Source organism: Oncorhynchus keta, chromosome 14 (assembly GCF_023373465.1).
Source record: "Oncorhynchus keta strain PuntledgeMale-10-30-2019 chromosome 14, Oket_V2, whole genome shotgun sequence".
Taxonomy (NCBI): Eukaryota; Metazoa; Chordata; class Actinopteri; order Salmoniformes; family Salmonidae; genus Oncorhynchus; species Oncorhynchus keta.
The window spans coordinates 63,441,117-63,585,295 of NC_068434.1; the positions used below are offsets into that span (position 1 = coordinate 63,441,117).

Below are 144,179 nucleotides of genomic sequence, written 5' to 3' on the forward strand. Positions count from 1 at the left end.
TGGCACGGTCTACAGTCAATCACGGATTACAAAAAGAAAACCAGCCCCATCGCGGACTAGGATGTCTTGCTCCCAGATAGACTAAACAACTTCTTTGCTCGCTTTGAGGACAATACAGTGCCACTGACACGGCCCGCTACAAATACCTGTTGACTCTCCTTCACTGCAGCTGACGTGAGTAAAACATTTAAACGTGTTAACCCTTGCAAGGCTGCAGGCCTAGACGGCATCACCAGCCTCGTCTTCATAGCATGCACAAACCAGCTGGCTGGTGTGTTTACGGACATATTCAATCAATCCTTATCCCAGAAGGTGCAGCAGAAATTCGGCTTGGCACCAAAAGCACCCACAAACCTTTACAGATGCACAATCGAGAGCATCCTGTTTGGGCTCTATCACCGCCTGGTACGACAACTGCTCCGCCCACAACCATAAGGCTCTCCAGAGGGTAGTGAGGTCTGCACAACGTATCACCGGGGGCAAACTACCTACCCTCCAGGACACCTACACCACCCAATGTCACAGGAAGGCCATGAAGATCATCAAGGACAACAACCACCCGAGCCACTGCCTGCTCACCCCGCTATCATCCAGAAGGTGAGGTCAGTACAGGTGCATCAACGCAGGGACCGAGACACTGGAAAAACAGCTTCTATCTCAAGGCCAACAGACTGTTAAACATCCACCACTAACATTGAGTGGCTGCTGCCAACATACTGACTCAACTCCAGCCACTTTAATAATGGAAAAATTGATGTAAAAATGTATCACTAGCCACTTTAAACAATGCCACTTAATATAATGTTTACATACCCTACATTACTCACCTCATATGTATATACTGTACCTTATACCATCTACTGCATCTTGCCATCTTTATGTAATGCATGTATCACTTGCCACTTTAAATAATGCCACCTTTATATGTACATACCCTACATTACTCATCTCATATGTATATACTGTACTCTATACCATCTACTGCATCTTGCCTATGCCGTTCTGTACCATCACTCATTCATATGTTTTTATGTACATATTCTTCATCCCTTTACACATAGATTACTCGTTGGTTATTACTGCATTATCGGAACTAGAAGCACAAGCGTTTCGCTACACTCGCATTAACATCAAACCACGTGTATGTGACAAATAAAATTTGATTTTATTTTATTTGTATTTTCAGGCTATACACCATCCTCTAGTCATTGTTTACATTTTACTCATTTAGCAGTTGCTCTTATCCAGAGTGACTTAAATGAGCAAACTGGGTTAAGTGCCTTGCTCAAGGGCACTTCGACAGATAGTTCACCTCGTTGGCTTGGGGATTCGAATCAGCACCCTTTTGGTTACTGACCCAACGCTCTTAACTGCTAGAACGCTTGTTATACTCATTGCTCAGTTGAGTGAGTGGCAGGTCTGTTTAAAAGCTATTAAGCATTTTGCCTTTTTGAGTTCAGTAGATTGGTTTGTATTGTATTTAGCTTCTTGTAAATATCATTGAAGATTTTGTTAAATCACTTTTTGCACTAGACCTATCATCACCGGGCTGCACTCTAACTGAAACTGGCTGTATTTGCACCATATTTGTATTCTCTGGCTTCTTTCTCTGTGTTCTCGAACCCTCCTAACTGGACTGGCAGATCCCGTTATATGGTAACACAACGGATATGTTCTCCTCTATCAGACTACTTCTGCCCAGTTGTGAAAAAGTACCCAATTGTCATACTTGAGTGACAGTAAAGATACCGCAATAGAAGACTAGTAAAAGTGAAAGTCACCCAGTAAAATACTACTTTAAAAAAAGTCTAAAAGTATTTGGTTTTAAATATACCTATATAAGTATGTGAAGTAAATTGAATTCCTAAAATATACTTCAGTATCAAAAGTAGAAGTTTAAATCATTTCACATTCATTATGAATTGAACCATTTTCCTGTCCTGCTAAGCATTCAAAATGTAACCAGTAGGTAAAAGGTACATTATTTTCTTTAGGAAGGTAGTGTTTTAGAACACCTACTCATTCAAGGGTTTCAATACAATTTCTTACATTGTATAATAATAGTGAAGACATCAAAACTATGAAATAACACATCTTTAATCATGTAGAAAGCAAAAAAAGTGTTAAACAAATCTAAATGTGTTTTGTACTTGAGATTTTTCAAATAGCCACCATTTGCCTTGATGACAGCTTTGCACACACTTGGCACAAACTTTCCCAAAAATCACAGATTCAGTTTTTTAAAATCCTGGTTGAAAGATTTCCAGGAATCTTCCAACTGGGATTTCTGGAAAACCTGGGAAGTTTTCTAGAATTTTGCAACCCTGCTTGCAAGTCATATTATGCTGGCTTGCAAAGTGATGTGTAATTCCTATTGGAATCCAGCCACAGTTATAGCCAACAGTTGGCATTTTTATTCACCCACAACCTGCATTCATAATAACTGCCAGGGTCAGAAACAGTGGGAGGAGCCCTAAACTATCTAATCTGGAACAACCATTTCTGTAACAAGTGCAAAAAAATCCAACTAAATTATTGGACGAATCAATATACATGCAAAAACAGAGATATTCAAAACAATTCTAAAGAATCTACCTGCTGGGGAAAAAAAAGTACATTTGTTATCATATCATTAAAAAAATATATATATGTGACTTCTCATTTACTTTTGAGTCAATGCCACATTTTCATTGACAGTTATGCTTACTATAAATATTTGAGTTAAAAATGTCTTTGGGTTTACAGTGCATTAATTTACAAATCCAAATGCTATCAAGTTTATGGGTATGGATACATTGTCCTTATGATGTACACATAATTACAATTTCCTTCAGCAGACACACATAATGGGAAGAACGTATCATAATATACATCATCAGCAAACCTTTCTGGCAATGCATTGTATCACCAGTAGGGGTGGCCAACACACCTATCATGGAATATTTGTAATACCACACCAACTTGATGAATTGTTTTTTAAATATTATTTTTATATTTAACATTTATTTAATTAGGCAAGTCAGTTAAGAACAAATTCTTATTTACAATGACGGCCTTCCCCGGCCAAACCCTAATCCGGACGACGCTGGGCCAATTGTGCGCCGCCCTATAGATCTCACGGCCGGTTGTGATACAGCCTGGAATCGAACCAGGATCTGTAGTGACGCCTCTACCACTGAGATGTAGTGCCTTAGACCGCTGTACCACTCAAAAATGTAACACATTCCTAATATTTTTTGTCTTGCCAATTCACCCTCTGAATGGCACATACACCATCCCATGTCTCAATTGTCTCAAGGCTTAAAAATCCTTCTTTAACGTGTCTCCTCCCCTTCATCTACACCCATTGAAGTGGATTTAATAAGTGACATCAATAAAGGATAATAGATTTCACCTGGGTTCACTTGGTCTGTCTATGTCATGGAAAGAGCAGGTGCTCTTGATGTTTTGTATACTAAGTGTAGGTCTAGTGTCTTTTCTGAAGTTATTATTTAAGCTAAAAATTAAAAATGTCCATTATATTCAATGAAATTTATTAAATTCTAGAATTGGAATTTCACTAATTGATTCAATTGAAGTGGTATTGACCCCAATCTCCTCTTTTTCAGTATCCTCCTATGTAGTAATACATGAATAAACAGTGAATAAAGTGGATAACACTCGAAATGTGTGGATGTCAGAAGACAGTTCACAACATAATAGCCTTTGTCTGCTTCAGAAAACGGAAGAAATAAAATTAATACAAATACTGTAAACTTAACATTAAAACAGAAAAAGGTGGTGCTCTTACATCCTGGGACATTCATATTGTATTTGCCCAGTAATCTGCAATATGGTATCCATCCAACTACCCTTATGTCATTTGTAAACAATCGCCAGTGTTGCCACATGACTGTCGCTACCCGCTTGTCATCTAAATTAAATATCATGGCATTATAATACTGTATGTTGGATAACTGAGCGCTGCAAACGAGCTACTACGTTCGCAGCCATGGCGGGACATAGAATATGCTTCTTGCTGCAGAGTGTTTGATTTGACGGCTTTTGAAGGCATTTGGTTTACATGCTCGATGGTTACACTGTGAATTTGAGAAAAAAAACTAGTATTATCGAGTATCTAACAGAAGTTTAATGAGTGATATACATGCTATTTTGGCCAGGTGGGCAACGTCTCCGGTCTACGGCACGCGTGTTTTGAGTTGGAATTTGGACCAGGGAAGGTGTTCTGAGGGTTTTCACACCAGATATTATGTGGCACCGTAAGATATCGTAACCCTTTTAATCGCGATGTTTTCTTCGAATTAAACAAGTCATATTTCTGCTGGCATTGGGTAGGTAGGCTATCCGAAATCGAACGACAAGAAAACACCTGCATCACATGGGGATATTTTTATCCCGGTCGGTGGGTAAGTACTGTATCACTCTTTCCTCTTGTCCGATAAACTGTTGAATTTTGGTTTATAGACCTGTGATCTGCGTAGAGTATTCCAGGTTGAGCAGTTGCTTTTTTTTTTAGTTATGCTGTGTTGTGAGTACACCTTTAAAGATGTTTCACCATTGAGATAATGGCATCCATGCGCCATGCTTGGGCTTTCATAGAATGTTTAAAAAAAAAATGTATTGAAGTCATTCATATTTTCTCATTATTACGTTATTAGTTTGGTTCTTGTCCAAGGAAGGCCATGAATTGATGACTGACCCAAAATAGGCCAAATTGGGCTGTCACATAGGGCTAGCCCAAGATTGATGAACATAGTGTATACAGGCACCAAGTGCTATGCACCTACCCCTGAGGAGTATGTAGAATCTAGCTAGAGAGCATTGCATTTATCTTCCAAACATCCCCAGAATATATATGGTACAGTACATGGAAACAGAGCTCTGCATGGAACTATACTTGTCCAATTTAAAGGGACTATTTGCATTTGATATGTCCATGTTACTGTACAGTAGGACAGCCAGTTTAGAGGCCCATCTGGTTTCATATCAAATCTAAGTATCCATCCTAGTGTTCTATTAGTAGATGTAGAGGAAGATGCCAACCCACTGACTATGTTACATAATGTTCATGAGAAGTTATTACAATTCCATTGATTGTCATCATTTCCATATTCCTTTTTTGGGTTATTTTTCAACATATTGATCTGGGTATCCAGAAACTGTCTGATACCGGGTTGGTTACACAACTAATCAACTTGTTTTCTGCCTTTGATAAATACAAAAAAGACAGAGCTGACAGTGCAAAATGAATGAATAAAGAACTATAGATTTTTCTACGGGGGATATTAAAGTCTTATCTTGATCTTCACATTTTAGCTTGTCAATAATACTGTCACATCACCATAAAGGTTGGGCTTTGATGTTGTGAGATAACTGGCATGACTGTCTGAATATCTGATCTGTAGTCAGCTCTGATGTAGTTTTGCCTCAGACAGTAATGGTCATGGCAGCTTGTTGACCAAAGCCAATATGCATTACTGGCTTTGTCCCACATTCTCCTTTGGACCTGAAATACCAAGCCAAGCCATGGCTTGTCCAAGCTCTGCATTAGCCTCACCGGGCCTCGGCAGAAATGGCAAAGAGGCATGATGTGATGTCAGAGTTAGCCAAGAGGGAATAACACCTCAGTCACCATAAAACAAAGTTGACAGGACTACAAAATGAGATTAATGCTTCCTCTCTCTGTGTTTCATTTTTGCCCTGTACCTCGACAGCTCTAGCACTGCACACTCCCCTTGTCTGTGGCACCTCAAACGCCATTGAAGTTGTCAGGAACTACTCCAAAGCCTGTGAGTTTTCTCTGTGTTTTACATGATGTTCCAATGCTCAGTACAGTATTTCACCATGGCTTCTTATACAAGGAATGCACAGGTTATATGAATGTATGGTGTTGTCTAATGTATAATACAGGACTCATGGTCCGTGAATGGAGTGTACTAGAGTGTACTAGAATCTAAGAGATTTTAGCTGTCGCCTAGAAGATGCAGTGTTATGTAAGAGCACTATGCACCTTTGGTTAGCGTGACATTATACACTCTGCTTTAAACAGGACATGAATGGCAGGGCTTTTTGATGGCAGGCAGTACAGTCATCCTTCATACAGTGTGCACAGAGTAAACGTCTTCATATATGACTCACCTCATTTAAATAATAAACACACACATGCACAATACACAAAAGTAATAACACGCGTATAATACAGTGCTTGATTCATTTACATATTGATTTATTCTAAACAAGAAAATGACAACGTACATTTCAAGATAACCAATCTGAAGCAGATTTCAGTGTTAATAATTTCCACCAAGTTACAAATCCAAGCTCCAAACGCTTTAACGGGATACTTTGGGATTTGGTCAATGAGGCCATTTTTCTACTTCCCCAGAGTCAGATGAACTTGTGGATACCATTTTTAATGCCTCTGTCTCTAGTATGAGGAAAGTTAGAGGTCGTATGGTGAGCCAATGCTAATTAGCATTAGCGCAATGACTGGAAGTCTATGGGTATCTGCTAGATACCCATAGACTTCCAATCATTGCACTGCACACTAGTTAGCCATTGCGCTAGCTCTAGTTAGTAACTTCCTTCAAACTGCACGCAGAGACATAAAAATGGTATCCACGAGTTCATCGGACTCTGGGGAAGTAGATAGATTCATTGCCAAAATCCTGAAGTATTCCTTTAATATTGCATGTAGAGGGGTCCTGGTATTGATCGGATACCTCAGACCCTGTGGTCATGTACAGGAAAAACTAATGAACACAGGGCAGTGTGGGTGGCCCCTTGGCTGCACACTACAGACAAATACACACGCACACACATGCATGTGCCTCAGGCTCTATAAACAACAGGGAGCCTGTCACTCACATCACCCCCTCTCTCTCTCTCTCTCTCTCTCTCTCTCTCTCTCTCTCTCTCTCTCTCTCTCTCTCTCTCTCTCTCTCTCTCTCTCTCTCTCTCTCTCTCTCTCTCTCTCTCTCTCTCTCTCTCTCTCTCTCTCTGTCTCCCTCCCCCCCTCACAATCTCCCTCCCTTCTGCCTGCCCTTGCAGATGAGGACATCGCCCTTCTGTGCAGAAGAGAGGAGCTCAAGTTCGGCACCTGCCTCATTAACCGGCTGAAATGTTACTATAAGAAGGACTGTGGAAGGGAGTACATGTTGATGAAACTAATCTGCTCAGGTAAGGGACATATCCTTACATGTTTACTGCAAATGTTTTATGGGAATTTTCTTAATGGTACTTGTCACGGTGTATACTAGACTGATTATCCACATAATATTATATGTGTAATGACTAAGAACATGTAACTCTGCCTCTTTAGAGAGATGATAATAATAACCATGGCAACATATGTCTGGGATGTGATTGAGAACATCTGTTTCTGTCTTTAGTTGATTAAATAGTGTAGTTGTAAGCTGCCTCTGGCACTCCTCTTCAGATCAATTTCCCTGACAGAAATGCAGACCCCAAGGCCAATGTCCAGAGAACTGAACCACTTAAATAACGACCTCAGGTGTCTCAAATCTATATTGACTTCCTGAGGTGGTAGCCGTTAGTGTTGCAGTGTTGATTGTCATGATTTTATTATATCACTGTACGTACAGCATTATGGGAATACACATCCCATGCTGTCAAAATGACACAAAATGCCGGTTCCTGCTTAAAAAAATTAACTGATAAATAAATTGATATTACCAACACGGGTTGTCATCCATCCTCAAAATGTGATGTTCCAGTCCTAATACAGTGACACAAACATGGTTTGTACATCAGTGGTGACCACGTGTTGCCTTTTTGTGTTACAAATCGGCCTCAGACTTTGCCATTTTCCCTTTTGTATAACACCATCTCTGAAATATGATCTATTGGCTGCTAGGTAGCCTCTGTCCTTTATAAGTACCTTTCCAGTGAACAGCTTGTCCCCTCGGCCACGGTGTGTTTACACCCGCCACTAATGCAGCCTGACCTTTCACTAAACTGTTTGCAGAGAGAGAAAATTGTGCCCACAAACGGCTGCAGTCAGTCAGTGGAACCTCGATACGTCATGTGGTCCCTGGCACTCTTCAGAAGAGCTCTAATGAGCCACCGAGGGCTCCTCAACCAGCCACAACATCTATCTCCTGACTGACTATTGGGAGAGGGCTGGGATCAGGGAGGAAATTGTTCCCGTTAAAACTGGCCCTTGTGTGATTTTATGGCATCCATATTCTACATACATAACCATTGAAATCTGAATGAAGTAATATCAAGATGAGAGGAAATGTTTAAACTCTCTTCAAAGTATTTAGCATGTTTTGACTGCACACAGACTGTTGTGTTGGTATCAATAAACTAAGCTGTAATGGGAGTTTTCCCAGTGATGAAGGGTGACTAAACCTATACAGCCTTGCTGGCTGCTCTGACAATCATAGCGCCTCTCAAAGTAATACTCACCAATCCCTGCTCTCCTTCTAATCTATAATTCACAGCTCATCCCCCTCACACCTGAAATGTCACCAGCCCCCTAGGCTGTGGAATGACTTTCGGCAGACAGACTCCCCGCTCTCGGGCAAGCTGTAAAAAATGAATAGAGAAAATAAATAGATAAAGAGAATGGAAAGGCAGGATATTTTTTTAGGTTCCTCTATGGACATGCCACTATGCCCAGCACAGTCCTCTATGTTGACACTGTAGCTGAGGACTTTCTTTGATATTTTGTTGGGGATCACCCATCAACATGTGGCTAGCCAAGTGTGTTGCTACTATTTCAGTACCTCAGTGTTGGGTGTAGAACTTCACTTTCCACAAACAGATCACTGAGAATGTCTTCGATTAATGAATTTGCCATCTTAAAAATGTCTTTGTAATCTGAATGTCATGATAGCCGATACTATCTAAGCAATCTTTATTTCTTAATGCCTTTCCATTTGAGGACCTATAATATAATACACGTGTTAATAATACAATTTGATTAAATGAATACACTTCAATACATTCAATGGATGAATCCTCTCATCTTGATCAAATATATGTTTATTAATTGTATAATATATTAATTCAGATATTACCTGCTTCATACTGTATGCCCAAGCATACTCTTTGCATTGTTTGCGGTGAATAGATAACCTCCAGCATCTTGAATCTCCTGTTAACCTTCCATTAGTTACAGTGCAGATATCTGCTTCAGCTCTCAAATGAAAGCACTGGCTCTGTGCTCCCATGTCAAATTAAATAGCGGAGTGGTTTTCATGGATACAGCACTGACCTCTTCACTTTGTTCTGTGTATTCTTTGTCATAGTCATTCACTTCCAAGAAGTATCTTCACCCCACACTAGTGTGGCAGCGACACTGTATTAAGTTGGTCTTTTATTTCAGCGTTCTGATTGAGAAAAGGGGCCTCGGTGAAGGATAAAGGATACACATGGGACATCGGGGCTCTATCCTTGAGAAGGACACTTAGCCCAAATTGTTTTTCTAAATATCCAGCTGTAGAAGTGGATAATATGTAAATCTATCCATCTCCCGGTGGATCAGGGCATCTGCTGAGTGGGTAAATAAATAATGTAAAGAGTAGCAAGTGGCTGACTAATCCTGCCACTTTGCCATCATGCCCCTTTCCTGATTTGACCTTCTCCTCACCGCTGCCAAGGCAGACCTAGGGACTGTGACGGTGGCTCTGGATCCCCCTGGAGTGATCCAGCTCACCCTGCTCATGCCCTGCTGGCTGTCTGTCAGAGTAGGGACATACAGGAACAGACAGGCTCTACGCTGTGGCTGCACTCCCCAGACCACATCCATCACCACTGTAATGTACGGTTCCTCAACATCTACAAAAAAACGCCGCTCCTCTCTACCAGATCTTGTAATCTGTGTTATCTGGTCTGTGTGTACTGTCATTTGTTTGTGTTGTGAATACCTGTTTGCAGCTTGTACAGTTTCAGAGATGTGCAAGCTGGGATGATGATTCTATGCTGAGGGGAGGTTGCAACACAATCAGTTTTTAGTTTGTTTGGAAATACAATGCATGTAAATGTCAACGTACAACACCCAAACGTCAATGTGCAATCAATGTGCAAGTCTTTCCAAACCTTATTTCGGTGCCTTCATATTTCATAGAGAGATCTATGGCCACTTGAGTTATTCTCTCCTTAAACACTTTCAATTATCTGTACGTCAGAATGTATTCAATGATGTACACTGAGTGTACAAAATATTAAGAACACCTGCTCTTTCCATGACAGACTGACCAGGTGAATCCAGGTGAAAGCTATGATCCCTTATTGATGTCACCTGTTAAATCCACTTCAATCAGTGTAGATGAAGGAGAGGAGACAGGCTAATAAGGATTTTTAAGTATTGAGACAGTTGAGACAAGGATTGTGTATGTGTGTCATTCAGAGGGTGAATTGGCAAAACAAAAAAGTAAGTGCCTTTGAACGGGGTATGGTAGTAGGTGTCAAGACCTGCAACGCTGCTGGGTTTTTCACGCTCAACAGTTTCACATGTGTATCAAGAATGGGGGGTTCCTAATATTTGATATACTGTATTTCCTTTTTATCTTTTGATCAAAGAGCCAATCCTTTTGCACCCTTTGCATCTTAATAAGTATGATTGTTTATCCTAGCAAATCAAGTCCTCAGAAAAAAGCACTCGTGTCAGTAAAAAACGGGACCGGATTTTAAACGGTCTGTTCCAGTTCAGTGCACATGATCTACGAGTACAATGGTACCCATGATCCTTTGCTTATCCATCAGAAAGAACCCCATATTTTATGAATTATGAAAATGTCAGAAATTCGCACATTTCTGTTGCATTTTCACTTGGTCCAGGTATGACCATCTATATGCATATTAGGAGATGTGGTGAGATTTTAGAATATTGAGGGTGGGGATAAAATACCAAGATGGTTTTGCTTCAGTTCCCTTGTCACAGTAGAAAAAACAACTATTAAAGGCATTGCAGGTGGCCAGATAGTGGTGGCAGAAGTCAGGTGAATTCTCCCTGTGCCTTTTGGAAGAAAGCTATTTTCTTTGCAATTAGTGGCCAAGATTTCTTAATAGCATCTAATAATTGCAATGGCAAACTGCTGTGGGGTGGAGTGAGTGAGACAGGAGGAGGATGGAGACAATTTGTCCTTTATGAGTGCCTCTATTCACATTACTTGCTTTAGACATATTCCTTTAATCTATCACTTTGTCTAGGCCTCACCATTTACAGCAAACATGATGAGAACGAATGTGTCTGTGAATACGATGGCTGGAAAATGGCTCCAGAACACTCGGCAGAAGAAACATTATTGTGTTCTGGTCTAACACCCCAAGCATCTGTTCCTCCACACATTGCAAAAGCAATGGGATTTCTCAAAGCGGGAAATGTGCTTACACATGCCATACCCAATTCACAGCTGTGGATACAATACGCAAAGGTCAGTAGTGCCCTATAGCAAGCCTGCTTCTCCCTATACCCAGCTGTACCCTAGGGCCCAGGTTATAATTTACCCTTGTATTGTGTCACCCATGTATGTTTTAAATTCCCCAGGGTTTCTGATGAAGGCCTGTGGTGTGCAGTAGGTTAGGTATGGGCATCCGTCTTCCCGTCAGTTGAAAAGTCAGGGCAGATACAGTAGGAGGGATCAGGGGTTATTACATCAACTAGAAGCTGGGGTTATTGGAGACGCTTTAACCAGATTAAGATGCTGCAGTGTAGCTTCATCCCGTGGGCTCAGTGTGCCAGCCATGACAGTGAGTGGAATCAAAACAGCCAAATCCCACTGAAATGGGCCCTCCTGACCCACTAAACTCAGAGGTCTGGACAATGCAGGGCCAGGCCTCATTTATTTATTTATATTTAACCTTTGTTTAACTAGGCAAGTCAGTTAAGAACATATTCTTATTTACAATGACGGCCTGGGAACAGTGGGTTAGCTGCCTTGTTCAGGGGCAGAACGTCAGATTTTTACCTTGTCAGATCAGGGATTCAATCTAGCAGCCTTTCGGTTACTGGCCCAATGCTCTAACCACTAGGCTACCTGCCGCCCCATACCCTGGCTGTCTGTTTGTTTGGGAGGGCCAGCAGACAAGGCCCATACATGCAGGTTTATCCCTAGTACTCCTCTAATCTGGGTTAACTGACTTGGGGAGAGCTCTCTTTAAATGGCCGCCCCTCCTCCCAAAGTGTATAATTATCTTAGAGGGATAAAGTGCAGTGAAGTCATGGGCTGTTTACTGTCATTGACAGTGTTTTAGGACCGTGGTTGTCGAATTTGGGAAAAAGCTGACTATACACACATACTTTAATAACAGTGAATTTAAAATATACTGTAGTCCTGATCAAGAAGCGATGTTGTATCTAATCGGCTAATGCAATGTTGAATGTCGTATGACCTTGAGCACTACCGCTGGAGGTCATTCACTCTGAAAACCTTTCAAAGAGGCTTTGTGTGCCTGGAGTAATCAACTGTTCTTCAGAGCTCACTTGAATCACATGGATAATCATGATAACCAAAACCTGTCCCCCGACCCGCCCCGCCCCGCCCCTTTCTGTCTCTAGCATGGCATCACAGTAAACCTGGTCCCCTGAGGAACTCTGTAGATGTGTAGCTTGCTGGCCGCCACGGGCAATCCAAACTGGTTTGATCCAGAATGAGTGCAGCTCAATTATTCACTCACTCCCTTTCGGGGTTCGGTTGTCTAATTCGTCTTTCCATGGATCCCCCTTAGAAGGATCTCTGTATGAAGTTTCCCCACCGGCTGGAGCCTCTGGCAGAGCTGGATAAGGACATGATGCCTGTGCTCTCAGACACCTCTAAGTCTCAGCCAATTATGGCGTAGCGGATGTCAGTTTTGACAGACTTATGCACTTTTCACCATTTCATATCTTTCTGACACTTTCCACAACAGCTTGGAGTGAAGCAGCTTCCTTTGCCTAAATCCACAGAGGCTGAATAATCCACAATATGAATGGAAATAAAGTCAGAGGCTAACCAAACTCTAAGAGGACAGTGCATTTTCTTCTTCAATATCCCCTTGTTCTTGTAAAGCCAGGCACGCTGGAGGGAGGCACAGCCAGTCAATGATTTAATCTCGTAATCTTCTTTTGAATTAATATAATCAAAAGGCATCAACTTTCATTCTGCAAGTTCTTCCCTGGTCGCTGTGTTTTGGTGAGCCAATACCTGCCACTGTTAGATAACCCACTTGTAATGATAACAATTTGTTCTGAATTGAAGTCTTCCATTTTATGACATGACCTAGCTCTTCCTCTACTTTGACTCAGAATCATTTCCTGTAGCTGTTGTGTCATGCTGCTGCTCCTGTGATGTTACTGTTGCAAGAGGGACAGACAGTTCCAGACAGGTTTGGCCCTAGATTTGTACGGGAAATGACTCATTCATACCTAACCCCATTAAGCCACCTTAGACTGATGGTGTCTGGACTTCTGGGATAGGAGCACTGTCACACCTCCACCTCAATGGGAGACAAACGAATCACATTTCATTTTCTTGTTTTCACCATGGCAGCCTCAAGGGAATGCTTTATTTTCCACACCGTTAATGTCTGAATTGTCGAATCAATGGCAGATGTACAGGGCTCCACTGTTTCAATGGCTCAGTGCTCAACATGTATCTGTGATGGCTCTATGTATTATTGTCTGTTATTAAAGGGGATTTTCCCCTTTTTCAAACACTATGCTTCTGAAAAGTGTCCAGTCCAGCAGAAATGGGGTAGGGATTTTGAGTAATTTCAAACTGCTGCCAGGCAGATGAGCAAAAATATATATTTTAGGATTCATCATGATATCTAATGTGAAATATGCAAAGACCTAATTCCTCTGACTCTAATTCTGTTGCGTTGATGTTGACTGATCGGATTGGGTTAATGGATCTAGAATAGTGAACTATGGTGATGCCGCGACATCACACACATACGCACGCACACCGTACACAACAACCACGGACCTCCTGGTAAAGGAGTCGGGTTGGATGTGGCAGAACACTGGTATAATAGTGATCATCTGTGCCAACCCTTCTGTGGTGTATTAATAGGTGAGCTAGAATGCATAGAGACTTAAGCCTCTATGATCCAGTTTGACCCAGATATTCATTCCCCCTCCATGGCTCTGTGACCCACATCCAGTCATATCCAACTTCCCTTCATGTATAATATTGTGTATGGTGTTACGCTGTGAAGGAGGCTGTCTTATAAAGGGCATTGTGCCCAGATACAGTATTAGGTCGCATCTCTGAGACAGATACAGTTCATTTGTTGTTCCATGCAGATGTTACTGTTTTGTATCACCTGTAATCTCAATGAACTGTTTCAATAGAATAAACTGAATAGTTAATGTGTCTTTGCAAAATAGGGTCCACTGCTATCTATCTCTTTCATGCATATCAGTTGGGATCACGGGAGGCTGCTGAGGGGAGGACGACTCATAATAATGGCTGGAATGGAGTGAATGGAATGGTATCCAACACATGGAAACCACGTGTCTGATATGTTCAATACCATTCCATTGATTCCGTTCCGGCCAATACTCTGAGCCCATCCTATCCAATTAAGGTTCCACCGGCCTCCTGTGGTTGGGATATCGTATGATTGAAGGTGTGACAGGGCCGGAGTGGAAGAGACTGATGTCTATTGGGTTTTTGCTGTTCTGTGGATTGCTTGCTCTCCTTTTTACACCAGCCTCTGGGTTTTAGAATCAGATCTCTGATGCTTTGTCTTACAGCCAGAAAAACAGCCAAGACCATGCTGTAGGCAGGAAATGGGTCACACCATGTATTGTGTAAAACATAGAGCACACTGTGGTTTGCTGTCTTTGTCACATTGAATACAGGGGCTGACGATAACAGAGCTGGGTACACGTGTGTTTGTTCCTATTTCTTCATAGGTCTGTTTTTGTGTACTGTTAATTTGTCTCTGGGTCGTATTTGATTGAGTTTGTGTGTGAGCGAGAGAAAATTATAGAGAGAGCGAGAGAGAGAGAGAGAGAGAGAGAGAGAGAGAGAGAGAGAGAGAGAGAGAGAGATGAAAAAGAGAGGGGGAGAAAGAGAGAGAGAGATGGGGAAGGGAGAGAGATGAGAAAGAGAGTGTAAAGGAGGAGGATAGGGAGAGGGAGTGTGTGTTAGTATTTGTCCCCCTGGAGCTGTTGCTCTGTGCAGTCACAGTGTGCTCTGGCCTGGTCAGCAGCTGTCGTGTCATCCAGACTCAAGCCTGATTCTGATGGCTGTGCTGCAGGATGACCTTGAGCCGCTGAATCAGTCTCATGCTAAATTGATTTGGGAGGGTTGCTGTGGAGATGGCTGCATGGCTGACAGACTGCCCAGTAACAGCAGTCCCATCCCAAGTCACAGTCAGGGAGCAACAGTGACATCTCAGCCCTGGAGGCTCCTTTTAACACTGAATGTGAAAGGAGGGAACATCACTGCGACTATCAGATCCATTATAACCCATCCATCCATCAACCAGCCAGCCAGCCAACTGAGTCTGTCTACCACAGTGTGTGCGAAATACTTCCTACCACCCACTAGTAACATGCAGCCAACGGGTGAAATAATAAGATATTATCACACACAGAAGCTGTTCTATGGACCTGGCATGGCTTGGCTAGTATGTGTGGTATGCTCTGCATAAACAGGTGTAGTAAAGATATAGTATCTTAATTTGATCACTCTGTTGTGGCTGAGTGTTTTCCTGCACCTCAGGAAATTCAAATGAGCCTTGTGATAAATACATTCACAGAAAACCAGCAGTTCTCTTTCTTTCTCACTCGCTCAAACGCACCAGACAGAATAAATGCCCTACTACTGTAGGTCCTGCTACTGCGACATTCAAATGTACAACAATGCAGCCATATACAGTACATCAACAACCATAGTTTTATATATCCTGAACAAAAAGACGCAACATTGTCACGACTTCCGCCGAAGTTGGCTCCCCTGCCTGTTCGGGCGGTGCTCGGCGGTCGTCGTCACCGTCCTACTAGCCGCTACCGATCCCTTTTTCGTTTGTCTGTTGGTTTTGTCTTATTAGTTTCACCTGTGTGTATTTTAGTTTAATTAGCGTCCTTATATTTAATAGGTTGTCCCGCCCTTGTTTTGTGCGGGATTGTTTTTGTATTCCTGTTATTTGGTGGTGTTCATGAGTTTTATTCTCCGGACTATTTTGGTCCTGCGTTGGATTATTCACCCTGTGTGTTGGGTTGACCGTTGTTTTGTGCGCCGGAGAATAAGCTGTCTAATAACTGAAACCTGCTCTCTGCGCCTGATTCCACCCACCTTAGTAATTCGTGACAAACATACAACAATTTCAATGATTTTCCTGAGCTCATATAAGGAAATCAGTCAATAGAAATAAATGATTTAGGCCCTAATCTATGGATTTCACATGACTGTGAATACAGATGCATATCTGTTGGTCACAGATACCTAAAAAAAAAGTTAGGGTCTTGGATCAGAAAACCAGCCAGTACTGTATCTGGTGTGACCAGAATGTTGTCCCACTCCTCTTCAATGGCTCTGCGAAGTTACTGGATATTGGCAGGATCTGCAACACGCAGTTGCACACGTCGATCCAGAGCATCCCAAACTTGCTCAATGGGTGACAAGTCTGGTGAGTATGCAGGCCATGGAAGAACTGGGACATTTTCAGCTTCCAGGAATTGTGTCCAGATCCTTCTGACATGGGGCCGTTCATTATCATGCTGAAACATGAGGTGATGGCAGCAGATGAATGCCACGACAATGGGCCTCAGGATCTTGTCACGGCATCTCTGTGCATTCAAATTGCCATCGATAAAATTAAATTGTGTTCGTTGTCTGTAGCTTCGGCCTGCCCATACCATAATCCCACCGCCACCATAGGGCACTCTGTTAACAACGTTGACATCAGCAAACCGCTCGCCCACACGACGCCATACACGTGGTCTGCGGTTGCGAGGCCAGTTGGACGTACTGTCAAATTCTCTAAAACGACGTTGGAGGCGGCTTATAGTAGAGAAATGAACATTAAATGATCTGGCAACAGCTCTGGGGGACATTCCTGCAGTCAGCATGCCAATTGCACGCACCCTCAAAACTTCAGACATTGAAAACTTCAGACATTTTAGAGTGGCCTTCTATTGTCCCCAGTCAAATGCACCTGTGTTATGATCATGCTTTTAAATCAGCTTCTTGATATGCCACACCTGTCAGGTGGATGGATTATCTTGGCAAAGGAGATATGATCACTAACAGGGATGTAAACAAATTTGTGCACAGAATTTGAGAGAAATAAGCTTTTTGTGTGACTGGAACAATTCTGGTATGTTTTATTTCAGCTCATGAAACATGGAACAAACACTTTACATGTTGCGTTCATATTTTTGTTCAGTGCAACTTAATAATAACACAAGATAGATATTGGTCTACGACATAGAAGTGTATCCAAAATGCAGCTGTAGGCTGCACCTAAACTATAGCCTAAAGTAGCCTATGAAAATAGAATGTTAGAACGTTTAACTTTTTTGAGAATAATCAAATCCTCCAGCAGGATCATTTTACTCCTGCGGCGAAACTGGTCAAATTAAGATCCAACATCTCTGTGAATATGAGAGTTACGGGGAGTATGCGACTTTCTTTATTATTGTTTTTGGAGCAATATGTTTGGAACATTGTTACGGTTTTCATATGGTGAAGGAGAGTCGGACAAAACTGCAGCGTGTCGATTGCGATTCATGTTTATTTAAACAACGTAAACACGAATAAACACAAACTCTACAAAACAATAAACGTAGTGAAAACCGAAACAGCCTTAACTGGTGCAAACTAACACAGACTAAGGACATCAAGACACTCAGGACAATCACCCACAACCACCTACAACCAAAGAATATGGCTGCCTAAATATGGCTCCCAATCAGAGACAACGATAAACACCTGCCTCTGATTGAGAACCACTTCAGACAGCCATAGACTCTCTTAGAACACCCCACTAAGCTACAATCCCACTAAGCTACACACCACATACAAAAACCCATGTCACACCCTGGCCTGACCAAATACATAAAGAAAAACACAAAATACTTCGACCAGGGCGTGACAAACATTGAATCACAATAAGCTTTTGTGAACTGAACTGTGAGTGTGCTTTCCACTGTAGATACGGTATCTGGTAAGAAGCATTAAAAAAAAAAAATCTAGTCAGTTAAGAACAAATTCTTTTTTTACAATGACGGCCTACCAAAAGGCAAAAGGCCTCCTGCGGGGATAAAATAAAATATACAATATGATTATAGGACAAGACACACATCACGACAAGATAGACACCACAACACTACATACAGTAAAGAGAGACCTAAATACAACAACATAGCATGGCAGCAACACATGACAACACAGCATGGTAGAAACACAACATGGCAACAACATGGCAGCACCACAACATGGTAGCAGCACAAAACATGGTACAAACATTATTGGACAAAGACAACAGCACAAGGGCAAGAAGGTAGAGACAACAATACATCAAACGAAGCAGCCACAACCGTCAGTAAGAGTGTCCATGATTGAGTCTTTGAATGAAGAGATGGAGATAAAACTGTCCAGTTTGAGTGTTTGTTGCAGCTTGTTCCAGTCGCTAGCTGTAGCAAACTGAAAAGAGGAGCGACCCAGGGATGTGTGTGCTTTGGGGACCTTAATGAAAGTGACTGGCAGAACGGGTGTTGTATGTGGAGGATGAGGGCTGCAGTAGATATCTCAGATAGGGGGGAGTGAGGTCTAAGAGGGTTTTATAAATAAGCATCAACCAGTGGGTCTTGCGACGGGTATACAGAGATTACCAGTTTACAGAGGAGTATAGAGTGCAGTGATGTGTCCTATAAGGAGCATTAGTTGCAAATCTGTTGGCCGAATGGTAAAGAACATCTAGCCAATCTATAAATTACGTCTCCAAAATCTAGCATGGGTAGGATGGTCATCTGAATCAGGGTTAGCTTGGCAGCTGGGGTAAAAAAAAGGAGTGATTACAATAGAGGAAACCAGATTTGAACCTTAGCCTGCAGCTTTGATATTTGCTGAGAGAAGGACAGTGTACCATCAAGCCATACTCCCAAGTACTTGTATGAGCTCTAAACCCTCCCAGGTAGTAATCGCACCTGTGGGGAGAGGGGCATTCTTCTTACCAAACCACATGACCTTTGTTTTGGAGGTGTTCCGAACAAGGTGAAGGGCAGAGAAAGCTTGTTGAACACTTAGAAAGCTTTGTTGTAGAGCGTTTAACACAAAATTCGGGGAGGGGCCAGCTGAGTATAAGACTGTATCATCTGCATATACACTTTATGAGAAAAATTCCTACTGCCTGAGCTATGTTGTTGATGTAAATTGAGAAAAGTCTCCTGAATTCCTGCTTTCATGTGTCAAAGCCTGCAGTGCCCTGCTCATAAATTACCCATGAGCCCCTGTGTGAGTATCATACCCACCTCCTGGCTGCCTGATCTGGCAGTAGGTGAACGGTAGAGGAGCGAGAGGCTTCGTGTCAGGCCTGGGATCCGGACATCCTTCCTCACTCCACTGGTGATTTGACATGACTGCTTAATGACTACCTCAACCAAGGGCCCAGAATCAGACCTGACGTTTGCTCAATACAACCGGAAGCCGCTCTACTTAGCGCCTGCCGACTGAACTGATCTGCTGCTGCTAACTCACAAACAGAGCAGAGAGACAGAGACAGTACTACACGTACAGCCCTTCCTTTGTCATCAACAGAACCACATCCTGAAGAAAAACACTTTGTGGGGAGAAGCAGCCAACATTTGTTCCCTTAATTTTATATATTTACCTTTATTAAACTAGGCAAGTCAGTTAAGATCAAATTCTTATTTACAATGATGGCCTACACCAGCTATATCCAGACGACCCTGGGCCAATTGTGCACCACCCTATGGGACTCCCAATCACATCCAGTTGTGATACAGCCTGGAATCAAACCAGGATGTGTGTAGTGACGCCTCAAGCACCGAGATGCAGTGCCTTAGACCGCGAGCCACTTGGGAGCCAATGCTTCTGCTTTTCGACTGTAACCCCAATGTTACATTAGTCATACAACCTTATGTTATAGTGATGGGGGGAAGATAATCTGCACCGTTACATGTTTGGAGATATTATTTTTTAAGATATATCATATCGTATCTTTTTGACAATATCGCAATATTATTTTTGCCCTAGCTGGCTGCACGAAAACTCTAGTATTTCTCCTTCATAGCTTGTTCTTCATCTTCTTTTTAAATAGGGAGCCAATTTGTTTTCAACACTCCATGACTGATCAAAACGTGTTTTCCCATGTCTCTCTCTTGTCCGTCTGCAGCAGACATATGGTGAGCAACATGTTTGGAACATCGAATCGCAATAAAATCACAGTATCGAATCGCAATAAAATCACAGTATCGCAATAAATATCGTATCAGCACTTAAGCATCGTGACAATATCGTATCGTGAGGTCCCTGGCAATAGCAGCCCTATTATGTTATACTAGGGACATTGTGTTTCCATAGCTAGGGCTGACAGTAGGAAGAGCAGAATCAACAACCTCTGCATAAACCAAACAGTTGCTTTGTGAGAAAGTGTTAAAGTTCACAGTCAGCCATTGTTAAGTAAATGCCAGCAGAAAAGTACCAGTGGCCTGGCTTTGGCCCCAGGTGAGAGCAGGTCTGCCCGGAGCCACGGCCCAGTGAGACACAGGTGCCGGCCCGCATAGATGGAAACAGAGAAGTCTGAGCCTTTTTTGTGTAAAACATTGGGGTAAAACCTTTTTGGAAATGCACCATGAGTGAACTGCTATGTCTTTGGTCTAGTTTTTACTTTTCAAAAAAGGGCATGGAATGTTACTAGTACACCTGTATTGTGTTTCCAATTATCCCCGGTGCCACTTAGCAACACTTCAAGGTGTACCAGTGGCACTCCCTTTACTATTGGATGTTTTGTAAGTAAACTACACGTTGGCTTTTTGAAGCGCGAGCTACTGCAGTGTGTGCTTTGTAGTGTGGCTAAGATCGATTTCTGCTCAATGAAGCAGGCTCTACCTTACATTAGAAGAATAGATTGCGGGGGAAGCATTTCTAACAGTCTGTGGTGCTTTTCCACGCAGTGCTGTCCATCCCCCAGACTCGTCATAGACGGCCATTTCTTCCCTGTGCCTGTCCTCATAAGACTTCCGCTCACCCCCTTGTGGCATTGAAGGAACACATTTGTGATGAGAGGAGAATAGCTGTCACCCGGCAGAGACAGGGCAGTCCTTTCACTCGTCCCCTCCGCAGTCCTCTCGTCTTCTCTCACTCTTCTTTATTTGCCTCTCTTTTTTCTCCTCTTATTCTTCTCATATGTTGCAGTCTTTTGGTAAGTGCTGTGGACATCTGACATGTTTTCTTGTTAATCGAAGAGGGAAATTGTGTGTGTGTGTGTCCCGCCTGTCGCTTCTGTTATCCCTTTACTGAGGGTTGCAACGGGAAGTTATATTACTGCAAACTTTCTAATTTTACAAGTAAACTACCAGAATTGTGTTATCTTTCAAGGATTTTATGTAATCTATCGCGAGACATCTAGTGGCCATTTTTGGTACTTCAGATTTGTACAGGTGTCTAATTATTTTTGACCCTACTTTTTTTGGGGGTGACAAAGCTGTTAAACATTATCCTAAATATAATTGGTGTTAAAGATGAGGGTTTCAGCATGAAATATCCTTTATATTTTTCTTCACACACTTTTTTTTATTTTACTATGTCAGTTTGTTGTCACTGTTTTGCCGTCAAACTGGTGGCAGTTGCGTCAACAGTTGGAAGAGCTGCAGAGTTAATTTAAAATAATGCCATTGTTGATTCAATGCTTTTTTTCATTAGTTATTTTCTCGCTATTTTCTCTTAGACCATGTGGTCTATCAACTAGAAACTCATGGACAATATGGAACTAAAGAAACGTATACTAAATATGAATAAAAACATTTTTTAAGCTATTGAACTATAAATTACCAAAGTTATGATAGATTGTCATAGATTTTCTGTTAATTACCGAAATTACTGAAGATTCTGGTAGCTTTGGTAAACTACCGCTATCTTCGCAACCCTACCCGTGCCACACGGGACACACTCGGGGAAATAAGCAAAAGAGTTGTGTCACCTATTAAATCAAGTGACAAATCTGTGTGAGTGGGAGTCCCATGGTGGATCATGTGTTGCTTGTAGGAGGTAGCAAGGCTTGAGTGACGTAAGACACGGAACTGCCACCTAGTGGTAGTCATTGTTCTGACCTGGGTTATCAGCCTGTCTTCCAGTCCCAGAGTTGTTTATTTCCTGCTCAGAAGATACCTTCGTCTTTGGAGTTGAAGTTGGGATTTTGCTGTTATTGAAGCCTATGGGGATTGCTGATTTAAGTCAAAAATACTCTCATAGTCCTTTTAATTCATAATACCAATACATATTGTTAAAGGTGGATGTAGAGCTAGATATTTTCTTCTTTTTAACGTTGTTATATTTCAGAATTGAAATAAATAAATATAGATGTCCTTGAGGTCAGAGCAGAAATCAGGCATCTGCAAAATATCTAAGCTCTTCTCTGGCATACAATAGGTTCATCTTCTAGAGGCATGCAAGGTGACATTTGTTTTCCTCGTCACCCTGAGAGAATGCCCACAACGTCAGGGAGGACTGTTATCGTTGAATGCAGGGAGAGGAGTCCTTATCACCCCTCATTCTATAGGGCCATATCAATGTGTTTTACTCTCTCCACATAACCATGTACCTCTCATACTGGGTAATACACATGTACTACGACAGCCTTCATCTTCTCCTCACTCTGCATTCCCTACTGGCCCAGTGACCATCACCATAGATTACACAGGTTGTCACCTGCACAATGTACTCAGTGATGGATGTCCCTTAAACCTATTCATAGTGCAGCCATCTTCAGTACAATTTTATATATATTTGTAAAAATGTTTTTAACCTTTATTTAACAGTTACCAAAACACATCCAGACATCCTCTCAGGATCAGACTGACGTCTCAAAGGCATGGTCCCTCTAGCTTGTATAGAGTCTATAGACTATTTAAAGCAGACCCTGTCATCATCTATCCGAATCGTAATAGTCACCTTAGATCCAACAAGGTTTCACATGGGTAAACAAGCATGTGGCCAACCGATGCACTAGATGTGGCCTTGGTATGTACTGTACATGTCAGGACAACACAGGCATTAGAGCGATTGTCTTGTATTGAGGTCATACAGGAACTTCCTGTGTGTACTGGATAACTTCCGCTGCTACTGCGATACTGTATGTTTGTCATGTCCCACTGAATCAGCCTATAGTGTCAACATATTGAACACGAGGAACTGCAGTGGACTTCTTCTCACAAGGTTGTACATACCAATGTGTGATAAATATGTTAAAATGGCTACCCGGTACGGTGTGAATTGGCGTATAAAGAATTGACCAATTGCCATGTGTTAAAAAATGATCAGCACCTGCTTGGGTTGGTGCTGAAGATGTGTTAATTAGCTATGGTTTGTCTTCTGTGTTAAAAACATAAAAAATCACACTGAATTCACACCAAAGTTGTGGTTATCATATCTTAAATCTGTCATTCGAGCGGGGAAAATGAACTTCTTAAGATTTTATAGACTTGTTTCTTTGTGTTATCCGATCTCTCTTCTGAGAGAGATAGAGATGCTGGTTATGTGTCATTTAATAATGTTCGGTTCGTATCCCACTGTTTTATATTACGCTCCTATAGCAGTGATGCTGTTCAACACTTCTTTATTCTAGCATCTCCTGAGAGTAAAGCCTCTGAGTTCCTCTGTCTAACCAGAATAATGTGCCAGGAAAGATGCCCTCGCTCGGTTTTCTTCTCCCACTCTCTCTGCAGCTGGGGCCAGGCCTGCTAACCCCACAGGGCGCACAAACATCACACAGACACAATTTATAACAATCACCTCTCCCGCTCTCTCTCGCTCCCTGTGCCTGTCCTCACACACACACACACACGCACTCTCTCTCTCTCTCTCTCTCTCTCTCGCTCTCTCTTTTTCTCTCTGTCTGTTCCTCTCTCTCGCACAATCACACTCACGCACTACCGTTCATATTCCCGGAGTTATCATATTGAGGTTGATACCATCGTACAGTAGACAGTTCCACTGTTTGAGAACACCAAAGTCCTATGAGAAATATATAGTGTGTGGGTGTACTACTTGGCTCTGTCTGGATTACAAAGCACTTGAGGAGGAACGGAATGATATTGTGAATTTAAATCACAGGGAGCTTCATCGATGGGTCCTGTTTAATGTTCAACAGAAAGACAGGGCAGGGTTGGCAGGATAGGAGTGGAGTCTTATGGGAGCAAACATAAAGACAGTGAGAAATGCCTTCTAATCTTATGAATCTTGACCAGGGAGTACACAGCTGTCATATAAACACAAAGGCACAAGGGGACAGACTACCACTCTGAGCATGAGGAAATGACATTTGGGCTAAATGTGGGCTATAATTATTGTAATCTGTGGTACAAAACTGGAATGAGTCCTGTGGGAGAAAGGGAGGGTCGATGAGAAAGCGAATGGACATGGAATTGTGTGTTCAACACCAATGCAAAGTTGAAGAAATAAGGATGAAACGGGAGTGATGGAGAAAAGGGGAGGATATGATCTTTCATAAAAATATGAGAAATTGAGAAAGAGATTAAGAGAGTGAGGGAGAGAGGGTACATTGATTATATATGCTACGTAGTCCTGGTGTTCTGGACAGGTGTGACCCTCTGCGTAGAGCGGGCTGGCTGTGTGCTCTCTGTGAGGTCCTGTGTCAGGGGCCCAAGGGCAGGTTTGGAGAAGGTCAACAAGACGTACTGCTGCATGGAGGAGCAGCAATCAAATACAATCAAAGTGCTCCATAGACCCAGGCCCTGACAATATGCCATTCACTCAGCTCAACAGTAGACACGCGCACTTACGTACACATTTGCTCTCTTTCTTTCTCTTTCTTTCTTGCTCTCACTCACTCACACACATATACAAACAAACCCAGCTTCACCTGGAGAATCCTCCACAGTACATCCTGTATCATGCACATGGGCAATATGACATCCCAGACATGTGTCTCCCAATGTGAAGCACAGCCAGCTGGATGACCCAAGGCATCCATGGTGCATTGGCTACAGCACTGGGCCCTGGAAACATGGCCATGTGGCACTCTGCTGATGCTATTGTCTTTACAGGCACAGCACTGCAAAATGCATCATTTACTGGATAGTAGGACTGAACCCATACTGCTGAATTCAGCACATACTGTATCAGGACTACCAATCACTACTACCAATTGGTAGGTACATGGTGTCAACTAGGAGTTTAGCAGGTGAATTACTTAAACAACAAACTATAATCCGACTCTTTAACTATTTGGCACAGTCATGGCCCTCTCCAGTATGTGAGATTCATGAAGAGCAACAGCGGAAGTTTGCTCAAATTATGTTTCTAAAAGGCCTCTTAATGACAGAGCAAAGGCTAATTAGCATCACTGTTTTGGGCAGAGAAGAATCACACTAAATTAAGAAAAATGCTAACCATGCCCAGATGCTTGATACACAACGAGAGTTGCCTTTTTTTCAGAGTGAGGCTTTGACTTGATGCCTTTAGAAATATCAGGCTGTATATATATGTATCTCTCACCCTCTCTCTCTCAATCAGATATCATATCAAATAATACAGTTATTATTCAATAGTGTGTGATTTCAATGCATCACTGATCTAGTGATTGATTTTGATGTCTCTACTCTCTGCTCATTTATTTTCCCGACTGCCGTCTTTTAGACTAAACCAATGTTTATAAACCATCAGCTCGGGGAAAAGAGTCCTGAGAAAGCATTGTGTAAGCAGTCCTGTGAATCATATATAACCATAATGAGTTGCCCTGTAGAATAATCCAATTAACCTACACTGTGATATCGCCCTTTATTGCCCTCAGACCTTTCTCTGCATTAACACTGACCTCAGACATGCTCCAGATCAGTATTAATGGAAGAGTGGACTTTATTTGGACACACCACTGTATATCTATTACCAGTAGGATAACTTCACCTCTACTTTCAATTAGTAGGAGAAACCCGGATGGAATTTCCCCCAAATCAATCTATCAATCTATTAATCAATTTAAGAAATCTGTTCATTTATGGTTCTGTAGTGTAAGACACAGACTGTGGAATCATTATATTTGCATAGCTAGTTCACTCCCAGAGCAACAGGAGAGGAGCAGCAGTGACGGTCCGCGCTGGTTTTCTGGCGGCTCGCTGGAGGTGTACACGTGTGTCCTCCATGCGCCTAAACCAGCCGTACACCGCAGGAGCTTCGGTCTGACCCTGATGGCACGGTGCCAGAACCGGCTGGTACCCCAATACACACTGAAAGGGGGAGAGGTTAGTGGAGGAGTGGCTAAGCGAGTTCTGTGCCATCTCGGCCCAAGGCACGAACACCGCCCACTCCCCTGGCCGGTCCTGGCAATAGGACCGCAGAACCTGCCCACATCCTGGTTGACTCTCTCTACCTGCCCGTTACTCTCGGCGTGAAAACCTGAGGTAAGGCTGATCGAGACCCCAGACGTTCCATGAACGCCGTCCAAACTCTTGACGTGAACTGGGACCCCGATCCGACACTATATCCTCAGGCACCCCGTAGTGCTGGAAGACGTGAGGTAACAGGGCTTCTGCAGTCTGTAGGGCCGTAGGAAGACTGGGCAGAGGAAGGAGACGGCAGGACGTAGAGAAACGATCCACGACGACCACGATCGTAGTGTTTCCCTGTGAAAGAGGAAGATCGGTTAGAGAATCCACTGACAGGTGTGACCAAGGTCGTTGTGGAACGGGTAAGGGATGTAGCTTACCTCTGGGCAGGTGTCTCGGAGCCTTACACTGAGCAGGAGGAAACATAAACCCTCACGTCCTTTGCCAAGGTGGGCCGCCAGTACATCCCAGTCAAACAGCGCACCGTCCAACCGATCCCCGGATGACCAGAGGAGGGAGATGTGTGGGCCCCCACACGACCGGCGCTACCAGGCAGGAGGCCAGGAGTATGGGAGTCTGATCCATGGGCCGCTCCTCTGTGTCATAGGCATGGACTCTGCCCAGTCTTCCTACGGCACAACAGACTGCAGAAGCCCTGTTTACTCACAGTGCGTCTGCCTTCTTATTCTGGGAACCTGGTCTGTAGGATAGGGTAAACACAAAACGGGTAAAGAACATGGCCCACCTTGCCTGACAAGGATTCAGTCTCCTCGCTGTCCGGATGTACTCCAGGTTGCGGTGGTCAGTCCAGATGAGGAAAAGGTGTTTAGCCCCCTCAAGCCAATGTCTCCATGCCTTCAACGCTTTAACCACAGCCAACAACTCCCGGTCCCCCACATCAAGACCCCCTAAATTCTATCAGCATATTGATTGTGCTACAAGGGCTGGTAAAACCCTGGATCATTGTTATTCTAACTTCTGCGACACATATAAGGCCCTCCCCCGCCCTCCTTTCGGAAAAGCTGACCAAGACTCCATTTTGATGCTTCCTGCCTATAGACAGAAACTAAAACAGGAAGCTCCCGCGCTCAGGTCTGTTCAATGCTGGTCCGATCAATCTGATTCCACGCTTCAAGATTGCTTCGATCACGTGGATTGGGATATGTTCCGCATTGCAACAAACAACAACATTGACGAATACGCTGATTCGGTGAGCGAGTTTATTAGCAAGTGCATCGGCGATGACGTACCCACAGCAACTGTTAGAACATTCCCAAACCAGAAACCGTGGATTGATGGCAGCATTCACGCAAAACTGAAAGCGCGAACCACTGCTTTTAACCAGGGCAAGGTGACCGGAAACGTGACCGAATACAAACAGTGTAGCTATTCCCTCCGCAAGGCAATCAAACAAGCTAAGCATCAGTATAGACACAAAGTAGAGTCGCAATTCAACGGCTCAGACACAAGAGGTATGTGGCAGGGTCTACAGTCAATCACGGATTACAAAAAGAAAACCAGCCCCGTCGCGGACCAGGATGTCTTGCTCCCAGACAGACTAAACAACTTCTTTGCTCGCTTTGAGGACAATACAGTGCCACTGACATGGCCCGCTACCAAAACCTGCGGACTCTCTTTCACTGCAGCCGGCGTGAGTAAAACATTTAAACGTGTTAACCCTCGCAAGGCTGCAGGCCCAGACGGCATCCCCAGCCGCGTCCTCAGAGCATGCGCAGGCCAGCTGGCTGGTGTGTTTACAGACATATTAAATTCATCCTTACCCCAGTCTGCTGTTCCCACATGCTTCAAGAGGGAAAATGGATTAAATCCAATTAAAATCCTCAGCAATCTACACACCATACCCGATAATGACAAAGCAAAAACAAAAATACCTTATTTACATAAGTATTCAGACCCTTTGCTATCAGACTCGAAATTGAGCTCAGGTGCATCCTGTTTCCATTGATCATCCTTGAGTCCACCTGTGGTAAATTAATTTGATTGAACATGATTTGGAAGGTCACACATCTGTATAAGGTCCCACAGTTGACAGTGCATGCCAGAGCAAAAACCAAGCCATGAGGTCGAAGGAATTGTCCGTAGAGCTCCGAAACAGGCTTGTGTCGAGGCACAGATCTGGGGAAGGGTACCAAAAAATGTCTGCAGCATTGAAGGTCCCCAAGAACACAGTGGCCTCCATCATTTTTAAATGGAAGAAGTTTGGAACCACCAAGATTCTTCCTAAGGCTGGCCACCTTCCCAAACTGAGCAGTCAGGGGAGAAGGACCTTGGTCAGGGAGGTGACCAAGAACCCAAATGGTCACTCTGACAGAGCTCTAGAGTTCCTCTGTGGAGATGGGAGAACCCTCCAGAAGTACAACCATCTCTGCAGATCTCTGCAGCACTCCACCAATCAGGCCTTTATGGTAGAGTGGCCAGACGGACGACACTCCTCAGAAAATAGGCACATGACAGCCCGCTTAGAGTTTGCCAGAAGACACCCAAAGACTCAGACCATGAGAAACAAGATTCTCTGGTCTGATGAAATCCAGATTGAACTCTTTGGCCTGAATGTAAGCGGGGACTGGGAGACTAGTCAGGATCGAGGCAAAGATGAACGGAGCAAAATACAGAGAGATCCTTGATGAAAACCTGCTCCAGAGCGCTCAGAACCTCAGACTGGGGCGATGGTTCACCTTCCATCAGGACAACGACCCTAAGCACACAGCCAAGACAATGCAGGAGTGGCTTCGGGACAAGTCTCTGAATGACCTTGAGTGGCCCAGTCAGAGCCCAAACTTGAACCCGATTGAACATCTCTGAAGGGACCTGAAAATAGCTGTGCAGCAACTCTCCCCATCCAACCTGACAGAGCTTGAGAGGATCTGCAGAGAAGAATGGGAGAAACTCTACAAATACAGGTGTGCCAAGCTTGTAGTGTCATACCCAAGAAGACTCAAGGCTGTAATCGCTGCCAAATGTGCTTAAGCAAAGTACTGAGTATAGGGTCTGAATACTTATGTAAATGTAACATTTCATTTTTTCCTTCTTTAAAAAAAAAATTAATGAGCAAAAATAAAAAAGAAACAGTTTTTGCTTTGTCATTGTGGGATATTGTGTGTAGCTTGATGAGGGGAAAAAACAATTGAATCAATTTTGGAATAAGGCTGTAACCTAACAAATGTGGGAAAAGTCAACGTATCTGAATACTTTCTGAAGGCACTGTATGCCAACATAAACAGAGTAGACTACTCTGCCAGATCTTCAAATCAACACACAATGCTCACTGTGGATTAAAAGATTAACATTGATTGTGATCAACACAAATATTTTATAACCTCAATTATGGCAGGAATTCCTCAGCAGGGAAGAGATGAATAGAGACTAATACGATTAGCATTTAGACAACGGCCTCCTCATAAATAAATTGATTAGATTTCTTGTCTCCTGTTGATGGCCCCCAAAAAGATTTTCAGATGCCAAATGTGGCAAAGATAACACAGCGGCTTGTATTATCTCGGCCTGCACTTGGATATCGAATCTGTCTGTGTGACTATATGTGTGGTGTTATTTGAGTACATCTGATTTATGTTGTGTGCGCTTATTTTGGTTTCCCTCTAGTTCTGTTGAATAGGGTGAAGGGGATTTGAGATGAGCCACTAATGGCTGAAGTTTCTGCCTCCTGAGCTGACATGAAAGAGTTCCACCCCGTGTATTTAAAAATTCTAACGGGTTGAGGATTAAATATTAAACACTGCAGACTTGAGAATCTATTCCTCCGCTGAGGAATGAAAATCTTGGGAGTGTTCCTGACCTGCGGTCCACAGAGAGGTATGTGTGTGATGAGAAATATCAGCTTACATGTTTCTCTCCATAGGGTCATGGAGGCAACGTCTCACATTGACATTGCCACAAAGGGTTTGAATGTGTTTTTTTTCCCCCTCTACTTTCTCTAATTCTCTCACCACTCTCTTCTCTCTATCACCTCCCTCTTCCCCCTCTTCCTTCTCTCCACACTGTCCCTCTTTTATTCCATTCGTCCCTGCTTTCTCTTTTCTGTGGCTGGGCCCCACCTGTGGTCTGTGAACTGTGCAGTGAGCTCGAACCAGAGCAGTGCCCATGAGTACCCAGACTGCCGTGATGGGGGCAGCGAGGCCAGCCTGCTGGTGTCTCCGCTGGTGGTGGCTGGCATCGTCATCGGCCTGGTGCTCTTCCTGTCCTGCGTTACCATCATCGTGGGCAGCCTGCGCAAAGACAGCCGTCTGCGCAACCCCCACCTGCGGGCCAGCTATGGTGAGTTACAGAGAGTTGTCCATCGATGAGGCCAGCAGGTGTGTTAGAGGCCCGTTCATTTATAAGATTTAGTTTATCGGTTTTCAGTTGCAAGTGGTTTCATAGGTCTTATTTACAAATCCCTGGGACAAAATGTATGGCCATGAATGTTTTATGCTACTTTTCCCAGAGCTGAATCAGTAGAAGATATCGAGTTCAGTCTTCCAATGAACACATTTCACCCTCATGGCATTAATATGCCACATTTGGCATTCTCCAGAGCTGGCATTTAAACCAACCAGTGCTCTTCTCCTGAAACCTCATCTAAAGGGACCACACTCTGCCTGTGGGGTTGATAACGGAATGGGAAAATAACAAAATATTGCACCAAACTGAATCGCACACACACACACACACAGCCAAAGCCATGTCTGTGGAAGGCCACTTGGCCCAATGGACTGGGTCCCATTGTCAGTCCACACAGAGACGGCACAAAAAGCTCAAAGAGCATCCTTTGTGTTAGGACGCCGCCCCATTCTCCCTCTGCCTGGCCAAAGGCTGATATACCCAGATTATATCACACTGGCTTCAATCGCAGCCCCTCTATCTTCAAGGAGCCACATGCCCTTAGCCTTATGTTTCATAACAGATTCTGACTGCTCCAGTGTAGATAGATTGCAAAAAATAAATATTTACTGTAGATCTGCTTATTCAGTTCAATGTAGGATCCCTAAACCATGAGATATATAATTCAGTTGAACTGAGCACAGAGCATATTTACAATCCTGACTCTGCTATAGTTCACTGAGGGGGAAAAAAAGCTATTGTGTTCGTTAGTGTTGTATTAGACTGCCCTGCCTCTCCACAGCTCCGGATGGCTTTTCGTACGGCGGCTCCATCGGGGAGCTGAGGTCGACGTGTGTCGAGGAGTTCCCTCCAGCGTTTGACTTTGACTCCTACGTGGAGACTCTATCACAAGTGAATGTGATGTATCCAGACTCCCCGCCTCAGTAAGTCATTTAACTCTACTGTATTACCACCCAAATGGCATTACGATCCTATTCATTCCTTTGGTCACCATTATGGCTAGATAAAGGGAATTTGTTTGATGGTGTATTTGCTGTTATCTTTATACGTTGTGAAAAATGATGAGTAATGATCATAATCACCACTATGGAGGGTTACCTCTGGGTGATCCTCAGGGTGCGTGTGTGTTAGGATCTGACTATGATAATGAAGCAGGACCATTGTGAAGGGACAAGGTAACGGAATGGAGGGATGGGCTGAGGAATGGAGAGCTGTAGTAAGGAGTAGATGTGAGAAGTTGTTAAGAGCTCTCTAATCAATCTGAAGATCACATTATCATCCACCATAGTGGAGAGCCATAGTTGCTATGATGGGCTTTCTGTACCTAGTGCACTCTTATGGTTATATGATTGAAATGTAAAGGGTTTTGGAATATATAAAATATGTATTTCATTTGCATTCCAGTTTCCATGCGATACCTGTGGTTCCCTAGCTCAATTAGTAGAGCACAGTGCTTGCAATGCCAGGATAGTGGGTTCAATTCCTGGGACCATCCGTATGTAAAATGTATGATCGCATGACTCAGTCACTTTGGATAAAAGCGTCTGCTAAATGATAATGTATATATCATAACTGCTGTAAGCCATGCTCACCTTATCAGCAGCAAACAGTTGTGGGGACTAGGGATTGTGCTTAAAGATGCTTTTGAAAGCCTACCCTTCTAGTGTGGTCTTTGAAGACCTACAGTAAGAAAGACAGAAAGAGTAGGAGAGATAAGAGAAAGAGAGTGAAAAGAAGACTCCATTTACACACCAGCCTTACTATTCAGTTCTCCTGCATGCTTGATGAGTTAGGTCAGGCCTCGGTAACCTCTCTGAGGTTGAGTTGAACCATGCTGTTGTGTCAAGTCGTTCATTAGAGCACTGTTGCACAGCTCAACTCTTTCATGGCTGGGTGCTCCGCCTCAACTCTAAACTCACCGCCCGGTGCACAGCCTGCTTCGCTGCCTGAACAAGCTTCTGGTGCTGCTGGTAAATGCCACTGCTTTGCGGTGAAAGACACCCGGTGTGTTTGATCTAAATGACAGCCCAGCTAATTGGCGTCTTTAATAATTCAGCCGTATTCCTCTCGCTTGCAGTTTGGTCTGCCATCCTTTCAAAAGACACTTGTGATGATGCCAGCTGATAAAAGAAGGTTAAAGAAATGAGAGTCTAGAATACATTGTAATATATGGCACAATAAACACTGTTTCTCACTACCTCTCTCAATGAGAGGAGAGGATCGCCTTAGGTTAGTGTAACCAAATGAAAGCAAGCTCAACCTGAGAACCAGTCTTGACAGTTGGTTTAAATATTACTTGACAGATAGAACTCAATGTGTCGGGGGTACTGATGGTGTTAAATCAGGTTTTCTGGACATACGAAAGGTGTCCCGCAGGGATGAATTCTGGGTCCTGTACTTTTTCTGTTTACATTAATAATATTGAGTTATTGAAAAAAAAGTATCTTCTCTATCTGTATTAACAAGGACAACACACAGGTCTTTCCATCATTGTATGATTTTTTTTGTGCAAGCTTACGGACAATGTCAAATGTGATATAGCGAAGCACCTCAGTGAGTTGGGTGCGCAATTACGCAGGTACTTTCCCGAAATGGATGACACAAACAACTGGATTCGTTATCCTTTTCATGCCCTGCCTCCAGTCCACTTACCGATATCTGAACAAGAGAGTCTCATCGAAATTGCAACAAGTGGTTCTGTGAAAATTTAATTTAATCAGAAGCCACTGCCAGATATCTGGATTGGGCTGCGCTCAGAGTATCCTGCCTTGGCAAATCGCGCTGTTAAGACACTGATGCCCTTTGCAACCATGTACAGTTTTAGTACTCATCACTGCATTCTCTAACCAGAAAGTTGGTTGGCTCTTTGATGTCCCGTAGGTTGATACATTGCTATGTTTTCATATATAAAGCCCTTTTACAAAATCTCCCACTGTACCTAACATGATTACTAAACTTTAGACACCCGGTCTCAGGGATGGCTAACTCTGGAAATTCCTTTGGTCTCTATTGAGTTAGATAAATCAGCTTTTAGTTTTCTTGCACCTTATAGGTAGAACAATCTACCAAATGTTCTTAAATTTGATGTTTTGGTGCCTCTAGGGCAATTTAGAAAGCTGATTGAGGAACGTACTACTGATGAATGTGTTTTTCTTTCTACTTGCATATTGTCATTTCTGTAATTCAGGGCTCATTTGTAAAAGAGACCTTGGTCTCAGTATGACTCCCTGATAAAATAAAGATAAAATAACAAATAAAATAAACAAAAGGTTGTTTCCTCACAGAGAGAGGGTAGGCTACCAAGCAGTTTTTTATTCCCTGTTTCGGTTCAGTGTGCTAGAGTCTAGTTAATGCACTCTTTCCTCACTGTGGTTGGATTACATAGGAGGAGGGGGAGGCTTAATCCTGGCAGTCCTCTAAACCTCCACAGGCTCAATCTGCAGGTCTAGACATCCTGCCAGTCTCCACCACATCATCTCCACTCTGATCCCTGGCTGACACTACACCTGCTTACTGACTACTGGGCTGTGATTACATCCTAAACTGCTCCTGATGATTTCACTATCTTGGAATGACCCCATGTATTTCAGAATGAAGATAGAAAACAAACCTGAGAGGAAATGCAACCTTTCTGTAACTATTGTAGATGGACAGACTACTCTGTGGATTTGGTTTGAAGCCACCCACCTTTCCCTCCCCTCCCTCAGGTATAAAGATGAGATAAGATAATTAGGTGGGTGCTTACTTTTGTCCAATTTCACACATGTGAATTGGAAATACATTTGTTTCATATCACACTTAAACACCCTCGGAGAGTGGGGTCAGAGCACAGGTCAGTCATTATTGACCGGAACCCTTATTTTTTATTTTTTTATTTAACCAGGAAGGGCTCATTGAAATGTAAAATAAGAGTGTCCTGGCCAAGATAGGCAGCACCAAGTCATTACAAAAATGACAAACAACATGAAAAACAAATCTAGTAAAAACCATAGAATTCACAAGAGTATAACAAAATCAAAAACAGCTAATTAAAAACATTGACAGGTCAGGGAATCAGCCTCAAAATCCTTCATCAGTGATTTAAAAACACCAATCGGGACAAGTTCTTCCAGTTTAAAAGTATTTTGTAAGGCGTTCCAAGACGATGGCGCAGAGTACATAAAAGCCCTTTTACCAAATTCAGTTCGGACATTTGGAACAGTTAGCAGGATAAAGTCCAGCAAACGAAGAGAGTACCCACCACATTTCTGAACAATAAAAATTCCCAAATAAAAAGGTAGTAAACCCAAAATGGCTTTGTAAATAAAAAGTATACCAGTGCCTGAGCCTTCGAGTGACTAGAGAAGGCCAGCCAACCCTGGTATACAAAGTGCAGTGGTGCGTAAGGGTTTTGCAGTTTAAAATAAATTGCCATGGTAAAGGGTGTCAATAGGGTGTCATGATCTCAAACACTGCGGAATGCGGAAGCATTCATATATAAAATATCCCTATAGTCTAGTAAAGGCATAAATGTAGCTGATACTAGCCTCCTTCTGGCTTCAAAAGAAAAACAGGCCTTATTCCTAAAATAGAATCCCAATTTCAGCTTCAGTTTTTGACCCTGAAACAATTAGGTTTAAGTGCCTTGCTCAAGGACACATAGATAGATGTTTTACCTTGTCGGCTACTGGCCCAACACTCCTAAATGCTAGGCTACCTGCCACCCAGGACTCCGTGTGTGTGTGCGTGCATGCGTGCGCGCTTGCGTGCGTGCGTGCGTGCGTGCGTGTGTGTGTGTGCGTGCGTGCGTGCGTGCTTGCGTGGTTTGTTTATCCGGCTCAATTCTGCCTGCTTGCCCTTCAAGGTTTGTTTCACAGAGTCACAATGTTATTTGCATTTATATGACAGTTCCATTAGTGTGGCGGCCCCTGTGTACGGCCCTGTAAGGGGCCTCTAAAGAGGGTGAAATTACCTCTCCCTCCAGAGGAGCCATCTGAAACATCAGGCCCTTTCCTGTTCAACAACAAATTATGAAAAATATGGAATATAACATGCCATAGAGAGGGCTATTAATGTCACTGAATAGTGTGTAAGTCAGTTTGGCGTTATATCAATCTGCTCATTTTCTGTATAGATAGTAATGTCCTGCCTAATTTATGCACTGGCCTTTTCCATCAGATAAACCTGTAGGTTACATACAGTATGTAAACGTAGGCTAAAGCCCCATTTATAACTGGTTCTAACATTCGTCTTTTGTCCTGATCTTGTCCACATTCTGATTGTGCCCACATTGTTAGACAGGTGTAGAAGATTAAAAGACGGATTGTGATCAGGTCTTCCTGACCAACTCCGGAGATAGTCAGGCACGCATTGTGTCTCGATATCTTAGTGTAGACGGATCTGGACAGAAATAATTTAAATCACCATTATCCTGCCTTCTAAAATCATCAGTCAGGTGGCAACATTGACTGATGATATCAATGTGTCTTAAAATCAATAAATACATATATATATATTTTTTTTAAATAACATCTGTCAAATAATTTGCATACAGGGAGGGACCAAGAAATCTGGTCAGAATTTGGACACAGTGGATGGATAAGAGACATTTAAATACCATGTGTAGATGTATATCTGAAAATGTGAGCACAGTCAGAATGTGGACAAGATCAGGACACAGGATGCATGTTAGCACCAGGTATAAACAAGGCTTTACAAGAGAGAGATTGAGTGGGCACGAGTGAGAGGAAGTGGAAGAGGAGGTTTAGCCAATCGTGTCTCTTCACATGAAAAGCACAAGTCTTTGTTCTGCGCTATATGCCAACACCTGGTTGTTGATAGCTTGTCCTTTAATGAGACAGATATGCTAATGATCAACAGATTGTCAAAAACGGTATTGATCTTTGCAGTGTCACAGCTACATCGAAGGAAGTCCTATGCTAACACAACGTATTTGATGATAAGACCAGACAGGATTACTAGCTTCTTATTGGCAAATTGTCAAGTAGTGCTTTCAAGCCTTTAGAGAGCTTGTGTTATTATTGTTTTGGATGTTAGGCTCCACTGTCAGGTGGGTTTAGTGGTGGTGGTGGTGGTGGTGGGCTTGATTGTTGATGCTGAACAAGCCACTCTGTCAATGCCTCTGCCTCTCATAGCCTCCATCCATCTCTGCTATGCTGTGGAGGGAGGGAGGGAAATCACTCCTCATATTAACAGAGGCATGATTCCTATCTGAGGCCTAATGTGCTTTTATCAATCCCAAACTACGTCTTCTCAAACTACGTCTTCTCAAACTACGTCTTCCCAAACTACGTCTTCTCAAGCTACGTATTCTTCATTGCTGTTCCAATTAACGTGGGAAACATCAACCACACCACAGGACTGTTTTCTTATGCCTGAATTTAGGCTACGATGTATCAAAGATTGAGGTAGATTTAGATCATGAAGAATATCCAGTGCAAAATAGAAATATCTAAATATGTTGGCTGAGGAACCAGTGCATTGGAGAGGATAAGAGAGAGAGTGTGTTTTGTAGTGTACATTGTGTGCATAGTCAGGGATAGGAGGCAGCGGAGTGGAGTGGATGGATGAAGGGAAAGGCATGTGATGCTGGGCAGTGCTGCCATTGCCACAGATGGCTGAGGGAAACTACAGAGCTTACACCACCTAGATCAGCAGCTCACCTGTGGAGCCTGTGAAGGAACTTGCTTCCGCAGAGAGAGAACTGGGCACATCCCAGCACAAATACACACGCACACCACACTGTTATAGTATTTACATACAGTAACAGTCAAAGGTTTGGACACACCTACTCATTCCAGGGTTTTTCTTTATTTTTTCTCTATTTTCTATATTGTAGAAAAAAAACAATGAAATAACACATGGAATCAAGTAGTAAACAAAAAAGTGTGAAACAAATCAAAATATATTTTATATTTGAGATTCTTCAAAGTATCCACCCTTTGCCTTGATGACAGCTTTGCACACTCATGGCATTCTCTCAACCAGCTTCCTGAGGTAGTCACCTGGAATGCATTTCAATTAACAGGTGAGCCTTGTTAAAAGTTAATTTGTTGAATGTCTTTCCATCTTAATATATTTGAGCCAATCAGTTGTGTTGGGTTGGTATACAGAAGATAGCCCTATTTGGTAAAAGACCAAGTTCATATTATGGCAAGAACAGCTAAAATAAGCAAAGAGAAATACAATCCATCATTAATTACTGTAAGGCATGAAGGTCAGTCAATACGGAAAATTTAAATAACTCAGTCCTTCATGGTCAAATTGCTGCAAAGAAACCACTGCTAAAGGACCCCACTAATAAAAAGAGACTTGCTTGGGCCAAGAAATACGAGCAATGGACATAAGACCGGTGGAAATCTGTCCTTTGGTCTGATGAGTCCAAATATGAGATTTTAGGTTCCAACCGCAGTCTTTGTGAGACGCAGAGTAGGTGAGCGGATGATCTCCACATGTGTGGTTCCCACCGTGAAGCATGGAGGAGGAGGTGTGATGTTTCTGGTTGCTTTGCTGGTGACACTGTTAGTGATTTATTTAGTATTCAAGGCATACTTAACCAGCATGGCATTTTCAACAAGACAATAACCAAAAACAAACCTTCAGGCTGTGTAAGGGCTATTTGACCAAGAAGGAGAGTGATGGAGTGCTGCATCAGATGACCTGGCCTCCACAATCACCTGACCTCAACCCAATTGAGATGGTTTGGGATGAGTTGGACGGCAGAGTGAAGGAAAAGCAGCCAACAAGTGCTCAGCATATGTGGGAACCCCTTCAAGACTGTTGGAAAAGCATTCCAGGTGAAGCTGGTTGAGAGAATGCCAAGAGTGTGCAAAGCTGTCATCAAGGCAAAGGGTGGCTACTTTGAAGAATCTCAAATATAAATCACTTTTTTGGTTACTACATGATTCCATGTGTTAATTCATAGTTTTGATGTCTTCACTATTATTCTACAATGTAGAAAATAGTAGAAATAAAGAAAACCCCTTGAATGAGTAGGTGTGTCCAAACTTTGGGCTGGTACTGTATACACTGAGTGTATAAAACATTAAGAACACAGCTTCAATTCGTCAGAGCAGAGACTCTACAAGGTGTCGAAAGCGTTCCACAGGGATGCTGGCGGATGTTGACTCCAATGCTTCCCACAGTTGTGTCAAGTTGGCTGGATGTCCTTTGGATGGTGGACCATTCTTGATTCACATGGGAAACTGTTGAGAGTGAAAACAGCAGCGTTGAAGTTCTTGGCACAAACCGGTGCACCTACTACCATACCCCGTTGAAAGGTTCTTAAATATTTTGTCTGGCCCATTCACCCTCTGAATGGCACACATACACAATCCATGTCTCAATTTTCTCAAGGCTTAAAAATCCTTCTTTAACCTGTCTCCTCCCCTTCATCTACACTTATTGAAATGAATTTAACAAGTTACATCAATAAGGGATCATAGCTTTCACCTGGTCAGTCTATGTCATGGAAAGAGCAGGTGTTCTTAATGTTTTGTACACTGAGTGTATTCTAATTTAAACACACACGCATGCATTCACACACATGCAATAACTCACACTAACATCTACAGGTATATGCACAATAAGGTATGCACAGCACATTCATAACCACACACTGTTGCTCTTGTACATAGCTCTACAGGCATGGGCCTCTGACAGAGCCAGGGAGCTGAAAGAGTGAGGTCCCTGTGCCAGCCCTGCAGTGCAGTGGACAGCCTGGGCCATATGCTCCAGTCAGTGCTGTCATCTCTCTAGAGCTATAGGCCGGAAGCCAGAGGTCCTCCTCTAGTGACCCACACCTCTCCTTGGGCTTTGGAGTACATTGTATACATATAAAGATGTATACAGCCCTTTACGTCCAACTTTTTGACAGCCTAACGCACCTGCATTCATGTATCATAGTTGTGAACGCCTCTCTAGGCGTTGGAATGTAACACATTCTGTGTCATATGCGCCGCAGGTGTTTCTGGAGAAGTCCCATGGTTCTCCGTACTGTAGTTTCATCCTATGACACATTATGCTCAATTATACAACTGTGCTCAGGGAAATGAATGTGTATGCAAACATACCTTTACCTAATTTAGCAGAGAGACTTAAAGGAGCAATTAGGATTAAGTGCCTTGCTGAAGGGCACATCAACAGATTTTCACCTAGTCAGCTCAGGGATTCAAACCAGTAACCTTTCGATTACTGGGCCAATGCTCATAACCGTTAGACTACCTACCACCCCATACAGCATGTAGATGATTGAAAACAGCAGTAGACTGCAGGCAGGATTGATTAGACAATCTAAACAGGGCTAGGCTGTAGCAGTGTTATATCTGATTTTGCTAGCTAACCATTAATTATTTTTAGGATGCAACACCTTGTGTTAGCATCCTAGGGGACTTATAGTTCCCATAAGGGGGGTGACTGCAACGTGCAAAGTATTCTCACCCGAATCAGAGAGGGGATTCTCAGCTTGGTGTAACACTCATGAAACCCTGGCATGAAAACAGCTAGGCCCTCAGGTGTCCACAGCGCTACCATACCTGGCAAAGAAATTCTGGAGTGACTCTCGACAAACGTCTGTATCAGCGTGTTTATTTCGAGCGAAAAAGCCCTATTTTCAATGTTTATGTGGTGCTGGTAGTTTATTGCACCCTGAAGGGATTAATAACATTGCTGAGCTGTGTGATGAATATCAGACACACGTAAACAAACACACACATACACACACTTCTGCAAGCTGAGACTCTCCCCTCTTTCCTGGATCAGCATGATCATAATTTATTCATAAAAACGAGTAGGAAAAAACCCAGCTGAAAGTATCCAGGGCAACAGCTGATAACTTTACATTCCTTCTGACTAGAGCTGACTAACAATATGGGTTATAAAAGTTAAGAGGTATGTGGGTATTATGTACAGTATTTAGTGCAGGATTTCCCAAACTAGGGGTCGCAGCCTCATGTGGGGTCACCTGATTTGAAAATGGGGTTGCGAGATTAACTGGGGGGCGCTTGGTTCATAGAACCACGGTTAAGTAAGTAACCTCCGGTAGCCGTTATATGTGGTTGTAATAAACAGAGCGGTTTCAGTTTTCTTCCTACAAATGTTGTTCTATCTTTAGAACGGTTTAAACTACACAATATTATGACCCCACCCCATCACCTCTACGATGCCCACAAGCTACGCTGGTCTCAATAGGACAGAGTGGACAAGACCAGGCACTAAATCAGACAGGGATGGGAAAAACATTATCAATGATTATGTTATTTTCTACACAGAAGATCAGACAACATTATTCCCTGATGATCTTCTGAACTTCTCAATACGTTTTTGATGTCACTTCAAACCATACTTCCTTCAGATTGAAATACTGTCATGAATAGTGTCAGACTGATTTGTAATAGACTGTCATATTTCTAATTAAAAAGGTAAACATTGGCTGTTGATTCCATCACTTTTTTTTACATGGTGGTGTCGCGGCCCCAAAATATTGGGGAACTCCTGATTTAGTGCTTTTGAAGGGTCCCAGTGCTCGACAGTGATTACTAGCTAAACAAATCCTTCTCTACCCACAACATCAGGATACTCCAAGTAGTCAGATGACCCCTGGTCAGTTTGTTCTGATACTGCTCAGCTGTCTACACAGCTGTACCCAATGATGCATAAGAGTATGGAATACAATCTACTCAATAACAGAAAGTTAGCAGAGAGAATTTGAACTAATAAGATAATGCAACATTTACTAATAAGAAGTAGGGCATCATCCTCCTCTTCAACTCTTAGAAGAAAGTATTTGAGATAATAAAGTAATTGAGAGATACTGTATGCATCACCACCGACTGCCTTTTGTGTCTTCACCTCTCAATAGTAAGTTGGCGTTTCTGTGCCCACTGCTTTAATGTTGTTGTGTTATGCAGTCATTACATAACAGAGCATGTTACACATGCAGAACCAGGAGGAGGATGTTTTCTTGTTGCTTTGGTTACACAGTTACAAAGTATCTCAAATACTCTCACCTTTTTTTTTTTACAAAGTATCTCAGATCACTCTCACCTTTTTACTCAAAATCGTTAGCCAGTCTCTTTCAATGTCTCGATCCAAGTAGGATAGGAAAAAAAGGTGAAACGTTTTAGAATAAAGTCAATGTTGTCCGTCAGGTTTCAGTCTGGATTTGTACTGCTATATGGCAAATTAATGGCCCACTGTAGTCTTGCATAGAAAATGGCCTTATGAACCATTTTTGTACTACAGCACCGGCTAATGGCAAATCCTGTTTTTGTCTGTAACCCCGGATCATGTCAAATGTTTCTGTCCTGCTGTGTTCTGGGGACATTAAGTCTGTCTGAATGAGCCGGAGCGCGGCCAGAGTCTAAAATAGCTCTGCACGCAGGCAGACAGGCAGCACTCTGCAGCATAGTGATGGAGGGTGGAGGGAGCAGTGGCCAGGGAGTTAGTCAGCTCCGCGACTCATTTGAAATCAAGCAGTCATTACTGAGGTTCCTGGACAGCACCTTTTACTGTCCCACTGAGCACAGAGCACCAGCAGAGGAGAGGACCCGCTACCTGACTCTGTATGGGTTTCTATGAGGAGCAGATACCTGACTGTATGAGTCTCTATGAGGAGCAGATACCTGACTGTATGTCTCTATGAGGAGCAGATACCTGACTGTATGAATGTTTTACTCACGTTGGCTACAGTGAAGGAGAGCCCGCAGGTCACCTGGTCAGTCTATGGTCAGTCTATGTCTGTGTTGGAAAGAGCTGTTATTCCTAATGTTTTGTACACTCAGTGTATATCTAATACACTTTATAGCTGGACTGATTCGAGGTCAATTGTGAATGTTCCTACTGTTCAGCTTAGCTAAACTTTTTACTGGAAGCCCTGTGTAGAGGAAGTAGAACTCTCATCCAGTCTATGATTAATAAAGATCTCATTTACTCCGGCTCCCAATACCTTCTCTCATCATTAAATCTCTGTGTATCACCCGGCCCAACCCGGAGGTGACAGGCTTAAGTAATCCACAGCCACAGTGCCATTTGCCTTGCTTCCCCACACCCGCTCTCTGAGAGGGTGATACTGTTTACAATTCCACCGATTGAATAATCCCGCTGTATTTTCTCTATTCCCAGATATCCCCTGGGGTCGGTGTCGGGGTGGTAGAGAGCGATTTAGCGGTTGGTTTACACATATGATGATGGGCCGTGGCAAACGTATCTCACATAATGTTATCCAAGCCAGTCGGCCCGACTGACAACATGTTCGCCTCTTTCTCTCTTTCTCTCTCACCGCTTATCGAATCAAATCAAATGTTATTTGTCACATGCGCCAAATACAACTGTTGTAGACCTTACTGTGAAATGCTTACTTACAAGCCCTTTAACCAACAATGCTTTACGAAGTTAAGGGGGAAAAAGTGTTGAGTAAAAAATAGATGAATAAAAAATATAAAATAAAAGTAACAAAGAATTCAACAGCAGCAGTAAAAGAACAATAGCGAGGCCATATACAGGGGGTACGATACAGAGTCAATGTGCGGGAGCACCTGTGGGGTCGAGGTAATTGAGGTAATATGTACACGTAGGTAGAGTTAAAGTGACTATGCATAGATAATAAACAGAGAGTAGCAGCAGTGTAAAAGAGGGGTCTGGGTAGCCCTTTGAGTAGCTGTTCGGAGTCTTATGGCTTAGGGGTAGAAGCAGCTAAGAAGCCATAGACTGGACCTAGACTTGGCGCTCTGGTACCACTTGCCGTGCGGTAGCAGAGAGAACAGTCCATCACTAGGGTGTCTGGAGTCTTTGACAATTTTCAGGGCCTCCCTCTGACACCGCCTGCCATAGGGGTACTGGATGGCAGGAAGCTTGGCCCCAGTGATGTGCTGGGCCGTACGCACTACCCTCTGTAGTGGCTTGCAGTTGGAGGCTGAGCAGTTGCCATACCAGGCAGTGATGCAGCCAGTCAGTATGCTCTCGATGGTGCAGCTGTAGAATATTTTGAGGATCTGAGGACCCATGCCAAATCTTTTCAGTCTACTGAGGGGGGAAAGGCTTTGTCGTCGCCTCTTCACGACTGTCTTAGTGTTTGGACCATGATAGTTTGTTGGTGATGTGGACACCAAGGAACTTGAAGCTCTCAACCTGCTCCTCTGCAGCCCCGTCAATGAGAATTTTCCTGTAGTCCACAATCATCACATTTGTCTTGATCACATTGAGGGAGAGGTTGCTGTCCAGGTATCACAGGGCCAGGTCTCTGACCTCCTCCCAATAGGCTGTCTCATCATTGTTGATGATCAGGCATATCGCTGATGTGTCATCTGCAAACTTGATGATGCTGTTGGAGTCGTGCCTGGCCATGCAGTCATGAGTGAACAATGAGTACAGGAAGGGACTGAGCACGCACACCTGAGGGGCCCCCGTGTTGAGGATCAGCGTGGCGGATGTGTTGTTATTCTCTTTGTGTTACAGGGCCTCTATAAAGCCCAGCAGCTCGAGTAGGGTGGTTGTATGTGCTAGACAGACTTCCAGTGCACTGTGGGATTGTGGGTTATGTGAGAGCTGAAACAATTGTCCATTGGCAGGCTCTGCCATGGAAAGCACCAAACCAAGACTAGCAGCCGCCACACAGGAAAAGAGCTCACAGTAGATGACAAGAGTCTCCTCTAACAGGCCTGTTTCACCATTCAGATTTATATTATGTTTAGTCTTCTTATGCTAAACATTTCATTTGTGTTCATGTTGCTAACTACAAACATAGAATCCAGGTCCATCAGCATAGGCTAAATGAACACTTGGCCTACCATTGTTTGAAGGCTGGAGATATCCTCTTTTAAAATGTTATACCTATTTACCTGATATACTCTTCTTTATTCCAGCTATGATGAATGTGTCGGACCAGGTGCGACACAGATATACGTCCCCACAGACGACCCCCCTCCGTATTCCCTCACAGACCCCTGTCAGCGGGGCCACCAGCAGGCCACCTACACCAGCCTGGAGATGGAGGAGCCGTCTGCTGGAGCTGGAGCCTCTTGGGTGTCCGCCAGCAGCGCCGCCGCCTCCCACTACGCAATTGGACTGCACGAGCTCAGGCAGCAGCCAATATCCTCCATCTCCCTGTCAGCGTTCCCCCTGGAGGAAGCGCCCCCGTACGAGGTGGTGGTGAGCAGGCAGAACCAGCCCATCCCTCTGATGCCCATGGACCTGCTCAAACACCCATCAGAAGACAGCCATAGTCCCCAGAGAGCCCGGGCTGTCGCACACAGGATCCTGTAGAGCTGACTGGGATAGTCCTCTCCAATGCTCTTTGTGCAGACAGCCACACACACACACACACACCACACACACACACACACACACACACACACACACACACACACACACACACACCTCCCAGCCTAACTCTCTTCTGCTTCTTCCAGTGTCCCTTTGTGCATGACAGGCAGTATCAACAGAGAATTACTTTCTGGACCGAAGCTGAAAGTTTGGGTTGAACCTAAACTCAGTCTGCGCCTTCCTCTCCTTCCCCTACCTCTTGGATAAGCTGTGTCTCCAAACTCTAAGATGTTACCCGCACCACTCCTCACTCGATCTCCCTTTACTACTGGGGCACTGCCATGAAATCACAGGGCTACTACTGGTAAACTGGGGCTGGGGGAGTATTGTCTTTCTGTCCAGAGGGAATTCACTTCATACTGTAAATTGGTCTCAGGTTAGGAGGCATTCAAGCATTTAGGAAGCATTATCAAAGTCTGTTTTTAGCACAAAAACACTAGAGGTAACCTGAAGTGGTTTCACATAGATATTTTGTATGTACTGTTGGATTTTGTTATGTTGTAATGGAATTTCTCTTGATAAAAAACACAATAGAAAGAATGACTAATTTCACATTCCATCACATATCCATATGGTTTTATTAATATTTTCTATATGAAAATAATATTTGATTTATATTTAGCTGACTTTAGGACTCCCACAGTCTGTAAAATGTCCAGTAATTTCAACTGATAAATATACCCCAGTGTTATACACTCTTAGAAAAAAAGGTGCTATCTAGAACCTAAACGTTTTTTTTGGCTGTCCCCATAGGAGAACCATTTGAAGAACCCTTTTTGGTTCCAGGTAGAACACTTTTGGTTCCATGTCGGACCCTTTCCACAGAGGGTTCTACCTGGAACCCAAAAGGGTTCTACCTAGAACCAAGAAGGATTTGCCTATGGGGACAGCCAAAGAAACCCTTTGGAACCCTTTTTTCTAAGAGTGTTGGTATTTTTTAAATAAATTATTTTTGTGGTATACGGTTTTATATGGTTTCTGGATATAAACACGTTTACATGAGCTGGAAATACTGTCTATTCTCCACAATTAGGTTTCCCCTCTGGGGGCTGAGGTCCATTTCGATCCCAACTGCTCTGTTTCAGTCTCCGAACGTGCACTGCCACACATTTCTCTTCTCTCTCTCACTACTCCTCTTTTTGTGAAGAGCTTTTTGGGGAGTTCATAAGTGAAATGACTATGAACGTGACCCATTCGCCAGCTAACATCAAAGTACAACATAGCTTGTAGCAGAGATACAATGGTATTTGACAATTGGTGGGAAGGAAAAATTAGATTTGCGCACAGTTTACTGTGATGAGGGATTTACTATACTTTAGTACTGACATCTTTGATATTATAATAAATAATCCATTTTTTTTCTCCAAAATATTATTCCGCCTAAACACATTGTATTTTTCAATATGCTGGAATATTTTTAATGCTTCCAAATGATTATTCAATATGTTGTTTTTGGTTGTGAGTATTCATTGTACAGATAAACTCTCTTCAGTTGAAATGTTTTTGCATGTCTGTCATCCATGTATAAATGGTATAGAAATGTCTGTGCCTGCCAAGCACTACGTCTAAGACTGTTAGACTGCTTAACATTGTAGCCACAATAACTTACAACTTATTAACACATTAAGAGCTTTCCTTTTCCAAATAGCTTGCTATTTTTCAAGGCTTGTGTTACTTTGTTGTTATTCAGATAAGTCTATGTTCATCATTAAAACCCCAGAAAAAGCACACAGTCGGAAAATGTGACATAATGTCCATATTTTGTGTATACAACCGTATTTGTGGAGTCAGTGACCCCCTGTCACCACTGCATTTGGCCCCAGAACTTGGTATCTCTGTTCCAGCCAACTCTTTCTCATAGTCTCCCTCATTTATCTTACCAAATCCCTTATTGTGAAGTGATATCCTCACTGATGAACCCTTAAAGAATATTTTATATATGACTTAGTCGCATGATTGCATTGCTGGCATTGTGGATAAAAGTTATAAAGAGATGAGTATTTATTTAGAATAGCTTTAACAATAATGTGTATAACTGTGGAAAGACTACTATTAAATAGTTGTTGTGAGATTCACCAGAATGTAGATGTACTACAACACAGAAGCTTCGCACTAGGCAAAAATGTCTAAAGATTAAAGATCAACAGGTTATTTTTCTTGCGTTACATTCTTGTGCCAATCATCATCGAGTGGATTTGACTTTGAGAGAGTTTGGTTAAATGGCTTTTAAAACCAAATGCTGTTCTCGGCACGTGTTAATACATAGTCTATTTGTGGTCAGAAATGTCATGTCAAGCCCTATAAATAAAGCAATGTTTGGGCTAAAAATGATGTGTTAATAACTTGACAATGAGCATTTGTGCTTATTATTATGTAGCTACTGCAAATCTAGCGATGCTATACAATAATAATGATGGGCTTGTGTTTCACCAACTGAAATCTAAAAGTGCAATGCAGTGAATAGTACAACGTATTAGATTGTGTGCATTGTGACACACACAGAGGTATCTAGAAATGCAACTTTACCTGCCTTTTACAAGTCAGTAGAAATGCTCTGTAACTGTGTTGGAAGACCTAGTCCAACACCTGTTGAGGTAAAACTGCAATGCGGTTCACTCTGGTCTTACATGCTGTTTTGTCTTTGTTGTTTACTTCCTTTTGGTAGCACAATAAGTACATGTTCAACATAAATGTGAAATAATGTGTAATACTGTACATGTACACTTCCAATGTATAGTTTCCCTATAAGTCCCACTGTTGTGCACAACTGTCCTGTGTGACAAAAAAAAATGTTTCCTATAATCACAGTCATCAACGTAAATCCATGTTTTGTATTAGAGCTTTTATTAATTTCTTATATTGGGGAAAGTAAATAAATTTGACCTCTATGATTTGAGTCGGTGTGACTGTTCGTTCTGGTTTTGCGACTCTGGGCATTGAAATCGCCTTCCTGTTTTACGTGTAGGTTACACTACAGGAGTAGCTGTAATATAAATAGGAAGAGGAGCATTACTATTAATAAACATAGGGATGACAGAGGAGGGAGCTGGGGATGAGTGTTTGTATGGCATCCAAAAGTGCAGAAACAGTGTAGCGCAATTATCTACATTGGCAAAATGTTTCCCTAAACGTTTTTCCAAATCGAATCTTGCTATGTATAATGCATGGGAATATGCTGTGACATCCTGTCTGTTGACAGCCATTCGTTCCCCTCTGATCTGCTCTGACTGTTGTGTTTGGGTGCTGGGCTAGCTAGCTAATGTAAATCCGACTGAGCAGATGGTCTGTGCGGTTGCTCTGCTCCTAATTACCCTCGTTGCCCAGTGCAAGGCTCTTATTAGGGCGTGCCAGCAGAAAGCTAATTTCATCTAGTGCCACTGCACTCGAGATAATAAGTCCACAGCGTCCATTATGGGGCTTTGTGAATACTGCACTCACCCGGATCTTATTGACTTAGGAGGGGAATCATTTAAACTGTGTTTTCCTTCCTGGCGAGACTGACAAAGCAGAAGAGAGCTCTCTGGAGCAGCTCTGGTCTCTGTCGTGAGTTAGAGGTGAGGGAGGTTACCATTGGTCAGGCAGACATCATCTGGGAAAGAACCTCATTGATGTGTCTTACAACGATGCCTCCAAGGTACCCAATCATCTAAATGCCTGAACAATCACCATGCCATTGCAAAATAGTTGTAACATTATCACTATTCAACTGAAATATTCTCTAAATCAGGCTCCAAGGTAGGGAGGAGATGCCGCTATGCATTCATAATTCAAGGGTTTATCATCATTCTTTATCTCATTGTTTTTGGTTAGGACATGTAACATCTATCACCTGTAGAAACACAGAAAAACAACCCGATGGAGAGAGATACACTGGAAGTTGATTAATTAGCATTACAGAGAAGAACTGATACAGCCTTTTCAGCATCATCTCAGGTTTGTGGCATGACTAGAATATTATATATTTTTCTTTCCTGTAGCACCATCTGTTGGAAGACGCATGTCTTCAGTTTATAACGGATGTTATATTTTATCCTCTAGATGTCAGTCGTACTATGCAGCACAAAACCGATACTGGAGAAGAAACTTAATTGATACATGGGCAAATCTAATGTCACCGTAACTGTAGCGAAACAGTCATGCTTCCGCATATTGTCATTTTTTACCCATTTGACTAGCCTTTCAGATCAATAGTGTGCTGCCTCTTTCACTCGTCATACTTCCTTGTTCCTATGTTGTTTCTAAATCAGAAAAGAAGCGTGTAGCCTAACTAAACAGTCTTTTTCAACAACAACAACAAATATGCAGGGTGGTGACGGTGACCAAACGCCTATAGCACGTAAAGAGGCTTTCGACGATTACCTAAATTACTATGATCAGATTTGGAGTAAGGGTAACCTGAAACTATGCCAAGAGAAACAGGTTAGCGTGGAAGCTAGACGATTTTTGCTGTTAGAAACAGACCCCGGAGAAAGATTTTCTCATTTTGACTTCTACTTTACTGCATCCGAATGCGTAAAACAAGGCTTTAAAGATTGTCGAACATTCTTCAGCGCGCTAATTAAAGCCACAGAGGTGTTGGAGATGTTCTGTGTAAATCTTTTTCTTTACCCGTGGAAGAAGGAAATCAAGATTGTCAAGGTAAAAATATAAATAGTATGGTATTCATATTTCGACAATTAGGCTTATTTTGTCTTGCGCAATGCACACAAGAAAATGGGGTGCAGAGATGTCTAGACTTAGGCTAGCCTAATGCACATGCACAAATTATTATTGTCAGAGTAAGAAGTAATTAGAGGGATTATATATGACTATGATTTTACATTGAAATGCCATCTCTAATCACACGCCACATATGCAAAGGTGCAGCTGTCACATGTCAGGAAGTGAAAGTAAACTGTATCAGGCTATATTATTTGCCAGGCTTGTGAAATTATGTGATAATTAACACTTATCTCCCACTCAGACTTTCACTGGCCCCTTTGTCTACTGCATCCAGCCGGTCCTGACAAAGAGTGCCACGAAAAGTATCCTTGAAACGATAGGATATCATCTGGAAACTGACACAGAGTACCGACTCACAAACAATGCAGACCCTGAAACAGCCATGAAAATGGGTTTTGAGCTTTTCCTGGCCCGAACAGAGTGTGAGTACCTGTTGGAGCTCATGGGACAGCGGTCACAGCCTGAGTGTCTGGAGATTCTACAGAGGAGAGCTGCACCACTACATAACACCCAGGCTGCCGAGGAGACAGCAAAGGAGTCTGAAACAGAGCCCTTACAAATGCAGAAAGAAGAGGAGAACGAGGATAAGGGTCTATCAAATGGTTGTTCCCTGGTAGACCCAGGACCAGTGGAGACAGATGAGGGAGACTTAACTGAGGAGAACCCTGTCACCGCTAGCACACCAGGCAGGCAACAGGATGATGGACAGATACCCCTCAACCTGGAGGTTCAGTCTATTGAGACGACACACTCTCCAGGAATCAGACCACCCAGGGCATTCTTGAACGATGACAGATCTATCCTGGAGATGCAGCAGAATTACCCAGACCTTGCCATAAGGCAGAAGCCAATATTCAGTAAGCCACTGGGTGGACCTCCTGTATCGCGAAGGCGACTTATCAAAGAGAACGCACCCGAGGAAGGTGGCAGTGCAGCCAATTTAGCTGGCAGTGATGTAAGTGGTCCCCAGTCCATCTCCATTCACACCACAGCAGCACCAAAACCCCATCTCACAGAAGCAGTCCCAAAACTCCAGCCTCCAGAAGATAAGGCCTACAAGACTACTGCCACGCTCCACGGACCAACTCCTCCACAGGTAGAAGTGACCAAAGAGGGTCAGGAGGCCGATGATGCAGATGAGCTGACCAAGCTGGCTGAGAGGATTGGCCAACTGCATGTCCATGAGCACGAGATGGAGGACAACAAGGTGAAGGAGAACCTGAAATACCCTGTAGAAGAGACAGCACCACCACATGCCAGTTGCAATGACCATGATGGGTCCCCTCAACAGGATTCTGCAGAGGACCAGAGCCAGCCCATAATGTGCCATCCCTCTCTGGTGCCGGTTTGTAACATCCCAGGCTGTAGCACCTGTGAAGTAGCAGACGGTCCCCACAAACACATTCTTAGTAGGGACACCATCAAAGAGCCACCTCACTCCATCTATGTCCCAACCAGCCACCTGGACCCCTCAGTGTTTGATCCTACTGCTGCTGACCACCAGCCCTCCACAGGCCCTCAGCACCAGGACATGGAGGGCCCCATCCCTCAAACCACAGAGGACGAGCTGCTTCAGACCTATGTCATGGTGGACGAGCCTTAGAGGAAGTACGGTCATGATCAGAACACAGAGGGAAATTGATTGACAGGTCTGAAACATCACTTGCCACTAAGTTGTTTTGGTCTGAAGCGATTCAATCAGTGGAGGCTGCCGAGGGGAGAATGGCTCATAAATGTCTGGAATTGAGTAAATGGAATGGCATCAATCCATGTTTCGATACCATTCCAATCTTTCTGCTCCAGCCATTACCACAAGCCCGTCATCTTCCGATTAAGGTGCAACCAACCTCCTGTGGATTCAATGTATGAAGGTGACAAGAATGACCTCGTTGAATTTAATGCGTCTTCTGTATTTTCTGGCATTTGCTTTGTACTGTTTCTCAGGTGATAGACTTTTAATACAATGTTAATTATGCTTGACCTAATTTATGAGGTAATATATGCCATTTAGCTGACGCTTTTATCCAAAGCGACTTACAGTCATGTGTGCATACATTCTACGTATGGGTGGTCCCGGGAATCGAACCCACTACCCTGGCGTTACAAGCGCCATGCTCTACCAACTGAGCCACAGAAGGACCACGGAGGAGGTAATGTTTCCACTGTGTTCTCTTACAGTGACAGTGCCTTACTGAAATGTATTCTACGCCAATCCTGCACTTACTTTCCTTGCTCATTGTCATTGAGACTACTGAATGCTTTGTAATGTTTATGAAAATGTTAGTCCAATTGTATTCAGAATGTTATGACCTTTTTTAACTCATAAAAATGTGAAAAACTTTCATGGTCTTCAGAAGTTCAAGTGGATCATACAAAAGACAGTTACACTAACTTTATTCAGCAATATTGCATAAATTAACATGTTATTGTACAAAAATCACTTTTAGGCATTTATTAAAACGAACTCAGCGAAAAAAGTACAATATTTAAACCCGATAACCGTTTACAACTAGTGCAATTCCAGCCTGACAACATGCTCCTCTATATATTAGCAGTAAATAAAATAAGAACAAAACACATAGCTATGTTAGTCAGCAGCCCCTTAAAATATATGCTTTGTATTACAGAGGTGGTACCGCTATGTCCCAGCAGTTGTAAAATGTAGGTATTATTGTAGGGCTGTCACCACATGATCAACATTACGAAACCAACAATGCATCATATTCCCATATAGAGAGAATCCATCATGGTCAGTGAAACAAACAAAAATGACCAAGTACATATGTAACATAGGTTGGAAAGCAACTTGTAGCAGTAAATATACAGTATGGAATACTTGCGGTCTGAAAATGTACCGGTCAGAGTTGTTCTAAGACAGTGTGTAACAGTAATATAATACAAGAAACTCCACTAGCTGGTTCTGGTGTTCTCTCTTGGACTATAATAACCTGGTTTACACACAAGAAACATATCTACTGCCATTGTTGGTGCAGCATATATACAGTGCCTTCGGAAAGTATTCATACCCTTTGACTTTTTCCACCTTTTGTTACGTTACAGCCTTAGTCTAAAATGAATTAAATAAATACAAATCCTCAGCAACCTTCACACAATACCCCATAATGACAAAACGAAAAGAAAAAAAACAGATTAAGAAATGTTTGCAAATGTATACAAAATAACAAATACCTTATTTACATAAGTATTCAGACCCTTTGCTATGAGACTCGAAATTGAGCTCAGGTGCATCCTGTTTCCATTGATCATACTTGAGATGTTTCTACAACTTGATTAGAGTCCACCTGTGGTAAATTCAATTAATTGGACAAGATTTGGAAAGGCACACTCCTGCCTATATAAGGTCCCACAGTTGACGGTGCATGTCAGAGCAAAAACCAAGGCATGAGGACGAAGGAATTGTCCGTAGAGCGCCGAGACAGGATTGTGTCGAGGGGTACCAAAACATTTATGCAGCATTGAAGGTCCCCAAGAACACAGTGGCCTCCATCATTCGTAAATGGAAGAAGTTTGGAACCACCAATACTCTTCCTAGAGCTGGCCGCCCAGCCAAACTGAGCAATCAGGGGAGAAGGGTCTTGGTTTGGGAGGTGACCAAGAACCTAATCCTCGCTCTGACAGAGCTCTCGAGTTCTTCTGTGGAGATGGGAGAACATTCCAGAAGGACAACCATCTCTGCAGCACTCCACCAATCAGGCCTTTATGGTAGAGTGGCCAGACGGAAGCCACTCCTCTATAAAAAGGCACATGACAGCACGCCTGGAGTTTGCCAAAAGGCAACTAAAGACTCTCAGACCAACAGAAACAAGACTCTGGTCTGATGAAACCAATATTGAACTCTTTGGCATGAATACAAAGCCTCACTTCTGGAAGAAACATGGCACCATCCCTACGTTGAAGCACGGCGGTGGCAGCATTATGCTATGGGATGTTTTTTAGCGGCAGGAACAGGGAGACTAGTCAGGTTTAAGGGACAAATTAACAAAGCAAAGTACAGAGAGATCCTTGATGAAAACCTGCTCCAGAGCACTCAGGACCTCAGACTGGGTTTTAGGTTCCCCTTCCAACAGGACAACGACCCTAAGCACACGGCCAAGACAACGCAGGAGTGGCTTTGGGACAAGTCTTTGAATGTCCTTGAGTGGCCCAGCTAGAGCCCGGACTTTAACCTGATCCGACATCTCTGTTGAGACCTGAAAATAGCTGTGCAGCAACGCTCCCCATCCAACCTAACAGAGCTTGAGAGGATCTGCAGAGAAGAATGGGATGAACTCTCCAAATACAGGTGTACAAAGCTTGTAGCGTCATACCCAAGAATAATTAAGGCTGTAATCACTGCCTAAGGTGCTTCAACAAAGTACTGAGTAAATGTTCTGAATACTTATGTAAAATGCGGTATCAGTTTTATTTTTTATACATTTGAAAACATTTCTAAAAACCTGTTTTTGCTTAGTCATTATGGGGTATTGTGAGTAGATTGACGGGGGGGCGACAATTAAATCAATTTTAGAATAAGGCTGTAACCTAACAAAATGTGGAAAAAGTCAAGGGGTCTGAATACTGAGTACTTCACTCACACATTGCTCCCTGCTAAAATCTTCTCTCTGTTCTCCTCATACTGGTGGAGCATCTTCTGCAAGTCATCGTCTGCTGGAATTACCTAAAAATATTGAAATACACTTAGTATTCCAAACATTATGAACATCTTCCTAATATTGAGTTGCACCCCTCCCCCTTTGCCCTCAGAACAGCCTCAATTTGTCAACACATGGACTCTACAAGGTGTTTGAAAGCGTTCCACAGGGATGCCGGCCAATGTTGACTCCAATGCTTCCCACAATTGTGTCAAGTTGGCTGGATGTCCTTTTGGGTGGTGGACCATTCTTGATAAACACGGGAAACTGTTGAGTGTGAAAAACACAGCAGCATTGCAGTTCTTGACACAACCCGGTGCACCTTGCACCTACTACCATACCTTGTTCAAAGGCACTTCAATGTTTTGTCTTGCCCATTCACCCTCTGAATGGCACACATACACAATCCATGTCTCAATTCTCAAGGCTTAAAAATCCTTCTGTACCAGTCTCCTCTCCTTCGTCTACACCGAAGTGGATTTAACAAGTTACATCAATAAGACTGACCATAACTTTCACCTGGTCAGTCTGTGTCACGTATACTCCTTCTCCGGCACTCAAGGTGGTCAGGCTGCTCATTATTAAGCACACTTGTCACCATCGTTACGCGCCTCATCAGACTCAATCACCTGCCTGATTACCTTCCCTAATATATATATATATATATCACTCCCTTTGGTTCTTTCCCTAGGCGTTGTTGTTTCATGTCTGTACGCTACTTGTGTTTCGTTCCATGTGTTATTTATTATTAAAAAAGTTACTCTATGAACTTGCTTCCCGACTATCAGCGTACACATTACAAAATAACGCCTCACCAAAGGGGAGCATCAGGGAGTTTTTTTGTTGTGAGTGTAGGTGATGTTGGGTCCGGGTGCAGCAACCGGGGATGCCTCGGCCGGCTCGGCAGAGCTCCCTCGCTTGTTCCTTGTGTTATTTATTATTAAAAGTCACTCCCTGAACTTGCTTCCCGACTCCCAGCGTACACGTTACAGTCTGTCACATCAGGTGTTTTGTATACTCAGTGTGTATACACATTAAATGTTGTGAAACTGCCTTTACAGATTATAGTAAGGTGAACAAAAGCAGAGCTGTTTAACAATCACTTACCTGCATGCCTGCCTTTCTATTCAACAACTGACTATTTCCCAACAATGAAAAACAAGGATTCCTTAACACCGATGACCAATACTCTGGTGCTTATCACAGGAGACACTAGAACGTATAAACAATGTTCATTAATTGACCATTGTCACCCAAACGCACGTGTGAAAATGATTGATCACTCACAAGGACTGGAGCAGGAACATTGAAGGACGTCTTCTTTATCAGCCAGTCTTCATACAGCTGATGGATTGCCTCTAAATATTCCTTTACAAATAAATAAAAAAGCGAGAAGGATAGTAGGATGAGAGATTAGGGCAAGAGACGAGTCTTACAACTCCTCGGAAGTGAGACCAAGAACAGCATTGAGAATCTGTCATTCTTCTACCCTCACCAAAGGAATGATCTTCTCCTCCTCCCTGCATCGCTCTTTCAGCCTCTCATGGCAGGTCTGTGGAGACGACTGGAGGTAAACTAAAACAGAGGAGGAACTAAGTGAACAAGGTTCTACCAATGACCCAACATTGTCAGAATAAAGTAGAAAGCGTGTGTTTCTACACAGCTTACCAATAAGATCCACAGGAATGGCAATGTTCTGTGTGATCCACTCAAACCACTCACTAAGAACAGCAAAGTCCACCTCTGGCATCTTCCCACTGCAGAGAGCAAAATAGTACATAAAATGAACTAGATTGGACACAAATGAAAACCAGCTATAAAGTGGTGTGAAATATACCATGTGCATTACCTTCTGAAAAGATTTTCCACAAAGATGTACTTGGCACTGTAGATGGACCTTTCCATCATTCTCACTGGGGCTGACTGGAATCAACAAACACAAAACAGACCATGTTAATTATGCAATGTAAAATGCACGTCTTTGTACTTGGTGAAAGAGAAATCTGTACTATTGATAGAACACATGCAACAGTAGTGAAACAGTAGGATATCAGTGCAACGTTTTAGAGTACCTACCATTGTGGAGAGGTGTCGGTCCAGCATGGTTAGCTGAACATAGGTCTGTAGAGTGATGCCCCATCGAGTAGGGTCCTGGTACATCAACCCCTGCAGGAGGGGAGGAGCTAACATCAGCATACAATATGTCATTTATCAAAATGAACCATCTTCTTTATAATGGTCACGTACCAGGGGGTTGTGCCCTCGAACATTCCTCCATTTGGAAACTGGCTCAGTCAGCACCTGAGAAATCAAAAGTAAAATTGTGATTTAATTTTACACACATTGCAGCATAAGGATAAAAGGAAAATTAATAATTGCTACATTTTGAACAAGCGTGTTGCATGTTTTTTTTTTTTTTTTTACCTCAATGTTACTGGTTTTGCTGAAATACTGTAGGCATGTTGTCTTCCCACTAGCAATATTCCCCTCTATAAAGACCTAAAGAAAAAGAACAAGATACATGTGTTGACTTCTCCCTCAAGTATATAGGCAGCAAATGTCTTAATATCAATTTCAAAGATTTTCATGGATTTAAAATGACAACATATCAGTACATACCACTAACTGCTTCTCCTTCCCATTCCGCACCAGCTTTCCTTGGGAGAAGTAAGAGAACATTGTGAGATAACCTGACTTCTTGGTTTCACCTTCATTCAGTAGCTATGGTAAAGCAAAACCGATAAGGATGTTAATATAGGTGATGCAACCAGGTTTGGTTTGAACAAATTGATGAGCATGTAGCCTCACTGACGGCAGGGTAGCCTAGTGGTTAGAGCGTAGGACTAGTAACTGAAAGGTTGCAAGTTCAAATCCCTGAGTTCTGCCCCTGAACAGGCAGTTAACCCACTGTTCCTAGGCTGTCATTGAAAATAAGAATTTGTTCCTAACTGACTTGCCTAGTAAAATAAAAAAAATAAACTGACAGTAGTGGTAGATAATAGCACTGCTCATGGATGGTTCGACAGGAATGGGCATGTCTAATCTGCATTTTAGAAATGTTGCATTAAAGAAATATATTTACAGCATGTAGCTAAATTTACAGCAGGTAGCTAAAGTGAGCTCAGAATATAAGTGTATTGTTTCTAAACAACATTTGTCACATTAGATTGTAAACTAGGCTATTCAAGTTGTAAAAGAATGAGTAGGCAGGTCTACCTATGTTGTTACTATATTCTGTTGTTCTGATGCAACATTGTAACACATCATTTGTAACATGACATTGTAACATTAGTCTACAACGTGTACCATTCTACCACTCTGTATTGAAACAATGTTTCAGGCCAGCGAATAAATATACCTTATGAATGGGCACCTACTTGAGACGTGCTGTGTATTGTTACTATGGGTTCTCGTCTGGCAGAGCTCACCGCGCTTATCACCAAATCTTTTGCAGCGAATAGCCACTAATCGCGTTGACGTGACAGCAGCGTTAGAAGATAGTCGTATAGCAGATCTCCACAAATTGTTCATACAAAGAGAGTTAAACGACATCTCGCATAATTATTTGAAACACACAGGGCTCGACTGTCACGTGGCATTCCAGTTCCGTGTATCAAATAACCTCTTCCTGGTTCATGATATGGAGATTGTTCTATTTTTTTCTATTGGTTGAAGCGCTGTATTTGTTCTGAGACCTGCGTTCCCTCCACCAACCACCATCACCATTGAGGGCAAAAAAAAAGATAGAAACTGATCCTCGTTCAGTGAGAGACTCATGTATAGATAACTACTGTTATCGTTTTTTTATGCTAGATTATCAGTACAGTAATGATGAGGATCATTAAAATGCATAGGCCTATATGAGAAAGTCAATCAAACATGTTCTAATTGTAATATTCTTTGCAGATTGATTGACATTTTCAGATCATGATTAATTTGGACAAGAGGAATACCTATGTAAGAATGCTGTTCATTGACTACAGCTATAGCTCAGCATTTAACACCATAGAACCCTCGTCATTAAACTCCCGACCTTGGGTCTCCACCGCGCCCTGTGGAACTGGACTTTCTGACGGGCCGCCCCAAGGTGGTGAAGGTAGAAAACAACATCTCCACTTTGCTGATCCTCAACACTGGGGCCCCGCAAAGGTGCGTTCTCAGCCCTATCCTGTACTCCCTGTTCACCCATGACTGCGTGGCCATGTACGCTTCCAACTACACCATCAAGTTTGCAGATGACACTACAGTGGTAGGCCTGGTTACCAACAATGATGAGACAGCCTACAGGGAGGAGGTGAGGGCCCTCAGAGTGTGGTGTCAGGAAAATATCCTCTCATTCAAAGTCAACAAAACAAAGGAGATGATCGTGGATTTAAGGAAACAGCAGAGGGAGCACCCCTCCCCCATCCACATAGACGGGACAGTAGTGGAGAAGGTGGAACGTTTTAAATTCTTCGGCGTACACATCACGGACAAACTGAAATGGTCCACCCACACAGACAGCGTGGTGAAGATGGCGCAACAGCGCCTTTTCAACCTCAAGAGGCTGAAGAAATGTGTTGTGTCATCTAAAACACTCAGAAACTTTTACAGATGCACACTAGAGAGCATCCTGTCGGGTGTATCACCGCCTGGTACGGCAATTGCACCGTCCTCAACCGTAACTCTCTCCAGAGGGTAGTAAGGTCGACCCCACAACACATCACCGGGGGCAAACTACCTGCCCTCCAGGACACCTACAGCACCCGATGTCACAGGAACGCCAAAAAGATCATCAAGGACAACAATCACCCGAGCCACTGCCTGGTCACCCCGCTATCATCCAGAAGGCGAGGTCAGTACAGGTGCATCAAAGCTGGGACCGAGAGGCTAAAAAACAGCTTCTATCTCAAGGCCATCAGACTGTTAAACTGCCATCACTAACATAGAGAGGCTGCTGCTAACATACAGACTCAAATCTCTGGCCACATAAATAAACAGACTTAATAAAGGTATCACTTGTCACTTTAAATGCGCTACTTTAATAATGTTTACATATCCTACATTACTCATCTCATATGTATATACTGTATTCTACACCATCTTACTGCATCTTGCCTATGCCGCACGCCGTCGCTCATCCATATATTTATATGTACACATTCATCCCTTTACATTTGTGTGTATAAGGTAGTTGTTGTGAATTTGTTAGATTACTTGTTAGATTTTACTGCATAGTGGGAACTAGAAGCACAAGCATTTCGCTACACTCACATTAACATCTGCTAACCATGTATATGTGAACAATATAATTTGATTTGTTTAGTGGCATGCAAGCAGGATGAAAAGGCCTAGTGTGTTTAACAGTGATGGGTGTGAAAACACTGCACACATTCTGAGCAACGGACTGTAATATCCTGCAACTGAAAGGAAATAGCCTTTTCAGGAAGCACAAACTCATAGCTGGTTCTTTGAAATTTAACAACATGACAGACGACAAAACAACCAGTAACATCCCTTCGTTAACAATGGAGGTTGATACTGCTTTTCTCCGATCCTTGAGGGGTGTCGTTAAATTAGTAGAGATGGTGAGACATTTTTCAGATGCATATTTCATACTTTGGTAAACCGCTGGGTTTTGGAAAGACTTATCACCACAGATAAGGTCATATATCTGGTGTAAACTTGATAAAAACAGCAAGAATGTATTGCACAGTATTATTATAGGATATTACACTTGCTTACTGTTACAGAGATTATATTGACATACATTATTTCCCAAATATGTTGTCTATGAGAAAACAGAAGTGGAAGTGAATATCAGAGGTATAGTTCCTGTGAACTGTTCAAACGTTAAACCCAGTAGTTGGTGATGATGTTAAACAAGATACTGCATGCCCTCTAGTAGACATTACATTTGAATAAATTAAAACTACCAGCATTTTCACAGCTTTTGGTGTGAAACAACCATTTCAATTTGTAGGATTAGACTATTCTTAAATATTTTTGAATGGAAACAATCAAATAGCATTTCCTATAATTTCCTAAATGCCAATGCTCTCTGTTTCAGGGGACTATGTTTGTAGCATTTGTGTGTTTTGCGGTAGCATCCAGGCCCAAATACATTGCAGCTACATGCATGGAGTTTGTGATCACATTCTCCCTGCTTCTGCTGTACACGCTGAAGTTGAACAAGAAGCTGACTCTGTTCTTCTGGCCTCTCGTTGTAAGGAACCTACAGTATTTAATTACAGTACATAGTTTACAGTAGGTCTTTTACATTGATTAACTGCTGTGAAAATGTCAGACAGGCAAGCTTCCTGAGTAACTTCCATTGTCTTTTCTTCTTCAGGATTTGTTCAACTCACTGTTTGCAGCAGTCTTCATACTTATCCTGAGTCTGATAGCAGTGTCCACTTACACAGTGACAGGGACCCTGGGTGGAGGGGTGAGATAAAATAAAAAAATGTATTCCTTGTTGACCTTCTAATTGGGGGCCTTATAGAGCTGGGTTTCTGGATGAAGCCTCATCTTACACACTCTCCTGTCAATAATAAACTACCCAAAGGCATTACAACCCTTGTGAACATTTCCACTAACATTCATCTATACTGTAATCACACATTTGGCACCCAGTACAACTAATGAATGAACTATTACAGAAATGTCAGCTACAATTCTATCCTGTAGACTATATCTGATATTAACACTAAGTCTTGTATATTTTCCCTATCCAGATAGTGGGTTTCATAGCAACAGGCCTGTGGTGTGTGGATGGTTACATGCTTTTCAAGAGGGTCACATTCAATCAACCAAGAGCAGCAGCAACTGGCACTGTGAAGTGAAGACACCACAATTGTCTCCTCCCATGCTCACTCTCTTATGTCAGTCCTTCCATGTATATGTGTAGGTTTAAAGGGGGGCAATCAGCAGTTGAAACAATAACAAAGCTTGGCCCCGGCCCATTTTGGTAAAAACCTGAAGGATATGTGGATGGAGAAATGTAAACACTCTCAAATTCATAGACAGAGCAATGTATGCAAGGACTGACCATCAATGATATCAACATGATAGTTTTAACTATGTTTCGAGGCTATATAGTGTTTGTTTACGATTATTGGAGTAAAACAAGCTTATATTTTGGGTTCTGATGGTGTATGACAGTTGAACTAAGCTCATGTGGCATTTATATATGTGTACATATAATTAATTTCTAAATAAAAAAAATGGATGTATCAACTGCAGATTGCCCCTTTGTTTGTATAGCTTAATCCATGCAACAACACAATTATCATGTATATAAAATAAGTACACCTTTGAAAGCTAGGCCTGTATAATGTTTTGAACAATGTCAGGTTGCGTGTAGGCCTACCTAGTCTATTTCTGCTTTATTCTAAAGTAATGTTTCTATTGCATTTTGAGCTGTTTATGACGTTCCCATAAAGTTAAAACATATTATTTATAAAACTCGAGGGATACAGCACAACAATTTTAACAAATACATTACAGTATTTTAGTTTTGGCGCATATTAGCATGCACATAGCCCAGTCCGCCCAGCATAAGGGTCCAACATCTCTAGAATGCAGATGTTGAGCTTTTGTGAACTACGTTTCGCACTCATTATTTCCGTTTCCACTTTAAGAAGCAACACGCTTTTTCGAGGCTTCTCATTTTCCACTCTCTCAACTCTTCCAGCCCACTGGATCTGTAACCATTACTGAACTCAAACTTTATCTTTGCAATGGGGGACATCGAAGCTCCCGATACGACTGGACCGAGCCAAAGTGTCCTTCAAACTATTCTCCCAATCGCCAAAGAATTCGCATCTTCAAGGAAAGGACAACTTCTTATTGCAGAAGTGGTAACGTAGCATTTCAAAGAAGATATTAGTGTCATTTATTTCCATTGCTTCTTCCGAATACTTTTCTTCAACGCTGCCAAGACAAGCAGATGCGTAGAAGTTTAGATGACGGGGCGGGGTGCACTCGATTTAACGGGTTTGTGCTATTCAGTGTTACACATTTAAATGCTGAAAAATATGTTTTTGTTAGGATTAATTTATGCTATTGTATACCAGCTGTTTAGGTAAACTCTATGGAAAACACAACCATTGAATTCTGCTAATTTCTATTGAGATCAGTGTGTCCATCACACGGTTCTCATTTTGTTTTCGTCAAAGGCGCTAAAAAAATATTTATGAATTAGAGTTAGCCACACATTTTTTTTTTTTTACTTTGGAAGGTTTTAAGTTTACGACTGATAACCTTTTAATTCAGGTGAGATGTATACCAGTTATACGAAAGACAATGCATATGAATAATTTTGGAGACATATAGCCTGTAAACAATCATTCATATTCATGTGGCCTTGTGTAGGCTAATTCATGTTAACCATGTTTCGAGGCTAGCAATATACCTTACATACAACTGTAATGTATTCTATACTTCATGTGGTCAGTCTACTGTCGCACTTTTGCGTGTATTACTGTAATACTGGATATCTACTAATAGGTTTTGACATGATGTGCAGTAGCCCATGGTAGGGACACGTTTCCACATGCAATTAAACAAAAATGATCATGGTAAAAATTCATTTCAAAGACAGAGTTTGCTCAAATTACAAAGGGTTGCAAATAAATGAACTGCATTCATTCTTGATAATTCAATGATGATGGATTATTTCAAACCTCAGATATCAGGAAGTGAAGCAAGAGTGTGTCTGCTTAGATATCTTTACTGTAAAAGGGGTCATCACCGAGGATTTGAACCGAATGAACTCAAAATATGTTATTATCATGGACCCTCCTATCTCTGGCATGTGAGATTCAGTTCATGGATGTGCTGCAGAAAGCAATGATCAACCCTCTCAGTCTCTACTTAACTGACTCTGCTGGAGGGCATGTAGTAACCCAACAGCCATACTGTATGGAATAGAGGGCTCTGGCTGACTGGCGCTATAAGGTAAAGGAATCAGTCTCCAAGAACAATGCAGCCTCTTTACACACACTTAGAATATGATCCTCTCCCCTTGTTGCGCTAGAAACCACACGGGTGCTACTATGACTTTAACCATTGGAAATGGATGGAAACACTCACAATGAAATATGCTGGTTTTAGTAGTGGCTCAAGACAGCTGGAAAACATATGCAGAGATTTCCCTGATCGTAATAGCTGGAATGACAATAATGCTGCTTAAGTAATTTAGTTTGTCGCTTGTAGCATTCAATTTACAAGAAATGTTGTCGTGCCCGAATTCTCAGAAGCAAATGTTAGATTCCAAGATTCCTGGAGAATTGACCTTGTTGCTTTACTATCTATTCAAGGACATATTTGGTAAGAACTGTTCCTGCTATGCAGAAACATAGCAGTGGGTGTCTGAGATGAGAAACGTTAGTCATGTCAAGGTCAGACAAAATGTCTGATAAGCAGAAGCACAGTTCTGCTGTGCCTTGTGAAGATACTCAATGTTATTCGATGACGAAACACATTCTAAGTGTAAGATAGGTGAACAGTGTGTTCAGGGTTGTATCTATGAAAGCTGCAGTAGCAGTCTGTGTTGCATTTGGGGGAGTTCCCTACCCAAGTCGAGCCATGTCTGTGGTTTTGATGACCTAGTGTAACAAAGACAAGATGGCTCTCTGTGTAGAATGACAGTGCCTGGGCTTGTCTTGTCCAATGATGATGGCCGGGGGAACTCAGGACAAGGGGGTGTAGGAAAACAAGCACTATCACCAGAAATGCTGTACAAAGTAAACACAAACTTGTGATTCGTTGAGAGACTGCATGCTGATAACAAAGACTTATTCCGATCTTTAAATCACAAAGGCAGTTGCCTCTTTCAGGATTTGTGCTCAACCAGACAAACATGTTTCATGATTAGCTAAAGTGAACAATTACGTTAACACAATTGTGTATAAACAAGCAAACATGCATGTACAGTATAGGCTTTTAGTGTATCTGTGAGTGTCTGTGTATATTAACTGTCATTCAACAGCTACATCTCCTTACAGCTTGAGACAGGAAATGTAATAGCTTCGGGGCACTGCAACATTTCTTGAAAGGGAGATTTTGGACCAAAATAACTTTAGTATGCCTTCACTGCATTCTATTGGTCAATTTCTCCATCTCTCCCTCCCTCTGTCTTCTCCGCCAGGCTCTGTCCCTCATCGCGTTCATCTGTTTTGTTGCGTCCACGGCGGCAGCCTTTGTCACAGCACCCCTGATTGAGTTCCTGGCTGCCCTCTTCCTCCTTTTTGCCTATTCCACCAAATTCAATGAGCGATTTAAGGGATTCCACTTTCCCCTCATGGTGAGTATACACACAGTGTACAAAACATTAAGAACACCTTCCCAAGGTGTTCTTACAACTGTTTCCCACAGTTCTGTCAAGTTGGCTGAATGTCTTTTGGGTGATGGACCAATCTTGATACACACAGGAGAATGTTGGGCGTGAAAAAAACACTACTACCACTTACTACTTACTATACCCTGTTCAAAGGCACTTAAATATTTCTTCTTACCCATTCACCCTCTGAATGGCACACATACACAATCAATGTCTCAATTGTCTCAAGGCTTAAAAATCCTTCTTTAACCTGTCTCCTTCTCTTTATCTACACTGATTGAAGTGGATTTAAAGAGTGACTTCAATAAGGGATCATATCTTTCACCTGGTCAGTCTGTCATGGAAAGAACAGGTGTTCATAAGGTTTTGTCCACTCAGTATATTTATAGTCCACTTGGGTACAGTAGGGATGGTAGCCACTGCTGACAATTCTAAAACAAATGTTAAAACTACTTTTTCATTTGTATTATTTCTCTCTTTTAGGATTTTCTGCGCTGTGTCAGTGCGTCCATCATCTTTTTTATCATCTCCATAATATCAGTTTCCAAGTTCACCGACGGGGCCTCTAAAGCAGCAGGGGTAAGAAATGCTCTTTGACACTATCCACACATCTCTCATCTAGCCTATGCCACTATCAGAGCTGTGTCCCCTCGCCATTTGCAGCGCAGGTGTCAAACTCATTCCACGGAGGGTTTTCGCTCCTCCCTTGTCCTTGATGGATGAATTAAGGTCACTAATTAGTAAGGAACTCCACTTAATTGAAAGGAAAAAACAAAAACCGGCAGACACTAGGCTCTCCATGGAATTACTTTGACCCCCCCCCCCCTAATTGACTGTATACACATTGAACTCTGAAGTTAACATTGAACTCAGAAGTCGTGTCTGGTTATTCCGCTGCATTGCTTCATTGTGTCTTGATATCATATTTTTGCTAGCTTCTGTCAGACACTTCACCCCCTTTTGGATTCACTAGCAATTTCACATTGATATCAAAGGTTTTCTTTCCCTCCACCCCCTTCAGGTGTTCGGGTTCATTGCCACCATTGTTTTTGCGCTCGATTTCTACTTCATCTTTAATGACCTGGCTAATTTCCTCAAACAAGGAGGGGACTCGGGTGATGACCCACCAAGAACCTCAGGTAATGCTTTCTTTCAAATCCTGTCTAGTATATAGTATGATCTAATTAACGTAATCTACATTTTGTCCCTAATGCTACACACTGTAGCTGCTACAGTACCCCTCAGAAACATTCCGTCCTTTCCTTTTCTTCTCACAAAATGGACACAGGAAATATAGAAATTAAAACTTGGTGCTGACTCTCCGTTCAGGGTTTTTAGTTTCTGTCAGTTCTAAGGAAATGTGTTTGGATAGTTTAGGAAAACAACAAACTTGCAGTTTGCTGATAGCGCGTAGTAGAAATCATTAGCCACATTGTGGACCACATGGCTCAAGTTTACTCAGCCACGGGTCACATAGGTCAGTGGGGATCGAAAACTCATGGAGTGTGTTTGTGGAGTCAGCACATCGTCTGTGAAAATCTGTGCAGATTGTTGGCTTAGTTCTGACCATGCTGAGTCGCTAATCTATTCAATAAACAAAACATGGTTACATCTGAATTCTGATTTCTCATTTGCCCTGAAAATATCTCAGCACAACCTAGTTGTTACTATGTTATTAACATTTATATTAGCTCTTTAATCATCGATGCTGTCCACATGGTGACCGCAAATGTGTTTCTACCTATCATGATTAGCTTGTAGGATTATATAGGCTTTATCTTCATTTCTAATTCCTGATCATTGCAGGAGGTCAGAGCTATCAGGACTCAGCAAGACAAGGCATTCACTTCACTTCCTTCTATGGAAGGGATAGGCAGGGGGGATGTGTCATACACAGACAGGCACAGCTCATAACATAACTGTAAAAGTTTTTATTTCTGGTTTTGTGTTATAGAGTACAACGACTCAGACTCTGACTCAGACTGAAGAGATTCTACCCCAGGGACCGTGTGTGTGTCCAATCTACCATGCCTGGCAGGAAGACAGCCATACTGCAGACATCAACGTTTTCCTGAAAGATTCACATTTAATTTGAAACTGATGTGAAAACAGGTTTCCAATCTGTCTTTAGCACTTTGGAATGCTGACACATACAATGATCAGTTACAGTATTATTTTCCAAATGCGCTAAAATTGCCCAAACTCTGAAATACATTTCTGAAGCTGGGAATGAACTGTGGTAGTTTTGGTGATGGCTATTGGTTTACAGTTGCTCAGCCTCCATAATGCCAAGAGGAGCATGGGGAACAAAGGCAGATGACACTACATTTAAATGGAAGAATCTGGAGAAATTCCCTGTTTTTATAAGGTTTACATAATTGAAAAGATTGGCAGCTGGTTGGCTGGTTACACCATCTGTCCAATCATCATACTGGCTTTGCTTGATTTTTCCATTTCTGGTAACGTTTATTGAAAATGTTCCTATATCTGATGTGATATCCTTGCATTACAATCATTTTGTGACAGATCCATGTTCACCGCGCTGAAAAGACTTACTGTGCATGGCACTTAGCGACTCTTACCGGACTGCCCAAATGGCCACTTCCTGTTTGAATTTGGATTTGTCCGCGGAATGTTTTCTTTTCTACCAATTCCGAAAACTTTTGATAATGGAAAAGCACTGAGACTTTTGTGATTGTGTTTTGAAAAGTAAACTACAAATGTGGTAGGACTGCATTCATTGATAAATGGTACACCAAAATGTTTTCCTATTTAAAATGGTTCCTATTAAGGTTTTCTTACCAGGTTTGTACATCAAACATTTATCAATTTGCAGGTCATGTAAAGAAAAGAAGAAAGGAATCAGTTGATTTTCAGCCAGTGTAAGCTTTACTTTGTTTAATAAAATATTAAGACAACACTTCCAAACCCGTTTATTTTGAAACAAAGTTGTCACCATAAACGATCGTTTTGTTAAATCTACAGAAAAGTATTTAAATACAACAATACAGATTTTATGACTGCCTCCTCAAGTACAAGTACCTGTATCAATTACAGAGCATTTAAGAAAATCAAGGTCAAACTTTAAAAAGATAAGAGCAGTTAAGTCTTCATTTTAAGATAGGCCATTTCGGATTGTGAGTGGTTCAAAACCTTGACACAAGTCATTAACTATGCATGAAGCACTGGTGGAGTTGTTTTAAGCATGTTAAAAGATACTGGAATATAAATACACCCCGTTCAAAATCTTAGGTTATATTTACAAAGTGCTCTGGATTGTTAAGGCCTTCATGAAGCATTAACTCGTATTGTTCCACTATAGTCACATCATTTCACTACTAGTTAAAGCAAGGATTACATATGCACTCACATGGTCTATTACTGCATGTCAGAGAATAATGTATTGCTAGATAAAGGAGATGGATCCACTACTGTGAAGTCGACGCATAATACACCACTTAAAACAATCAGCCCAGTCCTTCATTGAATAGAGAGACATAAATAGAAACATTTTGATTGTCTATTCTTCACACAAACCCACCCTCGCACACGTTTCAATCATAATCAACAGTTATTACGGTCAATTCATTCAAATTCATTTGAGATTTGCAATGTTCCCGCCCTCGCCTACAAAGTCATTCATTTAGTTAGGCTTTAAGATTGTTCTCACAAAGAATATTGGTTCATCAACTCTTAAACACAACATATGATCATTTTGACAAAGACGGCATCTTTTAAAACATTTGTAAGATGTCCCACAAGGTGCACTTCATATAAAGCATCCACCATGAGCAGTTCCTCTGATGGTATCTTTACCATAATCCACATATACATACAGTATTACCAGCAGGGTCTGTGGAATACAGAACACCTGGAATCACAATGTTGTGTAGATGTAAACGCACAATACTATTTAGAACAGAAAATCCAATGACCAGAACACAAGTCAACTAAAAGTCCTTCATCCTAGACACATTCAGTACAAACTTGCACATATGAACAGACTTAGGCTACATCTCCATAAATGTGATCTCAACAAAAACAGTACAGGAAGTTGCGAGGGTGTTTTCTGAAATAAGGTATGTGATAATGTTTGCTGTATAAGGTTATTAAGATCACACATTCAACTAAATACATTCATGGCAAAAAAGTAAAACCCCATTGGTGCGCCATTCTCTGAATGAGTATGCCATGGACCCAATTATTAAGAAGGCAACATCTTTTGACGAATGTATGTGATGCCACATTTAAGTTAAGTTTAAAAAATAAATGATGAATCAGCCAATACCTGAGATGTGCTATGGACGCTGACCTCGACCTGCACCTGTTTATCAGTATTAAGTTAAATGACCAAATGTACCACCATGTTAGTAACGTACCACTGTGCAATTTGTCTGTCACTCACTAGGCCAGATATACTATACTCTTTAACCATTTACAAATAGCACCCATACCAACTACATTGCCTTCAGAAATTATTCACACCCCTTGACTTTTTCCACATTTAGTTATGTTACAGCCTGAATTTCAATAAAGTATCAAACATTTCTAAAAACGTGTATTCACTTTGTCATTAGGGGCTATTTTGGGTAAATGGGTGAGAAAAAATATATATTTAATCCATTTTGAATTCAGGCTGTAATAACACAATGTGGAATGAGTCAAGGGGTATGAATACTTTCTGAAGAAACTAAATCAAGTTCTTCAATAAAGTTAGTCAAAAAACGAATACCTTCAACTTTCCTTCAAAAGTTCATGTGGTTCGGTGTTGTGTATTAGTGAGATACACTGAGGATGGTTACTTTACATCTTCTACAGAGGGAGACACAACTGAAATGTAATGACATTATGGAACTGAACTGTGTTGGGAATGTGTTTCAAGAGTATCTGAGTTCATAACCTTAATAACCGGTTGACCTGCCTTAATGAATAGGCCTAAACTTTTGGTCCTTTTTTTTTTTTCAAGTTCATGTTAAAAAATATATATAAATCAACTGAATTCATTAAATTGTTGTTCTCATTGTGTCAGATCTGTAGCGTTAAAAAAATAATTCCATATCTAAACAGACAGTGCTACAAGTAACATAACCACCAAACCCTGTACAGTACGTGCTGGCGGCCATAGATACCAAGTCACACAGTTAAGAGCATTTACAAAACACTGGAGCAAGAGTTCAAACCACACTGAATTCGAAACCAGAAAATCACTTAATTAACATCAAGTCAATTCTCTTGATGACTGTCGACAGAGGAAGATCTCTGACCCAGTCTGTGTATTTGTACTCTCAGGGGGCTAGGGCTCTGGGTCCAGGCCTTGAGGGACTCTCGCCAAAGGAGACCCCCAAGTAAAGAGGCTGCAGTGCTCATCCATGGAGTGGGTACAGGGATTGGTTATGTCACTAGTGGGTAGTGGGAGAGAGGGTATGGTAAGATAGAAGCCCTAAATGTCAGTCTTGGTCTCAGAATATCACCTCCATCAGGCCAGGTCAGGCCGTGCCTCCATCTCTCCCCGGGAGGCAGTCCGGGCTCGCATGTACTCACTGGTCTGGACCGCCACTGAGCGCCCGTCACCCATACGCCACCTCTTCACAGCCAGGAAGGTGTTCACAGCGTACACACACGTCACCAGGAAGCCAAATATCTGCACAGGAAGTTACAGAAACATGATTCAACACAACAGAATTTATGTTACTATAAACTTAAAATACATGTGGGTTTCTAAGTAGTACAGGAGGAAATGACACCTCCTTCCAGTCCTTCCTAATATTTCCAGTAGTAAATACATCTCAAGCAGGGACTACTGTATAATTACAGCAAGACATTTAGTTGATTAAACAGTAACACACAAAGTGTCTAATCTGTCTCCAAATCGCAGCCCTTTATACAGTATACGCCCCTAAAGAAATAGACAAGAGTGGAATTCAACAAATACACCCCTCCCACGACTCCCTCCATCCCTCCCCAGAATGAGAGCCCAGGGATTTAACTGGCCCCCTTCAGGCTTGAAAAGCCCAGGATGTTTATTTGAAACTTCCTGCTGAGAACATCTGTACCATAAACGACTAAGCACAAATCCTCAGGCCACCGACCGGGCGCCCGTAGTACACAGTTCTGCTGATCCAGCCTCATGCACAACCACAGGAATCAAAGGAGCAGCAGTGTGTGCGAGGGCGTGCATGCTTTTCTTATGTGTAAGGAAACAAGCAAGCTTTGCCAGACAAATGCATACAATCTGCAAGAGATCATGGAGCAAGCGGTACAAAGAACGAGGGGGAGACATCAAAATTAGGTTGAGGGTTACAAAGAGGGTTGATAGTCAAAGAGAAAGCGAAACACAGAGAGAGAGAGAGAGAAACCAATGAGGTGTTACCTCTCTCTCTCTCCAACGAGGGAATTAGGGCTGAACTCCAGAGTAAACGTCCATGTCACGGCTCAGAGCTGACATGACATGAATCAGAAATCAGAAATCAGCTCATAACCTCCAGGGAGGGACTGAGTCAGTAAATGGTGTGGATGTGGCAGCAGCAGGGTGGCCAATGGAGCCATGAATATTCACTGTGGCTCTGCTCGCACATCATCAAGCTCTCAGCACACCCTGATCATGAACACTTCGCCTCTGGGCTGGCCAATTACTGTCTGGCCAACTGATCCTCAAACCTCTCACACTGTCAGACAGCTTGATGTGGCAGCAATTCTATTTTGGCTTTATTATACTATAGGTGGGGACAAAATGCGATATTGACTTGGTCAAATGCAGTTCAGGCTATCTTCCACAGGGAGGCAGCAGTTAACAGGAAATACAGTATAATGTGGAAAGACAAAGAATCTGATAAACAGAAATTCAACAGAAAAACTTCAGGGAGGATTGTAGTTAATTAATAGCTAAATGTCTTGGATTCGATTTGATTATTGAACATATCTCCGAACATTTTGCAGTAAATGTCTCTGATGTATATTTTAGATGCATATAGGCTACTCTTCAAACAACATAAATCTAGTGGGTCATGTAACACCAGCCACTGTTCATTGCATAGCACAATAATGGATCAAAGAACCCTTTCACAATGAGAGGGGAGTAGGGAAGGGAGGATGAGGGGGTGAACGGAGAAAGACCAGACCTCAGCCCATGTTTCAGTGGTGTACATCTGAGAGAGACTAATAAACAGGGTGGTCACTCTGAGAAGGCCCAGGTCAGGGGTCACAGGGAGTGACCAGGATGAGGATGCAGTGGGGCGGGGCGGGGCGGGGGAACTCACCACTGCTGCGATCTCGGCTCCAGACTTGTGGTTGAGAGCAGCCAGGACCACAGAAGCCAGGAAGAAGAAGAAGGTGCTGGCTGCAGTGTTGACCAGGTCCTGTAGGGACAGACAGACAGACCATGCATGTTAACGAACAGGTCATGTTTAGACTGATAGTTACTGTACATATTGTAAGTAGCCAGGAGTTAGTACAAGCTTCTCGCACCATGTTGTACAGAGACACTGTTGAGTAATGTTTGTCAGGAGTGTGCAAAGCTGTCATCAAGGCAAAGGGTGGCTACGTTTTTAGAATATAAAATATATAAATCTATTTAGATTTTTTTAACACTTTGTTGGTTAGTACATGATTCCATATGTGTTATTTCATAGATTTGATGTCTTCATTATAATTCTACAATGTAGAAAATATTAAAAATAAAGAAAAACCCTTAAACAAGTAGGTGTTTCCAAACATTTGACTGGTACTGTATGCTCATGCTGTATTTCAGAATTGTAATATTTAAGTAAAATATTAGCATATTTAAAGTTTCTGTAGAATTTGAGTTTCTGTCATATTAAAGTTGCATATTTAGAGTCTCTGTAACCAACATCATTGTCATACTTGTCAATCCTTCAGCTATCTGAATTAGAGATCGACCGATTATGATTTTTCAATGCCGATACCGATTAATTGGACGATTTTTAAAATGTATTTGTAATAATGACAATTACAACAATACTGAATGAACACTTATTTTAACTTAATATAATACATCAATAAAATCAATTTAGTCTCAAAAAAATTATGAAACATGTTCAATTTGGTTTAAATAATGCAAAAACAAAGTGTTGGAGAAGAAAGTAAAAGTGCAATATGTGCCATGTAAGAAAGTCCCTTGCTCAGAACATGAGAACATATGAAAGCTGGTGGTTCCTTTTAACATGAGTCTTCAATATTCCCAGGTAAGAGGTTTTAGGTTGTAGTTATTATAGGACTATTTCTCTCTATACGATTTGTATTTCCTATACCTTTGACTATTGGATGTTCTTATAGGCACTTTAGTATTGCCAGTGTAACAGTATAGCTTCCATCCCTCTCCTCGCCACTACCTGGGCTCGAACCAGGAACACATCGACAACAGGCACCCTCGAAGCAGCGTTACCCATGCAGAGCAAGGGGAACAACTCCTCCAAGTCTCAGAGCGAGTGACATTTGAAACGCTATTAGCGTGCACCCCGATAACTAGCTAGCCATTTCACATCGGTTACACCAGCCTAAACTCGGGACTTGATAGGCTTGAAGTCATAAACAGCGCAATGCTTGAAGCATTGCGAAGAGCTGCTGGCAATACGCACAAAAGCGCTGTTTGATTGAATGCTTACGAGCCTGCTGGTGCCTACCATCACTCAGTCAGACTACTCTATCAAATCATAGACTTAATTATAACCTAATAACACACAGAAATATGAGCCTTAGGTCATTAATATGGTAGAATCCGGAAACTATCATTTCGAAAACAAAATGTTTATTATTTCAGTGAAATACGGAACCGTTCTGTATTTTATCTAACGGATGGCATCCCTAAGTCTAAATATTGCTGTTACATTGCACAACCTTCAATGTTATGTCATAATTACGTAAAATTCTGGCAAATGAGTTCGCAATGAGCCAGGCGGCCAAAACAGTTGCATATACCCTGACTCTGCGTGCAATGAATGCAAGAGAAATGACAATTTCACCTGGTTAATATTGCCTGCTAACCTTTCTTTTAGCTAAATATGCAGGTTTAAAAATATATACTTCTGTGTATTGATTTTAAGAAAGGCATTGATGTTTATGGTTAGGTACATGTTGGAGCAACGACAGTCCTTTTTCGCGAATACGCACCGCATCGATTATATGCAACACAGGACACGCTAGATAAACTAGTAATATCATCAACCATGTGTAGTTATAACTAGTGATTATGATTGATTGGTTGTTTTTATAGCATAAGTTTAATGCTAGCTCGCAACTTACCTTGGCTTCTTACTGCATTTGCATAACAGGCAGGCTCCTCGTGAGGCAGGTGGTTAGAGCGTTGGACTAGTTAACCGTAAGGTTGCAAGATTGAATCCCTGAGCTGACAAGGTAAAAATCTGTCATTTTGCTCCTGAACAAGGCAGTTAACCCACCGTTCCTAGGCCGTCCGTCATTTAAAATAAGAATGTGTTCTTAACTGACTTGCCTCGTTAAATAAAGTTGTAAAAATAAATAAAATACATTTATTCTGCAAAATCGGCGTCCAGAAATACAGATTTCCGATTGTCCTGAAAACTTGAAATCGGCTCTAATTAATCGGCCATTCCGATTAACCGGTCAACCTCTAATCTGATTTTTTGGAATTGTTTGTGCTGTTCTGTTGTTCTCTGTTGATAGTAATTGGCGCTGAAGGCAGTCACTGAAGGTCCTAGTACAAGGACCTGATTATTCACATGAACATCGGACACTGTGTCTCCGTGAGCTTTCAGGATGTGTTGTTCTGGCTGACCAGTCCTTCAGTGTATGCTTAATAAATGTTTCAGCATGACTGGGGCAATGGCCCCCTATGTGAATAGCTGCATAATGGTAGTCATAACCCACATCATCTCACATGACACCAACTATCCCCCACATATTCACTGGCCAAACTAGACTCAAGACTGAACACTAGCCAAGCGAGACCCTCAAAACAAACACTGGCCAAACCAGACTCAAGTCTCCCCTTTTTGCACCAACACACATGTACAGCTCAGACCACCAAACCACACAAATGCTGGAGTCAATCAGAAACTAATCAAGCCTGAGTCTCACACTTGGCTTCAAATGTAAGGCAAATAAACTCTAATGCCTCACTCCCTGTATTTGCAGTCTATGTTTGGCAGGTATAGAGAGCGTGTCTGTGTGTGATCTGTTTGGCAAGATGTGTGAAGAGAAGGCAAACGGTGCTCAGTGGGATGTAAAACTGTGAAAAGTGCTGTTTATCCTGGGGTTTAATCCGTCTGATGTGTTTAATGGAAGCATTCCTACAGCAGCACTAGGCTATCTTCTAGAGCTGGATCTCCCACTGAACACACCATCACCAACAACCTTAGTAACAGCACAGCATACACTGGTCCAACTGGTGTTACTGGACTGATTTCTCAGCGTCAATACTGCCACGCTCCCTCTACTACACAGCCTAGATCCAGCTCACCCTAGATCCAGCTCACCCTAGATCCAGCTCACCCTAGATCCAGCTCACCCTAGATCCAGCTCACCCTAGATCCAGCTCACCCCAGATCCAGCTCACCCCAGATCCAGCTCACCCCAGATCCAGCTCACACAGGTCCAGCTCACACTAGGTCCAGCTCACCCCAGGTCCAGCTCACCCCAGCACATTATTCTCTGGGAGAACCCATTACCACATGCACAGCTGCAGTTTGTAAAGCAGTAAGATGGAGCGCCTGCCTTTAAATACCCCAGTCAAACCGCTGCCTCACTCTCGCGCTTTCTGCAGAGTGACACACTTCTCCAACCCCTTCTTCACCCTGAGCCCCGAGGCAGAGGGGCAGGCAGGCCGCTTAGACTTACTGGCTTCTCTGGGGGAGATGGAGATGTCAGCAAGCTCAGCATTTGGCAGAGCAGCCAGGGACTCTCTGGAAGCCAGAACGTTTGAGTGCGTTAGGAGTGGTCTTTCACCGAGGAGGGCTGTCGAGGCGCCAGAAGCTACATCCCCTTCAAATGGTTCTACCAAATGTTTTCAGCTGCGTGTTTATGCTGATTTAGACAAGGATCAAGGCAACAGGACACATGCATATCCAGACAAACTCTCTGAAGTGCGAGTAGACATCACATTGCAGAAAACATTCAGTTCAACAATCTTTTTTGAGGGGGGGTGAAATCGATAAAAAGAGAAGCATAATTACTGCATGTCTTCTGCTTGGGTGGCAAAATACAGGGCTTAAAAAACTGCAGTGAAAAACGTTTCCTGGACTCCCCTCTGAAATAACTGAGTGAAAATGAATAGAATGTAAGAGACGAGGGCTCTGCGAGCACACCAGATGAATCACAATAGCAAGCCATAATTTGCAGGTGGATTAAACGTGTAGGGGGAGGGAATGGACCCTGCTAGGTAAAACAGCATGGGGTCTGACAGAGACCTGCTTTGGAACAAACAAGCAGAAGCTAGTAATGCATACACAAACAGGATGGCATTGCACACTATTTCAACAGATGCCAAGATCCAAAGAAAGTAAACCACACAGATACATCTGCAAGAGGAATGCACTGTTATCACATTTAATCATTAGTCAGCAAAGTAAATAAATAAGATGTTGCTTGTGATTTGCCACAGGTTCATCTATCAAAACAGAAACCTTCGCTCCATTCAAGCCAATACACTGCCTGATTTCCTTGTTCAGAAAGGATAAGGAGCTGGCATAGCAGGATCTGCAGTAAAGTGAGAGGGGATAACCTGCAAACCAGATCAGCATATGCTATCACTCAGAGGGGAGACTACCTGGCACATTGTCAAAGATCCAGTCTAGAGGCCACTTCAGGTCCTCCACCGCCTGCCATTCCAGTCAAGCATGTAGTGAGATTTATGTTCCCAGCCTCCTCATTTGTGACCAAAAACTTTCCCAGCATTGACTGGGCCAGCACTCGCCCACATTTAAAACTGGCAGTGTCTGTGTGCGTGGTCACCCTTCTCTGTGCTGGCACTCCCTGGCATGGCAGTTGGTAATTTGAAAGCCTTTGTGTGGAGAGACAAGAGAGACAGTCAGCTCTGAGACAATGTCTGATCGTTGTGGCCACGCCACAAAAAGAGAGTCAGTCTCTGCCAGCACAAGACAGACCAAAGGCACATTGCCACCCAAATCCAAAGACACGGGATCACACAGTTCACCAGGGACAGGGAAAGAAAAAGAACACTCATAATACCGAACTCACTCCCCTTAGCTAGCGCCAACAATGTATCTGAATAACCAAATGACCTCTAACCAAATGTGATATTTCCAGGAGCTTTCACTCAACAACTTTTTGTAAAAGTTACCTCAGAGAGTTTTATGATAAAGCCCATGGCTGGTCTCATTTTCTTAGGTGAGGGAATAGCTCCCCTGTATTCCCAAGACAGCAATAGACCATTACCAAACATATAATCAAGCAGGGGTTTGACATGACAGTATCAAATAGCACATAATTGGAAGAACAGACCCTCCTCAGACGTTTTCCACATTTATAAGTCAGCTCCACAAGGGGGTCATTTCAGTGTCCCTGGAGTGTTTGGAGAATTACTTTCTCGGTTTACACTCAGTCAGAACTGCTGTGTAATGTCAAAATTCCTGGAGCCCACTCACATTGGAGAAGCTTTGAATGTCACAGATATAAATACAATGAAGGGAAAATGGGCCACTATGCCGAGGCCAAGTCCGCTACTCCAATCTAGAGCCAATAAGAGCCCTGGAGGTGGCAACAGCTCTCTTTAAGCCACAACCAAACACACATATGCACACAACGCAACAGCCTCTAACTGACTCAAATTAATACAGATTACAGACCTTTCAACTGCCCACCCCAAAAGGCCCAACGGCATAAACACACCAAATTACTTTTGTTTCTTCACACAAACGGTGTGCATAAGACGATAAAAAACCCCAAATACGTTATGACATCACATTCACAGACATTGATATTTTTCATATGGAAGTACTGAATTATAGAGATACAAAGACCGCCATATGTTGTGTGGACATGGTGCAATGTTTCCATCTCTTTGAAGGGTCCTGCATAGCCCAAAACCAGTGGGCCTCAGGAGAAAAACACACAAAGCCTATTTAAAACAATATATAAAAACCCTGCTTCATTTTGCTTCACTTGGCCAACAGTAAAAGCCAAAGGCACACCCCCGTATGCCTGTTTGAGGTAAAAACACATAGTACTAAGTATACCATGCAATACGATAGTTATGGTTGGATTTAAACCACTTTAACTCACCATCTATTTCTCTTTCTGGTATGCAGTGTGTTCAGCGTTTCCATTTCCAACACATCCTGTACCGGAGCCCAACGCTCTAACGATGTGTGTTTGTAGGCAAATAGTCAAAGGGGCCATGTTGGATTGGAGAATACCCACCACTAACATTTGCTATGACTGCATTTAAAAAAAAACTCATTCTCACCCACATTGTATAGGCAAGTGCACATTCAGCAAATTCAGTTTACCCTTCAGTTCAACCAATCAACTTTTATTCAATCACATATGTTAATACGTTATGTGAAGTTGCTCTTATACCTATGTAATAACACTGTATATAAACTAGTCACAACTTTAGTCTCAAAGCAAAGAGAACAACTCTTTAAGTCCTCCAGAAGACGTGTCTATTGGCTTATCGACATCTGAACCAGACTCTTGCCTCCAGTATAAGAGGATGTGATTGGCCAGTGCGTGTGGGTGGTATACACACCGTCAGGCTCCAGTTGACGTGGGGCACTTTGGTGTGCAGACTGAGGCTGAAGATGAGGAGGAGGACGCCGGTGATTACAAAGGCACTGCAGCTGACAAACTCAAAGAAGTAGACCCCTCCGCAGGGTAGGCACAGCATGATGGTCTCTATGCAGATGAAGGCTATGAGGGCCAAGGCCTGCAGAGAGGGAGGAGGAAGAGGGACAGGTCAAGGAGAGCCTTAAAATAAGGTAGTTATGATACTACCCACATCAACCCAAACAAACTCATTCAGTCAGACGGAGTATGACCAACGTGAAAACCACAAATGACTTATTTATATGGTTAATTAATCATGTGAGGCATGCCAGGGGTTAGCCATTTAGTAATGCTATATCAACTAGTGACACGATCCATGTTTCTTTCACCTTACTCCAAATCGTTGATGAGACTGAGGTGACTGGTGCTGATGGGAGTGGCATTGCCTTGGGAAGTGAGTGAGAGGAGCCCACAACCTCATTGTGAACAGTTAATTGATATATTTTCCCTCCCAATCATTACTCCACCACAGTGATGGGGGAGAACTCGGGAGGTTAATGTGTTATTTAGGGCTTCCAATGTAATCAGCCCGACTCTCCACAAACGTCAGACCAGCAGATTTCAGGTTGGTCTGCGCGAGCCTGAGGGAGACGGAACCACCGCCATCACCACACATACATATTCCAGGCTTTGTCCCAGCTCAGACCGGATCTAGTTGCCTGACAGATCTCAATAAAGAATCTGTTCCATCTGGGATAAAGGGCCCAGTCCAGCTTTTATCATGAAAAATGTATGAGCTCTGTGATAGGAAGTCTGAGAATTACAAGCATGCAAATGCACCCGTGCACTGTGTACATTCACACCACCTTCAGAAAGCTAAAAAGGTGACTAAATGGAACATTCCCTAGTCACATCACACAGTGAGAGCGTGAGAGTGAGAGAGAGCACTATTTTGGTATCATCATCAAAAGTGACATCACACTCGTATGGAATCCCTTTCTTTCCCTCCCTCTCCTCCCACCACTTTTCAAAAATCCCCCTCCTAAGGGGAGCCTTCAGATGTCTTAAGCAGACGCTTGGTTTCACAGCTTTGACGAGGAATTCACATGACTTCTTGACAGTCTACAGCTCCCCACATGGGACATGGAGAGCCAAGCGTCTGAGGATCTGCTCACGGCCAGAACTCTAAAAGTACCAATACCAAGTCTGGGATTTAACCACGAGAATCCATCCCTAACAAACCTTATCAAGAAGCCATGAAAGGAGACACAGATTTGCATTCACGTACACTTCATGCTGTTTCTATAATGTATGATGTATGACCTGCTCAGATTTCTTGTCTGTTTTCCATGCTCTTCTGAAATGCAGATTGAGCGAGGCCTCTCTGTGAAGAGCCAACTCCTGTTTTGTAGTCATTAAATAGAAAGGGTGATTGACAGACAACGCTTTCCATGGCAACAGTGGGACTTGAATATGCAAATTCACCTCCTTTTTTAGCCGTGGTGTTATCTTTAGACAGAGAAAAACCCCTCACCTCTGTACAATTACCTGTAATAGCGTTGGAGACTATATGAAGCCTATGATTTGTGTAAAGAATTACCATAATGAAGTTGGAAAAAAGACCAATCCATCTGTAATATAATTTTTTCCCTCATAAAAACAAAACACATTTTCCATAAAATATGTTGGCGCAGTGTCAAGGCCCAATCCATCCTGTCTTGTTCTGGGTCAGACACAATGCAGATCAGTAGCCACTCTTTCCTCTCCATCTAAGTCATATATTATCCTGAAGAACAAGTTTTTGATACCTTGAGGATGGGATGGTCATCCATCTGACAACAACAATTTTCTATGGCATAGAGAAAAATTGTCAAAGTCAGAATTTGCTGTAAAACTGGCATCTTAGTTGGCTGACCTAGGAGACAACTGACATGATAAGTGCAGTGAGTAAATCAACGAGTATATTGAACCAGATGCTGATGGGAGCAGCAGGGAGGCAGCTGGTCGTGTTCCTTCTGACCAGCTCCCCTCCTCTCCTCCCTAGCCCCGGGCTGTTTCTTAAACCTGTCAGCCCGGTTAATGAACAGAACAGGGGACTGCAACAGGGCTCCTCATCACAACACTCTTCTATTTCTGACACATAGAGTTGTTGAGGCAGGAGAGCGCTTAGGCTACACTCCTGACAGGCTGCCTGGCTCACCACCTTTCACACATCTGCTGCAATTACAGCCTTGCGAAGCCCAAACACTTCGCAACACACGGTTTCTCACACAGACACACAGTCACGCGCACACACACAAACGTATTATTATTTCAGACGGGCAAATCTTTGTCAACCCCACACTTGCAGTAGGTACCTTAGTGAGGGATTCTTTGAGCCCATGTCTTCCTCTGTGGCTGCCAATTGAAACCCCATTAGAGGTGTGTTTGTCTGGGTGCACACGGCGTGACATTACAACATGGACGTGTCCAGACTGGGGGTGGATGCAGTGTGGATGAAGTCGTCGCTGAGTCGTGATAAAAGCAGCCTTTCCCAGAAAATGAATGGGAGGTAGGCATCAAAACATAGACTGCACTCCAACGACCTTTGATCAGTGGTGTCCTGTGTATTTCGTTCCTGGCCCAAATGGCTCATTGTATTCTGTGCAAAAATTGTAAAAAATTCCTCTCCTGTTTATTGACCCCAGAGATGTCTGTAGAGTCAGAAAATTCCACCTATCATGTGTGTTTGTTGAAGACCAGTCAGAGAGAAACATTAGAACAGAATACACAGTCTCTCCAGAATGGGAAGTGCAAGCTGACATGGAGCAGCGTCTGGTAAATTCATTTAGCTCCATACACAGCCTACAAAAAGGGCCTTCAATAATATTAAACTTTTCCCTTGTTAAAGCATCCAAAAAAAGATCAACATTACAAGGTCCATTGACAACTGAATAGCTATGTAACAACTTGATCCAAAAGGCAACACTCTACAAATGAGATGAAACGGGAGCTTTATTTTGGTATTATAAAGGCCACCGTGTAAATTACATTATAAACAGTACAAAAAGGAGGGACTGTCAAAACCTGATTGGTAAGAGCTGATTGGGTTAGAGCTGACTGGGTAAGAGCTGATTGGGTTAGAGCTGACTGGGTAAGAGCTGATTGGGAAAAATGACTTGAGCTATGTAGAAATGCTTAGAGGAGATGAGATCCACAAAAGCCTGTTGTCCCGAGACTTTTCACACCCATGTAAAGTTACCAGAGACTGACACAAAGAAAGGTTCTCTGAAGGTGATAGCACCAGTATCCTGGGGCTACTGCTTCTCCCAGTAACACCAGGTCAACCTCAGACCTTCAGTGTTTATGTTACAACAACCTCTATGGGACCAGAGACCAAGTGGGTGTGGCGGTAGGAACAGTTCCCATAGTAAAGTCATTAGGAGAGGTAAACGTGCTAACGGGAGGAGGGTTTCACCTCAACTTAACTAATGTGACATATACTGTACTACACACAAAACCATCCCGATTTGACCAGCAAGGTTAGCGCCGAACATTCAACTTTACTTCCCCACAAAAAGTATGCTTTTTGATTTATAGCTGAAATCGTATGTGATTTTATGTAACTGAATAGTGAGTAGCCTATTAGGGAAGGATAACGTATCATCAACCCTCCCTTTAAACTAGACTTTAGTCCATTATCACTAGTTTAATTTAGTTCAACAATATCAATCATCAACTAATGTGGATTGAACTGGGATGATCCATTTACATTGAGAGTGCTCTTGTTCAGGGAAAAACTGGGCACATTTGCAGATGAGTTACAATGAACGGTGTTTGGGGGATTAAATAGTAAAACACAAGGCCTCAGCAGTTCCCTGTGTGGCCCTTCAAGCCAGTCAATCATTGCCCAGTGGCAGTGGGAAAGGCTGTAGCATACATGCACTCCAAGGTCAACTGACAGTCAAACCAAGCCTACATATGGGAGCTCTGCGACTGTAAAACTATTATGGTCAACCTTGAGCATATTTCCTGAATGAGCTGCCATGAGTAAATGTAAGGAATGTGTTATCAACTCCTCTGTACTATCGTTCAAATGAAACCCCCTTACAGAGGAAGAATAGCAAGCAAGGCTAATAAAGTAATACAGTGACTAGGTCCATAGCGCCAACACGGCTTGGTTGGCAGACATGGTAAAGGTGAGATAAGGTGAGATAACGACATTCAGACATCCTACCCAGTGCAGGTAATGAATTCGACTGGCATGACCAGGAAAGACTGGAAAGACCTGTTGCATTCACACATGTAATGTCCTTGGGAGTTGTGGTGTCTCCACAACAATTTACCCTGGGTAACTGTAATGAAAGACATGACTTCCTGTTTGACCTCAGTGTTTTGTTTTTATGTAACCTCTAGTTGATCAGCTTTCTCCCACTATTACATTGTTATCACATGCTTATTGTCAGTCTCATCTGACCAAGCAGTGAACGTCCACCTGGGCACAGAGAGTTGCTCTCAGCACAGACTTTATACGCAGGCTACAGATGTCTTTCTCAAAGACAAATATCTCCGGTGTGTGTGATTCTTCAGGTAGATCTCTCCCACCGTTCTCCTGGTCACACGGGTACTGTGGCTTTTCGGGCTTTGAATCTGGTGAATTCTCTGAACATCAAAACTCTTTGTACAATGAGTTCACTTAAAGAGTCGAGAGGGCGTGTGCTTTGACCTCTGTACAGCACAACAGAAGCCAACTAATATTCTATAATTGCTAATGAAGCAATATTCAAACATGGCATCTTCTGAGTAGGGGGCTCAGGTTGTTTCCCTTGGCACTGTATATATATATATATATATATATTTTCCCGCACTGTGGATACAGTGCTTCATCTGTAGGCTATGTGAGAGCACCATCTTTGACTGAGCGGTTTGGCACCAAAAGAGGGGACAAAACTCTGGCCGAGTCGTTTCCTCTGCAACTGAATTATCATAGCTTTGGGAGGCATCATCTTCCTTTGTTGTTGTGTTTTCTCCCTCCTAGACATCTGGTTTTAGGTGTACCGGCTCAAGCCCCGCATTAAACTATGCTGTTTCCCCTTCCTGTCAACTGATGAGAGAAATGTTGCTGATTTCTTGAAAATAAACAGTCATACAATTGTTATACACTACCGTTCAAAAGTTTGGGGTCACTTAGAAATGTCCTTGTTTTTGAAAGAAAAGCATTTTTTTTGTCCATTAAAATAACATAAAACTGATCAGATATACAGTGTAGACATTGTTAATGTTGTAAATGACTATTGTAGCTGGACTGATTTTGAATGGAATATCTACATAGGCCCATTATCAGCAACCATCGCTCCTGTGTTCCAATGGCACATTGTGTTAGCTAATCCATGTCTGTTCCTCTGTCCAGTGTCTGTGTTATTTTGCCTCTCTTTATCTTTTATTTTTATTGGCCAGTCTGAGATATGTATTTTTCTTTGAAACTCTGCCTAGAAGGCCAGCATCCTGGAGTCACCTCTTCACTGTTGACGTTGAGACTGGTGTTTTGTGGGTACTATTTAATTAAGCTGCCAGACTTGTGAGGCCTCTGTTTTTCAAACTAGACACTAATTCATGTACTTGTCCTCTGGCTCAGTTGTGCACCGGGGCCTCCCACTCCTCTTTCTATTCTGGTTAGAGACAGTTTGTGCTGTTCTGTGAAGGGAGTAGTACACATCGTTGTGCAAGATCTTCAGTTTCTTGGCAATTTCTCGCATGGAAAAGCCTTCATTTCTCAGAACAAGAATAGATTGACGATTTTTAGAAGAAAGATCTTTGTTTCTGGCCATTTTGAGCCTGTTAAACAAGTGTTGATGCTCCAGATACTCAACTAGTCTAAAGAAGGACAGTTTTATTGCTTCTTTAATCAGGACAACAGTTTTCACCTGTGCTAACATAATTGCAGAATGGTTTTCTAATGATCAATTAGCCTTTTAAAATGATCTACTTGTATTAGCTAACACAACATGCCATTGGAACACAGGAGTGATGGTTGCTGATAATGGGCCTCTGTACACCTTTGTAGATATTCCATTTAAAAAATCTGCAGTTTCCAGCTACAATAGTCATTTACAACATTAACAATACCTACACTGTATTTCTGATCAATGTTGTTATTTTAAGGGACACCTTTTTTGTTGTTGTTGCTATTCTTTCAAAAACAAGGACATTTCTAAGTGATCCCAAACTTTTGAACAGTAAGGAACTGGTTGATAAGGAATTCTTTCTAGTAGAGGAATTTGTCATTATTTGGGCTACTTCCATTGCAAAACCGCGTACTATCTTCATGTACCTCTCTGCACATTGATATGGTACTGTTACTCCCTGTATATAACGCCATTCTTGTGTATTATATTTGTAAACTCTGCATTGTTGGGAAGGGCTCGTCAGCAAGCATTGCACGGTAAAATCCTAAACCAGTTGTATTCCGCGCATGTGAGAGTAAATTTGATTCGATGTTTTTTTTTAAGTGTAGCAGAGTGGACTGTGGGTGACCAACATGCAAAATGGGCTACTACTATGTCACTGTGCCTAAAGAAGCAGGCCATCTATCAAAAACAGACAAGTACAGACTACACACATACAAATGAAGCTACACACCATTCAATTAAGCGTTTTCATATGCACATCTTTACAGTTCTTCAGTTGCCTAGTTAAGCAGTCTCTTGAATGATTTGACTGAATGATTTAACTCACCACTTCAACGGCCTTCAATATGCCAAAGTGTGACTTCAGGTACTCAAAGTCACACCTAATGCCACCCAAAACATTCCTTGAGTGTACGGGCTCGGTGGTGGGCTGGTATGGGCTACTTGCTCCCGAGATCATGGAAGTGTTGGAGGCCTCGCCATCAAACCCCTCCGCCTCCTCGGTGTTCCTCATGATGATTTGACTGTACACTCCTACACGCACGGGCACTTTATTAGAGAGTAGCGTGGTGGATTACTCACCGTGTAGCTTTGAAAACAAAAAAACACTTGTTTGCAATAAGCGTAAGGGACCAAATAAAAACGGCTCACTTTTGATGCGACGATCGCACAACAAGCTACTTTGTTGTGGCGATTTTTAAAAAAGGGGGTTAACAATACTTATTCCGCGAATATTCCTCGTTGATCAAATGCTGCTTCCAAAAAGAATGTGATACAAATTGCGTTACAGTTGCGCGCCAGTGTAAGGGGACTATTCTGGTTTGTTCTGCACGCACCGAAAACACCTATTCAGGGAGTTGGAGAAACAGGCGAGCTTACATTCCGCTCCTTTGTGATACTTGTATGTAAATAACAAAAAATCCATCATGGCCAGAAGAAACGAGGCATGCCGTTTTTACACCATGGCTTTTGTAGCCAAAAGTTTTGAGCTGGAATACAAATTATATTACGGTTACTGTAAATGTAAAGTCTTCGCACAAAAAACTGCACATTCCTGTATGCAAACGCGTTCAAAAGTATTTAAAATGTTGAAGACGCCCATTGGATATAGTAACTTCTGGTAGCCTAGGTCCAGGAGGCAATCTTTATTATCCCCGTTGATTTAATTGTAAATACTGAAGGGCTTTCCGGATGTGTGTAACATCGTTCGTTGATAGATACTGCGTATGTTTTCCCCTGCCATGCAGGGCGCGGAGAGTGGTGGTCTATAATCGTGACGTGTACACAGGTGTACACTGATGACGCTTTGGCAGGTAGGCCCATCATCTCTATGGCTAGACCTACGGTAGTGTTTGCAATAGTACCCCGATTACTGTAACACTGTAACACATTACAGTATTATGTTAATCGACTATGCAGTAGACAATAGATACCAACTAGGCTACATATCGCCAAATAGGCCAATCAACACATATGACACAGAACAAGCAAAACAAATATTCACCAGAGACTTTTCAAAAAGGCATAATTCAGAAAATAACTATAGGCTACATTACTTATTCTGACCATCAGCGTAAGTAATGTCTACTAAAAGTGATGACAGACATTTAAACATAAAAAATAAAAACTGATCACGATCATCTGTTCAGCTCCAAAGTGGGTTCAGTTGTAGGGCAAGGACAAATAAATCTTAAGTGTCCTACTGTCCTTGTGTCTGGAAAAACACTGCACTGCCATCTCATGGTCAAGGTCATGAGAAATCCTAAGTACTTCAGAGTACTGACCCTGACAATCACTTGTTCACAATGGAAAAGTAAGTAGGGTGATATTCTTATTTCACTTCCACTTATAGTCCATTCACATGCTACTCAGTGACAACTGGTAGGTTGAGGGGTTTGATAAAATGACTACCTATGTACCCAATGGTGTCACTTCTAGAATCCACACTGAATACCAGTAAATTAAACAGTGAAACAGAGCAATATTCAATGTGGATTTTACTTCCCACCTACACACAGTATCATGATTTGAGACAAAGGGATACAAAAGTAGTCTGGATTCTTTGTTTTATTGAAGCCAGAGCTGACAGACACTTTTCCTTATCTTTGTCGGCACAAAAAGCGAGATACCACATGGCTGCATACTGCATCATGTTAAAGCATACAATCACACTCATTTGAATATGTCCAGGGCACAAACACAGTACTCCATGTGGTTAAAAGGTGTTTATATCCTGAATAAAATGGACTTGTAAGCAAAAGCTAAAAAATCTCCTATAGGTGTATATTTTCAAGGGCTGAAGGCATAGCACTAAGATGATGTATAGAGCAGTCACTTTTAACTTAAGCTTGAAAAATATGTTACAATATCTGTTTTTCATTCAATCTTGGGGATATCCAATCATCAAAAACTTGCAATTTGGAAATCAAGCAGAGTGAATACTTTTCCTTGATGTACTAGCCAAACATACAGATTTCTGTTTGGCTAATGCTGATGTTTAGTAACTATGTGGAGACAAACATCAGAGAAGTGAACGAGTTCATGAATTTCTAGGCTGTTACCACCCTAAAATATATCTATCCTATATAATTTAAGCAAAGTAAGGCTTGCAAACAGAAACCATTGTTGTGCAGAAAATAGAACAGAATAATACTGAGACGCTCTGCAATGAGCAGGTGTGACAGAAATACACCTGAAAAACTAAAGAGCATTGACATGCATTTTAGATGTGGAATTCTTAAAAACCTCCATAAAGGTTGAGGTTTAAAAGTCTGGAGAAGATTTGACTGCCAGGGCCATGTTCGTTATACTGCTAATCCCCAACATATTAACGCAATATTAAGTGCGTCATACTTGTAATTCATCAATACACGTTCTAAGCCGGCAGGAAGAAGAGTATGCATTCTCTAGTTTAAACAATAACATCTGGGGGTTCATTACAGCTCTCTAAATGAAAGTGCTTATTTCAACATAAGGAAATACTCCTGGGTGTCCCAATATTGTGCTTGAATTTCAGAAACTGAACTTAAGATGCAAATTTCTACCCAATGAATATAAGCGCTTCATTTTGATACAATCAAAATCCAGCCCATTCTCATCTTATTCTTACTACAGATTGGTTCATGCAAAATAAAGTAGACTGCACACCTCTTGGTCTTGTGATCCCCCCCCCCCCAGAGCAAAATAAAACCGTGTTAGCCAGGTAACTCAAGTAGGGGTTATGTACACGGACCACCTTAGAATGTACTTTGGAATGATGGGTGTTCTATGCAGGGACAGGGGGGGATGGTCACCTGGAAATCAAATGAGACTATTTACACACACCAATTGCGGAATCTTTGGTTCCAGGTTCCAATTCTATGTAGTTTCTGTTGTTTTAAAAGCCAAGTATCTGCTCTTACAGTTTATTAAATCCATGTTACAATTGCTGATCTGCAAATTAACCATAGCTAGACTGTATGTAGATTTGAAGGTGATCATTTAGTTATTTCATTGTGATTAATCAAATCATCTTACGATTTTTACAAATAATTTGATATGGTACAGTATTAGATTGGATGTAATTGTTCAAAAGTTTACAAAAAACATTGGCAGAACTAGGACAATTTAAAAACCTACAAGGACACAAGAAAAGGCTGATAATATTGACTAAGATCTACACTGAGTGAAGGCAGGGTGCACAGATGGACAAATTGTGAACTGTATGTACACTGAAGGCAAAAAGCCAACATTGTAAATGGGCACTGAAGATCACACTAAAGATCTGTGGACAATGCAATTTCCTACTGGGCCACGATTTCTACACCAACATCATGTAGAAATCGGGAATGTTTAACCTGACCTGCCATATAGCTTGTATAAAACATTTGAAACTGAAAAAGAACAGAGCTAAATTTCCTTCTTAAGGATAACCCATTTCATTAAATCCATAGTAATTGATTTCCAAATGCTTTGGCCGCACAAGTGAGTGGTTTAAACCACGCAAGTGTTCATCTGGGGGACACAAACTATAAACTTGTGGTTACTTCTAAAAATCTGCATCTAGATACCTTTACAGTTTATAAAATGAAAGGCATTCTCATTATTGCTCAAGTGAACAATGTCATCTAGGCCACAGAAGTAAGCTACATTTCTTTTGAAACCTTATGCAAAGACCAGACTTGTTATACAAAAAAAAAAAATTACTTGAATGACCGAACTGGACAACATTTTACCGTTGGTGCTACAGTGCATTTCCTCTTTAAGTAGACAAGCAGCTCTACTATGACACAAACAGTTACTGAGCCAGGCACTTGGGAGTTATAGTAGGAAAGATGCTGCCCCCAAAACACCTCTAGGCAAAAGAGCGTTCCTTGCAAACTCTACACTTGCCAATCCCAACAGTGCTCAATTTATCCCAGACATTTCTTCATAATTTTGTAAAATAAATTGCATTTTGTACAAAATAAAACCAAAGCTTGAATTGCAATTTCGCTGATATTTACAGAATCCTTAAAGATGACTAGTTGGACCTGTCATTTTGTAGGCAGATGCCACTGTTTGCTTTCAGCTATCTGTATTTGTCACATTAGTGTCATGACGTCAGTGGAGTTTAACATGTTATGAGATATAGCTATCTAAACCCTTTTCTAATCACAAACAGTGCAGAAAAAAATAAAAATAAATGTTTTTTTTATATATAAATACATCAGTATCATATCTAACCTTTTTTTTACATACTACATACACTTGCAAGTATTTCATTTTTTTAATGAATATATTTAGGGTTTAATTGTTCTTATCACAACTGCTTTCCTTCCATAATATTAGCTGAACAAGAGGCCACAGCACCTTTCCACTCTTTAAGCTTGTGAGAGATGGTGTATCCCCTAGCTAACTGAGGGCTCGCAGACCAGGGGATTTGGCTGCCTCCCAAGGAGTGTGCACGCATTACTTAACCCGACATCCCTTGCAAAAAAAAAACATTACAATTGAAGTAATAAAGATAGATACAGCCAAGTCTTCAATTCCTCCTTCTCCAAACCTCCACCTTTCGTTCTTTCTCCATATTTCCAAAATAACCAATATATCTGATAGCATCTCAAACTCATTTGGCAAACTACTGTCTGCTGACTGATATACACATTGGGAATTTGGTCTTATTTAGTTTTTTTTATGCTTGTGTGTTGGTTTTCCAGTATTTGCAGTGGACAATGCTGTTGTTGCGTTCACACTTCGTTCTCTGTTGGTGTGTTGTTAGCTGTAACCATGGAGTCCGGTTTGCGAGTCATTCTATCCAACTCTGCCTGGACGTCAGTCAAAACCGGCTTCTGCCCTTGGAAAATAAAAGAGAGAACAGAAAGTAATCTCCTGTAGCTTCTGTGCCTGTACTAGAAATGGACTGTTATGGCCAGGCCAGCAAGCGGATGAAAACTGACGAGATGTGGTCCCATGCTAAATGACTTCAGTTGCATCATGTGACAGGTGCACGCACACATGCAAAACCAACCCTGAGACATTAAAACACATTCCATGCATATTCTTTCAGTTATGTCATTAGCTGCACAAGGCCATTAGGACACAAGGCCATGCAAGTATGCTGAGATAATGGGTTAATACAACTTCATACTGAATGAACAAACAAAAACGAGAGAAATATGCAGTGAGCAGTGGTATGTGCTTGGTGTCATTTGGGGTGGTTGTGTGACATTTTGCAGCCAGAGAATGACACATTGGTAACAGCTGTGGTGTCCCATGCATACAGGCCTTTCACCAGTTCCTCCAGTGGCAGAGGAGTTTAGTGGAACTCTTTTTCTCCTCTAGGACCTGCCAAGAAGTCCCTCTCTTTCAGGCTCTAGGGGTAAACCTCCAGACAACAGCATGGCCCAAAGGCAACAAGAGGCAGTTAAACCAGAGAGAAGCCAGTGACAGCCTGGAGGGCCAGGCCAGAGGAGGCCATACCTGTTTTCTTGACAGATCCTGGAGATCCTGCTCCTGCAGCTCCGGTGCCTGGACTCCCAGGGGACCCAGTCTTTTTACTCAAAAGGCTGTTAAAGAAGTTGGCCAGCACTCCCTCGTTTGCTGCTGCTCCTGAGACACAAACACATGAGACAAGCAGAACCATGATATTTAAATGAGAGATCTCTTCCATACAATTCAGACACGTAACAGTTATTACTGTATGATCATGATATTCATAATTTCGTCATAAAAAAACATTAGTGCACATACATGATCATACTTTAACTGGAACTCCATTTACATAATTCAATGCACATGCATTCCTAGAGGATTAACTGTCCGTTTTTGTATAGTGTATCCACATCCTTTCCTCTCCACATGGCCTTAACAACAGGGTGGGGGTTGCAGGTCTCAAATAAATTTGGTTTAATTTAAGCGGATCTATTCACGCTGGCATGCACAGTTCCCCCACTGAGCTTAATGGAGAAAATGTCAATATTTCTCCCCAAGCAAGGCCAGCGGAGGGAGGTGTGCAGGAATCTATTGTTAATGGAATTATTTCAATAGCTACCTCAGGGGGGGCAGTGGTTAGACAGCAGTCACACACTTCCAACACCCAAAAGAAGTGTTGCCCAAATGACTGCCAGTTCTCATACAACAGTTTCAATGACACTCTGTAAAAACACAAATAAATGGTGTGTAGTAAGTTCCAGTGGTCCAACTTACCCTTCATGTTGGGGTCAGGTTTCTTGACCGCGGTCATTGGCGAGACACTGGCCACATTGGTACAGCCTGTACGGCCAGTGGGTCGAGGAGAGCCAGAAGCAGTCCGTCCAGGAGATTCCTGAAACACAGACAGAAGACAAAGAGTGGAGTAGTGAGGCAATTTAAATTAATCACGGCTCCTAGTGATGAAATAATTGTCATCCAACACGCATGTTAAGAAAATGTGGCAATGAAAAGAAAAAAAAAGTGGTAGATGTTATCACACTTACTGTTGCTCCTCTTGTTGGTGTGGCCGGCTGCTTAGCCAACAAAGACTTAAGAACAGACAAAAATTTAAAAAATGGTGAGACAATATTTTATTTTCACATTTTTCCTGAAATAATTTGGCCCATAGAATTCTGCATTTGTATCTTATATTTTCCAACCCCCATAACATTCCCAGAAACACTTTTTTTACATCACAGATTATGGGCATAGTAGAAACAAACATTGTATGGATGTATACAGGTAGCTGGACCTTACAGGGACTGACTGACTGAAGCCCACTACAAAGAGGAAGCGCGCTTCGCCCTGAGGCAACCACGTGATCTCTCAGAAACAACACCCTTTCAACCAATTACGCTAAAGCACTGGGAGTTCTCAGGCATCTGATTGGCCCGTGAGGAAGTGCAGAATAGGAACCCCAGGCTTTGAAGCCTGGGAAAGGCTAATAAAATTAAACTGGCTCCACTATCCACAATCCCAGCTTTGAACAAAACCAATTATTTTTTTCTCAACTCACTACCATCTAGTGTGCATCTTTAGAAGAGGAGATAACATGAAATTGCAAACATGAAAGCAATTCCAGAACTGTGTGATCTAGAATGTAAACAAATACACATACCTGTTGCTTCATAAGGAAAACCTGCTCATCCTCTGCATTTACCTCCTTATCATGAACCAGCTAGAAAGAGAAGACATGAATGTCAAACCAAGGGAGTTGCATAAGGAACATTAGTAAAATTCCAAAAGTCCAAGACATGTAATCTGTAGAAGTCTCATGATCATACCTTCCGTACTGGAGGCTTCATGATGAAGTCTTCAAAGGGGTCTTCAGGTCTCACCGTTGTGAAATTTTCATGCAAAATTGCAATCTTCTTCTCATTGTCCCATCCAGATGGACTAGGAAAAGAAAACAGTTTTGTTTGGTACTCGAGCAATGACAAATAGTTTGTTACAATAACTTTCAAAGGCAATACAGTGCACATTCATATAACTTCAGAACTGTCCACCAGTTAAAAGCCTAGCTTTTAATGGCGTTGGGCCAGTACCTGAAAGTTAGCTGGTTCGAATCTCTGAGCCAACTAGGTGAAAAATCTGTCGATGTGCCCTTGAGCAAAGCACTTAACCCTAATTGCTACTGTAACTCACTCTAGATAAGCGTGTCTGCTAAATCAGTGGTTCCCAAACTGTGGAGGGGTGCGAGGGGTTGGACGCAATGCCCCCCCCCAATTAAAAAAATAACATTTATAAATGTTTGAACTCAGTCCAGCTTTAAGCTTACTCTTGAAAGTTGTAATAGTAGAATGCACAAGGTTAATTTCAATTGGGTAGTACATCATCAATTCCTCTTGTCATGTTAGTTATTGCATATCTTAGAGATATTTATAATTGTCAGAAATGTCCAGATCAACTAGCCCATGTCAGCCAACATTCTTTTAATTTGTTTTTTTTATCCCAAAGATGGTTGTAATTTTTTTGTCACTCAAATATCACGAATACACATTACATTGTCACAATGTATAGAATTGCAAAAAAAAAAGTTGCTTTAAAAACAGCAAAATGTTCTTTGCACCACATAAAAAAAAATGTGTAGAACTGCAGGAAATAAGCTTTGAACCTACAACATTTTCTCCACCCCTGTTTGTGTCATAAACAGTGCTTGTGACCATAGACATTGGGTGCGCAAGGTGCTCCAATGCTGGAAGGCCCCCCCGAGTGAAAACGTTTGGAAACCCCTATGCTAAATGACACATTTTTTAAAATGTAGATCTCCTTTTTATTTTTGAGGAAATGAAAGGGCAAATCACAAGATGGAAATTTATGATTTCATATAGTCTTGTTACCCCAATATGTGGGCACCTAACAAAGCATTCACTTACATTAAAATAGCATCCTTCTCCACCACTAAGGCAGGCATGGTGAACTGGAAGTCGTATATTTTGTGCACGATGTATTTATAGAGGAGGTCCAGGTTCTTCTCCTCTTTGACGGATGTGTAAATCAAGGCAGCTCCATCTGTCAGGTGAGGTTAAGGAACATGCAGAGACATGATAGGGCACAAAATTAAATAGAACACATAAAATTGTATATCCATGGTGGGGCCGGTCATTCTAAGGGTGAGTGTTGTGTTTGAGTAGAAAGGATACACTGTAAGCAGAATCGTCGGATGTGGGACTGGATGAAGTCGAAGTGCTCCTCTCTGAAGTCATGCTCCTTCTCTAAAACACTGACTGCATCACACTGTGGAGAGAGACATTGTTATAACACTGTACATTGCCATAATTATATTTGAAATGTCTCTATTCCTTTTAAACTTGTGAGTGTAATGTTCACTGTTAATTTTTTATTCCACTTTGTTTATCTATTTCACTTGCTTCAGCAAATGTAAACATATACGTTTCCCATGCCAATAAATCCCTTTGAATTGAACTGAAAGAGAGATCCCGAGAAAGAGCGAAGTACACAGCAACAACTGGAGCAAGAAAACCATACCCTCCTACAGAACATAAAAATGACTTTGCTCACTTCTTCATGCCTCCCTTTCAGTCTCAGCCACGACCCTCCCTCACTTCCGCTCTCCTCCCCTCCACTCGCTTGCAAGTTCCCCTCCTCCCTCCCTCTAGGAAGGAGCAGTAAAATCCTGCAGGCAGGCACCACCCTGTCTCTCACACACAGATAAACTTCCCCACAGTGACCACAAGATGGTAACCTTGACAACAACAGGACTAACTGGCTGAGCATGACTCAGGGAATGCCAGGCTACCTACTTCCTGAAAAAAAAAAATGGCAGTAGTAAAGACAGCAGGCCTGGTTAAATATGCAGTAGCCCATCATTAAATATGCATACCCAAGTGCAACAATCATTGGGACTTATAGGGATATTTTGCGATTTTAGCAATGATGTTCGTTATCTACTTCCCCAGAGTCAGATGAACTTGTGGATACCATTTTTATATGTCTCTGTGTCCAGTAAATCAAATCAAATTTATTTATATAGCCCTTCGTACATCAGCTGATATCTCAAAGTGCTGTACAGAAACCCAGCCTAAAACCCCAAACAGCAAACAATGCAGGTGTAAAAGCACGAAGTATGAAGGAAGTTTGAGGTAGTTTTGCGAGACAATGCTAACTAGCATTAGCACAATGACTGAAAGTCTATGGTATCTGCAAGCATGCTTAATAATGTAACCTGTGTATCTGTGTCACCGAGTAAACTGGCATTCACATTCCTTATAGCTCTGTAAACTGCAGCAGTTAGTGAGAACTTTACATTGCACTCAATCTGTCAATCAAAATCAATGACATAATGGATTTAGAAAATGCAGCAAATGGCCTCCCGAATGGCACAGCGGTCTAAGGCACTGCATCGCAGTATTGCAGCATCACTAATGCCTGGGGTTTGATCCCTAGCTGTGTCACAACCGGCCATGACCGGGAGCCCCATAGGGCGGTGCAAAATTGGCCCAGCGTCGTCCGGGTTAGAAGAAGGTTTGGGGCCTCCCGGGTGGCGCAGTGGTTATGGGCACTGTACTGCAGCGCCAGCTGTGCCACCAGAGGCTCTGACGTAACCGGTCGCGGCCGGGAGGTCCGTGGGGCGACACACAATTGGCCTAGCGTCGTCCGGGTTAGAGAGGGTTTGGCCGGTAGGGATATCCTTGTCTCATCGCGCACCAGCGACTCCTGTGGCGGGCCGGGCGCAGTGCGCACTAACCAAGGTTTCCAGGTGCACGGTGTTTCCTCCGACACATTGGTGCGGCTGGCTTCCGGGTTGGATGCGCGCTGTGTTAAGAAGCAGTGCGGCTTGGTTGGGTTGTGTATCGGAGGAAGCATGACTTTCAACCAACCGAGCCCATTTGGGAGTTGTAGCGATGAGACAAGATAGTAGCTACTAAACAATTGGATACCACGAAATTGGGGAGAAAAAGGGGTAAAATTCAACAACAAAAAAGGTTTGGCCGGGACGGGATTTACTTGGCTCATCGCACTCTAGCGACTCCTTGTGGCAGGCCAGGCACCAGCAGGCTGACTTCTGTCATCAGTTGAACAGCGTTTTCTCCGACACTTTGGTGCGGCTAGCTTCTGGGTTAAATGAGCGGGTGTTAAGAAGCGCGGTTTGACGGGTCATGTTTAGGAGCACGCATGTCTCGACCTTCATCTCTCCTGAGCCCTTTAAGGAGTTACAGGGATGAGACAAGATCGTAATATTATAAAATTGGGGAGAAAAAGGGGGTAAAATTCAAAAAACTAAACATGTAATCAAAAGAAAATACAGCAAATAGTCTGAAAATATGGAACAGCAGTTTCTTCAAAGACAGAGCACACTTGAAATCCACAAATTCCCTATGTATAGCGCCTGAAGAGAGGACACTTCACTAATGCTCTGAGTATATTCAACAAACTGTACTAAAGACCAAGATTAATTCCCCAGGAGTGAAATAACCATTTTCTCCCTAAAGGTAGAAGAGAAACAGAAAAACAGTGAGCAGTGAAAATAACACATTCACTAGTCCTCGTCATAACTAGCATGTGAAGAGCTGACAACAGTGTGTTCTTTTAAAGTAGCCATTTGCCAGAAGCTCATGGACAAGGAATAATGTGGTGCTTTCATGGGCTGAAGATGCTGCATCACAGGCAACACTAAAAACCAGCAACCCAAGACAGGGGATGATCAGGCACCAACCATGAAATGGACTGCCAGAGTGGAGAGTCAACGGTGTACTAGTTAGTAGTGGGCCCGTGGGGAATCTGAGGCTCAGTGTAATTTAAAATCTTTTAGTACAAAAATTGGCTATTCATTTCAATACTGGTGCCTAAAAATGGGAGGCTACTTCTTTCAGGTACCTGTATTCAACCAGCCTCAACTTACCTTTGTGCAAACTATTAGCACTGGAATGCCCAAGTTGTGTGTGAGAACGTTTTCCCCGAGCGGTAGCACCACGCCCTCGTCTTCCCCCCCTGCAGGGGGAGCCCGTCTCTGGGGAGAGGCTGGGTCGGCTCCCTCCGGCTCTGTGTACTCCTGGAAGGCCTTCACCACTGTGGGGCAGACAGGGGACGGACGCATTAGTTAGGCCAGTCGCAATGGACCTTCTTCATTTGGAGGATCAATAATCTTTACAAGATTTAAACACAGGTGGTATAGAGAGCATATATTTTCTTCTGATTGAAATAAAGCATGCAGGACAGCATCACAAATGGGTACTCCATAACTAGGGCCCTGAGTTTTTAAAGACCAAGTTACAAGAAATTGAGAAGAAAAAAAATGTAGTCCCCATTCTTAACAGATGATGTTGAGTTTCTGATTTCCTGTCCTGTAGGCTATGTAGGGAAGGACTGGGGTCTTACCCTTGGCTATCAAGGCACTCAGCCCCTCACACTCCCTGTTCTCCGGACCCAACCATTCTCACTGAACTACAGAACTCGCTGCACCAGGTCTGTAGAGATGTGAGCTTATCGGACAGCAACTCCTCTCCTGCCTGCTCCAATACCAGACTGGAAAATAACTCCCACTGTGTTTTACACACAAATAACTAACCGTCTGCTGTAGTCAAGCAGACAACAACCCATCCATCATTTATATATTCATGCCCCTATGTGCTGTCGACTCCACCTCAACAGAATATCAAAATTATCATTAGCTTCTCCTAGACTTGCTACAGGACGCAACCCCAGAGACTGTAGTCTGTAGATATGTAAACAAGTGCAAAAGCTTTTAGTACAACTTGCTAATATATTTACACTCCAAAGAGCTTTTCTAACATGATTAGTAAGATAATGATGGATGCATATTGCTACAGCAAAACACAAAGGCTAGGTCTATTTTCACAAGGTCTATTTTGGTATAAAGCAGAAGAATAACTCCCAATGGGGCACTGCTGCAGGCAGCTGTGTTGGCAGTCTGTCCCCTGTATGAATCCCAGCACAGCAGCACTGAGTAGTGGTCTGGGAAGGCTGTTCCCCTTCCTCAGGAACCTGAGGAATGTAGTTACGGCTGACCCTGAGAGCCAGTGTTGCTCCAGGACTGTCCTCCACCAGGAACAAAACAGAACAACCCTTAGGGTGCTGGGCTGCCTGGCCTCGGCCCTGTGATGTAAACTCCAGCTGATTGGGAGCAGGTATGGGATCAGACTGCCTGTTCAGGCGCTGATCTGTGCCAGCTAAAGCTGCAGGGGGGCAGCAGAGCCTGGACACAACAGTCTCAACTAACGAAGACAAACCAAAAGATACAAATGTGCAATTTCCCTAGTGTAACACTATGGCACTTAGACTATTGGACAAACAATTCTCCAAAGAACTCAAATAACTGGTTGTACAAAAAAAATGCCCCCCCTCACATGGTTCCCTTGAATAACATTCTTAGGCAGGCACTTCTCAGCCATTGAGCCATGTTTTTTGTCCTTGGATATTTTGGTAGACTGTCTTGGTGGGAGTGACATACATAGTTATGGCCTACATTTCTTACATAACCCGGCTGAGCGGCAAAACGTTTTTACTGAGGTAAAAACAGTAAAGTGCCTGTCAGAAAGGTGCAGTGGTCACACTTCTAGCCTTCATCTGTACAGTTATAAATCAGACACCACTTTAAATCAGAAGGACAGATAGAGACAAGAGCGTGACTCATCCATTGTTCGACTTTGCCCACTTAACCATTCTAGTACAAACATAGGTGGGGCCAAATTGCTTTACAGTAAGCATTAGCCTTGATAAAACTTTATGAACAATGTGAAGCATAACTCCCTTTTTCCTGCACGACCCTTCAGCTTAATGGCCTGTAATGCAGAAACATAAGAGAGATATTACTGAATTCTGATAATGACAGTTGTGACTAGAACAACTGTTGATCTGTGTTATTTCAGTGCATGATACAGCAAGGAATGGTTCTGCTACAGAACACCATCAAGCTGCTCCAGTTTCAACTGAGCCAGAACGTCCTGCCCACTCGATATCCCTTCCATGCTTAGACTCACTCTGGTGTCAGAAGAAACCATGATGCAACACTGCTGTAAGAGCGCCTGGACCTGGACACCAGCCATCCCTCCTCCCTTTGGATATGTCGGACTAGTCTGGCATGTGCAGTGATGACATCATTACTGACATCCTGAAAGATGAGCACTGTCTGGATGATATGCTACTCTGCTAGGTTAGAAAGCTGGAACTGCTTGTGGGTGGGCATGTATTCAACAAAAGAGTTTGACAGGGAGCATATGCCAGCCTGGCTACCTGTGTTGGATATCAGCAAACACCAGTCGCCAAAATTAGGCCTACACTATTGAACAAAGTTACATTTATTTACTAGTACAACACAATCCACAATGGAGAAAAAAAGGCTTGACTCCTATGCAAATGCTTTCCTCCCTATATTGAGAAAGGCAAACCAAGTCTTCATCTACCAAAATAATACAATTTAGCCTCCAGTATAGATTCAGCTAATCACAGATTGGTCCAGTAGAAGCATTCAGGTTATGCAAAATATTTACAATATTTGCCATAGAATGCAGTAATGTGCTACCTTACCTGAAAGTTTTTTTTTGCCTTCAGAAACATCATGTTTTTGCTACTTCCCCTTCCACACATTTCAGTTTGTCAACAGTTAGGCCTAGTGGTTCTCCAGTCACAAAACTGACACTTAAATCCAGAGGTCATAGGCCTACGGTGGATTGATGACAAAAACAATGGTGAACTTATCTACTAGGTCTATATGTGCACATTAAGCATGGCATTGGTTTAGTTGATGGCAAAATCAAACCAATCTCGAAAGCATCTCCAAGTAGAGTAACTTTTTTCCCCAGCCTTCTCAAGAGAACCGTAGATAACCCCAGGCTCTTGTAAGAGCCTGTAACTTCAGAGCACAAAAGAGCACTTCATGATCATATCTAAAATGATCAGGAGGGAGCACTCAGTATAAGACAGTGATCAAGAGAGCAGGCTTTGGTCATCATGACTGAACACAGCTGATAATCATGGGCCTTTCTGATGACCTAGAAACTACCATGACCATTTGTAATTGTATACTTCAGTGTCTGAGATTTCTACTGCTGTTCCCTTTAGTTTAAATGAAAAACCAGCCAGCATCCAACTGTAGCCTAAATCTGTTGTGTAAGTATCCATCTCATTGGCTCTGTCTGGGATGTTCACTATGCTGCAGACACTTGCCAAACAAAACCATGTCATCAGCTCCACAAGCAACAAGCATCTCACAACATAAAAGACAGCAATTATCATCACCTATACTGTCTGACTGTCAAACAAACACAGTTCAATGTTAGGACTGGCCTTGGACAATCAACCCCAGACACTTTGTCGCAGCAGCCAAGGTGAAGTAGATGATTCAGCACTACTTACTCCTCTGCTCCATCTCTCTCATCTCCTCCGGCGGGATTTTGAGCTTATCCACATGATCACGCAGCACGCTGGCCCACTTCTGGAGCGACTCCATGATGGTCCAGGGTCTTGACATGTCTGCCACAAACACTGCCAAACTGTCGTTCAGCGACTCTGCTGTCACTGCAAACTTTAGCAGGCCTTTGTGATATAAATCCCCATCCAGGATCCACACGTTACAGCGTGTAAGGTCTGCAAAAATTCAGAGATGTACAGTCATGCAAAAAATAAATGTTTTTTCATGTTTATTTCACCTTTATTTAACCAGGTAGGCCAGTTGAGAACAAGTCCTCATTTACAACTAGGAACATGTAGCCTAACCCATGTACACTTGTATTTTTTGCCACTGAAACAGGGAACATACCATCTATGTCCTCATCGTGGACATTCAGATACAGATACTCCAGGCCTCTTCCTTTCTTATTGTGCTCTGCTCCTTGGAGTTTTGCCATAATCGTTGTCTTTCCTGACCCATCCTCACCTGAAACATTTCCGCAGAAATGGAAATGTTATTATCATGTTATTTTTATGATTTGGTTTATTTGACTGAAAACATGTATTATTATTTGTATAACATTATATGCAACCTCTCCTGAAAATATGCTACTTCTCCCTTTCGGTGTGATTAAAAGTTAAACGCCATGGATGTACACTTACCAAACACCAATATGTTCTTCCCAGATGGCAACTTAGAACTTGAACGTGTTGAAACCTCACTGAGAATTGAAGTCCTGAAGGGAATAACAATGAAATTAGTTTTCTTGCTAGTTATCACATGATGAAATTAAGTAGCCTAGGCCTAAAACATAGCCTACTGGTAGGTGTTTGTCTGCCCACCAAGACCGTTAGCTAGCTAACACTTGTTATGATAATTAGCCTACCTTGTCAAATGAGCTTTTGAGTGTCAGCATCAACTTGCAAGGTGTCAAGTCACCCAGGTAACGTGAGTCAGCTGTCACTGAGCATCGCTAGCTAGCTATATCGTTTCTTAATTTTGTATATTTTATATAAATAAAATAAGTTTGACTGGCTTGGCAATATTAAAACATAGCTACTTATGCAGGTGTAGCCATAACTATCAAGGACCATCAACTATTCTGTGGCTTCGGGTCAAGCTGGAAAGTACGCGAGTTAACGTTAGCTAGCTACTGTACATTATTTGGTCCTGCACAATCAGACGACAATAACTTGGCTAATAAGCTAGTTACTATAACGCGCCTGTTAGTAGGATTGATATGGTGTGAATATTGGTTAGCCTGCCTAGTTATCTATACGTTTTGCTCGTTTGTTATTGTAACTGGTTAGTTATGTAGCTACACTAACTAGCTAAAGCGAAGTTGTTGTAGCCTAGCTTACGTTTGCTATTGTAACTACGAGTTAGCAAGTTAACTGTTTTGAAGGCATCCGGGACTGTTGATGAGGGCACCCGGCAGTGACAAAGCACATTAAACAAGTTAGTAAAAAGCTTCTCCATTACAGAAAATAGCACATTGTAAATCACGAGTACTTGAACTTGCCATAGGTTTTGTCCTTCCTCGTCTTCGTTGCTATTTTCCATATTGTCGCCTGCCCCGGCTGCGCCCAGGAGCTTCTTCTCCAGAACGGGAGCCATCTTCTTTCTACTGCCACAAAGAGAGAGGCGCGACTTGGGCGCCCTAGAACCTTGTTAAAACTGTGTGAACGCGATTTACACCGCAACAAATCCCGGAACGCGGCTCATCTTTGATGGTGCAAAATCTATAGTTTAACAACACAGAGAAGTAGGATGGATACCTACCACATTTTGCTATCAATCAAGCACCCGATACAGACAATGGGTCAAAGCTGATGATAACTTATGGTGATAATAGCTCACTCATTTTTCTGTGGACCAATCAAAAAATCTAAAGTGGGCTAGTGTACAATATTGTGCGCATACTAAACCGAGTGCATCTACTTAACTGTATGTTTCAGACAGCCTCCTCCCAAAAACTACATCTGATTATATCATCATGATTTAATAAATTATGTACTGTATTCATGAAAGGGGAAAAAAAGACAAAGTAAAATAACAAGTTGCCATGAAAGTGTTGTGTAGGCTAATTGTGATCAGGCATAATAACAGAGAGCTCAGTACGCGTTGGCTTGCATGATGTCATCCTGCAAGGCTTCTTTTTTATATATATATATATTGGCGTTGTACACTTAATAACCGGTCCAGGATCAGTTGTGCAGCTAGGCCATAATGCATTTGGGTAAATTTGGGGTGGAAAGAGCTGACTGCGCATCAGTTGCAAGACCAAAGAAAATTAACTGGAGCAGCAGAACATACCATAGAGCAGTAGACAGTCGACCGTATACCAGCCAAGTAAAGTGATGCCACCTAGTGGAATCATAAGAAGGCAACATCTAGATTTAGATTGTAGAGAGTGTATTTTAGTCACATGCACATGGTTGCAGTTGTAAATGCAAGGTACAGTGAAAATATTAAACTCTGAGCTACAAGAGGGGGTAGCTAATTGGGTGGCTATTCAGCAACCTGACGGTCTGGGGTTAGAAGTTATATTGGCTAGTCTTTCCATTTTTGCCATGATGCTCTGGTACTGCCCGCGACTGAGTGATGGAAGAGAAAATATTGTATTTTAGCCTTTACTTTATCTATATTTATACTTATGATAAAATACACGCTGGTACAGTATTTATTTGCATACTTAATAAAGCAAATTGTATTGGTCACATACACATATTTAGCAGATGTTATTGAGGGTGTAGCGAAATGTAACTTTAGTTAGTTAGCTAGCTAACTTGCTAGCTGCCTTCCTTCAATGCTTGGCGTCACTGGCTTTACTGACAGACAAGACAGGGAGCTTATGCTAAAAGCCACCAAGCATTGTACTAAAGACTAAAGTTAGCTAACATACCAAACAGGTCTGTTTCTAGACTATCCGATCCGTGTACGGTTCGCTCAATCAATGTCTGAATTTAAACAACTAATCATATAATCATTTCGACTGCTTGAATTCAATTTTCTTAGGTCTTCCACAAGATTGAATTAATGAACAGAGACGGTGTGTGCGTAGCGGGGCTGCAAGAAGATGGATACATTTACGTTTGAAATTTTAGCCATTTAACAGACACTCTTATCCAGGGCGATTTAAAGTAGTGAGTGATACATTTTGCTAGCGGTATGCGGTGTTCACGATTGAGGAAATCATATACTTTTACCAATTGTATTAGGAACAGGTTTTTGTCAGAGGCTTGGCTTGAGGGGAACAAGCCCCTGTTCTGCTTTTCTGCTCAATTACACTAATTTTGCTACACTGCAATACAATATATTACATTTATTGAACTTGTCATTCCAGCATGCTCAGTGTCCTTATATGTTTTTTCACTAGCACACACAATTAGGCTACCTTCTCAGCAATTCCTAAGAGGTTTTATGCACCCCTCATACATCCGGCATCAGTTCTGATACAAGACCTTGCATTCCAAACAAAAATTATAGATTGGATAGTGTGTCCTTTAAACTAATAAACGCTTACTACCAAACAGTAAGCTATGAGTTCACATTACCATGAAAGATACTATCATAGCAAACAGTCGATGTAATTCCATAGTAGAGACAGAAGGTGACACTGTTCTCATAGTAATATTGCCTTCCAGAACTTGGTTCTTCAAAACCCTTGTGATTGAATAATGCATATGATGTGCTTTGTAGAGCCTAGTAAGTGGAACTGAGCACACAAACCATAAAACGTTATACTTGAGGTGTATAGGAAGTCTATAAACTTACCCTCAACCAAAGTAAATCTAACAAATGAACAATCGACTGGTAGTGGTGATAAAGGAAGCATTTTCTCATGTTTCATGCCGCTTAACACTGCCTGCATGGGAAAGAACTTTGGTACAGTAAGGCTGACAAATAGGTTGCTTATTCCCTAAGGCACATGAACAGCATCGGGTGAGCTTGTGACAATTGAGTTTACTGACTACATAATTGAATGGAAGTTCATGTTTTCATGTCTTGGAAAAGTTAATTCCCTTTTAAGTGCCAATCAAATCCAATTGTATTTGTCACATGCACCAAATTCAACAGTTGTAGTAGACCTTACAGTTAAATGATCCCTTACAAGTCCATAACCAACAATGTAGTTTTTTTTTTAATACAACATTTTAAAATATATATAACAAATAATTAAGGAGCAGCAATAAAATAACATTAGGGAGGCTATATACAGGGGTTCTGGTACAGAGTCATTGTGTGGGGGCACTGGTTAGTCAAGATAATTAAGGTAATATGTACATGTTGGTACAGGTAAAGTGGCTATGCATGGATAATAAACAGAGAGTAGCAGCAGTGTAAAAATGGGAGGTGGGGTGTGGACAATGCAAATAGTCAATTTGATTAACTGTTCAAAAGTCTTATGGTAGAAGTTGTTAATAGGCCTTTTTGACCTAGACTTTGCGCTCTGATACTGCTTGCCGTGCGGTAGCAGAGAGAACATTTTATGACTAGGGTGGCTGGAGTCCTTGGGAATTTTTGGGGCCTTCCTCTGACACCGCCTGGTATAGAGGTCCAGGATGGCAGGAAGCTTGGCAATCATACAGATGTAAGATCTGAATTGGATCACCCTGTAAATTCACCCTCGGACATTTAAAACTCCTAGAGTATTTGAGGTTTAAAAGGCTTATCACGATCGTCGTAATGAGCAGACCAAGGCGCAGCGTGAGTATAGTTCCACATATTTGTAATCTCCGATAAACAAACAAAACCATAAAGAAATAAATGTGAAGTCATGAAGTGCACACAAACAATATCCCACAAAACACAGGTGGTGAAATGGCTACCTAAATATGATCCCCAATCAGGCAACGATAAACAGCTGCCTCTAATTGGGAACCATATTAGCACCAACATAGAAATAGACATACTAGAACAACCCCTAGTCACGCTCTGACCTACTACACCATAGAGAACCAAGGGCTCTCTATGGTCAGGGTGTGACAAGGCTCCTAAAGTTTGTCATTTCCATTTAGAAATGTCAGACTTGATTTTCCCTTACAAAAGATGTATCAACCGCTGTGCATTAATTATAGTCCACATTATAATTCAGATTTCCTGTTGCTGCAGAATTTTTTCCATGCTGTAGGAGACTGGCCCAAATGTAGGTACTACATCTGTATGCAGTAAGAAAATATGTAACCCTGCATCCACACCTCTCCCTATTCATTAGCATGTTAATTTCATGAATGCACTTTTTTCAATACTTGTTTGATTGCATTCCACACCATAGAGATGAGAGGCCTCCTCCTCATTGATGAGTTGTGTGATCTAATCTCTGATGGCTCCAGCCCAATGAGAGTGATCAAGTTAAAGCTGGTTCAGTCCACTCTTAGGAGAGACAGAATAACAGGTCTCACTCGCTTGTTTTGTAAGGTGGAATCCAGAACGTCCTTAATGTGTTAATACATTATTACACATGTAATATCTGGTTCAGTAGTGGTTAGTCAAATAATGTAGTCTAGCCTAGTAGGTTATTACAAGTGCTTGAAGTTAAAGGCACATTATGTAGTATCTTTCCCTTGTGGTTACTAAACAATTTCCATATACAATTACAGCTGAAAGAATACAAACGCATGCTATTCCTCCTTTCCTATTCCCCTCTTTCTTTGATTTACACTTGCAATGACCCTTTCCCTCAGTCCATCAAAACAAAATCCACTCCTGGGCAAGAACACAAACTCATGTTTCCTGTCTTGAGAACAAAATGGAATACTCTGCCGTTTACTGTTTCAACATGTCCTGATTAAATTTGCCTGTTCCCTGTCTTTCAACGATGCAGATGATAACAAGACAAGACCTACTGTATATGAAGAACTGTCATCTCTCGGGGGAACTGTACGCACAAAAAAAGAGCAAGTTGTAGAATTTCATTAAACCTCACTCGTTATATTGGGCCCATTAACACATAGAAGGCAAATAGCACAAAGGTGCCATATGTCAGGAAACTTAAAATGGAAAAGTAATATTGAGAGTGAGTGACCTGGCCCGCTGTCACCTTTACGAACAATAACTAACATGAAGAACATTATGTTGAACCTATGGGAATCAGACACCATGTTCCTGAGGGTTTATGGCACAAAGGGCCGTAGCCACCCAAGTGGAAGACTGAGCCACTCTGTCTAAGGCACTGGGAGTTTCACATTTTTTGCACACTTCTAACCTAAATCCAATGACATGGTGAAATTTGTTGTTGAATTCACGTTAGTTGACAACTCAACCAAATGTAAATCAAACATAGACATTGAACTGACATCTGTGCCCAGTGTGCAGGGTTTTAATGAGGTCCGGAAAGTTGAAGCTCATTTACTTCATTTCTATAAAATTTCTCAAGACTCTAAAATGCTATTTGGAGAACAGCAAACAGCAAAAATAAGCAAAAATTTAAGCTGTAAGCAACATTGGCGGGGTTAATGCTGTGGGCCCACTGTGCCACCATCAGGACAAATTGGACACATCGCCAAGGGATGAGCTATGTCTGTACTCCTTAACACGCATGGCAAATATCAGAACTAAAAATCAACCAGATCATTCTAAATACTTTTGATATACAGTACCGGTCAAAAGTTTGGACACACCTACCGATTCAAGGGGTTCTCTTTATTTTTACTGTTTTCTACATTGTAGAATAAAAGTGAAGACAAACTATAAAATAACACATGGAATCATGTAGTAACCAAAAAAAGTGTTAAACATATCAAAATATATTTTAAATATTTTAGATTCTTCAAAGTAGCCACCCCTTTGCCTTGATGACAGCTTTGCACACTCTTGGCATTCTCTCATCCAGCTTCATGAGGAATGCTTTTCCAACAGTCTTGAAAGTCCTCCCACATATGCTGAGCACTTGTTGGCTGCTTTTCCTTCACTCTGCGGTCTAACTCATCCCAAACCATCTCAATTTGGTTAAGGTTGGGTGATTGTGGAGGCCAGATCATCTGATGCAGCACCAACACTCTCCTTCTTGGTCAGATAGTGCTTACACAGTCTGGAGGTGTGTTTTGGGTCATTGTCCTGTTGAAAAACATATTATAGTCCCACTAAGCGCAAGCCAGGTGGGATGGCGTATCACTGCAGAATGCTGTGGTAGACCTGCTGGTTTAGTGTGCCTTGAATTCTAAATAGGTCACAGTGTTACCAGCAAAGCACCATCAGACCTCATCCGTGCTTCACGGTGGGAACCACACATTCGCAGATCATCCGTTCAACTACTCTGCATCTCACAAAGACGCCGGTTAGAACCAAAACTCTCAAATTTGTACTCAACAGACCAATGAACAGATTTCCACCGGTCTACTGTCCATTGCTCGTGTGTTTTGGCCCAAGCAAGTCTCTTCTTATTGGTGTCCTTTAATAGTGGTTTCTTTGCAACAATTAAACCTGAAGGCCTGATTCATGCAGTCTCCTCTGAACAGTTGATGTTGAGATGTGTCTGTTACTTGAAGCATTTATTTGGGCTGCAATCTGTGGTGCAGCTAACTCTAATGAACTTGTCCTCTGCAGCAGAGGTAACTCTGGATTTTCCTTTCCTGTGGTGGTCCTCATGAGAGCCAGTTTCATCATAGCACACAATTAATATTCTCCTTTCCCCCTTCTGATGACCAGGTGGCGAATCGCATCTCTGCATGTCTGGCAGACATATCAGTGTGGATGGGACTGCCCTCGTTCTTCCTCCCGGGGATGCCCGTTCCATGATCTCGCCATCACGGTTGACAACTCCATTGTGTCCTCCTCCCAGAGCGCTAAGAACCTTGGCGTGATCCTGGACAACACCCTGTCGTTCTCAACTAACATCAAGGCAGTGGCCCGTTCCTGTAGGTTCATGCTCTACAACATCCGCAGAGTACGACCCTGCATCACACAGGAAGCGGCGCAGGTCCTAATCCAGGCACTTGTCATCTCCCGTCTGGATTACTGCAACTCGCTGTGGGCTGGGCTCCCTGCCTGTGCCATTAAACCCCTACAACTCATCCAGAACGCCGCAGCCCGTCTGGTGTTCAACCTTCCCAAGTTCTCTCACGTCACCCCGCTCCTCCGCTCTCTCCACTGGCTTCCAGTTGAAGCTCGCATGCGCTACAAGACCATGGTGCTTGCCTACGGAGCTGTGAGGGGGGAACGGCACCTCAGTACCTCCAGGCTCTGATCAGGCCCTACACCCAAACAAGGGCACTGCGTTCATCCACCTCTGGCCTGCTCGCCTCCCTACCACTGAGGAAGTACAGTTCCCGCTCAGCCCAGTCAAAACTGTTCGCTGCTCTGGCCCCCAATGGTGGAACAAACTCCCCACGACGCCAGGACAGCGGAGTCAATCACCACCTTCCGGAGACACCTGAAACCCCACCTCTTTAAGGAATACCTAGGATAGGATAAAGTAATCCTTCTCACCCCCCTTAAAAGATTTAGATGCACTATTGTAAAGTGGCTGTTCCACTGGATGTCATAAGGTGAATGCACCAATTTGTAAGTCGCTCTGGATAAGAGCGTCTGCTAAATGACTTAAATGTAAATATAAAAAAATGTAATAGCACTTGATGGTTTTTGCAACTGCACTTGAAGAAACTTTCAAAGTTCTTGAAGGTCATTCAAACTGGAAGATTTCACGTCTTAAAGTAATCATCTGCTGTTTCTCTTTGCTTATTTGAGTGGTTTTTGACATAATATGGACTTGGTCTTTTACCAAATAGGGCTATCTTCTGTATACCACCCCTACCTTGTCACAACACAACTTATTGGCTCAAACGCATTAAGGAAAGAAATTCCACAAATTAACTTAAGGCACACCTGTTAATTTAAATGCATTGCAGGTGACTACCTCATGAAGCTGCTTGAGAGAATGCCAAGAGTGTGCAAAGCTGTCATCAAGGCAAAGGGTGGTGACCCAAATATATAATATATTTTGATTTGTTTAACACCTTTTTGGTTACTACATGATTCCATATGTGTTATTTTACATGTTTGATGTCGTCGCCATTATTCTACAATGTAGAAAAGAGTAAAGTAAAATTCTTGAATGAGAAGTTGTGTCCAAACTTGACTGGTACTGTATTGTTGACTATTTCTAATGATATTGATTACTTTAAATGTCTTCTTCTCCTGAACCAAATTTTGTATGTAGCATCTATGGATGTACGTCTTTAAACACATTTCCCAAGAGTCTATCTAAAACAACATGGCTGATACAAACCAATGAGCTTGCATTAATGTTTTTTTTTCCCTGTCCAGCAGCGCCCCCATGCAGCCAAACTCAACAACCATAATCCACAGGTTAGCTAGACTCACCTCCTTAAGCGTGTATGCCAAATTTCATAGACATGTGCCCATTATAGCGCCACTGTGTGGTTTATCTAAATGTGCGTAGATATGTTGAGTCTTGACAGTGTTTGGAACATGTTTACCAATTTGTCGTCACAATAAGAAGATTCTTGTCTGATTTGTATGCATTCATGTGCGAGACCACACCCACGTGAATGTTTATTGTTCAAAAGCGGTGCGTTTTTGATACTCGTCTGGAAATGGTTGTGTTGAGAGACCTTGGTCCAGGGCCTCCCGGGTGGCGCAGTGGTTAAGGGCGCTGTACTGCATCGCCAGCTGTACCACCATAGACTCTGGGTTTGCGCCCAGGCTCTGTCGTAACTGGCCGCGACACACAATTGGCCTAGCGTCGTACGGGTTAGGGAGGGTTTGGTCGGTAGGGATGTCCTTCTCTCATCGCGCACCAGCGACTCCTGTGGCGGGCCGGGTGCACGCTAACCAAGGTTGCCAGGTGCATGGTGTTTCCTCCGACACATTGGTGTGGCTGGCTTCCGGGTTGGATGCGTGCTGTGTTAAGAAGCCGTGCGGCTTGGTTGGGTTGTGTATCGGAGGACGCATGACTTTCAACCTTCATCTCTCCCGAGCCCGTATGGGAGTTGTAGCAATGAGACAAGATAGTAGCTACTAAAACAATTGGATTCCACGAAATTGGGGAGAAAAAAAGGGGTAAAAGTCAACAAAAAGAGAGACCTTGGTCCAAACAGTTTTGACAAAAAAGTATTTAGTGAGCCACCAATTGAGCAAGTTCTCCCACATAAAAAGATGAGGCCTGTAATTTTCATCATAGGTACACTTCAACTATGACAGACAAAATAAGAAAAAAAAAAATCCAGAAAAAAATCACATTGTAGGATTTTTAATGAATTTATTTGCGAATTATGGTGGAAATAAGTATTTGGTCACCTACAAACAAGCAAGATTTCTGGCTCTCACAGACCGTAACTTATGTTTTAAGAGGCTCCTCTGTCCTCCACTCGTTACCTGTATTAATGGCACCTGTTTGAACTTGTTATCAGTATAAAAGACACCTGTCCACAACCTCAAACAGTCACACTCCAAACTCCACTATGGCCAAGACCAAAGACCTGTCAAAGGACACCAGAAACAAAATTGTAGACCTGCACCAGGCTGGGAAGACAGAATCTGCAATAGGTAAGCAGCTTGGTTTGAAGAAATCAACTGTGGGAGCAATTATTAGGAAATGGAAGACATCCAAGACCACTGATAATCTCCCTCGATCTGGGGCTCACGCAAGATCTCACCCCGTGGGGTCAAAATGATCACAAGAACGGTGAGCAAAAATCCCAGAACCACACGGGGGACCTAGTGAATGACATGCAGAGAGCTGGGACCAAAGTAACAAAGCCTACCATCAGCAAGGGCATTGAAGATGAAACGTGGCTGGGTCTTTCAGCATGACAATGATCCCAAACACACCGCCCGGGCAACGGAGGAGTGGTTTCGTAAGAAGCATTTCAAGATCCTGGAGTGGCCTAGCCAGTCTCCAGATCTCAACCCCATAGAAAATCTTTGGAGGGAGTTGAAAGTCCGTGTTGCCCAGCAACAGCCCCAAAACATCACTGTTCTAGAGGAGATCTGCATGGAGGAATGGGCCAAAATACCAGCAACAGTGTGTGAAAACCTTGTCAACCGTTTTCTGTAAGTCTACAACTCTGTCATTGCCAGCAAAGGGTATATAACAAAGTATTTAGAGAAACTTTTGTTATTGACCAAATACTTATTTTCCACCATAATTTGTAAATACATTTTTCTCCTCATTTTGTCTGTCATAGTTGAAGTGTACCTATGATGAAAATTACAGGCCTCTCATCTTTGTAAGTGGGAGAACTTGCACAATTGGTGGCTGACTAAATACTTTTTTGCCCCACTGTACATGCCACATGTCAAGTTTTGTGCAGATCGGTCAATCCGTGCTAGAGGAAAAGCGTTAAAGGATTTTCACAAATTTGTAAATGGTGGAAAATCTATAATTGCGGACTTTACGGTTTCTTGAAGGAAGTTTTTTTCCCCTTGTGAGGAGAGGGACCTATGGACACAATTTCATGATTCTGGGTCACACAGGGTGCGTGGGCTAACCTTTCAAAGTTTGCATTTTCAATCGCTTGTTATAGCACCTCTGCACTGCAGAGGCCTCAATGGTGGTGGCTCTGCAGGGTAGGCTGAGACAACTGGTGAAGCAGGTAGAAGACAAGGAGAGTAGTTAATCTTGTTGCCACGAGATGGCAGGGTTGTGACAAAGCCAGGGGTGACCGAGGATGAGTGGATGTTCGGGGGATGAGAGTTCCATGAGTTTAATGGTTTCGTGTGGGAGACTCCAATCTGGAGGGTGACAATCTGTCAGGTGTATAATGAAGCCCGTGACCAATGGCTGCCCGTCCAGGGTGTTAATCCTTGAGGAAAGGGTGACAGGTGTTAGACCAATGTCAAGCTCTTGTACTAGCTGATGATCGATAAAATGACCTGCTGCTCCCGAATCTATCAAGCCCTCTACGTACTTACTAACCCCTTCACGGTTATCAATACTAGGATGGAGAATTGCTTCTGGGAGACATTTAGAAATAACATGCTTACCTCCATGTTCGCCCCCATCTCGCCATGGGGGACGAACAGGGCTGAGTAGATTATCCTTCTCTCTACAGTATAGGCAGAGCCCTTCTTGGATTCTCCTTTGACGGTCGATACACGGGAGAGGGGCATGGCCCAACTGCAAGGGCTCTGGAACACCCATACGAGAATGTATGCACACATGACTGGATGGGAAATGGCATATATTATTATTATATTATAAGACGGATGGGATCATGGGAAAGAGAAGGTTTCGGATTCCTGGGTGGCAGAGTTCTTCAGCGGGCGGCGACGACGAGGTCGATGGAGAGTGAAATACGAATGTATTGATTTAAATACTGAAGGTCACCTCCACAGGCCAGCTCCGCCTGAAGTTCTGTTGGGCCCGCTTCGGAAGACGCTAAGTAAAGCAGCCTCACTCCTTCCACTCCCTGCAGCCATGGTGCGGAACTCTCGGGCATACTGGGTAGCTGAAATTGTGTTGAAGTTTTATGAGGAGGTCTCCTATAGGACGACCGGAAGGAGAGGGATCGAATACCTTTTTGAAAAGGGTGTGGAAATGGGTCTCGGATCCAAGTTCTGGGCTGTTGACAGTCCATATGGCAGTGGCCCAATCCAGGGCTTTGCCTGTGAGTAGATGCAACTAAATCCACCCTGCTCTTGTTGGTGGCAAAGTTAGTGGGGTTGTGCTCAATGTATTTGCTGCATTGCGTCAGAAATCCCTGACATTTCCCAGGTGAACAGTCATATTTTCAAGGCATGGATATGAATGAAGGACTATGGGTTACGATACCTGGCATCGGAGGAGTAGGGATAGGCTGGGAGGAGGAGATGGCAGATTTCCTCCATATGCTCCGCTTGCTGGGTTAGGCGCTGCTGTAGCTCCACTGAAGCCATTCCGTTTTTAGGTGAGGTATTCTGTAATGAATTTTCTGGGAGAAAAAGGTGTAGATTCATGCACAGAGCACGGCAGGATTATTTCACCTTCGCAGAAAGCAGGAATCATGGTCATGTGTAGGCAAACAGGCAGGTGAATCACAGGGTTATGTTCAAGAACACAACGAAACAGAACACAGGGTTGACTAAGAAAATAAATACAGAACCTTACACATGTAACAGATTACATGTAATCCTTTACTCACCTACCCTGCTCATATGTACTGTAGCTACGGCCCTGATGTCACGTGGTTAAATTGACTTACACATGTCCTGGAGTAAAGGTACTGAGTTACATAATACTGCAAAATATTTCATCATCCAACACAATAGCGGAAAGAACACATTTCCATTCTGTAGAATTCAATTTACCAACAATTATTTGTAGGGAAACTAGATATATTCTAGTTGAACCGATGCATGAGATTTGTTTTCAACTAGCCTACCTGGTTAAATTAAGGTGAAATAAAAAAAACATAATATTGTAATTTCAACATTCCACCAGGAACCACCTTAGAATAAGGTCCTTAATATAGTCAGTTTCTGACTTTGATTGGGGGAGGAAGGGGAGTGTTATTGCCCTCTTTGTCACCACTCACCACACAGATAAAGACTAAATAAGACTACATAAGTATAATACAAACTTAAGTCAAAGAAAGACCGTTGTGATAGCGATCACTTATGACGTGAAATAAGAGTGTGCATTCAAATGTGTAAACCCCATCTAATCTACAGAAGTATGCACTAGAGTATAGAAGAGAGGGGCTAAGTTGAGCAAAGGAGTAAGTTGAGCCACCCTTGTTTCTAGGAAACCATGCACAACATTTATAGTTTGACCAAATATTGAGGTCATCGTTTTATGGAGTCTGTGAAGGATGAAACCACATGGAAAAAGTGGTAAGAAGTTAGGTCCAACAAATGTATTTTCATCAAGTAAAAAATTGTTTTTGTGTTAAGAGGTTTCATGATGCTTGTATCTACACCAAAGTAGATAATTCTAAGATTATTCTATACATCAGTTGGGGTCTCTATTAGCTTCTATTTGAGGTCCTAAACCTAGTGTGAAAGTGCATCCTTGTGTAGCTGGTGTGAAATGGCAGGCTAGCAGCATTTCAATTGGTGAAGTCACTTACTCTGAGACCTTGAAGTAGATGATTTCCTAGCTATGCTAGGCTTTTGTGGAGGGATAGGTAACAATGCTTTAAGGGAGACTGTTATCGATGTGTTCAGAGGGTCCTTGGTTCGAGCACAGGTTGGGGCAAGGAGAGGGACGGAAGCAACACTGCTATATTGATGCTGTTGACCCGGATCACTGGTTGCTGCAGAGAAGGAGGAGGTCAAAGGGAGGTGAGTGTAACCAGTGGGAAATGGCCAGCTAGTTAGCGGTGTGCGCTAGTAGCGTTTCATTGTCGCTGGGATATGAGGTAACAACAGTGCCTGGCCTATGTTAAAAGTGTTTTTTTTTAAGTACATTGTTTGTTAGGCGTTAAGCGTGTGTTAAAAGATGCTTAAAATTATTAAAAGACAAAAAAGTGATTGTGATTGTGTTGAATTGTGTTTGGGAAATAAAGATAGACCAGTAGAGGCTGGTGGGAGGAGCTATAGGAGGAAGGGTCATTGTGAAAGCTGGAATGGTATACATGGAACAGTATCAAACACATTAAACATATGGAAACTGCATGTTTGACATTGGTTCCATTCCAGCCATTACAATTAGTCCATCCTCCTATAGCTCCTCCCTCCTGACTTCTCTGAGATAGACATGGCTTTAAATTTGTAGGTGACTTAATTTACCCTGTCCTGCGGCTCAATTTACCCAATACCAGGGGTAAGTTGTGCTAAGAGAAAACAAGCTATGTTTTCCAAACTGTAACGTTTACATGAATTCTGAATTTCCAGGGATACATCATGAAATATATGTAGCCTAGATATCATTGTTAGAAATATTATTATATTTCCCTTGACAGAGTGATGTTAAATGTAAAAAATGGCTCAATTTACCCCACTTTCCCCTAGATTGCACTCGGTGGGTGGGATAGATTGTGATAGCGAATGATGTCTGGCAAACCTATAGGGGCACTCTTCAAAAAAGCACAGTCCTAGATTGCACCTCAGGGAACGAGGAGGACTTTGGTGCAGCTTTCAGTCGCAAGATTCTTTCTATTATCAGTCCGTGCTCAGTCTTGCAAGGGAATACATCAGCTCCTCGACTCTCCTTGCCGTTTGGGTTTAAGGCAGAAATCCAGGTTGGTGAACTTTGTATATATATTTTTCAGCTTTTGTATGTTTTTTTTTTTATTCTGGAGAAAATAAGAGAACATATAGAACATGCTGTTGTGGTAAATTGGAGAATGAAGAATAGAGAATGGAGAAAGAGTTGGATAAGCTATCCTTTGTTCTCTTTTGTTCATGTATTTGCATTCCTACCGGTGCGTGCTAGATTTTCAGATTCAACATCTTCGAGCCATGATTTGCGTTTTATTATGTGGATGTTCCAAGGACTCCTGGCTGGGATTTTAACAATTTGTCTGCGCTATGAGGCGTAGAAAAAAATATCCAGAAGCATCAGGGTGACAGGGCTGTGTGCCCAAATCAATTTATGTAATACATAAAAAAAAGTGCAGAATAAGATGACAAATCAAGATTCAAGCTTAACATAAAAAATACAAACATATTTTCCATCGTGCCTCTACACGCCTGTGGAGCCCCACTAGACGGTATGGCTACATTAACGAACAGGGTAGATAGAGTGGAGTAGCGGTGTGTAATGTGGTTGGGGGGATGGAGTCACTGCGCTTGTGCCTTCACTGTCGATAATATATCGGTTAAAATAATGACTTATAGTTATTCTATAATGACACACATCAAAGACTGCCATCCATCCAAACGATAAAAGTTATACTTTTTACAATCAGGTGGGTTTCACAGTTAACTTCATTCTGTAGCAGGCTAGGATGCACGTCTCTCAGTGCCTTGCTATGGCAACAGGAGTTGTACAATTCTCTGCGCATTTTCTTTCGTCGTAATTAAAGTGTCTTTAGTCAGATTTGAGTAATTGGTTTATCCCTCACACCCCTAAACTGGTACTGTTTCATCCCCTCGCCGATAAGTCCCATGTACTTCCCCAATATGTGACAATTGTCATGTGCTTTTGGAAGATGTATATTGAAATCTGATTTTGAAATGTCTGAAGGTTTTTCTTTCAATGTGTGTGTATAGGCAAATGTCATGTAAACCGATTCAATTAATTGAGTCAAACACATGAAATAACCCCCGAAAATAACTTAATTCGCATGCTATAGCGACCCTCAAATATGGACAGTGATTGGGAGGAATATGAAAGCCTGTTTATCCAATAGTTTAGTGGAGGGGAACAATCGCTGCTCTGATATCAGCATGGATTTAGCTGGTTGGCCTACCGGCGCTGGCCTGGCGCATGGCTCCCTCTGTCTGCATCCCTTCTTGATTGTCCCAATGCAGTACTATGGACAGCTCCTATTATGATCACGCCCGTGTGTGCTGCAGTTAAAATAAATATGCTATATGGCAGTCGCTCTCTCACCCATCTGACGATAAAGCCTAATTAGATTCAACTATGTTTGTGACATTTTGGATATTGTCAAAAGAAGAACCTGCGGAACATGTCATAGTCTATTGCTACGTTCATACTTAGTTTTGCCTCAAAGAATAGTATTTTTTGAGAACCGACTGCATGTTGAGCATTTTCCACCTTTTGGCTTCACTTGATACTGTATGTCAGGCAGAAGAACCTGTAACCTATAATGCCTGTTTAGTATATCCATTCCAATGGTACATATAGATTTCTTTGACAGCCAGCCTACTATTATTTTAAGGATTAATTTAGTACTATTATCACCAAACATATCTCTCAGATAACATTTAATTCCCAGTTCTCGGTTTTCTGATAGAGGGAAGGGAAGTTGAGGTATGTCGAAATCAGCTCTTCCACTTACAAGCATGGCAATGGAATAAGATAAACACTATTTTGTGAGTGAGACCAATGTGATAACCTTAACCCTACACACATACTTAAGCAAATAGTTTAGCTATATGTTTTTGTCATCAGTGGATGATGCATGGTACTAACTCAGAATACTACTACTCAGTATTATACCATGGCATTGTTGAATAGTCCTTTGTGATTTGCTTGAAGGGCATTCTAGAGCATGCATTTTTCCCTTTAGAAACTGGGTGGTTTGAGCCCTGAATGCTGATTGGCTGACATCCGTGGTATGACAAAGCATGTATTTTTACTGTTCCAATAATGTTGGCGACCAGTTTATAATAGCAGTAAGGCACCTCTGGGTTTGTGATACATGGCCAATATACCATGGCTATGGGCTGTATCCAGGCACAATGCGTTGTGTTGTGTAAAGGAACAGACCTTATCATGGTATATTGGACATATACCACACCCCCTCAGTCATTATTGCTTAAATAACACACAGGTATTTTTGCATGGTAGAATTCAATGGCTATCATACATTTTTGACATGTTTAGTTTGGGCTGCTTTTGAATGCAAAAGTCACATTTAAAACAGTATTGGTATTGTTGAATTTGATTTTCATAATAGCAAGCTAGGTCTGATGGTTTAGCTGATGGTTTAACCATGGCAACATACTGTAGCTATCTAGTAAACTTGCTAGCTCGCTACTTCAGTGATGTTGAACACATTTATACTTGCAAGTTAACACTTTTCTAGTAGCATGGTATAGCCATGATATAAAAGGCATGGTATGAAAGGGATAATCAACTCGGGGTTCTATGCATACTCTGGAAAAGAATGCATCTCTGTGGAAGGTCAGTTCCACTCCGTTGGCGCGTTGTGGAACACACCTTCCACATCATCCATTATTTTACATAGAACGCATAGCCCCTCGTTGATTATCCCTTACTTAATTCCCACACTTTAGTGGTTGCAAGTAACAGGAGTGTGCAGAACACGAGTTTGTGGTCTGTAAAATAATATGTTATCTTATCAATGTACCCTGGCCTGAATCTTATCTAACCCTTGCACTAAACGATAGACCAAATCCAGACCATAGCCCCAAAAAATGTATCACCAACCTGTAGTTTTCAAAATACCATGGCATTGTTCAATAGTCGTTCCTGATTGGCTTGAAGGGCATTCCACGTCGTTCATTACTTTCCACAGAATGAATAACCCCTTGTTGATTATCCCTTACTTATTTACAGTGCACTAGATAGATACACCCCCCCTCTCTCCTACTCTCCCTCCTGTTTCTTTTGGTTTGCTTGCAGTCATTTTAGATGTCCTGACAACACGTGCTCAATAGGTTCCCAAAACCTATAGCTAAAAGCATTTGTGTTTTTGTCTTTATTCTGTGAACTCAAGTACCCCTTCCTCCTCTAACTGTGCCTCTAACCTGCTATTCTAAAAGTATACCAGTGGGAATAAGTGTACAACTAAAACAGACCATTATAGGGCAACAGTAGAATGGGAGGCTCACTTGGCACATAATAACATAACCTAAGACTCCAGAGAGGGTCTCTTGTCCTGTGGTTTATACAAGAGCACTGGATAGTTTAGAACTTGGAGTAGTTCCCATGCAATGGTCATTTGTCTTTTAGCCAATAGTATTTGGCAGAGTGTGGTTTCCAGATTGAAATGCCAACCCCCTTTAAAGCCTGACTGAGTGATTTCTCGGAGACAGGAGGCATGATTGCAATGCCCTGCATTTTCTTTAGCTTTAACTTGGTATTGAGGTTTGTGGTGGGTAATTAAAGGAAATGAATATATGCTATACATTTATTTTCAAACGCAACAACCTGTCACACTTGTTAAGTCATTTTGATTTTATTATTCACTTTTAGGAGACACCATGGGAGGCAAGCTGAGCAAGCGGAAGAAGGGGTACGATGTCAGCGACCCAAAGGACAAGAAGGAGGAGATTACTGTGGCTGCTGTGAGTGCCGTTGAGGCCGTGACCCATGTTGTGGAGAGCAAAGCACCAGCTCCGGTCGCTGAGTTGGCAGCGAAGACTGCTCCTAAGGTGTCTGCTGCGGTGGAGGGAGCAGTGGAATCGACAGTGGTAGCCATCACAGAAGCGACAGAAGAGGCACTGTCAGCTATAGAGGCCGTGGCCAAGGGGGCCACCGCAGAGCCAGCGGCTGTACCAGATGAACCCGTGGCAGCACCGGCAGAACCAGCGCCAGCAGCAGAAGAACCAGCGGCTTCAGAAGAACCAGCCACAGCACCAGAGGACCCAGCGCCAGCTGCAGCACCAGAAGAACCTGCAGCCCCAGAAAAGCCAGTGGTGGCACCGGAAGAACCTGCGCCAGCAGCAGAAGAACCGGTGGCTTCAAGAGAACCAGCTGCAGCACCAGAGGACCCAGCGCCAGCTGCAGCACCAGAAGAACCTGCAGCCTCAGAAGAGCCAGTGGCGGCACCGGAAGAACCTGCAGCAGTAGCAGAGGAACCAGCCGCAGCTCCAGAAGAGCCCGTGGCAGCTCCAGAAGAGCCCGTGGCAGCTCCAGAAGAGCCCGTGGCAGCTCCAGAAGAGCCCGTGGCAGCTCCAGAAGAGCCCGTGGCAGCACCGGAAGAACCTGCAGCAGCTGAGGAACCAGCAGCATCACCAGAGGAACCTGCGGCAGCACCAGAGGAACCTGCAGCAGCAACAGATAAAACAGAGGCACCGGAAGAACCAGCGGCACTAAAGGAACCAGCGGCTGCACCAAAAGAGCCTGCAGTGGAAGAGCCTGTACCAGAAGAGCCTGTACCAGAAGAGCCTGCAACAGCACCAAAAGAACCTGCACCAGAAGAGCCTGCAGCAGCCCAAAAACAACCTGCACCAGAAGAGCCTGCAGCAGCACCAAAAGAGCCTGCAGTGGAAGAGCCTCCATCAGAAGAGCCTGCGGCAGCACCAAAAGAACCTGCACCAGAGGAGCCTGAGGCAGCACCAAAAGAGCCTGCACCAGAAGAGCCTGTGGCAGCCTCTGTGGAGCTAGCTGCAGCACCAGAAAAGGCTTCTGAGGCTACAGAACAAACCACAGAGGTGACAGCCGAGATTACAGACACTACAGAACCAGAGCCTGCCACTCCAGAGCCTGAAACAGAGACTGTTACAGGGAAGGCCCCAGAAACTGAGGCTGTGGTCGAGGCACCAGTAGAGGCAGAAGCAGCTTCACCCGCCCTGGAGGAGGAGCCTGCATCAGTTGCAGAAGCCGTGTCAGAGTCAGCCACAGAGGCAGCCGCAGAGCCAGAGGCAGATTCCATCCCACAACCAGCCACTGAAGAGCTCCCCCTACCTGTAGAAGAATCCGTAGCAGAGCTTGAATCTGAAGCTGCTGATGCAGTAACTGAAGCAGCAGAGCCAGACGCTGCAGACATCGCAGAACCCATCCCGGAGATCATCATTTCAGAATCTGCTGCACCTGCTGCTGCAGAGGAGGCCAGCGCTGAGCAAGAGGAGGCTGTGCTGGGCAACAAGGAAGTTGTTTCCTCAGTGGAGGCTACTGCTGAGCCTTCTGCCCCTGAGGTCAATGGGGAGTGTCAGGAGCAGGCGGTCGAGCCGGCTGCCGTGTCTGCCCCGGAGCCACAGCAAAAGGAATGTGTCAATGGCATTGACAAGCCAGAGGATGCCGTTGAGGTGCAAAGTTACTGCGAATTAAAAAAGAACTTGAACCTGCCTGGCGACATCCAGATTCCCGAGGCAATCGGTGAGGCAATAAGTCAGGCAGTAGACTTGGTCTGAAGCTAATATAAATGTGATGTACCTAATGATCCGAAAAAAACCTCCAACACAAGCTTCTGAAGATAAATATAAAAATGTCTGTTGTGGCAAACGAGTTTCCGATTAACCAAAAGGAAATACAACCACTCAAGTGTAGAGAGGGGGAGTGAGATACATATAGGAAGAGATGTGAGACATGGATGCAGTGGGCCCCACTGAGTCTTTGTGCCCCACATGTCATTGTAGAGGGGCAGCCTGTGTTTGCAGCATTTGTGGTGAGATGAAAGCCAGATTTGAGGGATGAGTATAGGAAAACTGGACAACAGAGCAAAGAAACGTGACATTGGAAATGTTGAATGGAATGAATAGTCTTGTCTTTGTGTGTGAGGCTGATGAATATGAAAAATGTTTTTTTTGGAATAGCATTCAATAGTGATCTAATTTAGACTTTCACATATCCTTTCCTTAACCATATGAAAAAATAATGGATGAAAAGTTTTGGCCTTTTATAGTGGTGCAAACATTGAGGAATGTTCATTGATGGCTTGGAGAATAAAAAAAGACTGTTATACCTGATTGTTCTTTTGTTCTTCTATATCAATTAGGCAAAAGTCATTTGACATAGAGCCTTATTGTATAATGACGGGTCATTTTAGTCCATTTTAACATGTTACAATTATTTCAACCGTATTTTAAGACACCTTTATGATTGACTATAATAAGTAACCCTTAGTAAAACCTAGGTGCAAAAAATTGACATCTTTTAAAACTGAAATCAGTCCATTGCTTTATTGTTGTTGGCTGATCGATTGAGTGCACCAGTATCAGCAGTAGGAGACAGTATCTACAGAACATCATTAATTTCAAACTTCTACAGTTACGTACAGACCAGGTTTCTTTTGGGTTAGGGTCGCCTGATTGTATTACCTTTAGAACAACGTCCCTAAGGTCTTCGGCCTTGCAAATATTTTCTTTGGTGGAGCTTGGCTTGCCTGTGCATTTCTTTGAAAAATATGACAATGTTGATGCATGCAGACAGATATCATTTCATAGGTCATCTCTTCCTCTACCTCTTACATCATAATAACCCACCTCACTGGAACTTCAAGCTGTGATAGGCAGGCAGCACCATAGAAATATAATGAATAGAGAGGGCTTGGAAGCTCTAACCTTGGAAAATGATGCAGTAAAGAGGTCAATGGAACTTGACCCAAAAAATGGAAATGCCATGGAAACACGTGGGGGAAATATGCTGTCAGGGAACGATCCCAATTCTCCTCATTGCCCCCTAGCAAAATTTTCCTGCATTTAGGCTATTGTTTATTTGTGTATTTCACACTAGGTTGAGGTAAAAATCTGAATATAATGTTTGTATAGATGTCAACCCCAAATATATTTTTTGACATCGTCACCAATCAACAGCATTGCAGTTAAAAAAACGACTTTGACTACCACCACCGATTTCTGTATGCTAGCTATGCTACCAGCTTATGCGAATGGGAGTTAGCATTTAGGAGTCACTTCTTCTAAACTGGAAAAGGAACAGCTTCTAAATGTTATGCAGCAAAAACAGCCAAATATATCCAAATTGGACTTTAGTAACCATATTGTGGGCCTGTTACAATACATCAATAATGACGGATTTGATGAATATCTACTTTGTTATATCAGATTTGTTGAATGTGCGGCAATCCTGCATCCTTATTCTATCCCCTACTGTCTGTGTTCCATTGACCTCTTTATTGCATTCATTTGACTGGTAAACTCATGAGTACACTCTCAATGGCTGTCTGGTGTTGTGATACAATAATTTCCATGGTAATTTGGAATGTTCTGTCAACTGATGCAGGATTGCCATGGTGATGTAGAATGTTCATTCAAATTATGCTAACTGATGTAGCTAATACAATATAATGTATTTTTTGTAATGTCAGTGAGTTGACTCAACAAATGACAGCACAGTTTCAAGGGTACACTTCCTGCTTTTACTTCCTGGCATGGGTACACTCAAAATGGCTGCCAGTCCACCCATTATGCCATCAATGACTTGAATGGGGATGCCTGCTATATTAATTATATTTCTGTGGGCAGCACACACTCCCCACATTTCAGAGATTGAAATTGTGAGAGGGGTTGGGGGAGGGGTGTGCATTCTTGGAGGAGGAAGGGACTTTCAAGGGGGTGGGCAGGGGTGAGTGGGGGATGAGGGTCTGGGATGAAAGGAAGAGCTCTGACACAATACAGAGGAGAACACAACCATTACAAATGAGCTAATCTCTCTTTTGGCATGAGACATTTTATATTGTTTCAGGGGATGAAATTGGGCAGGTGAATGGAGAGGATGAAACAGCAGTAGAATTTCACTGGCAGTGAGGAAATACAGGTTTTGACACCTACTTCATCGGCCCTTGGGGAATGCTCCTGAGCACGGTGCTTGCACCTACATCTTAAAAAGAGGCGAGAGGGTATCTGTCATGTAGGTGCCAAAGCACATGCATTAGCACAAGAGAGTTAAATGGTATGTGTTTGTGGATGCGCATTTTTGTGTGTGCATCTGTGTGTGTGTTCATGAGTGTCTATTGCATATGTACTATATATGGAATCTCACACAGTATTTATAGACGTGGGTCAAAATCGGAGAGAAGATTCGATGGAGATATGAAAGGTTCCCAAGCATCTTCCATTGGCACCATAATGAACTCCTCTACATAGCAACCCCGAATTCTCGCTCCGGTTTCTTCAAGAATACTCAGATTTATGAAAGGAATGTTCTTGAGAGCTGGGGGGTTGGCGGATGGACACGCTGGGTTGTTTTCTCTCTCTCCTCTGAAGTGTTCTGTGCCAATGGGTTACAGTGTATATGAAAATAGGATAAAATATTTATCTCAGAAAACATCCTGTAAATTATTATGATCTAAATCCCCCTTACACTTCAATCAAAAGATAATCAGTGAGATTAAAGTAAGCTTGACAAGCAACAGGGTTTGGTTGGTTTTGCATTATTCAAGGTTGTGTTTTTCTCCACAAAAACAGACCAGCTCTATTGTCAATATCACCTCTAAAAACTCCATTGTGAGCAAGAGGTTTAAAACTTCCCCTGCTCCCCTAGCTAACCTTTTTTGAATATTTGCTCAAAGGAGGAGAAATAAATCTCCCAAACCCAATAGTTATGTAACTGGAGAAAAAAACACTGCATCAAATATGAACATATTTTTCTCTCATTTAAAGGAGACATTTATTTTGTAAACAACGGCATGTGTTTGCCAAGTTTTCATGGTTTCAGGACGTTCTGAGGGGATGGGATCATAGTGTGGACATTTTAACATGAGGAATCCAGTTGTAGTAGTTAGTTCTCTCTCTCTCTCTCTCTCTCTCTCTCTCTCTCTCTCTCTCTCTCTCTCTCTCTCTCTCTCTCTCTCTCTCTCTCTCTCTCTCTCTCTCACTCTCTCTCTCTGTGTGTGTGTAACCTTTCGTATGGGGTAGAGGCCCTGCTTGCATCTTGATTTAAAGACTGCCTATAAGTTGCATAGTTGTGCATCCCCAGCTGCATTGCTTGGTTACTCTAACACTATGTGTTCTTTACTAACGCTTTGGCACAGAACTGAAAGTGCTTTCCTGGTCCTTTTTTCATATGTGGAAATGACCTCGTTTTTTAAAAGCTATTTCTCAGTGGTGCCTTTAAAAGAAAACAGGAAGGAAAACGTGTACTTAATTCAAGGGCCATATGATCATCAGTAGCAAGTAAAACAGCCAGATCCCCTCCACATTTCAGAGCATACAATAGCATGTACCTCTACAGAATAAAAATATGTTTTTTACATTAATATTGTTGGACACAGTCAGACAAGCGAGCAGTGACTTGGAGAGAATGAGGAAGATACATTGAGACAGTAATTAAATGAAACCCAAGCCAACATCCTGGTACTTGAGGCTGCAGATTCCCAACAACATGAGCCTGTATTAAAAACGGTGCATATGTAGAGAGAGAAGATAGATGCTGCTGCTCCCCCAACTCCAGCCCCTCAGCTGGGCGTATAGCTAATGGGTGTCAGGTGGCCACAAGATCAAACTCAACATGATTTATTATTCAAGCAGGAGGATCAGCCTGGTGGATAGATACATCACAATATGAGTCCAGAGTTTTCTCCTCATGCAAAAACACACTGTGGTGAATTTGCTATTTTCTTATAACCACATGATGTCTGCTTTTTTTATTTAAAGGGACTACTTACTTCCTCTGTAGCTTGAGCCAGAACCGTTCCCTAAAAATGTCAGCTAAAGGAACATGATGTAAATGATTATACCAATATGATCATTTAACGCTAAAGGGTATTTTTCCTGTAAAAACATTATTTTCAGAACACTTACGTCAACTAATATGAGTAACCTATTTCCCCTCTCTGTATCTCCCTCTCTCTATCTCCATCGGTCTCTGGTTCATCATTCTCTCCCAACGTGCTATACATCTTGGCATCTGTGCTAATGCTGTCATTATATGCAAGCCTGCAGAAGCCTATTAGTCAGACCTCAGTGGTAGTACGGATCCTTATTGATCCACATGGTGTTAGCTCTAATAGCCCACTGAAAGCCGCTGTGATTCCCTTCCTCTGCAGATCACTGGCTCCTCTTTCAAGCTACTACTGGGGGTGAGCGGGCACTTTAAAGCTGACTATACTCAATGTGTCTCTTCGTGTAGGAGTGTGTGTGTGTGCGTGCGATGTGTGTGTTTGTTTGTTCGCAGGCGTACGTGTGTGTATGCATGTGTGGGAAGCATAGTCCCAGCATGGGGTCTGTATGGGGGAGATCAGGCCTTTGTCACACTGTCCAACCCCCTTCCCACAGCCATCAGCAGGCAGAAAAAAAGAGAATTGTATACTCCGACAATCATTCTGGGCCATTAAATGGAGTCAGGGGAACCTGGGAACCTGTACCCACAGAACAACCATACAAGTCTTCAAGATGAGCTGCTTGATTCCCTCATTTAGATACTCAACAGATTTACTCAGATAATAATCAGTTTAAGTAACACCAAATAATCAGATTAAGTAACATCTAAAGGCTCATGCAGGGTGATTCATTGATCCACCTCTACGCAGATGACACCATTCTGTATACATCTGGCCCTTCTTTGGACACTGTGTTAACAAACCTCCAAACGATCTTCAACACCATACAACACTCCTTCTATGGCCTCCAACTGCTCTTAAATGGCCACAGATAAAATTACATCAAATCACATTATATCTACAGTAGCTGTGATTCGACAGATCATGGGGCGGCAGGGTAGCCTAGTGGTTAGAGCGTTGGACTAGTAACCGGAAGATTGCAAGTTCAAATCCCCAAGCTGACAAGGTACAAATCTGTCGTTCTGCCCCTGAACAGGCAGTTAACCCACTGTTCCTAGGCCGTCATTGAAAATAAGAATTTGTTCTTAACTGGTTAAATAAAGGTAATAAAAAATACTTTCAAAATCTTAGCTAGCAAGCTAGACAAGCAGTCATCGTCATGCATCAAGTTGGCAATCTACTGACAAATCCTTGTCATATGAAGAGAAACTGTAGATAAAACGTATCAGTGCTCATTGGCCACTTGACATAAACATTACACAACAAGTTGGAAATCGCAAATTGAACAGCGAGAGCAAAGGCGCGCAGCCCTGGGTTTGATCCCAGCCTGCGACCGGGAGACTCATGAGGCGGCACACTATTGGCCCAGTGTTGTCTGGGTTAGGGGAGGGTTTGGCCAGCCGGAATGTCCTTGTCTCACCGTGCTCTAGCGACTCCTTGTGGCGGGCAGGGGCCTGCAAGCTGACTTTGGTCATCAGTTCGACAGTGTTTCGTCATTTTATTATTACAACGTGGGATTAAAACTGATTTAATTGTCTTTTTTTGTCAACGATCTACACAAAATACTCTGTAATCTCAAACTGGAAGACACATTTGATGAACAAAAAAATAAAGATGAATGAAAAATCAAAATACTAATATACCTTGATTAGATAAGGATTCACCCCCCTGAGTCAATACAAATTAGAAACACCTTTGGCAGCGATTACAGCTGTGAGTCTTCTTGGGCAAGTATCGTAAGAGCTTTGCAATATTTGCCAATTATTTATTTTAAAATTATTTTAAGCTCTGTCAAGGTGTTGGGGAGCATGGCTAAACAGCAGTTTTCAAGTCTTGTGCAGCGACTCTCCCCTTCACACAGCTGATTCAAATAATCAAAGCTTGAGTTGGTTATTTGAATCAGCAGTGTAGTGCTAGGGCAAAAAACAAAATGTGCAAAAACAAAAGGTTGGAAAACTCTGCTGTAGAGACTGTTGTCTTTCTGGCAGGTTCTCCCATCTTAGCCAAGGAACTCTGTAGTTCTGTCAGAGTGGTCGTTGGGTTCTTGGTCACCTCCCTGACCAAGGTTCTTCTTGCCCAGCCCAGAGTTGGCTGTCAGATGGCCAACTCCAGGCTGGGTAATTCCATATTTTTCCATTTCCCAATGATGGAGACCACTGTGCATTCTAGAAATGTTTTTATACCCTTCAGCAGATATATGCCTCATCACAATTCTATCTCGGAGATCTACGGACAGTTCCTTGGACTTTATGGTTATAGTTTCTGCTCTGAAATGTTTTGTCAAATGTGAGACCTTATACAGTATGTCCAAACATTTGAATTGGCCACAGGTGGACTCCAATCACGTTGTTGTGACATTTCAAGGATGATCAAAGGAAATTGGATGCATCTGAGCTCAATTTCGAGTTTCACAGCAAAGGGGCGGGAATACTTACACTACCGTTCAAAAGTTTGGGGTCATTTAGAAATGTCCTTGTTTTTGAAAGAAAAGCCTTTTTCTGTTCATTAAAATAACATTAAATTGATCAGAAATACAGTGCAGACACTGTTAATGTTGTAAATGACTATTGTAGCTGGAAACGGCAGATTTTTTATGGAATATCTATATAGGTGTACAGAGGCCCATTATCAGCAACCATCAGTCCTGTGTTCCAATGGCACGTTGTGTTAGCTAATCCAAGTTTATCATTTTAAAATGCTAATTGATCATTAGAAAACCCTTTGTAATTACGGTAGCACAGCTGAAAGCTGTTGTCCTGATTAAAGAAGCAATAAAACTGGCTTTCTTTAGACTAGTTGAGTATCTGGAGCATCAGAATTTGTGGGTTCGATTACAGGCTCAAAATGGCCAGAAACAGAGAACTTTCTTCTGAAACTCATCAGACTATTCTTGTTCTGAGAAATGAAGGCTATTCCATGCGAGACATTGCCAAGAAACTGAAGATCTTGCACAACAATGTGTACTACTCCCTTCACAGAACAGCACAAACTGTCTCTAACCAGAATAGAAAGAGGAGTGGTAGGCCCCGGTGCACAACTGAGCAAAAGGATAAGTACATTAGAATGTCTAGTTTGAGAAACAGACGCCTCACAAGTCCTCAACTGGCAGCTTCATTAAATCGTACCCGCAAAACACCAGTCTCAACGTCAATAGTGAAGAGGCGACTCCAGGATGCTGGCCTTTTAGGCAGAGTTCCTCTGTCCAGTGTCTGAGTTCTTTTGCCCATCTTAATCTTTTCTTTTAATTGGCCAGTCTGAGATATGACTTTTTCTTTGCAACTCTGACTAGAAGGCCAGCATACGGAGATGGAAAATGCCAATAAAATGTTTCTACCTCATGAAAAGCAGATTGCACAGTGATTCTGTATTTTCTGGATGGGCAGGATTTAGCTTCTGCATTGTGGAGGAGGCAGGGCTGTGCACGCCACACATGTTGATGATGTCACGGATTTGGGCAGACCAGTAGTACAATTAAGGGAGGGAAGGGCAAGACCACCCTTAGATTCAGGTTTCGATAGAGTGGAGAACTTGATCCTAGGTTTTTTATTGCCCCATATCAATTTGGTGATGCTTTGGTTAGTCGTTTTGAAAAAGGAAACTGGGAGATAGCATGGGAGCATCTGAAATAAATAGTTCAGTCTAGTGAGGATGTTCATACGGATTACATTAATTCTTCCTACTAAGCTAATTGGGAGATCCAGGTTTGGAGTTCGTTCTTGATTCGATCCAGGAGTGGAAGATGATTTTCCTTGAAAAGGCTATTCAGATCTGGTGTTATGAAGATCCCAAGGTATTGAAACCCCTGTGTCTTCCATTGGAATGGACATAGTGTCTTCATGGAGATGGTGAGTGTAATATTGAGAGGGCAGACAGTGGATTTGTTCAAATTGATCTTATAACCTGAACACTTGCCATACTGAGCAATTGTGTCTAAAATGGGAGTGATTTCTCAGGGTTGGATATGTAGAGCAAGACATCAGCGTAAAGTGAAATCTTGTGCTGCAGGCCGCCTGCAGAAACACCCATAATACTTGGATTGCTCCTTATCAACTCTGCCAGAGGCTCCGCCCCCAACGCAGATATGTGTTTAATATACAAACCCCATAAGAAAGTGTCTGATAACGGAACATTCCATAGAATTCTAGAAAAATAACACTTTACTAAAAAGGCTGTAACTCATTCACAGTAAAAGGTATTACTATTCGATTTCAGATTTTCATTCCTTACAAAATGAAGAAGACTCATTATGCTCTAAAATGTTTTGTCTCTTCATTATGAAGTTGCATAAATGGCAGTTGTTTGGGAAAAAACGTGTTGATTTTTGTTTAAGATACACATTTTCACTGGGGTTTTTTCTTGACTGATTACCATGTGATTGCTGCATCGTCAAGACCTTATGGTGAAGGGAGGAGGGGTGTGTCTCTTTGTTAACCCTATCAATCCCAAGACTCCAGAAAAAAATGGCTATTAATTTATCTGACTTTAATTTAGCTGCATGCCCAGCCCTTATATTTAGCCTCACAATGAAATGTTTTATCATTTTCATTTCAGGACAACCAGGGCTACAAGTAGAACACAAAACAAGTTGACATAAACAGTTGCATTCATGAGTTTTATTGACTCTCTGATGCAAGATGCTGTGATGAAGTTTTACTTGTATTGTATTTTTCTCTTTTCAATTGTATCAGTCAATGTGGGGAGGGAGAAACCCTGTGTATTCTGCACCAGGATCAGGGAACTCCTGTTGTACACGGGACACCACACTGGAATGCATGACCATTCTGACATATTTTCCAAGGTAGCCCCATTACCACAAGAAGAATGCTGTTAGGTATCGGCTGGGAATTACATTTGTACTCTATATTAGCAGAACACTGCTTCTAAGGTATTTTGTAAAGGATTGTTTATTCTACATTTGAAAGTTATCAAAACACTTAGTATAGAATATCTACATAAATTCAGCAATTGCATTCTTCTCGTATTGCTATGTAGGCTACTGACCTATTCAACTCTTCCTCTGGCATCTCATCATGCATCTGCCTGTAGTTATTGAACTCAACCTGCAGGAAGTTTGTTTGTTGGCATTGAGTGGGGGGAAACAGCTGCAGCAAAGGTTCTGACAGATGGGCGTGTCTTGGTGGTGGCTAGGACACCTAAGAAACACTCACATCAAACCACACCCCCAAGCCAACTCACATTTGGCTTCTCTCCCCTTTAAGTACAGTGGTGAAAAAAGTACTGAATAGTCATTCTTCAGTAAAAGTAAACGCTACACATCAAATTCCTTATATTAAGCAAACCAGACAGCATGATTCTACATGGAACCCAAAAGGGTTCTACCTGGAACCAAATAGGTTCTACCTGGAACCAAAAATGGTTTGTCAAAGGATTCTCGTATGGGTACAGCCGAAAACCTTTTTTAGATTCTAGATAGCGCCTTCCTCTAAGAGTGGAGCGGAGTAAAAGTAAAAGTTGTCAAAAATATAAATATCAAGGTAAAGTACAGATAACCAAAAAAATGACTTAAGTAGTACTTTAAGTACTTTATACTACTGCATATCACTTGATGTAAAATCTGACACACTATACTCACTCACCCTTAAAATAAAGAAATAATTTACTAAAAGTCTATGCCCTTGAAGACTATTATGTCATGCTTTTTCCGCCTACTATTGCTGCCTGGTGAACAATGGTGGAGGGTATGTGAGCAGCCACCACGTGTGTGTTTTAGATGAAAGATTAGATGAAAGATGAACATTCATTCTCTGGTGGGTCACCTTGATCCAAATTACTACTGTGGGGCCTGCCAGACCACAGAAGTACACAGCACGTGTTTTTGCCCTTCAGCATAGAGTACAACGTCCTGGTAACTGCACAACTGAACGCATACCATTACCATTATCCAATAATGTGGATGTGGCCGTGCACAGTCATCAAAATGCACAAACAAGTTCTTCTAAAAACTGAGAAGAATGACAAATCCTTTCATTGTGGGTTGCTAGAGGCTCAAACATGACAAAAATGACTGGAATTCAAAATAAATGCTGAATAAATGCTAATTGTGTAGATACATACTGACAGAAAACAATTTAATGTTGATTAATGAAGGGATAGTGTTAGAAAAAAGCCCCAATATGGTCAATCACCTTCCCTCCACATGACTATTAAACTAATATATATGAAAAATTACATTGGATTTTAGGCCTGTTGTGGTGACATGGCTAAATCATAGTCCCTGCTTACTTAAGACAGCCATACCAGAGAGCCTGTCCTGTTCTGGTGAATTATTTATAAACTAGATGACTATCGGTGGGGGGAGAGAGAGAGGGGTGGGTGGGGTTGGAGAGAGGGCAATAGGAGACAGAGGACAAGAGACCATATCTGTTTGTAATGCACATGTGTGTTACATTAGAGAGGGAAGAGGAAGACACAGGACAGGGAAGGAGAGAGAGAAAATATAGAGGGAGAGAAGCTGCCCCCTCCTCTGCTGCTGCCCTATGCTCCTGCAGTTAAAGGCAGTGTATCAAGATCTATGATCCTAACCTGTCACAGCAGCAGTCCAGGCAACAGACGCCTAGAGCCATTTCCACAAGTACTGTGTGTGTGCGTGTGTTTTTGGTTTTACAATCTTTGTGGGGACCAGAAGTCCTAGGATAGTAAGGATAATAAAACAAGGAACATTATGAAGTTGGGACATTTTGCCAGTCCTTCCAAGGAAAAATGCTATTTTAGGCTTAGGGGTTAGGTTTAGGGTTAGAATTAGGGTTAGGGGTTAGGTTTAGGGTTATGTAGGAGTTGGAGTTAAAGTTAGGGGTTTGGGTAAAGGTTAGGTTAAGGAAAGCTGGATTTTGAATGGGAATCAATTGTTTGGTCCCCACAAGGATAGCAGAACAAACGTGTGTGTGTGTGTGTGTCTGTGTACTTGAAAGAGGCAGGTCTGTGTACTTGAAAGAGGCAGGCCTCATGATCAGAACAGGCCATTCCTGAGAACAAAACAGCCATTCACTTTGCACAACGGTAGGTACACCTTCTCTTTAGGCAACAGACACACACACATACTGTACTGTACACACCGACTCACCTTCCAACCCACCCACGTGCTGCTGTATTCACTAATATCGGCACTGTGTAAATTGAAAGCTGATAACAGCTATGACAGGTTTCTGGGGATAAATCCCCAGTCTTTATTCGACTCCATCACCTCCTTCCTTCCCCTACTGTTAGTATAAAGGAGAGGTTGAACTCGGAGCACGACAACAGCACAGCAGCAGTCTGAATACCCCTCCATCTTGAAATGCCACATTCTCCCAACTGTGAGCATATTGGGGGCATATTGTGCAGAGGAGGCACTGATTTGGTAGCAACGTTATTCCCAGTTTAGTCATTTTATCAACAGCATTGACACCTGTATACAGTATGTGCCAAGATTTACACTCTGAGCACAGATAAACTGGAGGCTCAATACAAGATACAACCCACTAGGCACACACTGGTTGAATCAACATTGTTCCAATGAAATTGCATTTCGACCAACGTGGAATCGACATTGAATTGACGTCTGTTCCCAGTGGGAAGTGACTTACTGTAAAACCTTGAATTTAGCTGTATAGAAACTCTGTAACTAGTACGCTAGGAGTCGGGAAGCAAGTACAGGGAGTTCATTTAATAATAAATGGAACAAAGCAAGCACCACAAGTAGTGTACAGACATATAACACAGGAACAGAATCAATAACGCCTGGGGAAAGAACCAAAGGGAGTGACAGATATAGGGGAGGTAATCAGGAAGGTGATGGAGTCCAGGTGAGTCTCATGAGGCACAGGTGCGTGTAACGATGGTGGCAGGTGTGCGTAATAATGAGTAAACTGGAGACAACGAGAGCCGGAGAGGGGGAGCAGGAGTAGACGTGACACTTTTCAACACCGGTCTACAGAATCCTTGTTGATTGGTATGTTGATGTGGGATTTTCTAGAATCATATCTTTCAAGTACCAGGCAAAAGTGTGTTCAAAGCCATTGCTTTTCCCCTACATGGAGCTGTGAAAACCCACAATATCATGTTACAGGATTTGTAACAGCTCTGTAACTTGTTTGTGTGAATCCAGACCACTACAGGGCCTCTTCTACCAACTGTCTCAAAATAGCCTGCTGGAGAGAAAAAGGCTTTTGTAACTCCTAGACATCGTATGGTGACATAACAACTGACAATTTAGTGGCCTAACTGAATCACAATAAGCCTAAAGGGACATTTTGTCTGTGCTACGCAAGACTGGATTGAAATTTCTTCAATGAACTGAAAACCATGAAGCAAATGTTATTAACGGTATGTTGCATGACAGAATCCATGTCATATTAAAAGCAAGATGGCATCCATAGAGGTGTTAACTAATTGAAATGGTAACGGTCAAGCTATGGCATGCATCACTGTAATAGATATAGTATACATGTAGGATTTACTGTAATGAACCACCCTCACACAAAGGATATTATATCAGTGGTGAGAATCCTTGAAGTTGTGGGGTGTCAGCCTTCATTTAACTATGAAGTACTCTAAGTTACTATGACAGTCCCCCTTCTCCTGGCCTTTCACCTCGAGTTAGTCAAATAAAGTATCACACTCGCTCACACACACACACACACACACACACACAAAATAGTAGGTTTCGTGAGGGATTTAGTGTGCCACTTTGGCGACAGCTTAAGCAGTTTAAACACCGTAAAAAATGATGCAGAATAACAGACATAACTTACATTTCTTACCACCATTGAAATAGGCAGAAACATTAATAACATATTTATCCATAACAAGGGGTACTATAAGACTGGTATCCTTGTTCAGCTATAGGCTCAAGACAATGTGGTTTCCCCAATAGCTGATACCATAAACCAGTTAGAGACTTTTCTTATTTGTCAGATTGAACATGTAAACATGAATTCCACATCACCATTGATATGGTTTCCGAGGGATAGGCTCATAACAAGGAGAGCCTCAGTTTCTCCAAAACGACCTTGCTAACTCCCTCTTCCTGTCGTTTGAAGTTGCCCCTGGATATTGTGTTAACAGAGATTAGCGTGTTGATCCTAAAGCGCGCCGGTCTCTGTGCATGACTAGGGGAGCCCTGCTGAGAGCAGCCAGGCTCATGTGGCAGTCCACAGATGGGCCGTAGCACAAGTCACAGAGCCATGGGATAGCAAGAGAGGCGCGTTGACGGCAGCAGGGGAGGGGTGAAGGGGGTCTTGGAGGGAAAGAGGACTTCAGAAAAGTCCCTCCTCAAGATGAAGCCTCGGCTACGGTGGGGGCCCTATAAAATCAGAGATAAGGAGAATGCGGACAGAATCAAGGAACCTAGACAATAAAACGGAATTCGACAATATTCAAAAATGTGTTGAAATTAGTAGGGAATCAACTAAATGTATAAAATAATAAAACAAATTGCCCAAGTTTATCATAAGACATAAACAGAATGCATCAGTGATTGATATTTCCCGCAACTTTCTGAAGAGGCAACGAGTGTACTGTATACGATGCTCGCAGCTAACACTTCTGGTAGATGGAAAGGCTTTCCCAAAAACATTCTCTATTAAATGTTAATTACAAAGAATCCTATGCTTGCCTGGCAGAATGATATCATGATTATTTGCATCAATCCAGTTATGCAAACTCTACCATCACATGTGCCCTACAAAAACACTTAAACAACAGCCTCTTGCTAGGTGCCACTGAAATTAAAGGGTAACTACACCTCAACCGTGGTCTCCTGATGTGGTTAAAGCATTGTTGTGGACATAAAACATCCAATTTAGTTGTTTTTCTATAAAAATAAAAAAAATAAATGGGTGATTTTGAGAGCAAAAACCAGACAATTCTGTGGGAAATGGAAATGTTGAAAAACAAAATGGCGAAAATGGAATTTGGGATTTTTTTTTACCGGAATCAGGCAACAAAAACTACAAGATTTTATAGGGCCTTAGGATCATGGCGCTTCCTCCGTCTGTGGACTTCCTCATTCACCCTCCTCCGTGCCTCATTAAAGCTCTTACTCCCCATTCTGAACCCACCGCCCACCCACTGTCACCTAACCCTCCGCCTACGGCAGTGCCATATGCCTGCCATTCTGGTATTGGCAGAGACACGGGATCCGGATAAAATTCAACTCCCACTGATCTTAATAGGGGAAGCCAATTGCATTGCCTGTGAGGAAACAAACTCAAAATATCTTGCCGCATCACCTGCATATTATATTATTTGCCATACAATGTGCACACTGAACACTGTAAACACACTGTACCATTTGGATCATGCAAGCTGATGAGAACTCTTGGAGTAAGTACAGTTTGTGGTTGGCCTTCCCAGCTGGTAATCTGGGCATAATGAGATCCAGGTTGGGTGGTGTGGTAACCACTGCAAGTGAAGAGGGAGGAGCTCTGCTCTGGTGGAGGGAGGCCATGCTGGTCCCACACAGCGGAGCTGGGCTAAATATTCCTCTGCTCTGGGAGAGCAGACAATAGGATTACTGGCCCTGCCTTCTGCCTTCCTGCAGGCTGCCTGCCTAGACTTAGCATTGAGCAAACTACTCTTTCAGAGAGAGCAGACCAAACCCACATGCTAGGCCTGTATAGTGTGTACTGCTGTGCCTCCCAAAACATGCAATGCCACTTTTTTAAAACTAAAAGGACCATTCCATTGAGAAAAAAAAGGTAACCTTGATGTCTTTTTAGAAGAGGGGTACTGAAATCAGGAATTAACCCCAAATGTGTTCCATTAGGCTCATCTAATAACCTGTCAATATGAACTCAATGTCTGATCTATGGGATCATTCTTGAACTAACCGTTCAGCTTTAAAGTGATGCTCCGTAACTTTTGTATAATTTCAGGCAGTAGTTTTAAAAATGGTGCTAACAAGCCAAAGGGGGTCCCCGTTTTTTGTGTACTACGTCATCCAATTGTGTACTACGTTATCCATTTCGTATTATATGCTACGTTCTGCACAATATATACAGTGCATTCAGAAAGTATTCAGACCCCTTGACTTTTTCCACGTTTTGACACGTTATATTCGCCTTATTCTAAAATGGATTAAAGAAAACATTTTCCTCATCAATATACACACAACACGCCATAATGACAAAGCGAAAACAGGTTTTTAGAAAAAGTACAGAAATACCTTATTTACATAAGTATTCAGACCCTTTGCTATGAGACTCAAAATTGAGCTCAGGTGCATACTGTTTCCAATGAGATGTTTCTACAACTTGATTGGAATCCACCTGTGGAAAATTCGATTGATTGGGCATGATTTGGAAAGGCACACACCTGTCTTTATATAAGGTCCCACAGTTGAAAATGCGTATCAGAGCAAAAACCAAGCCATGATGTCGAAGGAACTGTCCGTAGAGCTTCAAGACAGGAATGTGTCGAGGCACAGATCTGCAGCATTGAAGGTCCCCAAGAACACAGTGGCCTCCATCATTCTTAAATAGAAGAAGTTTGGAACCACTAAGACCCTCCCTGAAGCTGTCAGCCAAACTGAGCAATCGGGGGAGAAGGGCCTTGGTCAGGGAGGTGACCATGAACCCAATGGATACTCTGACAGAGCTCCAGAGTTCCTCTGTGGAGATGGGAAGGACAGCCATCTCTGCAAGACTCCATAAATCAGGCCTTTATGGTAGAGTGGCCAAACGGAAGCCACTCCTCTGTAAAAGGCACATGACAGCCCGCTTGGAGTTTACCAAAAAGCACCTAAAGGACTCTGACCATGAAAAATAAGATTCTCTTGTCTGTTGAAACCAAGATTGAACGCTTTGGCCTGAATGCCAATCGTCACATCTGGGGGAAACCTGGCACCATCCCTATGGTGAAGCATGGTGGTGGCAGCAACATGCTGTGGGGATGTTTTTCAGCGGCAGGGACTGGGAGACTAGTCAGGATCAAGGGAAATATGAACAGAGCAAAGTACAGAGAGATCCTTGATAAAAATCTGCTCCAGAGCGCTCAGGTCCTCAGACTGGGACAAAGCTTTACCTTCAAACAGGACAACGACCCTAAGCACACAGCCAAGACAAAGCAGGAGTGGCTTTGGGACAAGTATCTGAATGTCCTTGAGTGGCCCAGCCAGAGTCCAGACTTGAACCCGATTAAAGATCTCTGGAGAGACCTGAAAATAGCTGTGCAGCGACACTCCCAAACCAATCTGACAGAGCTTGAAAGGATCTGCAGAGAAGAAAGGGAGAAACTCCCCAAATACAGGTGTGCCAAGCTTGTAGAATCATACCCAAGAAGGCTGGAGGTTGTAATCGCTGCCAAAGGTGCTTCAACAAAGTACCGAGTAAAGGGTCTGAATACTTATGTAAATTAGATTTTTTTAAATTCAATACATTTCCTAAAATAAATAAAAACTGTTTTTGCTATGTCATTATTGGATATTGTGTTTTAGATTGATGGGGGAAATACATATTTAATCAATTTTAGAATAAGGCTATAACGTATCAAAATGTGGAAAAAGTCAAGGGGTCTGAATACTTTCCGAATGCAATGTAATACTGTATGTATATAAAAATGTATTTGAATGATATGTTACAAATCCAATTTGTACAATATGTTACGAATTTGTTGTGCTTATTAAGATCTTTAAGTGATGCTTCTGTTCATGATCAACAGACTGAAAACAGGAAACAATGCACAGATTTAATGTTACTGTTGCCTAGGCAAAATGTTGATGTCTTATATCAATATCTACTTCAATTGCCATCGCGCTACACATAAAACACTGTTTGCTGACAAGCCCTTGCTCCTGCTGTAACAATTAACCCAATGGCCTGATCCCTAACACTGTTTTCTGCGGCATTAACTTTATGGTGCAGAGGAATATTTTATCTGAGGGGCGGAGTTGCAACCAGTATGCAAAACAAGGCTGGCCTGTTGAAGACCAAATCCAAAAAAAAGAGTAATATGCCCCCAAATTCCTCACACTAGTCTAGTTTAGTAAATCAGACTGAAAAGAGAGAGGAACGTAATGAATATTCATGACAGCTTGTGACAGTGACGGATGTTTCAAGGTGCTAGAAAGCTATTCCTGGTCCGCAAAAGCTATTCCTGGTACGCAATCATAGATCAATGCCTTTAGGGAATTGTGTACCTACAATTTCTTAGTCTTAGGTTACTACTTCCCCGTCATGTGAAATATTCTATGGCTGTGTTAGGAGATTACTACCACACTAGAAAGCGAATACGGTCTGCACTAGAAAGACACTATGGCACCAGAAAGAATAGATCATTATTTGGCTGTGATGTTCTGTCTTCCTCTTGGTCATCATTCACACAGAGGGATACTGATTGAGTCCAATGTGTTTGTGTCACACGACTTACACTAATATGACTTCAAAGTTGTAGAGAGTAGAGACAGAACTGAGAGAAGAGGGGAGTTGAGGACCTCATCTGTTTTTAGTTTTTGTATTTTGGAAAGTAACACCCACCATTTTATCACATGTTCAGTGGCAATTTGTTTAGCATAGTTTCATCCAATGTCACACGAGGAGAAAAAACAATCACTCATTTTATTTGAATGCTTTTCCAGCCTCTTGGGACAAAAACAGAGCACAAAGCCAAAGCAAAAACAATTCCACAGTCCTTGAAATCATGTATTTGAAGCTGAACAGTGCCCTATCCATGCAGTTAGAATGAGAGCGGGGTTGTGAGAGGACTGAAGGCTTCGACTGAGGGGATGAGAAGAGGGGATAACCAAAAGGACAGGGAGATGAGAGTGAGAGGGGGATAGAGGATAACAGAGGACAGAGAGAGGCAGCCATTCACTACCCTGTCCTTGGCTGCCGTTACTCTGTCCTACACTGATCAAGAGAGACATGGTGGCTGAAAGTACTTTGGTAGCCTAGACAGAGAAGCAACACCACACCGTCAGTGACCCCAGCACTTCCCTACATCATTGCAGACCATGCGCACTATTACATGTCTCTGCAGCAGGGGAGAGGGAAGAGAGAGGGGAGGCACAGGGTTCAACGTGTTTTCAGGGCTGAGTATCTCCCTCCCACCTGCCCATCAGGGGAACTAGACCGACTGGTCCCTCTCTTTAACAGGTAGAACCAGCATGACTCAGCTCTCTCTGGGACTTAACCCAAATTCACAGCTCAATCTCCAACGTAAAACTGTCAAGGAAACAAGGTCAGAGCCCGTCTCTCGGCACCGCTCTCTAAAACATTTGTGACATTTGGGAGGAAGGAAAAAAAACAGGTTTTCTGAGAGACTGACTCTAGATGTACCTCTACAGAAAGCCATCTCAGCTGGTGTCTGGGCCGGGGGTACGTCTCTTCAGACTGAACCACTCGACTCCCAGTCAGATACACAATAACGTCTTTCCTAACAATAACACAACTTATCCCTCAGAACTTTGCAATAATAGCTGGCTCGACTGGCCTACTTTACCCTGACCTCTGGTTGAGACTTTTGAGGGAAGGCGAGAGGGTTAGAATGATTTAAAGGGATTCTTTGGGATTTTAGCAATGAGGCCTTTTATCTACTTCCCCAGAGTCAGAAGAACTCATGGATACCATTTTTATGTCTCTGTGTCCAGTTCAAAGGAACTTTGATGTAGTTTCATGAGCCAATGCTGACTAGAGTTACTGTAGTGTAATGGCTGGAAGTCTAAGGGTATCTGCTAGCATGCTGTCCACAAGTTCATCTGACTCTGGAGAAGTTGATAAAGGGCTTCATTGCCAAAATTCCACAGTATCCCTTTAATTGTGGGTTTCACTTTCAAATCATAGTGAAATGAGCTTACAACTCATTAGCTTCTTCTTAGCCGCTCGTAACAAGGCGTATTTACGTCGCGTTAAACTATTCATTCACATTCCATCGTTTTGCAAGTGAACACTGCCAGTTACATGGAATGTAATGCATGCTGTAGTGATGAGACATCCTGTGTTTCTCTTCAAAGGGCCCCTGTGAGAAGGAGAGAGGGGGAGGGAAGCAAAGGGGAGTGGAGAGAGAGAGAACGACAGAAAGAATACATGCATAACAGGGTAACTGTTGCATCAGCAAATCTTCTCAGGTTGCCCTGTTTGGTGTGTGTGTGTGTGTGTGTGTGTCTGTGTGTGTGTGTGTCTGCTTTCCTCAATCTCTAGGAAACTCACTCATGTGTGTGAAATATTCTCTCTCTCTATACTGTAGCTGCCCCAATAGTGATGGTCCACAGAGATGCTCACCATTCATCAGCCAAGATCCTGCTTATGAGATGGTACCAGGGTGCAACCTCTGCTTTGGACTCCCCCTTGTGGTTAGAGGGGAGACATGAACATGTAGGCCTACCTGTGAACCCCCTACTGAGAATGCTCCCTTCCTCCATCATACCACCTCCTCTTTCTCTCTCTCTCTTTCAAACACACACACACACACACTCTCTCTCTCTCTCTCTCTCCCACTCTCTGTCTCCATCTCCAGCCCCTCCCCCTACTTTGTCAAGCTGACTGCTGCATTGTGGGTCTCTGCGGCTAGCATGGTGTATCATCCTGGCTGCTGCTGACACATACACACGCAAAGCACAAAGACATAGACCCTGAAACACACACAATACAACCCACAAAAGCACACATCCACATAATGCTTTGTGTTCCACAGAAGTGATGTGCTTTAGTGGCTGTAGGGCAACGAGTGGGAAGGCCCTCTGCCATAAAACTCTCATTACCACCCCCTCATACGGATTTCATTCCACATCTTTCCTCTCCCTGACTTAATACTAGATATGAATCTGATGAATCTGACCATCCTTCCTGTTTCTGAGCAACACAAATAAAGCTCAATAGAAAACGGGCAATTTAATTACACAGAAGAATGCTAGGAATGCTGGGATCTGAGCTTGAGGACCCAGAGGCAAATTCAAGGGAGCTGATTTACTCTATGTGAGGGAAGGAGGGCATGGGGCCAGGCAGAGAGAGAGCTAAACAGTTGGGTCATGTGGGGTTTGATCCTCACACTGCAGTCATAGTTGCGCCTTGGTTCTTGTTGAGATTATGGCCATTCCTATGGCCCCTTGGAATGGACATGGCCAATATCTCTGGTCTGTTCTCAATCAGGATTAGAAGCACAAGCATTTCGCTACACTCGCATTAACATCTGCTAACCATGTGTATGTGACAAATAAAATTTGATTTGATTCTGATTGGCTAATCTCAGTTTCTGATTGGTTCATCCTAGTCCCATCCCTACACTCCTATTAGCGTCACTACATTCAGACTCCTCAGTTTACTCTTGCTCTATCCTAACCTTATCTCTCTCTCTCCTCAGATACACAAACATCCCTTTCTGAGTGTGCATCCATGGCTGTGTCAGCCTTTTGTCTCCTGTGCCTCCTTCCCTAACCTCGTGGAGCACCAGGCCACGCCACTTATCTGTGGAATTCACCGTGCCCCTCTCCCCTCTCATCAACACCTCCTTGTGGAGCTAGCCCTTTGTCAAAACAGGCCCTGGCCTCAAAGGCTGTCTGCTCTATGTGCAGATAAAGAACTTCAGCCCAACTTCAATTTGTTCTCACATTGTCAGAGAAGCTCATCTGGATGGCTTATAGAGAGGGGAGACCAGTAAAATGACATTGTTTCAGAAGTGCTCTGAAACAATGTCTGTTATTCACCTCGGGACATGCCACAAATAATTCCCCTGGAAATTCTTTAAATTGCTCACATTGGTGAGATGTTTTTGAACTCTTTGTGTTTTGAATGTTGCAGTCAAAAAGAACAGGTGTTACTAATAAAGAGAAACAAGTCTTGTTTTGTGTAAGGAATGGAGGGGGATAGGAGAGAGGGATTGAGCGACCCATTTGAGGCACATAGATGGGAGAGTATGAGAAAGGTGCTGTTAGTACTGCTTGTCAGCTTGGCCTTGGCTGCGTGGAGGAGACTGAGCTTCCCCTGTAGAAGCCTCTCTCCTGCCTGCTGGCCTGGGTCCCCCAGCTGCTCAGCCCTCCTCTGAGGCTCTTTCCCTCAGAGGCATCCAGAAACTTTCCATATAGCAGGGAGGCGCAGCCTTGCTCCCGGGGTCTCAGAGTTCGCCCCATGAGGAGTTGCGGTGTGCACCCTCAACTGCCTCCGGGCCAGAGCAATCTTGGAGTTCATGGAAAAACACACTAATTTGTCAGTCACCCTTTGAGCTCTTCTGAAAAGGATAAATGATTTATATACCAGTGGGTGCTGTTCATGAATATTCGGTACACCACTTCTGTTTTACTGTGGTGGAAAGATTTCTGTCTGACATGTTTTTCTTTCAAATGGAATTCTGAGCCTTCGCCGGGAGATCTTAGTGATGGTAAATAAAGTAAATTCCAGAGAGTGGAGATAAGACTGCCACCTTATAATAAAACATCTGTCCAGGACATAAGATCAAGCTCTCGATTCAAACGGTTTATTCCTAAACTCTTAACATCACGGCCATAGCCTACGCCAAAAACGAATCGGTTAAATACACAATCACCAACAGTTATCTAGCACCCATGCCCAGGCCCCCTGCGGTTGCACCAACCGTAAGGACGCCTGGCACCGAAATATTCCAGGCATTCCTTTGATGGGACTGCAGACAGCAGGGGGATTGGCCTGCTGGACCCAGCGAAACCTAGATAACTGTTTGCACCAACATACAATAAGATAATGTCATAACTCAGGCACACATACCTGTCTATGAGGATTGCTTCAACACAGTTCCTGAGTTAATGACACTCTGGACATGGACAACGCATGCCATCATTAACACATTTACAAAAATAAACACAGCAGTAGAACACACACATACAGACATATACACACACATACAAGCACACAATAGAGCAGTGTTCCAACCCACACTAATCCCCCATACAAAGCAGGTGAGAGGGGAACTGGTTGCACTGTACTGTGTATATGTTCAACTGTACTTTATGTGGTTCCACAGTATATCATATATACATGACACCAACAGGATCAGGGCCTCTTACATCCTATCCTGTATATACAGTAGGTATACATCAGAGGAGGCTGGTGGGAGGAGCTATAGGAGGACAGCTCATTGTAATGGCTGGAATGGAGTCAATGTACTGGAGTCAAATGTTTGGTACCATTTTTTGTTTTTTTTTACCCCATTTTCTCCCAAATTGCTGGTTTGCTGCAACTACTCAATGGTCTTGGGAGAGGCGAAGGCCGAGACATGCATCCTCCGAAACATGACCCGCCTAGCGGCCTACTTAACACACTGCTCGCTTAACCCGAAAATCAGCCGCGCCAATGTGTTGGAGGAAACACTGTTCAACTGACTAACGAAGTCAGCTTGCAGGCACCCAGCCCACCACAAGGAGTCGCTAGAGCACAATAAGAGCACAATAAGCCAGAGAAAGCCCCCCGGCAATACCTTCCCCTAACCCGGACGGCACTGGGTTAATTGTGTGCCGCCTATTGGGCTCCCTGGGATCGAACCCCAGGCTGTAGTGGTGCCTCAGCAATGCGATGCAGTGTGTTAGACCTCTGCGCCACTCGGGGTACCTCATTCCATTCCATTGATTCCATTCCAGCCATTAAAAGGAGCCCGTCCTCCTATAGCTCATCCCACCAGACTCCTCTGGTATACTCCTCTGGTATACATACGCCACACCTCTGAGACTAACTGTAAGGGCTGGAAATAAAAAAGAAATGAAAACACACAAACAAACAGTCGTAAGGCGACTGCAAATGGGAGACGCAGTCTTACTTTGGAATGAGACACCGTCAAGGTATAGGGCGGTAACAAGTCGGCTTGCACAATCTGTACAAGATAGTACTGTTTTACAGGAGTTAAATTATTGCAAGTCATTTATGTTTCGAAAATTATAATGTCCAAAACTATAGTCACATGTTTTAATATTATTAAAGGCATGTATGTCCTAAAACATCTCTCTGTGATGTTACATACAGTATAGAACACATTGCAAATGACATAAAGCACTAAAGAACCTCACGGAC

The 144,179-nt window shown here is 42.5% G+C and overlaps 8 protein-coding genes across 12 annotated transcripts; 5 read left to right on the forward strand and 3 right to left on the reverse strand.

Annotated features, from left to right (window-relative positions):
• Positions 1-3,958: 3,958 nt before the first annotated feature.
• On the forward strand, positions 3,959-48,065 carry LOC118393756 (protein BEAN1). 2 transcript variants are annotated; one of them, XM_035786798.2, is made up of 6 exons: positions 3,959-4,406; positions 5,715-5,789; positions 7,051-7,179; positions 30,587-30,784; positions 31,632-31,773; positions 44,710-48,065. In XM_035786798.2, exons 1-6 carry the CDS (start codon positions 4,379-4,381, stop codon positions 45,107-45,109), a joined length of 972 nt encoding a protein of 323 aa, XP_035642691.1. In that variant the 5' UTR covers positions 3,959-4,378; the 3' UTR covers positions 45,110-48,065. The 2 variants fall into 2 exon arrangements, with proteins under 2 accessions (XP_035642691.1, XP_035642692.1); XM_035786799.2 differs by lacking the exon at positions 3,959-4,406 and adding an exon at positions 30,113-30,322 and having other exon boundaries at positions 5,772-5,789.
• Positions 48,066-49,199: 1,134 nt separating this feature from the next.
• LOC118393757 (uncharacterized) lies at positions 49,200-51,880 on the forward strand. Its single transcript, XM_035786800.2, has 2 exons — positions 49,200-49,807; positions 50,133-51,880. The coding sequence occupies exons 1-2, from the start codon at positions 49,469-49,471 to the stop codon at positions 51,492-51,494; spliced, it is 1,701 nt and encodes a 566-aa protein (XP_035642693.1). The 5' UTR covers positions 49,200-49,468; the 3' UTR covers positions 51,495-51,880.
• Positions 51,881-52,268: 388 nt separating this feature from the next.
• Positions 52,269-58,170, reverse strand: LOC118393758 (thymidine kinase 2, mitochondrial-like). 3 transcript variants are annotated; one of them, XM_035786801.2, is made up of 10 exons: positions 57,921-58,170; positions 57,163-57,200; positions 56,968-57,042; positions 56,791-56,844; positions 56,620-56,709; positions 56,393-56,466; positions 56,212-56,300; positions 56,039-56,118; positions 55,831-55,911; positions 52,269-54,569 (listed from the first exon to the last, which is right to left on the reverse strand). In XM_035786801.2, the coding sequence occupies exons 1-10, from the start codon at positions 58,093-58,095 to the stop codon at positions 54,483-54,485; spliced, it is 843 nt and encodes a 280-aa protein (XP_035642694.1). In that variant the 5' UTR covers positions 58,096-58,170; the 3' UTR covers positions 52,269-54,482. The 3 variants fall into 3 exon arrangements, with proteins under 3 accessions (XP_035642694.1, XP_035642695.1, XP_035642696.1); XM_035786802.2 differs by having other exon boundaries at positions 57,902-58,050; XM_035786803.2 differs by having other exon boundaries at positions 57,163-57,195; positions 57,902-58,033.
• Positions 58,171-59,838: 1,668 nt separating this feature from the next.
• LOC127907329 (chemokine-like factor) lies at positions 59,839-61,766 on the forward strand. The gene is made up of 4 exons (XM_052462090.1): positions 59,839-60,110; positions 60,593-60,748; positions 60,875-60,970; positions 61,260-61,766. Exons 1-4 carry the CDS (start codon positions 60,009-60,011, stop codon positions 61,365-61,367), a joined length of 462 nt encoding a protein of 153 aa, XP_052318050.1. The 5' UTR covers positions 59,839-60,008; the 3' UTR covers positions 61,368-61,766.
• An 86-nt stretch (positions 61,767-61,852) lies between these two features.
• On the forward strand, positions 61,853-67,787 carry LOC118393759 (CKLF-like MARVEL transmembrane domain-containing protein 3). The gene is made up of 5 exons (XM_035786806.2): positions 61,853-62,384; positions 64,676-64,831; positions 65,351-65,446; positions 65,889-66,006; positions 66,822-67,787. Exons 1-5 carry the CDS (start codon positions 62,265-62,267, stop codon positions 66,851-66,853), a joined length of 522 nt encoding a protein of 173 aa, XP_035642699.1. The 5' UTR covers positions 61,853-62,264; the 3' UTR covers positions 66,854-67,787.
• LOC118393760 (CKLF-like MARVEL transmembrane domain-containing protein 4) lies at positions 67,734-86,236 on the reverse strand. The gene is made up of 4 exons (XM_035786807.2): positions 85,301-86,236; positions 78,570-78,746; positions 72,124-72,222; positions 67,734-70,508 (listed from the first exon to the last, which is right to left on the reverse strand). The coding sequence occupies exons 1-4, from the start codon at positions 85,484-85,486 to the stop codon at positions 70,344-70,346; spliced, it is 627 nt and encodes a 208-aa protein (XP_035642700.1). The 5' UTR covers positions 85,487-86,236; the 3' UTR covers positions 67,734-70,343.
• A 785-nt stretch (positions 86,237-87,021) lies between these two features.
• On the reverse strand, positions 87,022-102,088 carry LOC118393761 (cytoplasmic dynein 1 light intermediate chain 2-like). Of its 2 annotated transcripts, none has more exons than XM_035786809.2 (13): positions 101,796-102,088; positions 100,936-101,009; positions 100,643-100,759; positions 100,240-100,470; positions 96,767-96,933; positions 94,047-94,140; positions 93,780-93,915; positions 92,688-92,799; positions 92,522-92,581; positions 91,908-91,952; positions 91,639-91,756; positions 90,913-91,041; positions 87,022-90,281 (listed from the first exon to the last, which is right to left on the reverse strand). In XM_035786809.2, the coding sequence occupies exons 1-13, from the start codon at positions 101,888-101,890 to the stop codon at positions 90,265-90,267; spliced, it is 1,395 nt and encodes a 464-aa protein (XP_035642702.1). In that variant the 5' UTR covers positions 101,891-102,088; the 3' UTR covers positions 87,022-90,264. The 2 variants fall into 2 exon arrangements, with proteins under 2 accessions (XP_035642702.1, XP_035642701.1); XM_035786808.2 differs by having other exon boundaries at positions 87,022-90,286.
• A 13,141-nt stretch (positions 102,089-115,229) lies between these two features.
• Positions 115,230-121,439, forward strand: LOC118393762 (proteoglycan 4-like). The gene is made up of 2 exons (XM_035786810.2): positions 115,230-115,398; positions 119,010-121,439. Exon 2 carries the CDS (start codon positions 119,018-119,020, stop codon positions 120,887-120,889), a length of 1,872 nt encoding a protein of 623 aa, XP_035642703.2. The 5' UTR covers positions 115,230-115,398; positions 119,010-119,017; the 3' UTR covers positions 120,890-121,439.
• Positions 121,440-144,179: the final 22,740 nt, after the last annotated feature.

Coding starts and splice junctions, on each gene's coding strand:
- LOC118393758 (XM_035786801.2), bottom strand. CDS start 58,095: ATGTCGTTTAACTCTCTTTGTATGAACAATTTGTGGAGATCTGCTATA. Junction 56,845..56,967: donor GCAAAACCAGTAACATTGAG/GTAAAAAAAAAA, acceptor TTGATTTCTCAG/GTGCTGACTGAGCCAGTTTC. Junction 56,119..56,211: donor CATTCCTGTGGATCTTATTG/GTAAGCTGTGTA, acceptor CCTCTGTTTTAG/TTTACCTCCAGTCGTCTCCA.
- LOC118393762 (XM_035786810.2), top strand. CDS start 119,018: ATGGGAGGCAAGCTGAGCAAGCGGAAGAAGGGGTACGATGTCAGCGAC.
- LOC118393760 (XM_035786807.2), bottom strand. CDS start 85,486: ATGAGGAACACCGAGGAGGCGGAGGGGTTTGATGGCGAGGCCTCCAAC. Junction 78,747..85,300: donor TATTGAAGGCCGTTGAAGTG/GTGAGTTAAATC, acceptor CCCTCTCTGCAG/GCCTTGGCCCTCATAGCCTT. Junction 70,509..72,123: donor GAGCCGAGATCGCAGCAGTG/GTGAGTTCCCCC, acceptor CTTCCTGTGCAG/ATATTTGGCTTCCTGGTGAC.
- LOC127907329 (XM_052462090.1), top strand. CDS start 60,009: ATGACAGACGACAAAACAACCAGTAACATCCCTTCGTTAACAATGGAG. Junction 60,111..60,592: donor TCGTTAAATTAGTAGAGATG/GTGAGACATTTT, acceptor TCTCTGTTTCAG/GGGACTATGTTTGTAGCATT. Junction 60,971..61,259: donor CAGGGACCCTGGGTGGAGGG/GTGAGATAAAAT, acceptor TTCCCTATCCAG/ATAGTGGGTTTCATAGCAAC.
- LOC118393761 (XM_035786808.2), bottom strand. CDS start 101,890: ATGGCTCCCGTTCTGGAGAAGAAGCTCCTGGGCGCAGCCGGGGCAGGC. Junction 101,010..101,795: donor GAGGAAGGACAAAACCTATG/GCAAGTTCAAGT, acceptor TATTCCCTTCAG/GACTTCAATTCTCAGTGAGG. Junction 91,042..91,638: donor ACCTGACCCCAACATGAAGG/GTAAGTTGGACC, acceptor TTTGTGTCTCAG/GAGCAGCAGCAAACGAGGGA.
- LOC118393756 (XM_035786798.2), top strand. CDS start 4,379: ATGGGGATATTTTTATCCCGGTCGGTGG. Junction 7,180..30,586: donor GATGAAACTAATCTGCTCAG/GTAAGGGACATA, acceptor TGAACTGTGCAG/TGAGCTCGAACCAGAGCAGT. Junction 31,774..44,709: donor TATCCAGACTCCCCGCCTCA/GTAAGTCATTTA, acceptor TCTTTATTCCAG/CTATGATGAATGTGTCGGAC.
- LOC118393757 (XM_035786800.2), top strand. CDS start 49,469: ATGCAGGGTGGTGACGGTGACCAAACGCCTATAGCACGTAAAGAGGCT. Junction 49,808..50,132: donor AGGAAATCAAGATTGTCAAG/GTAAAAATATAA, acceptor TCTCCCACTCAG/ACTTTCACTGGCCCCTTTGT.
- LOC118393759 (XM_035786806.2), top strand. CDS start 62,265: ATGGGGGACATCGAAGCTCCCGATACGACTGGACCGAGCCAAAGTGTC. Junction 65,447..65,888: donor GGGCCTCTAAAGCAGCAGGG/GTAAGAAATGCT, acceptor CACCCCCTTCAG/GTGTTCGGGTTCATTGCCAC. Junction 66,007..66,821: donor TGACCCACCAAGAACCTCAG/GTAATGCTTTCT, acceptor TTTGTGTTATAG/AGTACAACGACTCAGACTCT.